A 121,896-nucleotide genomic window follows, 5' to 3' on the forward strand; every position below is an offset into this window, starting at 1 on the left:
CCCTAAACAAACATTACCGAAACTTCCTTCACTGCTTACTGAAAGTCTTGTGATAGAAAATCCTCTGATCTGATCACATCAGCATCTTCCTTTTGCAAAACCAGCTAGAACAAGCCAAAGGGAAAAGCAATTTCAGAAAGAGTGGCTGGTGTCATAAAAGTTTTTAGTAAAGGAAGAGTAAATACGATAGCAATATAGGCAAGAGACCTTGGACTAGTCATCTTACCACTTGGAGCCTCAGTCAACTCGTCTGGAAGATGGATTGGACTCCCTGTTCAGACATGTCCAAGTCTTTGTGACTCCATTTGGGGTTTTCTTGGAAAAGATATTGAAGTGGTTTGCTAATTTCTTCTCTAGCTCATTTTACAGATGAGGAAACTGAGGCAAACAGGGTTAAGTAACTTGCCCAGGGTTGCAAAACTAGTAAGTGTCTGAGGCCAGATTTGAATTCAGGAAAATGAGTCTTGTTGACTCCAGGTCCAGGGCTCACTATCCAGTGAGTCACCTAGACGTCTCTGAGCCATGGTGGTCTCAAAGATCCTCTCCAGTTCTATCATTCAATTGTTCTTTGATACAAATTTGAAAGTGCAACGGACTATCCAAAAAACTTGCCTCAAAACTTGTTCTCCAAAATCACTATAAATTTGCAAATATCTGTAACTTCAAAAGTAAGGAGTATAGGTTCGAATTCTGCTTTCTAAAACAGTTGATTATATTGACTGCACTGTATATGCCGCTTAATTAAGAAGTCCATTAGTAATGGTATTAATAATATTGGCACATTTTCCATTTAGATTAATGCTACTCAAGAAACAGACACAAATTAGATTGTCTGAGTAATTCTATGAGATGTCACATACTCTGGGAGAGAAAATCAGATATCTATAGTGAGATTAAAACCAGGTTCTGGGAAAGAGAATCCCAGAGTCCTCTTTGACTCATCTCTGTCCTATAGCTAATCAGTCACTAAATGTTATTGATCCCTCCCTCAAAAGGTCTTTTATATCTTTCCCTTTCTTTCTGTTCCCACAGAAGGTCAGTCTTTCTCCATTTCATACCTATATTTGAAAGTTTAGATAGAGAGGCAATTGCCTCCTAATTCAAAATCAGGAAGTCCTGAGTTCAAATCCAGACTCGGACACTTCCTATCTACGTGATACTGAGCAAGTCACTTAATTGTTGCCTACCTCAACTGTAAAGTGGGGTTTTAACTGTCTCCCAGGGTTATTGTGAGGATAAAATGAGATATTTGTAAAGCACAGTGCCTAGCAAATAGTAGGCACTTGATAAATACTATCCTTCCCACCTCCAATCCTTCCCTTATATGTCAGTTATATTATTCTTCCTAAAACACCACTTGGATCATTTCAGTCTCCTGAACAAAAATTTCCATGACTCCTCTATTAGATAAAGTCCAAATTTCTCAGCTCAGACATCAAAGCCCTTTCTGACTACCCAGTTCCCACCATTATCCAACATGAACCTCTAGATTACTTCAGTTGCCCTGCTCTCATTGGCCTTGGGAATACTCAGTGCTCATTCCTTACTCCTTCCACTGCTCTTTCTGTCTAAACCTGATCCATCCTTCAAGGCCCAGTTCAAGTCTTAGCTACTACATGAAACCTTCACTACTTAACACAATGTACATTGATCTCTCCTTCCCTGGACACCTTTAGCACTTACTGTCCATTTTATTCTTATTATAGAATCATCAATTTATAGTTGGAAGGGACCTTAGAGGGTATCCAGCTCAACCCTTTCATTTTGTAAAGAAACTTAACCTCAAGAAATGAAGTGATTTGCCCAAGGTTTCATAAGTACCAAGTAGTGGAAAACTTGAATTATTATCTTGTCTCATCCATTTGCTTGCTATGTGGCCCTGGGAAAATCATTTAATCTCACTCAGTCTCAGTTTCATCATTTGTAAAATGGGGATAATAATAACCTTACAGGATTCTTTTGAAGATCAAATGAGATAATATTAAAGTGCTTTGTAAACCTTAAAGTGCTATGTCTGTGTTAACTATTTTTTATTATTACACAAACCCATGACCTATGATTGCAAATCTAGCACTCTTTCTACTCATTTGGAAACCTGTTCCATACTGCTCTTTGAAGTTTTGCATAGGCTTCCTATTTTCTAGAGGCAGTCAAGGTGGCACAGTGGATAGAGCCTTGGACTTGGAATCAGGCAGACCTGAGTTCAAATCTGTCTTCAGATCCTTTACTAATTGTGTGACCCTGGGCAAATCACTTAACTTCTGTCTCTCTCAGTTTTCTCATCTATCAAGTGGGGGTAATAATAGGTACCAACATTGCTATGAAGATAAAACAAGTTGACATATGCAAAGCTTTTTTCAAGTCCTAAAATGTTATCTAAATGCTAGCTATTGATATGATTTTCTCCATGACACGGGAAGGCACTTGAGGATGGGAACCATGCCTTCTACTTCTCTTGTATTCACACACACACACACATACATGCACACACACACACACACACACACACACAGTCCTTAACCCAGGACACTACCCCTTGTTGACAATCAATGAGAATTTGCAGATTGGCAACAAACTGAAATGTCGGCACAAACGACTGCAGATATTTACAGATGTAATTTCATTTTCCACACAAAAGTAAAGGATGATCAGCTGACAGAGCATTGAGTATGAATGACTCGTTTAATGGATTGGATTGCAGTAAAAAAAAAGAAAGGAATTCTCTAGTCAAAACATAGAGTAGGGGTGGTCATACATTTCAGATCTGGCAATCTAGAGTCACTGGGTTGGAAAAGCCCAGTTAGCTGCTGAGATGTCTATGTTTACAGGAGTCCAGTGTTTTCAAACTCTCCTGTGTTGTTTGGCTGATGGTTTCTTTGGCTCCAAAGCAGCTTTTAGCTCTCACTATCATATGTCTAAACGAAACAATAGAATTTGGGAGAAGCCAGGCCAGGAACCTCTCTGATGAATGTGGTGTTTTAGAAGAAGCCTTGAATTTTAAATATGAAGACCAAGTTCAATTTCAGGGCAAGTAATCTCTCAAAATGGTGACAATAATAACTTGTCCTACCCACCTCACATAAAGTTATGGGATCAAATAAGATAACCTTGTGCTTGGGTTAACCCTTGGCCCAAAAGGCTTCTGAAGGGAGCTATATAATTATAAAGTCCTTTATTTCCATTCTCAGAATTAACTGCACAGGTACAAGAAGGGAGGAAGTGATGAGAAAACACTTAATATAAAAAACTACCTAGAGAAGAAAGGGAACTAAAGATGCATGTTACCTGCTTTACAAGTTTGCTCATGACCAATGCGGACTATTGTGGATTATCATATATTCTTTATTACAGAGAAACCAGAAGAGACATAGAGCAAAGTCCTTGGAGGTTTTTAAGAATCATCAGATTCATTATTTGCAACCACAATTAAAAGTTGGAATAGAATATGCTACCCATTTAGGACTTAAGTTGCCAGATCTGATCTCCCTGAATGCACTATTCGGTGTCCTCAGTGCACAGAGAACAGTGAATTAATCACATTGTAGTTATTCATTTTCATGCCTTATTTACAGGAGGTACTCTCACTACTCTCACCCTTGTTACTCCACTCTGTCCTAGTGTGATTGTGTAAAAACACCTCTGGGTTTTGTTTTGCCTCAGAGATCTAGAGAGCTGGTGTGGGAAAAGATATTTCTGCTCTAGACATATCCCCTCCTCCTGCCTGGTAACTTGCCCATTTAGAAGAGACCTACATGCTAAAAGTTCCCAAAATTTTCCATCTCGTGCTAAAGCTGGAAATGTTGGATAATTTTAGAGAAACCACTCCCTAGTGTCTCTCTACTTGTGACATCAAAAGTGGGAAGCCAATCAGATGTACCCGAGTGAGACCCCTTCGTTCCCTATAGAATCCCTAACCCTTAGCTTTTGTTGCTGTCCCAGGAGGTAGGTTAACTTTGGCTACTCTGGTGTGAAGGCTGTTCTAGTGCATATGGTAGTGTTGGTTGGCTAATCAGTCAGCCCTAGCTTGGAATGGGGTTGGGGGGTGGTGGGGGAAGACATGAGAGGGATAGAGGAAGGCAACCAGCAAACTGGTTTTGAAATCCAGGGAGCCTCCCACAATCTTAATCTTAGTATTAACCCTAGATGCTCCAAATGAATGACTTGCCTCCATGCAGGAGGTCAGGACACCCTTCCTCTCCCTGCTGGGATCTGAAGACCATCATGCTGTCCAAGGTCTGGTTTGTCCTTTACTGCCCTGGCTTTGCCTCTCCATGCTCCCACTCTGGGCTTCCCCTTGAGCTGCAAGTCTTCCCTTATATGAATTAAAACGTGCCAAATAAAGGTCTCTTGCTTTGAGCATCACTAACCAGTCTGATTCTTGTGCAAACCTCTTAAGTTCCCAAAACTACTACAAAGAACGGGGACACTGGGCATTGAGCAAGCCACACCTAACTTGCCTCTGAAGTTGACCTGAAAAGGTTACTTATTTTGAGTAGCTGAGTTTGGATTTACTTCCAAGACTTGAGGTTGATAAGCTCAAAGTATCCTCACTCATTTAAGACGTACCTTAGGGTACCACAGAAAGTTCTTATCTTTCTCATCATCCCTGCCTTATTTTTCTCACAACAAATCTCAAGAGGAAAGAAGACCTTCTTTAGGGTCTTGGTTGGAGGAGATTTGCATCTTGGAGGAGACAGTGGGGGAAGCTTGACAGTTTTTTTGAGAAACTTGGCCCAAAGACCTATTTTTCTCTTCTCTTTCTCTTTGCAAAATTTCCCTACAGGGAAAGCAAGCACCAGCATTAGAAAATAAATTGGTTTTTTGTTGTTGTTTCTGGGGTTTTTGGTTCAGTTGGTTTGGGGTTTGGGGGCTTTTGTTTGTTTTTTTGCTGCCTTCAAAAGAAGAAGATTTTCTTTCTTGAGTTGCACAGAACTAGTTAGCTTCCCCCTGCACCCTGGCGGAATACAGGCCATAGATGATTCTAAAATATGTGAGCCAGCTCTTATTAGTACTGAATTTTTTTACCCCTTGATTCCTCACCCTTCTTCTAATACCTTTTTTCTTCTTTCCTTCTGTGTTTTACTTAGCTTAATCTCCCTTACTCTCTTCCCTTTCCTCCCATCTTCCCTCCTCCCTTTCCATCATCTGTGTAATGCTGGAAATAGCACAGCCTGAGGGGACGGAGCATGACTGAGGCAGAGAGGTAGAAGAAGCCTTATATTAGGTATATCAGGAAGCTGACTGACCTGAAGTCATTGACCGGCTGTCCAGTTGTTATAAGGGCACTAAGTTGATAACATGAAGGTGTGTAATTGACTGAGCTTTGTAAATGAGAATCTAGGGAAGTTCAATAGCCCAAAGTCTAAGACTGCCTATACTAGTGTTACTGACACATGGACCTTTACTCCACCTCCTCTCTCACAATCAATGTTGTTCCAGAGGAAATACAAACCAGGAGATTGCAGGGGTTCTTAACCTGAGGTCCATGAACTTGACTTTTAAAAGATATCTTTATAATTGCTTTTTGATAGAATAGGTTTCCTTTGTAATGCTATGTATTTTATTTTATACATTTTAAAATGTTACACTGAGATTGGGATCCACCAGACTTCCATAGGAAAAATGGAGGAAGGAAGGGAGGAGGGCGGGAAGGGAGGGAGGAAAAAAAGAAGGGAGGGAAAGAAGGAAGGGAGGTAAGAAATAAGCATTTCTTAACTAGTTACTATATGCCAGGCACCATGCTAAGCTCTGGGAATACAAATAGAAGCAAAAAGAAATATAGTCCTTGCCTTCAAGGAGCACATATTCTAATGGAGGAAGACATCACACAAAAGGGGAGCTGAAAAGTGAAGGGTTGGGGACACAGAGGGCAGTTCGAGGATGAGCCAGCAGGAGAGAAGGCATGATTTTGAAGTCCATAAAGTCAGGGACAGGTCTGGGAGAAAGACTAAAACAAAAAAAGTTAAGAACCCCTAATTTTGAGAATATACAGCTTTCCACAACCTCCACAGTCCTCCACATTAGACTGACCTGATAATACTTGGACAGTTTAGGGTGATTTAAATTCAACTATTGCTTCAGAGAGAATCTTTAGTCCATAAAGATAGGTAATTAGTTAGAGATTGGTTCCTGACCAAGTAGGGAGTGTAGACAGCCCTCTCAAGTCTCAGAAGGAGGAAGTACATCAAGATTTATAGTCCTCACTCATATCTGAGCCTGTAATGGGGGCTTGAAGTTAGATAGGGGTAGATACCTGCTCCTAGGCAAGCTTCCACAAGAAGGCAGGAGGTCATTAGGACAGGTGGCAAAGCAGCAAAGTCTCAGTGAGAGATTATGCTCAATCCAGAGAAAGGTAGACAAGGGAGAATCATACCCAAGGCTCCTTGCTGCAAAAAAGAAAGAGGAAGGAAAGAAGAGAGAGCGAGAGAGAGAGAGAGAGAGAGAGCGAGAGAGAGAGAGAGAGAGAGAGAGAGAGGGAGAGAGAGATGGAGCAGAGACAAAATAGTGAGCAGCACCTGTGGGGAACAGCAAGGAACTGCAGAGGGAGAGGAGCCTCCTGATCTGGGACTGTAAGTGACTGAACAGGGACATGGGCCTTAAAAAATTACTCCTAGTAAGATTTAGGTCAAAGGGGATCTTAGACCTCATACTCCAATCCCTTATTTTATACTTGAGGAAACTGAGGCCTAAAGATATAGTAAGGGGGCCCAGTGCATAGAGTATTGACCCTGGAGTTAGGGAGATCTGAGTTGGAATCCTGCCTCAGATACTAGCAAAGTGACCTTGAGAAAGTTGCTTAACTCTCTAAGCCTCAGTTTACTCATCTGAAATTGGAATTCATTATAATGCCTACCTCATGGAGTTGCTATATCAAATCAGGTAACTTAGGTAAAGCATTGCAAACCTTGAAGCATCATATAAATCAAGATTATGATTATTGCTCAAGATCATATAAGTATTAAGTAGTCAAGCTGGGATTTAAACCAAGGTGTTCAGAGTTAAACCCAGTGCTCTATTATATCTGCTGGGTACGCTAAAGCAAGGTTATTGTTTGCTTTCAAAGAGTTCTAGTTAGTTTTTTCCATAAAACTTTATTTCTATAATATCATGTACTTCTAGTAACAAATCAATCCATATCTCGGATCAATCTGTATCTGTATCTTAGAATACAGTGCATGAATTCCTTCAAGTTTCCCAGGTACAGGCTATGAGCCAGAACCATAAAAAAAAATCCCCAATATACTTGAATCCTTCATGTTATAAAAGTCTCGGGGGCAAGCGCTCCACTAGTCCTACTATTTGGGGAGGGGGAGGCAATCCAGACCTGTGATTTAATTAGCAGAGAATTTCTGGTGTGGAAACTCCCTCCACAAATGAAGATAAGTCACTTGGTAACTTAAAGTATTAGAGGAAGTTAAATGACTCAGCCACTTGGTAACTTAGAGTATTAGGGGAAGTTAAATGACTCAGAGAGCGCTTTTCAAATTCAACCTCAGATACTTACTAGCTGTGTGATCCTGGGCAAGTCACTTAACCTCCATTTGCCTTAATCCACTGGAGAAAGAAATGACAAACCACCAGGACAGCTAGATAGCTCAGTGGAAAAAGTGCTGAGCCTGGACTCAGGAAGACCCGAATTCAAATTTGACCTCAGATACTTACTAGCTGTGTGACCTTGGGCAAGTCACTTAACTTCTGTTTACCTTTAATCCACTGGAGAAGGAAATGGCAAACCACTCCAGTATCTTTGCTAAGAAAATCCCATGCATTGGTGTGCTGTGGTCCATAAGGTCTCAAAGAGTTGGACTCAACTGAACAACTACAACAAAACAAACTTAGAGTATTCATTTCCTGAAGCACTGAGAAAGCACTGTCTAGGGTCACAGAGCTAGAATGCATGAGAGGTGACACTTGAACCCCTGGGTCTTCCTGACTCCAGACTCAATTCTCTCTCCACTGCACATATAGATATATAGATAGATATATATACATGCATATATATGCATTTATATTATATATATATAGAGAGAGTATACTTATACTTGTGTGTATGCCTCTTAGCCCTTCTATTATGATAACAAAACAAGAGAGATGGTCTCTGCAAGAAAACCAGAAATTGCAGATAATGAAAATATTGGCTCCAAATGGATCTGCTAGAAAGCTTCAGAGAGGGTATACTTCTACAAACTTCCCTTCTCCAAGGATCCCTGGGTTTCTCAATATGAATGCTCTGTCTACCAACACAGACCACAGTTAGCTCGACTGCTCCTCAGATAGCAGTCCCATCACTAAGCCAGGACTCAGAGCACCCGTTTTCAGCTTGGTAGGAAGTAAAGCCTTCAAGAACCTAGGGTCACCCCCATGTCACAATGAAGCCTTTCAACAGGCCTTTACTGGAAGTTAAAGAAAGAGCTGAGGTTGCAAGAAGGGAAGACAGAGGGCATCCCAGGAGCAAACTAATCAGTAGCCAGAAACATAAAGTGACCTAGGGCTCAGACTATTAGCTTACACCAACACTGCCTATTCGAAGACTTTGGGAAAATGGAAAGAAAAGAGATGGAGCCAAGACGCAACACCAAAAGAGCTCTTAACAGCTCAGGGAAAAGGGACCTCCAAATCTCACATTCTTTCTCCTGCTTAAGAGATTTTCTCTTCTTAGGGCTAGGAAGCTCCTGCTACAGGAGCTGGACAGAATAATGATTTGTTATTGAAGGAAATGATAAGTTTGAGGATATAATTTTTCCCCCATTCAAATTCAAGGACCCCCAGAAATACATCCCTAGGTTGAGGACACAAGGACTAGAGGATCTTTAAAGCTCTCTCCTCACCTAATTCCTGGGACACCTTTTCAATATCATTAGGGTGTGGTGGAGCAAAGCTGTCTGACTTAAAAGTCAGTAGAAGCTCCCTGTCTTGAGTGGGAGCTCTGACTGCTCACTGGCTGCTGGCCAAGAATCCAGAGAGATCTGCAGTGCCAATCTAGACCCAGGATCTCCCTTCTGTACTGTATAAACTTCAGCCGATGGCTTTAAGATTACTTAGATATCTCTTTGTTTCTGAGGTGCTGCTCAGTTTTTCTGTGATTGACCCAGCCAGCTTGATCATGAGTTAACCTAACCTAGTTTCAGGCCATAGTGAATTTTACTAGAAGAGTGGACCTTAGACGGCATTTAGTTGAATTCTTTTGTCTTACAGAAAATGAAAGCCAGAGAGGTTCTAAGACTTGGCCAAGGTCCCAGAACAGGACCAAGACTAGAACCCAGGTTCTTTCAGGGCTGAATGCCTGACTAGACTGGAATCAGAGAATTACGGTTTTAGAACCAGAAGGGACCTTAGAGGTCATCTAGTCCAACTTATTTTTGCTGATGAGGAAACTGAGTCCCAGCGAGGCTGACTTATTTTCACAATATCACAGAAATAGAAAAATGAACCCAGGATATGAACCCAGGTCCTCTGCCTCCAAATGAATGAAGGAAACAAATGCACTAAGCGCTTAGCAGGCACCATGCCGCCTTACTGCTAATGACATTTACATAGCAAAGTTTACAAAGTGCTCTATATCAACTTTGACATTTAATCCTGGTAATGATCCTGGGAAGTATGTGTAAGAGGAAGGGAAGGGATGACTAATTAGGGAGAACCCATTCCCCACCACCCCTTTACCTAAGCACTACCAGTATTATCTCCTTTTTATAGATGAGGAAAATGAGTCCAGAGAGGACAAGGGACCTTACCCTGAGGAACTACAGCTCCTAAGTATCTGAGTCAGAATCTGGACCCATAGGCTTATTTCTGAATTTAACAGAGGGCAGTGCTACAATGGAAGAATCCTACCTTTCCATTTAAGTCAACATGAATTTATTAAGCACGGCTGGGGATACAAAGACAAAATCCAACATTCTTTGTCTTCCAGAATGTTGTGTTCTTTTGGGGAGCAACACTGAGTGCCTCAGTTCCCTCATCTGCAAAATGAGGGGAATAGTCCGGCCCATCGATGATATCTTAAAAGTCCCTTCCAACTGGAAAATTCTGACTTTAACAAGTCTATGAGACTAAAACGTCCCTTTTTTGGAGGGGGAGAGGTAAAATGAGAGTGTTCCATTGCCCTCCTCCACCTACTGTGCCCCCCTGTGCCCCAGGGAAGGGCATTCATTTTTCCGATGCAGCAACCTTGAGGCTGGCGGCCCCTGTTCTCCCATTCTCTCCCTCCTCCCGACCCCCCGCGTAGCAGCCACGCTGCCATGGATCCCCGTCATTAACGCGCGTGTCAAGGTTCTCCAGGAGACGCTGCTATAAATAGCGCGCTATAGATAGCCGGCCGCGGGGAGGGCTGCCTGGCTCGCGGAGCGCCGCTCGGGCTGGCCGCTCGCGGCCCCCAGCCCTGCAAAGGTAAGCTGGCCCCCCGGCAGCCCCGGCCGGCCTGACGGACAGTCTGGCCTCCGTTCAGCGGCTCCTCGTCCTCATTAAAAGCATAACCGCCGCAAATGTTCCCAATATTGGTTGCAGGGTAAACTGTGGCAGGAGTTCATTTGTATGCAGCGCCCTGGATAAAAGCGATAAGCAGCCAAGCCGTCCGAGGAAACGGCCAAATGAAACACGGCACTCGGGAGGCGAGATATTTATAGAAACCAAATATCAGCATTTTCCACATATTTACACAAAGCAATTTCAGTCCTTTCAGATGAGAAAAGAGCAGGCCTGGCCCTCATTCATTTCTGCCGGCATCACAGGGATGGGGGAAAGGACTGATTTGATAGGAAACCTTCAGGCGGGTTCAGATTAAAGAGCAACGGCCACATAGAATAGAGGCTGTCCTATTTTCCCTTCTAACGTGTCTTGGTAATAAAAATGTTGTTTTAGTAAATAAACTTGGGGAGATGAATAGGTGACTTGTGTTTCTCCCTAGAACCTCACACCGCCCCTCCTCCTCCACCCCTTCCCTTTCTGACATCCCCCTACCTCTGAACACAGGAGCCTGAAAAGGAACTGAGCTGGAAATTGTTTTAGTCCCAAAACGAACTTGCAGGTAAAGAAAAGGAAGTTTAATTCAAAGAGCTATGTTATCCCTGAGCTGCTCATTTTACTACTCCTTTTGTCTCCTACTCATCCCATAAAAGACTGAAATAAATTTCTAAATATTTTGTGGATAGATTGGGGGAAGGGAGGTTGAAAATTGCTGTCATTCCTGCACCTCTGGAATGTTGGGACTGAGATTCTTGAAAAAGTTCACCATGATGCAAAAATTAGTCCTTGACCATGAAATTCATTAGTGGCATGACAGGGCACCTTGGCTAGATTTGGTAAGAAAGAGCAGATAAAAGAGGAAGGAGGGGGAAAGACAGTGTGGGGTGGCTGTTGTTGTTTTCTTGGTGTAAATAAAATAGAAAGATGAGAGAGAAATCCAATCACACAGCAGCATTTTAACTGTTTCTTGAGCAAATAAAGGTGGCTTCTCCCTATAGATTGAAACCTGTTCCATACCCTCTCATCTCCTTCAGGTCTTACCTACTTTTTTGTCATCCAGATCCATCCAAATGCACCTTCCTCTGGTTCTTTCAATACTTAGTGAGGGTTTAGTGTTCTCTCCCTCCTCAAACGATATTGTATTTACCAATCTGTTTAAATGTTGTTTCTTGTCTAGAACATAATCTTCTTGAAGGCAGAGACTGGTTTTTATTTTTTGTATCTCCAATGCTTAGAAAAGGGCTTGGTACATATTGAGCACTTAATAAATGTTTCTTGAATTGAATCAATACTAGGGCTTTATTTAGAAAGCCTGTCTGATTATTTTCTCTCGTTTCATGACCAGCCCACCTAGTTTTCCTGTCCTGTGTGTACTGGATGATGTCTTTAATAATTACATCTTGTGTCCAAGTCATTATTGATACCATTTGGCAGACTACTAGCATACACTTGCCATTGTCCTTTGGGTCACCTACAATTATGATGCTTCTGAGATCACAGAATTCCATGACTTGTAGCCATACAGCATTACTCGGAGAATATTGGTATTTTTTTAAATGTCCTTTGGCAGCAGGGAACAGTTTAGGATGGTAGAAATCACTGCACAATTTCTCACATGAGATCCATCCTGCTTTTCTCCTCCTATTCAATTCTGCATCCAATTTAACTCCAGTGACTATCCAAGATATATATACTGATTAACTCTATAGGCTTTCCATCCAACTCTATGTCATAATCTGGACAAAATGCAATCTTTGTCCTCTCAGTGTTTCCTGTGTGAATTACAAAGCTAATTTATTTTGTGTGATCATGGATCTCATTAAGGAGACCCTGTAGCGTTCCAGGGCTCAGCAAAACTCAGCCTGTCACCTGTGTACAGGAACTTTTGAAGAGTCTTACCATTCATTAGGAAATCCATTTGGATTATGCACAGGACATTTTCCTGTGATGTGACTCTGCTTTGGTGAGTACATTTCTTCACATTTTATGCCTCACTTAGCATTGATAATCATAACTTTGTTGAACAAAGTTATCCCTTTGATCTGTCAAAGCCAGCTTGCTTCAGAAGACCCCTTAAGCCACAAACACAGAATCTCAGAGTTTGAAGTAATCTCAGAGACCATGTACTCCAAGCTATACTTGAATAGGAAGCTCCTCAATGAAACCCAGAATTGAGTCAACAATGTCCAGAAAAGGGGAGTCCACTATCTCTCTCAGTATCTCTTTCTACTTTTGATACCTCTAATTATTAGGAAGTTTTTCCTTAACTTTTTCCTTAGCTTCCTTTAAATCCCAGCTAAAATTTCACCTTCTGCAAGAAGCCTATCCCCATCTTCCATGTTTTTTCTTTCTTTTTTGACATTTAAAAAATTTTATTTTAGCTCAAAGATCAGAACACAAATACAAAATAAAGAAACAAAAACATATCATAAACTTAAATATTGGAACTTACATATAAAGTAAGAAAAATTGTTTTTTCATAGATCTTTGATAGTGTCTTAGCAATCACATTAATTCTTTTAGTACCAGGGGACATAGTATCATCTAGACCTGGCACCTTGAACTCTTTAAAGACACTGTAGTATCAGTGTGATATTCACATCCTGGAGCAATTCTAAGCCACTAAATACAATAGATTCTCCACATGGAAGACAGGACCAAAACATTTAATCAGACACCAGAAAGCCAAATCCATGATAGCTCCACCTCTTCCCATTCCACCCTTCCTGTTCTGCCCAGTCAACAAGATCCTCCCACCACAGATTCCTTGTGACTCAGACTTCCAGGTGACACAGGCAGGTCACATGGGCCTATTAATGAATGGGAAAGATCTTCCCATTTAAATTACCATTACAGACACCTATGTGCTCTCTTCAATTTCCTCATCTATAAAATAAGGATAATCATAGTACCTATCTCACAGGATTGCTGTGAGAATTAAATGAGATAATAGTTGTAAAGCACTTGGTATAATGACTGGCACATAGGAGGCACTATGTGAAGGTTAGCTATTTATCATTATTTTTATTAGATTTCAATTCCTTGCCATTTTGTCCTAGCCTTCTCAGTTCAATGGTCAATCTCCTTAGCAGAATAAATAGAAGCCAAATAAGGTTAAGTAGTCCCACCTTCTCCTCATTGTCTGTTTTCATTCTCCCCATCCATCCCAAACAGTGGCCATACCTTTTTTGGATCTCCTGTCTTGTCCCCAACACAGTCTTATGGTTGTCCTTAACTTTCATAACCACCTTAAAGACTTTGGATTCCACTATAATATGTTGGTGCTATTCTTTAGTAGCCTTTCAACATTACTTACCTTTGCTTGTATATGTCCTCTTGAAGTCTGAGTTGGTTGATGAGTTTCATGTATGTATACAACTTTGCAAACAACTCCCCTCTTTCTTACTCAATGAAATTATTTATGTTTTTGTCATTAAAATTTCATTCTCAAGAGGTATTCTCTCTCTCTTAGGCTGATTTTTCCTAAAAATGTTCAGGTCATGGAACCTTTCCTCTCAATTCTTTGAAATCTGCTGTCATAAAATCTAGAACCCACATGGTACCCTATGTGTAGCTTCTATTTCCTGTACAATTATTTCAAAAATGGAGTAGTCATTTATTCCAAAGATTTCCATTATTTCTATTTCAGCAATCAGTTCCTCTTTTCTATAATCTGATCCCAAATAAGAGTTCCCCTTCTCAGTTTCCTTCAACTTGTGAAAAATGAAATTACTCTTATGGTACGTCAAGAATTTGTCAGGTTCTCTGCATTTCACCTGGAGAATACCTGGAGATGTCTAAATAACTGAAGTCCCCTATGGTCGTATAGCCGGGCTCATAATTAATTTCCTGAATTCCTTGCCTATTTTCTCCTCCTGTCCAGAAGCTCTGTAGCATGTCAGTGGCAATACAACTTTGGCTGATTCTCACTCAGATGATCTCCACCATGCTTCCCCACTCAGATTCCAAGACTTTCTCTCAAAAGTATATCTCCTTTTTGGAGGTGAGGGGGAAAGCAATCAGGTTTAAGTGACTTACCCAGGGTCACAGAGCTAGTAAGTGTCAAGTATCTGAGGCCAGATCTGAACTCAGGTCCTCCTGATTCTATGCTCTATCCACTACACCACCTAGGTTCCCCCAAAAGTATATATTCTTAATATAGAATGCTACTCCATTGACCTTTAAAAATCAGTTCTGATAAAATAAAAAAGTGCACAGCAGAGAACAAAAGAAAACTTACAAGAAAGCAGAGATGGACAATTCTCAATACAAAGTGTATTATTTATCATACCAGCTTTCTTAAAATGAAAATTTGTTGTTGTATGTTTTGAATCCTCTCATGTTCTGCTATGTACATGACATGCTTTTTTTCTTTTTTACTTTGTATTTAAGTTCCAACATTTAAGTTTATGATGTATTTTTGTTTCTCTTCTCTATTCTGTATTTGTATTCTGATATATGAATCTAAAATAATTTTTTAATCTATTCTGTTTCTTATGAATAAAAGCCATATTCCTAGTCAGTTCATTAAAATTTCAGTTCTTCCTAGACCATCAAACTGATGTCCTTGTATTAGGATCTCTATTTCACCTTGTTTATTGTCCATTCTTTGAGTATTTATATATACACATGGCACTATGGTCTTTACAGCTGACCCCTTTATGCTGAACCTCTTATACTTTTTCCTGTATTATACGTTCTATTCTTGGTAGCATCTGGCTTGGAAAATATATATAGGCAGTCTTCTCCTTCCCCTTTCATCTTTAATTTAAGATCTCCTTGAATAGATTTGCAAGACTAGGCAAGTTAATATCTCACTAGTGCTTGTTAGATATGCTCCATCTAGCTAGCTAAGAGGCTACTCTTCCAACGTGTCAGGCTTTAGCCTCAAATCCAAGCCACTTTCTCATATTCTATATTCTTTGCCAGTCCAGATCTCTTCTTATGGGAGCCCCTGTCTTTCTGGGGCAGTGGTCAGTGCTAGATCTCAAGTCAGAGGACCTGTATTTGAATGCTGACTCTAAACTTTCAACCTCCTAAAAGAACCACAGGTTGGATTCATATCCCCTTAATTGCTGATATCAACTCAGCAAGCATTAATTCATTTTGGGATGGCAGACCTATAGTGTTCACATTTGGTCTTTCCCCAAAAATACTTTTTTTCCCCAGCATACCCAATCCTCTTACAGACTTCCAGCACTGAAGAGCTACTGCCTACAGGCTCCCATTACAGTTTTAGACAATCTTGACTTTAAAGAAGTTTTTCCTTAGATTAAGACAAATTCTGACTTCCTGCCACTGCCATCCTTTGAGACAAAACAGAACATGTGTAAATTCTGTTTCACTTGACAGCCTTTCAAATATGTGAAGACTGTCATCATGCCTGTTTCCCTCTCCCTTCACCTCAAATCTCTTTTCCAGGCTAACTATAACCATTTCTTCAAGTGATCCTTATACAAAATGGTCTTCAGTCCTCTCATCACCTTGATTTGTGTCCTTTGGACCCACTCAGAATTGTCACAGCATCTCAACATTGGATCCTTCCTGTCTAACCTACAAACTAATACCTTTTACAATATCTTGAACATATGAGTATTGACTTCTACTTGAAGACTTTCAACATGGGGAATCTACTTCCTCAAGAGCAGTCATTGCCTGTTGGTATAGTTTTAATGAGTAAGCACCTTTATTCTTACATTGACCTTCTCAGCAACTTCCACCTTCCCTTTCTCAGCAGTTCTCTGCAGAGAGGTACATAATGGCTCGACTGCTTCCCTGTGTGCTTTTGAAAGTTGTGCCGTAAAACATCACGATATCTTGGTCTTACTCCTGCCACCAGGATGCTCCAATTTCCAACCTCACCACCCTGGGGAAGAATTTCCCACAGAATCACTATCCTTAGCTGCCTTGGCAGCATAAATGCCACAGGAGTAAAGCAGGTCTTGAAAGGAAACTGTACCCCACTATAGTTCTCCATATTCTCCCATTCCTTCATAAACTCAGTGAGACCTTCCTTCCTCAGCTTTATACGTCTGGTCCATAACCTGCATATGAGGGTCAAAGGGGGTCAAAGAGCTAAGAAAGAGTATAGCTAAGATCTGAGTATAGCCTAACCTCTTCTTGGCCGTAGAACCATCATTTTCATAAAACACCTTCCCTCCCTAGCTTCTGATTGGTTCCCCATCCATTGAATACAAGCCACAGGTGCCCGCTACTGTTTGGAAGCAACAGTCATACGTTCCCAGACTTCATTAATTTTTTTCTCCTCTACCACCCTCTTCCCCAGAACTTTGAAACTATAAGATCTGCAACTGAGTGACAAGTGGAAAACTGAACACACGCCACAAATATACAGAAAATACAACCAAACAGATGTTTTCTTTCTAGAGGCTTCCTGAAGCTCAGCCTGACACAGTGGGCTTGTAGCCGGCTATGATCTCATAATTCATTGCAACAACAACATTTTGCTTCCTCATTTTGAGGGTTGTTTGGAAAGGTTTAAAATGTCTCAGAGGGTACAGTGCCAAAAAAAATGACAGCTTGAAAAATGGCAGAGAGTCTAAGTGCATAAGTCATAGTCTTCCAAATGCATCTGGTCTGAAGTAGCATTGGAAGGCCTCCTGTTTCTCTTTTTCTCCATGTCCCTGATTGGATAGTTAGGAACATTTAGCAAGAGTCTACTATATGTAAACAACACAAATGCTCATCTGAATGGAAAAGAACTCATGGGGCCTTGTGGGTGATTAGGATAAGTAAGGGTGTGCCCAAGAAAGATTTGCCTGAATTCTAAGGCACATTCACCAGAAATTCCTACCATTTCAATTATAGGATTTAGAGCCAAATGGAACTTCAGAGATCATCTGTACGAGTTTATTTTACCCACAAGAAAAATGCTAATACAATTTTTGAGTGAAAAAAACAGAGAGAGATGGATAATACTTTTTTAGGGAGTTGAGGATGGGGTCAATACAGAGCCTAGCAAATAGTAAGTTCTTGGGAAATGCTTGTTGACTGAGTGGCCTGTGATTCCTCTGTTATGTAAACTCCCAGTATGGAATTTTCCTCTACAATTTGTGGGTAATTTATAGTCTTAGAAAATCACCTGGAGAATTGATAGATTAAGTAATTTGTCTGTGGTCACACAAGTAGTATGTGTCAGTCAAGATTTGAACCCAGATTATGTTTCAATGGAAAGAGTACTGGAGGAGGCAAAGGACCTGGGTTTAAATTCTGCTTCTGCGACTTACTACCTGGTATGGGGCAAGTCACTTATACTCTCTTGCCACAGTTTCATCCTCTGTATGGATTGGATTAGATTGGATTGAAGTGGATTGGAATTAATGATCTCTCCCTTCCAACTCTAAATCTATGATGCTATGCTCTTACTGACACTGAGGCCAGAAGCTTATCCATTATACAACATTGTCTCACTAACTAATATGATTATAAAATCAGGATTTTAAAAGGATATTTACAACCTGATAGGATAAATGAATCTAAAAAGACTGATTTTAGTAGGAATATGTGTAAGGTCATACTTATATTTGAAAATAATATACAGCATTGGATAGAGAGCAGCTAATTTGAAAAGACCTGAGGATTTTAGTAGACTGCAGGTTTAGTATGAATGTGAGGTAGCATCCAGAAAAGACAATGTCATCCAAGGCTTCAGAGTAGACGTAGTGACCAGAACAGAGGAGATGAGTTCAACTGAATGACTTACTCGTCAGATCTCATCCAAATTAGTGTGCTCAACTCAGTGTCACATTTTAGAAGGCAAGCTGACAAAGCTGGAATGTGTTTCATATGTGTCACTTTCAATAAGAGACTAACCAAGATGATGAGAGGACTCAAAACCATGACATACAAGGATCCATTGAAAAATTCCATTAGATGTTTTGCTCCCAGAAAAGATTAAGAAAGAATATGATCATTGTATTCAAGTAACTAGATGACTGCCATAAGGAAGTACTAGATTTGTTCTGTGTAGCTCCTGAGGACAGAACTAGGACCAAGGGATCAAAGTTATTGGAGGAGAAGGATGATTGTAACTCAACATAAGCAAAGACTTCCTAACGATGATGGCTGTCAAAAATGGAATAGAGTGCCTAAGCAAGGAATGAGTTCCCTGTCATCAGAGGTCATGAAATGAAGGTTAACTTGTCACAGATCTTGAGAAGTAAATTAATGCTTTAAAATCTGCTAGATTATAGTTTCTTTATCTTAGTTATATTTTAAGACAGTTGCTTCCTAGAACGTTTGGTAATCTTAAAACGTTGAAAAAAGCACTGTACTTGGAATCAGAGAAAACCTAGGATCAAATCCTACTTTTGGCACTTACCAGTTACTTGACCTGTTTCTGAGCCTCAGTTTCCTAGACTGTAACATCAGATTAATAATTCCTACCATACAAGACTGTTTTGAAGATCATAAATGTACATAAAATACTTAGAAAATCTTAATGCTCTATATAAAGGTCAGCTATTATGATTAGCATTACTACTTGTGAGACTTTGGGTAAGTCACTTATTATGCTACACCTCAGTTTTGCCATCTATAAAATGAGCTGCTCAGGCTAGTGATCTCCAAGATCCCTTTCAGCTCTAAAACCATGATATTCTAATCCAGATAGCTGTCCTGATTGCAATATACAGCACTCCAAGGTTGAATATTGGGACACATAGGGTTAACTCAGGGCCACAGGGACTAGTGAAGTAGGATTAGCAGGAGCCCAGGGAGGTCAGTAAAGACCTAGCTGATCTGGAACAATAGTGACCTGTCCAAGGTGCTGATGATTAGGGGATTGTCAGTAAATGAGGTAATGTAGAACTGGAGGTAATAGCATATTGATGAATTGGTCGATGTGCAGATACAAGAAACACTCACTTGCACCAAGGTGGTGGTAGGATTAGAGGGAGGTCCTCTGCAGATAAATATACTTCTGGGACCATACCGAAGGAGGAGAGAGTGATCGATGATGCTGAAAAGCTCAGAGGAAGTCAGGAAGGGAGCTGAGAAAGCTCGAGTGGAATGGTCCCAAACTTCTCTGTGAAATAGGAGGCTGGGTCATCTGTCTTAACTATGAGGCATGGGGTGGGGCTTGTGAAGAGAGGAGAAGGGTTAGAAAAGTCACTGCAGAGAATTAAATGAGGATGTAATAAAAGCTGAAAAATTCCCCATCCCATTCTGAACAGTCACAAGGTGTACTGCAATGTTCCAGGCAGTCAGGGCTATATTATATTAGTTCCGGCAGGGATCACAAATCTCTCTCTTCATAAGATGAATAGCACTGGAAGGTTTCTGCTCTTCTCTCCTCCCTTTTCTATATTTTGTAAGTAGCCTTAGAGGGGTGGATAACCCAACTTGGGTGGAAATGCTGGAATGGAGAGAAAACCAACAGCAGCTCTCCCCACTAGCTCTCACATCCAGGGGGAAATGAACACTAGTAGAAGGCACAGCATGCAGGCACTGGGGGAAAAGAAATTACAAATGGAAGTTGAGGTTGGGCTACCCACTTTTAATGTGGTTCACAAAGCTTAGAGGTCATCAGGTCTATGTCCAGATAACAAAAATGAGGCCCAAAGGGACTTTCCCAAGGTCACAAAGACAGTGAGCAGCAAAGTTGGGATTTAGACTTAGATTTTCTGACTGCAGATCCAGTGCTCTTTCTACTACACCATCATTCTTCTAGTCTCCTGAGAGAACCCTTGTTTGTGACAGCTTGTTTACCAAAGAAGATTTCAGAAGAATAGTGGCACTCCAAACCAAAAGTGCATTCTCAAGTTGTAAACATACCAGAGGTAACCCATCACTTACAGTCAGTTTGTCAGAGAGCTGGTCCACTGACAAGACAAATGATCAACACTGATCAAGGCTAAAGAGAATGGAAGGGACCTTACAATGACAGGGTGCTAGAAGTCAGAAAGGAATAGATGAATTGCTACCACTTTCTGGGAGTTCAAAAGGAAAGGGAGCCCAGGACAGTGAGAGGGAACAACAAGGGGGAATCAGTAATACAAGTTGAAAGCAACCAAAGGCAAGAACTATTGAAGAAAAGGGGCTATGCAGACAAAAGGGCTATGGAAGGCATCTTTAGTGTGTAGAAGCAAAATCTGTTCCACACAGTGCAGTATAGTGCAGAAGGGGATTGGCCTCAGAGCCAGGAAGATCTGAGTTTGAATTCTCCCCTGCCCAAGGTAGTATTATAAGTTATTGAGATTGATCAGTTCTCTTGTGAGAGGTGTTGCTACACTAGTAGGCATCATTATTTGGGGTGGTCATTGGTACAAAATCTATTTCCCTTAACTTTTAAATAAAACTGTTCACATTTTGAGGCTTGTGAAGCCTTATGCTTGTAAGATGTGCTGATGACTACCCTTTGGGAGAAGGTGTCAGCTCCTGAATTTGTCAGCTTTTCTGAGGAGAGGTAATGACAGAAGCAAAGGTCTCCCAGTGCACACCTGGATCCTTCCTGCCACAAAAGAATCTCTTAAGCAAAGTTAAGGTGGTAAAGAATGGATAGGGCTGTGGAAACTCAAAAGAGTTTAAGGTCCCTTAGAAAAAAGAAGACAAACCAATATGTAATCAGCAGAAAAATAGATTTCTAGCAAGGCTGTGTTATTAACCCAAGAATGTGGTATAGTAGAGAGTGGAAAGAATCTGGGGTTTAAACCCTAGCTCTGACCTTAACTGTGTTCCCTTAGTTAAATCATTTAAACCTGTTTGAACCTCATTTTTCTCTATGAAATAAACAGGCTTGGCTCAAATGACCTCTAAGGTTGCTAGTCGTACTACATGTTATAATCCTCATTGCATTTCCTTCATAGGACTGCTATAAGCAAAGTACTTTGTGAACCGTAAAATACTATATGAATGCAGTTATTACGTTTTTTTCTAGAGGGAAGAAGAGGGAGCTGGGACTGTGATCCAAAGGAGGGGAGGAATGTTGTGCGGCAGGCAAAAGGAAGAGAAAGAGGTTGTTCCATGCATGTAGGACAGCCAGAGCGAAAGCTGTTTGCTGTTTACTACTGCTTAGCTGGACTTATGTCAGCAACCTTGAACAAGCAACTGCATTATTTAGTTCCAGAAAGGATGACTCCAATGAATATCATCTCCAGCTGCTGACTGAACCTGTGATCACTGCACGTGCCCTGGTCTCGGTTTAAAAGACCTTTAGTAAGAGTTTATGGTCAGTTATCAAGGTGCATTATTCCCTGCATAGGTAGTCAATGAATTTCATCAGCCCTATCCACTGTATCGAAAGGGCTCTGCCTTTCTATCTGCATAATTTCAGATTCTGTCAGGTTGGGTGACATGTGTGCACTGGGCCTCTCACCGCCATCTGGCAGCCTCTTTGAAATCCCAGCATTTCCTCCCCTATCCCCCATCCACCCTCCCCCACCAAGAGGAGAGGTGTCCTCAGCCAAGATTGCCAGGAAAGCAGGCTCAAAATATATGGATGCTTCTGTGGATGACAACCATGATTTAGCTGCATCAATTGCTTTTTGACATTTCCATAGCTCTTCCCTGCTTTACCTTTCTAGAAGCATCCAGTCAGAGCTTCAACAGGAGTAAACAAGCATAAATTGGATTTTCCACATTATGTTAATGTGGAGCAGTGAGGTGTTGGCTCTAGAGGCAGCTACCTGGGCAGGCTCCATCCACAGAGGGGCTCCGCTAAGGCTGTTGCCACTTCACCTAGGGGAGTTTCCCCACCAGTTAAGCTGACCACTCTCCTGGAAAGGTGAGCCTTGGGTTTTCTTTGCTCTTGCCCCCATCTGCTTAATGCCAATAACCCCATTTCCCCCAAAACACACACAGAGAAATTTGTCTCCTAGAGGCCAAAGCACTTCTTACTTATAGTTTACAATTTCAACAGGATTGCCTTTCAAGAATCAAGTCCTTTTTCTGAATATTCCACATGGACAGCCACCCTGCAGCCTACAGTCTTAGCAAGACCTAGAAATGCACCCTAATAGAGTGAGTGTTGACAAAACTTGGAGCCAGAGCTCCAAGGTTCTGTTCCTGGTACTGCATGGTGTGGTGCAGTGGCTAAAGGGTTGACCTTAGAACCAAACAAACCTGAGTTTAAAACCCTGAAGTACCAAAATAGAATGTAAATATAAAAGGCAAGGCTGGGTTTGCTCATAATAGGAACACACCATTTCTATAATCTCTTTAGATCAGAGATATAGAGCTGGAAAGGACCTCAGAGGCCAACCCCCTCAATTTGCCAATGAAGAAACTGAGACACAGGGAGGTTGAGTGATTTGACCAAGATCAGTAAGCTAGTAAACACAGACTGAATAAATAGAGCAACTGCCTTTCTGAGCCTCAGCTTTTTCATCTTTAAAATGGAAATGATAACATGGTCTACCTCAAAGGATTGTCGTGAAGATCAAGTGAAACCATGTATATAAAATACTTGGCATTTAATCCTAAAAGTTAATGGAATACTATTTGTTTATCAAGGATGGGGAGTAAAAATGGTCAGATGTATGATTTGAGAAAGCTACTTTAGCATCTGTTGTGGAGAATGGATTGGAGGTAGAGAGAGACTTGAGGGAGGAAAATGTGGGGAGGCCCTGCAATTGTTCAGAGGTAATGGGGGCCTGGGCTAAGGTGGTACCTATGTGAATAGCGAGAAAGGACTAGAAGTGAGAGGTGCTGCTAGAAGTTTTTTTAAGAAACAGGGATGTTCAGTGGAAAAGTCCATAGGACTCCATCTGGCCCAAGCCTCTCATCTGATAGGTTAAGAAGCTAAGGTCCACAGAGGTTGAGTTCCTTACTCAGGCTCACACAGCTACTTAATGACAGATCCAAGGCTAATCTCTGGACTCTGAATTCAGTCTTTTCCATTACATATCCTAGCTCTTCACTATGAACTTCCAGCCCATGATGACTAAGTCTGATAGGTATACAATCTCTATTGCACTTTGAAACATCTCAAGTGCACAGTTCAGGATGTTGAGGTATTTGGAATATTTGCAGAAATCGGCCCAGGAAGGCTGATACAGCTGTTGCTGCCGCTTCTAAGCATAGAGCCTTTAATTAGAGGAGATCTCTCAGGATCTCAGATCTGTTGCCTTCTTTAAGTGGGCCCCAGGAGAAGCGTACAGGAAATACACCATCTGTCAGTAAGAAGGGAGTAGTGCAATGGAAAAAGTCCTAGCTTTCCCACCAGGAGACCAGGGTTTGAATACCATCTGTGCTGCTACTTACTAACTGTGCAACCTCAAACAAATCACTTGACGCCTCAGTTTCCACGTGTATAGCATTGGGATAATAACACTTGTACCTCACAGTCTTGGTTTGAGCATCAATGAGAATATGTACATTTAGTATTTTGTAACCCCTAAGTAATACGCAAATGCAAACATTTCTTACCTATTGGAGTTTTATTGAAGGCTCTTTTTGATATGACATGGGACTTTAGAGTATGGGGAGGTAAGATTCTCCAGCTTCCCCAGTATTAAGGCTGATCTTTTATCCTAACACAGTGTGCTGGTTTGGGACCACTGGATTACTCAGCATGGTCCATCTCTGAGACTTCCTGGCTGCCAGTGAATGTCATTATTCCTGCAGATGAAATGGACCAAAGTTGAATTTCCCTGTGATTGGGCCATCCAGCTCTCTCAACAGGGGGTCTCAGTCAACGTGTTGTTATTCCTATTCTGAATCCTCTTTCTAATCGGTGGCTGGTGTTTAGCAGCTGAGGGTAGTTAAATCCTACCAAGCTGCTCCGGATGCTGTCAGAATCATTCACAGCAGTGAAGAGTTCCTTGCCCAAGATCCATTTTCCCCAAAGATACACTTCTAAACCTAACTCACAGCTAATAACCCCATACCCAAATTGATCTCCCAGCTGTTCCTCTAATGTGGTGCCAGCCTCATTCACCCAAGCCAAGCCTCTTTGACTTGCAATAAATTGGGAAGACTTTTCATCTGGGGATTGTCATCAGCTTCAGAAACATTTATCGTTTAGCAAAGGTTTTTCACTGTGGGCATAAAAATATCTCTGCAACTTCATGAATCCAGGAAAATCACTGCTATCTGGTTTTTTCCTAAGTATAGAATGTGTGAGTAAAGCACAGACCTCTAGCTATTTAACATTATATTTCTCTTTCCTGCTTGTGTCATTTGTTTATGAAATCAAATAAAATATGGCTCCAGACTTCTGGATGGTTTCTTCCATGTATCATTCAGGTTTGACTTCTAGCCATGTGGCACAGCTGGAGCATGCTGGGAAGTAAATGCCAATAGACCACATTGGTATGCAGCAGTCAGAAATAGAGGATAGGAGGTATATGTAGCAAAAGCATCTGTTAGACCATGAAGCAAAGGGACAGGGAAGAATTAGGGTAGAAAATGGTAGTTAGAACCACAACTTAAATAAAAGACAAAACTGCAAATCAAAACAACTCTATAAGGTTTTAACTTCATATCTAGCAAATTGGCAAAGATAAAAAAGGATAGAAATAGTCACTGTTGGAGAGATTGTGGAAAGACAGGCACATTCATGTGAAATGGCAACAACTCTTCTGGAAAAGAACTTGGAATCATGTCAATAAAGTAGAGATATTGATAGCTATGGCACTTGCCTTATAGGATGGTTGTATTTATCAGAAACTTTTATATGATCTTAACATGTGTATATGTGCATGAGAGACTCCTTGTTAGATAACAGCTTTTAGGGCAATATTTTGCACTTTTTTATAATCAACAAATCATACATGTAATGGGATCTTGTAATTACTTCAGCACTCAGTTAACTGTGTGATTACAAAAATGTGGTCTGCTATAGATGGTCATTCACCTTTGCACCTCTCACTTGTTTTCATCAAGGATACCCTTGTTATGTGTATAGACCATTCTTACACAGATGAGAAAGGAAGTATACAGATTAGTGGTTATTAATGTTCTCTCTTTTGGTCATTAAAAACTCAATCCACAGATGATTCTGTCTCCTCTGTTATAGATTTCATCATTGTTTACTTCTTCTAGTTTAATCACTGTTTTCTACTTTTAATTTTATGCTGATTTTGATCTTTGCTCTAACTGATGGCCTGATTGAACACCCACAGTTGCTTATGAAGTGACTCCCCCATCAATATCAATTATTTTCTAACTATTAGTAGATAGTCTATTTCATATTTTGTGAGATGTTTGGTGTTGACCATGTTCAGAGTCTTCTGATTCTCTTCTGATATAAGTGAATAAAAGAAAGAAAGCATTAATGATAAAAAAAAATAAGAGGTTTCTGAATAGTCTGTAATAAGCCTTTGGCTCATTTAATTTCTCAAACTTGAGCTGTATTTTCAAACCTACCCCACTTTCACACTGAAGTCAATGAATATCTAAGTATATGTTGACTTGATTTGGAGGCTCTTGCCAAGTTCTCCATAGACTTTCTCTACCTCTTTATCCTGGATTACAACCATTGGCACAAAGTTGCCAATCGCTCCACAGTGATCTTTTTGCCTATGCTCATTATTAATATTAAAAGATGGATTGGCCAAGAATCCTATGAAATGACATTTCTCACTGCCTTCAAGAATCCAACATAGTAAACTCTCAACTTTTTTTGTTTCTTGAAGGAGTTGTTGCTGTCAAGTCATTTCTGTCATGTCCTACTTTTCATGATTCCATTTTGGGGAGTTTTCTTGGAAAAGATACTACAGTGGTGCACCATTTTGTTCTCAATCTCATTTTACAGATGAGGAAACTGAGGCAAAAAAGATTAAGTGATTTGCCCAGGGTCATACAGCTAGTAAGTATCTGAGGCCAAATTTGAACTCAGGAAGATGAACCTTCCTGATTCCAGGCCCAACACTCTATCCATTACACCACCTAGTTGCCCTTCTTCAAGGAGACAAATACAAATACATATTTTTAAAAAATACAGAAACAACCTTGATCATGAAGACAACAGTTTCAAAGACTGCAGTGATTTCAGTGTTCGTTTAATAATGAGAATGAGGAGAAATAGGTGGACAACCCAAACACTGCACAAAATATATTGTTTTAAGATAAAGTTCTCCAGCCTGGTGGGTAGATCATCTATAAAGATTTTCTGAGAAGACATAAATGAGAACCTACCAATGAAGAGAATATCCCACATGAATGATATTCACTGAAGATTTAAAATGCATTATTGTCATTACAATTTGATAGTGTGTATTGAGTGTTTCCAAAGCTCAGAATGTATTTATTAAAAGAAAACACAAACAAGTAAGCAGATAAAGTCATCATTGTAGCCTTCTGCATTGGCTTCAGCAAGAAAACAAATGAATACATTTTTGCCTATATATGTTAGTAGCATGACTCACTTAAAGGAACACAGCATAAGCACTGGAGTATTTTTTTTGAATGCCTACTATATGCCAAGCACTATGCTAGACACTATAAGTGACTGAGAAGTATAAAACAGTACTTGCTTCAGGGATCTTACAATCTGGTTGGGGGCAACTAGACTCACATACATGAAACAGGGAGAAAACAATGTGAAACAGCTTATGAGGAGGCTATAGCTGGCAGTTAATCCTGCATCATAATGCAAGGCACAGATATCAGGATAATATAGGGTAGTTGGGGGATAGGATGGGAGTTATCAGGGAAGACATCTTGGAGGAGGGAGGCTGAGATGGGCCTTAAAGATGCTAAGCAGGGAGCACTTCACTGCAGGAGACTCTTCCATGGTTTCCAGGAACCATGTTTACAATGGGAAAAAGTCATGTGTCTTTTTTCTATAGGTCAAAGATTGGAGTTTACAGCAGCTTATATCACTATAAAACATGGAGGATCCAAAAGAACCTCATAAGAACTGTAGTTACTGTAACACATAAGTGAACTGAGTGCCTATAATACACAATGGTCCCTGTTCACCCTCTAGTGCTGAAATGAACACCCTCCAAGGTCTTCCTGGCTCCTAGGTCACAGAAATAGCTCTAAAATATTTCCTCACCTAGAGAAAAGGATGAAGTGCTTTTGGGGGGAAAGAAACGTGAAATGGGGGAGGGGGGTTGAGATTTATAAGCTTGCCCTAGAGAGGGAACTGCTTGAGAGCATCTCGTTCAACTGTTTATTTCCCTCATTGCTTAACCCAGGACCAGAAGACATGGGGGTTCACATTCATGAACGGAATGAAGAATGAGGTTTTCTACTCTGTTTGCTTATAAAAGAAAAAAGAATGATCTGGTTCTTCCCCTGCCAGTCTTGAAGCAGGAGACTAGCTACTTCAACAGGGTTGGAGAATTAAGGAAGGCAAATAAATATCTAGTCCTGGCAGCTCAGCGGTGCATGCTAATGCTTCAGCATAAGCTCCACAGTGCCAATTACATTGCTTGATTTCTTCACCCTTACTCTAGCCCCTTCTTGTATCTGGTCACTGGATTCAGATGGCTCTGAAGAAGAAGTGAGGCTGGTGACGTGCACAGCCCTCCCTCACTCAAAACAAAGTCAAATGCAAGTCATGTCATTATTTCCCTGATGTCATGGTCTTCTTCGGCAACGAAGGACAAACACACACATATGCTTTCTGACTCCTTTTTTATGTCTTTGCATATTTCTAGACTAATCACCAAAACATAACTGCTTCCAAAAATTTATGAGTAGAAACATCTGATTTGTAGGACTCCCTACATGACTATCATACCTATAACTATCCCTGATCTGTGTCCACATATGAGGTTTAATCCTTGGGATTTTGAATTGGAAAGGATTCTAGAAATCACATAATCTAGTCCTATAGAACAGGAAATGGAGGCCCCCCCCAAAACCATGTGACTTGTCTCTGGTTTTCCCCCTTATTTCTCTTGGTATTGATTTCCACAGTTCTTTCTCTGTCTTATAGTTATCTTACCCAACAATTTCCTAGAAATAATCTCCTCCATTTCTGGGCTTTTGTTTGTGCCATCACCCATTCTTGGAATAGATATCACCCAACATCTATTAAGTCTCTTCCTTCCTTCAAGATCTAGAGATTTCCATGACCTTCCCATGAAGCCTCTTTGACTTCCCAAGATAAAAGGGATCTCTTTCTCCTCAAATTTCTCATAGCACCTTTTCTTTATCTCATCATATCATATGTTGTATCATATCTGCTTTTGAACATGTTGTATCCCTTTGGTTACTAATTAGAATGTGAATTTCCAGAGGTCAGAGGCTATAAATTATCTTCCCTCCTCCCTAACCCTGCCAAGCTGCTTAAAAATAATTTTTTGATTTGACATTTCTTAAAAATAGAATTATAACTTCAGTTGTCTCTCTCTGGGTCCATTCTCAATTTTAACTTCAGCAGGTGGAGAGATTTCACAGGCACAGACCTATTTCCTAATCTTACCTAGACTTTCCTCCTGGAACTCTCCCAGTGTGGAGTTGTTGGCTCTCCCCAGTGAGCTTCACAGCCTCATAATTCTCAGCTGTCCTTGACTACATCCAGCTGTTCTATATAACCCTTTATGGGTTCCCCATGGTCTGTTAATGCTCCAGGTCCTGGACTTTCTCAAGGACATGACCGGGCTCATAATTAGTTCTGTCTGACTTCCTTTGATTAGGAAAATGAGGACATAGAAAGTCTCTTCTACTTCCTTTTCAACTCCCCAGACAGGTCTGTGAGCAGCTACTTAATAAATGATAAATCGGTAGTGATAATTTAAAGAAAATGATTAGGGACATAAAGTTGAAACTTCTTAAGAAATAGCAGGACTGCTTTTAAAAGTAACCTGACCCTTAACCAATGGTATGCTAGTAAATGTTTAACAATGAGCTGGGGCAGGGAAGGTGGGGGAAAAGGGTGGCTGCAACACTTTTAAGTTTAATCGGCATCATTGACATTTTCTCAATTACTTTCTTAAGTCAATCAACAAAACAATAAATAAAGCCCCAATTTTGTAGCATTTCCAATTTCCCAGGAGTAAATCCTCAGGTTGAAAATTTAACAATCAGCTCTTGTTGAGTGAGCAGGAGCTGGCTCCAGCTTGCTCTGCCCTTCACCAACAATCCCTACTACCTTATACTAACCCTAGACTTTACCCTACATCCTTCCATACCTCAAAGGTTATTATTCCAGAGAGAGAAGATCCTTTCTTTCCAGTCAAAACTGCACCGACTTTCCGTTCAGCTGGCCGTTCCCCACATTGGCAGCTTTGCATTGGCTACCACCCTTTTTCTATAATGTACTTCCTTCTAAGAGTCCCCAAAGTCCCTAGCTTCCTTCAAGGCAGAGGTCTGGTACAACTTGCCACACTCTGTCTGCCAATAAACAATTACTAAACATCTACTATGTTCCAGGCACTGTATTAAACAGTGGAGATATAAAGAAAGGAAAATCACAGTCCCTACTCACAATCTCCTGGGAGAGGCAACATGGAAATAACTATGTATGAAGAAGATATATACAAGATAAACTGAAAATAATCAGCAGAGGGAAGGCACTAGAGCTAAGGAGGAATGGGAAAGGTTTCCCAGAGAAGGTTGGATTTTTAACCCGGGATGGAAGAAAGCCAGGGAAAGCAGCAAGCAGAGATGAGGAGAGAGAACTTGCACATATGAGAAACAGCCAGTGAAAATGCTCAGAACTGAGGGATAAAGTGTCTTGTTTGAGGAACAGTATGGAAGCCAGTGACTTGCAGGGAATTTGAGGGTGGAAAGTGGAAAAAGACTGGAATGACTGGGGGAGCAGATTATGAAGGGCTTTGAATTCCAAACGGAGGGCTTTGTTTTTGATTCTGGAGGTGATAGGAAGCTATTAGTGTTTAATGAGCTGGAGGAATGGGGTGGCATGACCAGGTATGCACTTTAGGAAAATCACTTTGACAACTGAGTGGAAGATACAGAACTGGGATAGACTTGAGACAGGAAGACAAACCAGCAGATTATTGCATGAGATGATGAAGGGCTGTTGGTGGCAATGGCAAAAGAGAGAAAGAAGATATATACTAAAGATGTTACAAAGATAATATTGACAAGCCACAGCAACAGATTTGATATGAGGGTGAGATAGAGTGAGGAGTTGAGAATGATGCCTAGGTTATAAGCCTGGGTGACTGGGACAACGGTGATACCCTCAATAAGGAAGTTAAGAAGAGGGGAGTGTTTCGGAGAAAAGAAAATGAGTTCAGTTTTGGACATGTTGAGTTTAATATGTCTATGGGAGATCCAGTTTGCAATGTCTAATAGGCAGTTAGAGATGTAAGATGGAAAGTCAACAGAGAGGTTAGGGTTAGATAAGTAGATTTAAGAATCATCAGCAGAGAGATGATAATGGAATAGATAAGAGTCAACTGGCACCAAGTGAAATAGTATAGAGGGAAAAGAGAAAAGGGCCCAGGATAGAGCCCAGTGGGACATACATGGTTAGCAGGTGTGGTCTGAATGAAGATCCAGTAAGGAATCTGATAAAAAGCAGTAAGATAGGTAGGAGGGGAACCAGAAGGGAGTATTGTCAAGATAGACTAGAGAGAAGAGAGAAGCAAAACTAAAGGTTGGTTGGCAGTATCAAAGGCTGCAGAAAGTTCAAGAAGAATGAAGATTGATAAAAAGCCATTTGATTTGGCAATTAAGAGACTGGTAGTAATTTTGATGAGAGCACTTTAAAATGAATAATGAAGTTGGAAGCTAGACTGCAAAGAACTGAGAGAGTGAGAGGAAAGGAAGTAGAGAAATCTATTGTAAATATCTCTCAAGGACTTTAGCCACAAAATGGCCACCTGAGACATTTCCTAATTCTCCTTCTCACTCCAGTTCTTAGTGTTCTCATCCTCCTGAAGTTATTTTATATTACTTTATATATATACATACGTACATACATATATATATAGTCTTTATTTATATGTGCACATATTTTATCCCTATGTAGAAAAATTGTTGGAGTTACAAACTGATCCAACCATTTTGGAGAGTAATTTGAAACTATGCTCAAAGGGCTATAAAGCTGTGCATACCCTTTGACCCAGCAATGCCACAACTAGGTCTATATCCTAAAGAATTTTCTTTAAAAAGGAAATAGACTTATATTTAGAAAAATATTTATAGCAACTCTTCTTGTAGTGCCAAAGACTTGAAAACTAAAGGGATGCCCATCCATTGGGGAATGGCTGAATAAATTGTGGTATATGATTGTGATGGAATACTGTTGTGCTACAGGAAATGATGAATTGCGGAAGTCATTTGCAAAACTACACAGATATGGCCTATATTGAATTGCTTGTCTTCCCAAAGGGAATGGGAAGGGAGGGAGGGATGAAGAGAAGTTGGAAGTCAAAGTTTTAGGAACAACTGTCAAGTATTGTTCTTGCTACAAGGAAATAAGAAATACAGGTAATGGGATATAGAAAGTTATCTGGCCCTACAGGACAAAAGAGAAGATGGGGATAAGGGAAGGGAGGGATGTTAGAAGAGAGGGCAGATTGGTGATGGGGCAATTAGAATACTCAGCGTTTTGGGGCGGGGGAGGGGAGAAATGGGGAGAAAATTTGGAACCCAAAATTTTGTGAAAATGAATGTTAAAAGTTAAATAAATAAATTTAAAAAAAAAAAAGAAATGATGAGCAAGATGGTTTCAGAAAAACCTGGGAGGACTTCTATGAACTGATGAAAAGTGAAGTGAGCAGAACCAGGAAAATATTGTACACTGTAACAGTAATATTGTATGATGATCAGCTGTGCGTAACTTAGTTATTCTCTGCAATTACAATGATCCAAGGCATTCACAAAGGATTGATGATGAAAAATGCTATCCACTTCCAGAGAAAGAACTGATGGAGTTTGAATGAAAATCATAGCAAACTTTTTATACTTTCCTTTGGAGGGGTGGGAGAGTCTTTTTTCTTTTGTAACATGGCTAATATGGAAATATGTTTTGCATAACTACACATGGATAATCTATAGAAAATTGCTTGTCTTCTCAAGGAGGGGCGGAGAGAGAGAGCATTTGGAATTAAAAAAATTTTTAAATGAATATTAAAAATTGTTTTACATGTAATATATGTAATGAATTACATGTAAGGAGAAAAAAATAAAATTTTAGAAAAATATTATAGTGAAAAACAAAGACAAAAACAACAAAAACATATCCCCCCCAGCTGAGGGCAGGAGCTGCTTCATTTTTGCTGACATAGTGTTCTCTACATAGAAGGCATTTAATAAATGCTTTTAAAATTTAATACAGTCTAATAAAGAGCTCTGCGCAAAGAAAATGCTTAAAATATGTAACATCCTTCTCAATAATATATTTGAGGGATAAAGGAGAAAGGACTAAGGAGGATTCAACAACAAATTAAGAAGCATTTAATAAGTACTCCTTGCATGCAAAGGACCATGCTATAAAAGCAAATAGAGGTCTCTGCCCTCTTGGAGCTTAGTCTAGTAGGGCATTTAAGACACTTTCAATTTAACAAATATTTAATAAATTCCTATGCAAATCAATTGAATCCAAAGCAGAACATGATCAGTATCCGAGATTTTTATCAGAAGGAAAGATAATTTCCAATAGGGAGAGAAGACTTCGTTGAGACTGTGGGCACTGACAGGTCAGAGGTAAGGATTCGAATATCAGTTTGGAGATCAGGGAGGGCTTGGGCCTTTTTTTTTTAATTTAATAAAATCCAGTTATGTGGCAATAAAGTAACCAAATGCAGCTGCCGCGAGTAACCCTAGCGGAGCCAAGATTCTGGCTTTTTGCTGTCCATGATCTACGTTCTACTCCATTTCACTTACACACACTTCCCTGTGACGCTGTGTGCATATTTTCAAACACTATTTGCACTATTTGCAAGCTGGTTTACACACACACACACTCCCCCCTCCCACACACACACACATCATAGTTAGGGCTTGGAAAAGAGACTGGTTTAAATAGGGCACTTATTAGTATTCAATGTCTTGATCTTCTTTGGTCAGACTCATATTTTTCAGATCATTTCTTTACATTCTTTCTTGCTTTCAAAAACTGCTTGAACTGCAGTTTTGTCTTTGACATCCCCTTCTCAGTTACTGACTTTTATCCTAGAAGTAAAATCTCAGCACAAAGGTTGACAAATTCATGTGCGTTTCCACACTCAGGGGCCTGCAATAAAACTCGTCTTGGATTTTCCCATGTTATCAGGAAATTCCTTATGCATTTCCTTTAATCCACCGTTTAATTTGGGCAAGAGCAAAGAGCCAAAGGAATTTTCCCAATCCAATAAAGACACCACTAATCTCCTACTACTTTGACTTATTCCTCCTTCTGATTCCCTAACGTCTCAGAATCATGCCTTTATGTTGAAAATCCAGTCTATAATCATCTCAAACATTGTTTTCTTCCTTCAAAAGATAACTTAGTGAGCTTTTACGAGGTGCAAGGCACTATGCTAGGTATTGGGAGTGCGGGGAGAGACAAGGAAGAAAAATACACATGGTCTTTACAATCCACATGGAGAGAAAATATATGTATACAAGTAAATATAAGGTATAATGAATGGTAAAGGGCAATAAGAAAAATACAATGTATTCTGGGAGTTTAGAAAAGGAATATGTTACTTCTGGCAGGTGACATCAGGGAAGAGTTCTTGGAGGAAATGAGACCTGGACCTTGAATAATGGGTGAGATTTGAGGATGTAGAAGTGACCAGGGAAAGACATGTCAGGTCAGGGATTATGGAGAGGATGAAAAGATTTGGTTCAGAGCTGAAAGGGAATTCAGAAATCATTTAGTGTAACCCCTCACTTTGCAGATGTGGAAACTGCGGGAGTTTTAAGTGACTAAGGTAAGTGGAAAATCCAGGATTCAAATGAAGATTCTGAATTCCAAGCTCATAAGTCACAGAAAGAGAATATGGAAGGGAATGCTCTGGAGATGACTATTACTCCAGTTGGACTGTAGAGGAAATGAGAAATGTGATTGGAGAGTTCTCCTGTAATCAAAACATGGAGAGCTTTGAATAACAGGCAAAAAAGCTTGGTATTTTTTCATAGTGAATGGTAGGCTATTACCGAGGAGTTGTATAATTGGAATTGCATTTTTCAAGTGCTAATGTGGCATCAGGGTGCAAAATAATGGGGTTGGGAGAAGAGCCTGAAAACAGGGACACTAGCTAAAAGACAATGGCCAGAAATTAAAGCTAAAACTAAAACTAAATAGTTATGGCAACTGTCCAGACAGAAGGTGATGAGGAATGAAACTGGGGTGGTATCAGTGAAAATAAAGAGAAGGCAATGGATTTAGGGGATAAGTCAGAGGTGAAATAGCCATGGTTTAATGATCTGTGGGAAGCAAGAAGGGTGATTCATTTCAAACCTAGGTGATAGGGAGTGTGGTAGTGCTATTAACAGAGCTTGTTTCTGTAAGAGGGAAGGGTGGTTAAAAATGTCAAGTGCAGCAAAGATGTAAAGGATCAAGTAGAGTGTGAGGGAAATAAGGATAGCAAGTGTGGTCTCAAAAGGTTGACAGTGGAATGGAGAATGATGTGATAGTAACTCAACATGATCTATAGCAAGATTTAGAGGAGGCTTTCTTAAAATCGAGAATGACTGAGGAAGTTTTAAATGGGAGGAAGAGATTTAAGAGGGGAAAAGGGGGAGAAAGGAGAGAGACAGAGAAAGACAGAGAAAGAAACAGAGACAGACACATAGCTAGACACAGAGAGACAGAAAATTGATGAACTAGGGACCTGGAAGAGGCAGGAGAGGGATGCATCTAAGATTAAAATGGAGGAGTGATATTGACAACAAGATAGAAGACATTTTATGCAAGGGAGCCCAGAAGAAGGTGACTGGATTGATCTGAAAACTAAACTGTAATAATAACTGAAGAACTGTAGTTGTTTAGGCTAGAGAAAGGAAGCATTCCTCAGTTGTTCATTAAAAATATTGAATGTGACACAGCCATGAGCAGATTGCCATAGCTTGGTGTTGTCAGGACTCTCCTGTAGAGGTCTTTATTTGACTTCTTCAAAATCTTCAGTGAATACAACTGCAGCCAGTTCACAGCAGTGAAAGATCATTACCAAGAAGGTACCAATGAGATACACACCAGTATATAAGCAAAGATCCAGAGATCTTGACTCTAAGCCAGAAATTGTGTTAGGTGGATAATTCTGGTTCAGTGTTGGTAGATGCAATCAAGGTCTGAAATATCAGCATTCTTTTGTGCTTAGGGTGAGGTACAATGAATTCATACTTTAGGACTCTTGCCAGCTTCTTGCTTCCGCTCCAGTCCTAGAGAAGATGCGTACACATTCCTCCAGTTAACACTCATCAATCAGATGTTTTAGCTACATTCATTCACTCAGCTAAGAACTTAACTACATTTGGTCCATATGTTTTTCCATCTTACCCATTAGGCTATCAAGAAAGAATTTCATCAAATGTCTTTTTGAAATGAAGGTACCCTGCACATTTGATATTGCAGCTAGATGGTACAGCAGATGGAATGCTGGGTCTGGAGTCAAGAAGACTCAAGTTCAAATCTGACTTCACATATTTCCTACTGGTATGACCCTGAACAAGTCACTTTAACTTTGTCTGCCTCAGTTTCTGCATGTGGAGAAAAATGTGGGGATGATAATAGTGGCTTTATCCCAAGGTTGTTGTGGGGTTAAAAATGAGATAATAATTGTAAAATGCTTCATAAAACTTAAAGCATCATGTAGATGTTTATTGTCATCATCACTATTACTAGACTAGTTAACTTATTTAAAAAAAGGAAATGGGATTTGCATGGCATGGTTCCAACAATAACATTAACTTAACAAATACTGATTAAATGTGTAGAGAACAGAGGCAGAGAGAGAGAGATACAAATTTTACATTAGGTATATCTCCTGCCCTCATGGAGTTTATAGTTTATAGAAACAAAAGTAAGGATAACAAAATACAATAAGATGTGTGCGTTAGAGAAGAAGAAAATAAAGAATTGTAGTAAGTCCAAATGGGCTATGTCCCTTTTACATAGTGTATATTTAATAAATGTTTATTGAATTCAGTGTAATCCATCTGGGCCCAGAAACTTGAATGCCCTTATTGTACCTCTCTTGGACTTTGAGTCCTTCTTAAAGATGTTTGTTGTGACTTTTCCAGATAGAACAACGCTCTGATTGATGGAAAAGGTGGAAACAAAAGGGAAATTAAGTAGTTCTGATACTGCTTGCCTGGATTGTTACTATACTAACCAGTCTTCCAGATTTCAGGTTCATTCCTTTCCAGTTACAAAGGTACCAAGGTCTAACCATATTATGCTCCTGCTCCAAAGTTTTCAATGACTCCCTTTTACTGATCCCCAGCCTGACATTTAAAGCACTCCACAATCTAGCTCCAACCTACCCCTCCAGATTTATTTTACATTTTTCCCCTCTATGTGCTTTGTATCCTAATTAAATGGCTCATCTGTTGTTTACCAATTTCAGCATTTCATCTCCCATCTCTGTGCTTTTTCACCGGCTATCCCATGGATGTAATGCACTCTCGCCTCACTTCCCCATCTTATTATCCTGAGCTTTCTTCAAAGCTCTTTCTGGATTCTCTTCCTCTCTTTCTTCAAATGATCTCCTACAGACTTATCCGTAGACATCTTGCATCCATCAGTGAAGTATAAGCACTTTAAAGACAAGTCTATATTTTTGTCTTTGTTTAAGGCATAGTGGTTTGCGCATAGTAGGTGCTTAATTACTGTTTGTTGGATTGAATTAAACTAAAATAAATTTAACTTCTTGATATTAGATCACCTTCTTCTTGTAATCTTGGACAAGTCAAGCATTTTGAGGCTCAGAATCTTTATCTTGAGAAGGCAATAATAATGCAGGCAATATCTGTCCCTCAGAGCCATTGTGAAGATCAAATGAGACATCGTGTGTGAAGTCCTTTGAGGTCTGGAAGTGCTCAATAAGCTCCAGGTTCTAGTATTCTCAAAATCACAGTGTTATTCCTTCCTGTCCTTTCTCTGAATAGAGTCCTTTTATTGGCCTTAACATTTTCCTTAGGACTTAGCTTATTCTGGACCCTCTGGTCCTGTTCCTCTAGATCGTTGGTATTTATTTGTTTTTGTTTACAAGTTCTCTCACTTTCATTGCCGCTGCCCTGCAGTAGTATCTAAGACTCTTCATGACCCCATGGACCCATGGATTTTCCTGGCAAAGATACTGGAGAGCTTCTTCATCTCCTTTTCCAGTGGATTAAGGCAAACAGACCTTAAGTGACTTGTCCAGGGTCACAATCCTAGTAAGTATCTGAGGTCCAATTTGAATGCTGGACTCCAAGTCCAGTGCTCTAACCATGGAGCTACCTAGATGCCTCTTCATTTCCATTATATAGGTATGTATATATATGTATATATATGTAAATGTATTGCATATATGTATATGTCATATTTATATGATGTATGAATACATTATAATTCATATATAATTATGCCTGCACATACACATATGTAAATACACATATATTATATATTATACATGTAATTACATATTATATACTTGTTAACCTTATTGATATTAGATCACCTTCTTAAACAAAAGATGAGAAAATGTGCCTTCTTCCCCTCTTTGTAGAAGTGGGGGACCGTGGACATGGAATATTACATATACTGCCAGATACTGCTTATTTGTCAGTTGGTTTTGCTGAATTGCATTTTTAATCTCTCTTTTAGCTTTTATTATAAGGAATAGCCAGACAGTAGCCTGGAGTTTAATAAAGCTAGACCCCAGCTACTGGAGTATTGTGTGTGTGTGTGTGTGTGTGTGTATACACATATGTACATATACACTGTATTATATGCATTTTATATGTATGTCATTTATATATGTGTGTGTGTGCGTGTGTGTGTGTATATATATATATATATATATACACATATATATATGTATATGTATATATAAAAATTTGAGGTCCCTGCACAGTCACAGTGGTTTATTTAGAATGCTTCCTTCGCTCTTTTCTTCCTTATTTAGAACCCTATTTGAACACCCTATTTGGGGACTTCAAGAAGTGCTGATTCAAGGAGTGCTCTGGAATAACTCTTTTCCACGGATCATTTAAGAGATCCCAGGCCTAATCTAAGCAGCAGCCAGAGTGGGAGTGAAAGTATAGATTTCTCCTCCTTGGCGGCATCAGCAAAGAACAGTCACCTAGAGCTCAAGAATGAGGAGGACATAGGGGAAGGTCAATAGGTAAAAGTGGAGAGAAAAGAGAAGGAAAATTTTAAAGGTAGAGGAGGAGGAAAGTGAAAAGGAAAAGAAAAAGGAAAAAGAAAGTGAAAGAGAAAGAAAGGAGAGGAGAGTAGGAGTCAAATAGGAGATTGTGGAGGAAAAGGAGAGGAGGATTAAAGGGTTTTCAAATAGGTCTTAGGAAAAAGGTGAGGTCAGCTAAGGTCCAAACTTGGCAAGGGCTGAGACCACAGTCCCTCAAGGCTGATAAGAGAACAGATGACCCTTTCCCCTCTTCCGTGTGATTCAAGTTATAGTGAGAGTTGGGTAGGGTTTTTTTGGGGGAAATATCACAAGCAATTTGTTTACTACATAAAGGGGTAAGGCATTGATTATAATAATGCAAATGGAAAGAAAATCTGAATACTGTGTAACTATATATATTTATTAAATGTTGAATTGAAGTAAGCCAAATTAAATTAAACCTATTGATATTAGATTATTTGATTAAACAAAAGATGAAGAAATGTGTTTCTTCCCCCTTTTTGTGTAAGTGGGGGAATGTGGGTATGGAATATTACATATACTGTCAGATACTGCTGATTTGTCAGCTGGTTTTGCTGAACTGCTTCTCTCTCTCCTCTATCTCTCTCTCTTTCTCTCTCTCTCTCTCTCTCTCTCTCTCTCTCTCTCTCTCTCTCTCTCTCTCTCTCTCTCTCTCTCTCTCCCTCCCCCAATCCCCTTTCTTATAAGGGATGGCTTGACATTAGCCTAGTGTTTGATAAACCTGGGCACCCAGCTACTGGGGTAAGGATTCACTATTTGACAAAAGCTGTTGGGAAAACTAGAAAGCAGACTGACGGAAACTACTTATAGACCAACATTTCGTACTGTATACCAGGATTCCAAGCTCCAAATGGCTACATGACTTGTTACATAAAAAGTGACATCAAAAACAAACTAGAAGAAAGAAATTGCCTGTCGAATCTAGGAAGAATTAATACCAAATAAGAGACAGAGGATCACCGAAGGTAAAATGGACATTTTTTATTATATAAAGTTTAAAACTTTTTTGCACAAAACCAATGTAACTAAAATTAGAGGAGAAGCAGATAAGTGTGTGAGAAGTAAGGAATCTTTGCAGCAAGTTTCTCTGATAAAGGTCTCATTTCAAAGATATGTAAAGAAGAGAATCAAATTTAGAATAAGAGCCATTCCCCATTTGATAAATGACCAAAAAACATTATCAGACAGTTTTCAGAGGAAGAAATCCAAGCTATATATAGCCATATGAAAAAAATACCAGAAATCACTAATAATTAAAGAAATGTAAATTAAAACAACTCTGACTTTCTACCTCACACTCATTAGATTGGCAAAGTTGACCAAAAAAAAGGAAAATGACAAATGCTGGAAGGGCTGTGGGAAAATAAATACATTAATGCTTTATTGATGGAGTTATGAAATGGTCCAGGCATTCTGAAAAGCAATTTGGAACTATGCCCCACAAGTTATTAAGCTGTGCATAAGTTTTAACCCAACAATACTACTACTACAACTATTCCCCAAAGAGATCTAAGAGGATCTTACAAAAAAATTTAGATCAGCCTTTTTTGCAATGGCAAATAAATAGAAATTAAAGGAGTGCCCATCAATTGGAAAACAGCTGAACAAGTTTTGGTATAAGAATGTGATGGAATACTATTGTGCTGTAAGAAATGATGAAGGGGATAGTTTCAGAGAAACCTAGGAAGAGTTATATGAACTAATACAGAGTGAAGTGAACATAGCAAGAACTGTTTATATAATAAAAACAGTATTGCAAAGACAGACAACTTTGAAAGACCAGACACAATTGTAGAGGACTGATGATAAAACACACTACCTGCCTCTAGACATGCGCTGGACTCGGACTGAACATTGACCCAACTTTCTTTTTCTTTTGACATGACCAACGTGGCAAGTGTGACTATATATGTTTGTAACAGAGGTTTTATTTTTCTTGGTTTCTCAATGGTGGGGGAGTAGGGGGGATGTTAGGATATGAGAAGACAAATTTTTGTTTGAAAAAAATGTTTAAAATAAGGGATGGTTCTCTGGGTAGGGAAAAGAGGTGGTATATATTTTAAAAAGAAGGTAATCTGAAAACAAAAAATGTTGACAAAAGTATTTTTTAATTAAATAAAGAATTTTAAATGTGGTAGTGGTTTGTATTAAACCAAAGTCAAGTTGGGATAGCAGCAATGAGAGAAGACAATATGAAATGAAAAATAAATCATTCCTTCCATTCCCTTCCAATTCCATTTCTTTCATTTTTTTCTTTCTACCCATAAACTCATCTTAAAACATTTTCATTTTCTGGGAAACAGTCATCCTTCCACTTGTGGCATATAAAGAACTCCAATGCCTTATGTTTTGATGACTAAATGTGATGGACTGTTCTCAGCATTCATTCAAACTCAAATTGTCCTGCACTTATTTAATTGCACTGCCCATGCCTGGGAGAATGGAAGTTATTTAGCATCAGTGACTAGTTTCTGTTTTGTTTTGGTCTCCAGTACACAGTACAGAGCCTAGCACACAACTCCCTGACTGACTCCAGAATGCTCTGCGTCCTCACCAGCTGCCTTCCTACCCTGGAGAAATCGCTACCATGAAGCCCTGCTCTCATGATCAGTGGCCCAACCATCATTTCAAGAGGGGCCCCCAGCCATACCACATCCTGGCCAGGACTGCTAAATGGAGACCCTGAAATGTCTGGAAGGGACATGGATTAATTATTAGGATCTGACAAGGGTTAGCCAAATAGGGAGATTAGGATTAGAAAGCACATGCCTAGAAAGCAAGTTTGATCTAAAAAGTAGACTTTAAAAGACTTTAGGGTTTCTTTAGCTCACTGGGTTAGGAGGCTTTTATTACAAAAGAGACATATAGCAAAGAGTAGTAGTAGCAACAGCACTGGTGGCATTTAGCAGAGAGCATCTGGGCAGATAGAAGAAAACACCAGAGAACTTGAGCTCAGCAGGGAAAGCAGCGCACCAGATTACCTCATCAGAGAACATCAGAAGCTTTGCAACATCAGAGGCGCTACTTACTCCCATGTTATATTTCCTGGCTACGTGTTCCCTAAATATGTGCTTTTGTCAAACGTCTTTTCTGGTCGTGAATGTTCTCTGGATGCCCTTCCCCACACCGCTAGTGAGGTATTATGGGAGAAGGTGTCTTTGTGGGGAACATTTTTCTTGTTTATTGTCAGTCCCCTTAGCTCTCTCTCATGAGTTTCATGTAAACTCTTGTTGCATGAAAGACAATCACAGATAGTGAGTGAGCATATTTATTATAGCAAGAAATAAAACAGAAATCAAGGAAGCTATACAGACTAGGGCAGGCAATAGAATACACAGGCTTGTCCACTTGGAAGAGAGATAGAACCTTAGCTCCTTGACCAAGGAAGATCTCTTCAGAGAAGTTGTGGCCTGTTCTTTGTTCTCAAACAAAGAGAACCATGTTCTTTGTTCCCAAGGAGGACCTGGACAACAGGAAGGTGATACCATGACTTGCAACTGAACTGGATTTAAGTGAGGGAGGGCTATGCAAAGTCACCAGCCTCATTTTCTCCTCCTGAGCCATCGAGGTCCAGTGGCTAGATATAGATTAGGATGACTGGAGAGGGTTCCCCACCAGAGAAATAAGTTCATACTGGATTCTAGGGAGGCAAGCATGGGAATCAAGGAACAACTTTCCCCATATGTGGCTCTAGGGACTCCCATTAGACTTTCCAAAGTTTGTGTCATCTCTCTCTAACTCTTCTTTCTCCAGTCTCTCCAAAGTCTGTTTCCTCCATGTCTGCCACATCTCCCCTATAAGGAGCATCTTGAGCTCAAAGTTCCCTTAGTTAATCAAGAGCCACATCTCCCTACACACATCAGCAGCATCCTAGGACTGTTCTTCAGGAAACTGCCCTCACCCACCTGAGCAGGGGTGTTATAATTCTCTTATTTTACATTATTCTCACACTCAACATTCCAGCCCAAGCAGAACACTAACTGTTCTCTGATCTTGTCCTGCCCTCTCCTGTCTCTGTGTATTTGTGCATATTATCCCCCATACCCACAAAGCACTCCTCCTTTCTTTCTGCCTATTAAAATCGTTTATTTCTTCAAAGCTCTGCTCTAGTTCCATGTCCTCCATGAAGCCCTTCCCTTCTCATCTTAAAGCCCTCCCCTTCTCCTCTACCTCCTCAAATTTTCCTAGTGCATTTTGTCTGGATTTCTCTGTGGACCAAGTTACATTCTACACTTTATAGTGCTATTGGCATATGTATCATGACCCCTTAGGACAATAAAAGACAGGCCAAGCAGCAGCATCATTTTTCACTTTTATATTTCTATTATACAGAACAGTGCTTTTGCCCACAGTAGGTGATTCATAAATGTTCGGTAAATTGAACTGACAATTTACAGCATGGAAAAGTTGATCAAATCCTTTCTCAAGAGTAGATTTTTATGGGGACGGAGCAAGAGGAAGTATGAAGGAAGGAATAAAGGATGTAAAAAGAGAAGTCCCTGGGGAACAAAGACAAATGATGCCAGCTTCAGTGTTCCTGAGGGCATGTCCCATTTCCTTGAAGACATGAGGAGGTAGATAGTCAGAAACTAAGTGGAGTGAGAATGCAAGAACTGTCCCAGTGCAGAAATGAGAGAACTCAGAGGGCAAAGATGGGAAAGCTGATGTGCGTGAATGTTTTCAATGCAAAGGGAAAAATATTAATTCTAACATAGTACTCTTTGATTTAGGCTTAAGTCCTCCAGAAACACTTTTACTGAATTTAACATTAATCTATATCTAAACCATTTCTAATTTGAGGGGAGAGTTGCTGCTTAGACATTTCAATTATGCTAGCTTCTCTAGTTCCATGTCCTCCATGAAGCCCTCCCCTTCTTTTTGGGGTTTTCTTGGCAGAGACAGGGGAGTGGTTTGTCATTTCCTTCTCCAGCTCATTTTACAGATGAGGGAACTGAGGTAAACAGGGTTAAATGACTTGCCCAGGGTCACACAGCTAGTAAATGTCTGAGGCCAGATTTGAACTTGGGTCCTTCTATCTCCAGGACCCGATGCTCTACCCACAGTGCCACTTTAGCAAAACTAGCATAGGTCCCTATATCCTCTGACATGACTCTCTGCTCCAAGAAGTTTTCAGAGAACATTAAAAGAATCTTGAAGAAGGAAAAGATCCTAACAGTTCCTTCCTGAACCACTTCCCCTTGAGTTGAATTATAACCATTATCTTAACCTTAAATTTCAAAAAACAGACACTATCCTTAGGTGGGTCATAGTACCAACTACTCCAGGTAGTAGAGAGGCAATCATCTTATCTAGACAAGAATTGTTTTGTTATCACCCTTATTCCATTTCAAAGGAAGGTCTTAGATTTTGTTCTTTCCGTTTTCCTAGGAGGAAAAGGTTTTAGGTCAGAGAAATAGTATTTCTTAATATTTCCACTGAAACTAAAAGGGAAGTTTTCAAATGTGCTTCTACAGTGAGCGAAGTCAAACTGTTTTTTTCATGCAGATGCATTTTGCAGATGTACATTTGGGTTCTGTGAAAGTATGTTCTGCTGCCTGGGAAGCCAAGGGAGCAACTATGGACTGTAAGCCCTCCCCAGTTCCCAGGGAATCATGCCATGTCCCATTTCAAAGAGAAAGGCCAAGAGCAAACAGCACTGTCCTGTCCTGGAGCAGCTTGGTGGCAGAGAACGCCTGACACCGAGTTGATCTTTTCAAAGTGAAAAACCAACAAAACTGTGTACAAAATTGGATGTTTATTTTCACCATCTGCATGGCAATATGAGTTCAAGTTATAACGGCATCCGCTCTCCATCAGTATTAGGGAACCATTTAACCAGCCACATCCATTTGCTGATTATAAACATGCACTAAAAAAAAAAGTGGCTAGTGACATGTGTATCTGCACCTGCTGCCTTTGTGTGCGTCAGTCAATTTCATGCCTAGGAAGCTCTGGGCTCCATGGGGATGGCAATGGAAGCCATTTTTTGTTTTGTTTTGTTTTCCTGGGAAACAGCATAAACTGAGTTGGCTTAAAAATACACTTAGCACCAATAGAAGGAAATAAATGGAAAATAGATGATGGTTGTAAATACAAACAAAAATGTGAATTTCCTAATGTTACAAGGCCCATTTGCCTGTAATTAGTAAATATAAATGGAAAAGTATTTTACTGGCTCTGGAGCAAAAGTGAGCAGGAGGTCATTGTGTGGAAGGCTCCTGACTATATAGAAAAGTTCTGTGACAGTTTACAGGGGCTTTGTAAATAAAGAATGGCGGGAGGAGAATGGGTCAGATCCAAGAAGAGAAATCAGAAAGCATCCAGAATAGAAAGTAGGGTAGGGAATTTGGGTCTTTTTCACCAGGGCACTGGTAGCACTTGAAATAACTGAGCTTAATACCTAGTTAGGAAAGAAGAACCACAAATTTAGAAGCAGAATGAACCATCCAGATTGACCCGTTCCCCCTCATTTACATATGAAGAAACTGAAACTGAGAATAATAAAATAAAATAGGAAGTGATCTCCCCAGCCTTGTCACACCTTACCCTATTTATTTCCCTTCCTCCATACCCATATCCACATACACACAAACATACACTGATCTGGGGTCTTTTCTTACCGGCGGCATCTTTGTTTTGTATGTCATGTACGGTGTTACTTGCCCCAGGGTCAAAAATTACTAGTCACAGTTCCGATGAGAAGACTGTCACAGATGTAACTCATGACTTATACACATCTGCAGATTCAACATCCAAAGGAGTTCATTTATCTAATTTTGAAGTGACCTTGAAATTCACGTAACCGGTCAGAGTTAGAACTTGGATCTCAGCAAACCGTGAATCTTGGGAGTCTGAACCACCCTTACAAAGTACCTCTTTGTCATCTACTGGTTACATAAGGGTCACATGACTCTTAAACAGGTCTCATCTTCTCTAGGTGTTGTGTCTGATTTGAAAATAAGCCTGGGACCTGTAAGTACCATAGCTGAACTTCAGGTCTAGTTTCAAAATAGGAATAGGGTTACCTAAGAAGGATATAGTTCAATGGTTATTAAAATCAGTACATTTATCAATCTAACAGATGACCTAAGTATAAGTTTTTAGTACCAACACAGCAGAAAGAGTAAGCATGCTCTTGCTCAAGTTCAGTTTGAGTCAGGAATATGGGATTATTCAAAATAACTACATACATCTACACACACATATATGTACATATATTATATGTATGGATAGGTGTATGTACACACACGCAAAGCCAGAGACAATGCTGAAAGTCTGATATGCAAGAGCTGAGCAGTTCTTCCTTTACATCCCATTTAGACCGTTGTGAAAAAATACTATATTTAGGAACATTTAAAACAATGAAAAAAATAATAATGAGAATTATAGAAAAGCAATAAAAGTTACTTTGAGGACTGAAACTGTGGTCTAATGGGAAATTCCCTGATTGTGAAATCTGAGTTCAAATCCCATCTCCCCTAATTTACAACTTTTCTTACTTGGATATGCCACTGCTCCTCCTTTGGCCTCCGTTTCATTATTTGTAAAATGAAGGGGTTGGACTAAAGTGATCTACTAGGTCCCTCGCAATGTCATATGATCCCAAATGAGTCCCTAGGAGGAGAGGTTAAAGAACTTGAGACTATTTAGTTTGGAAAAGATGGTAACTCAACAGTCTTTGTTACTGTGTCTACACATAACTGATTCCACTTGGTTGGAATGACTTGGTTAAATTCGAACAATCAAATGTGTCATAGATTAAGACACACTACAGACTAATACAGATGTACATATACGTACATGTGTGTACTATTCCCTTTGTATAAGTATAAATGTAAAATATGTTATTATGGAATATTTTATTAATGTAAGATGTGCATAGCTAAGGCATGAATTACAATTTGGGAAAGGAAAATGTTTCTTGCTTTCATCTATGTGTTGCTTTATTAAAAGAACTGAAAAAATAACCTTCATATTTTTGGGAAAAAATTGGTTTCTGGAAAAGATGGCTATCAAGTGAATCTCATCTTAAAACCAATGCTGACTCCAAAAATGAAAAAAATTTCAAACTAAATCTACATTTTAAAAAATGGTAATGGGCAGTTTAAGATGGTAGCCACTCTGTAACAGTACCAACGATATTGGTTTCCTGTGTTTCAATTCTGCATCACCAGCTTCCTATTGGACATTTCCAATTGGCCGCCCATAGGTATTTCAAATTCAACATCTGTAAGCAGAGTTCATCATCTTCCCTGCCCCCAAACTACCACCCTTCCTAGCTTTCTATTTTTATTGAGGGTACTACTATCCTTTCAAGTCAACTCTACTTTCACGACTTCTCTTTAGAATGGCTACTTTTCTTCACTCACACCACAATTATTCTAGTTTAGGCCTTCATCACATTTTCCCTACACATGTTTAAATAATTTCCTGATGGGTCTCCCTACCTTAAGATTTTTTGCACAATTACCAAAACAATTTGCCTAAAGCACACATCTCTGACCCTCTACAAACTCCATGGTCTCCTTATTTCCCCCTTTCACAGACTCTATGGTCCAGTCAGAGGGGCCTTCCTGATTTTCTCTTTCACAGTGTCCCATCTCCTCTCACCCTCTCTTTGCAATGCCTGAAATGTACTCCCTTCTTCAGCTCTACTTCTTAGAATTCAGTGTCCTTCAAAGTCCAGCTGACATGCATTTTCCTGGCTGCTCATGTCTCCTCCCATCCTTTCCCCTGCCCCCCCTGCCCCCATTGCCCGATTACCTAGCATTTACTTTGCATATAGTTGTATATGGACATGTTCTCTCCCTCTGTGAAAGCTCCTCAAAGGCAGGGATTGTTCCACTTGAGTTTTGTATACCAGGGTCTAATCCACCATAGGTACTTCTAGTTGATTTTACTGCAAGTTACAGTATCACCTAACAGTTGGCTTTCCCTCTTCTAGAAACTCCCACTGCTAAACCACCTTCCTCCAACTTTTCACCCCCTAGAGTCTAGGGACTTCATAAAAGGATTTCTTCTGTAAAACTTGGACTCAGTCAAAAAGCTGCACACAAGCATCTGGAAGGCCACATGTGGCCTCAAGGCCGCAGGTTCCCCACCCCTGTGACTTAGATAGACAATATCAATTTCTTCCAAACCTGGAAATCTAAGGCTAGATTCATAGAACCCTTAATTGTCTCTGTCCCAGTAAAGACAAAGTGCTAAACTTGACTCTAAACTTGATGCAACATCTAGTATAACTTTCCAGTTACTTAGCATCACTTTAGTGACAATCAGGAATTAACATTATCTATGTATATATCTAGATATATAGCTATGTGTACATACAAACACACAAACCAGATACAACACCACAAGTGCAATATGCAAGTGAATAAACCTTCCATTATACCATTGGAACTTAAGCGATAACTATGAATTGTCAAGCACTGGGTCATGGCCACCCAAGACAAGATATTTTATATATGTACATATACATGTGTGTGATTATACATTCTAAAGACTGATTAACCTGTAATAAGATAGTGGTTACAATATGATACACCATGTGTGGCCATTTTTTATCCAAGAGACAACCAACAACATACTTTTCTGAACTACTTAAAGTAGTTCATCATCAGTTTCAAAGTTTGAAATAGTCTAACAAGAATTGGATGGGTTTTGCTGCATTTTCAAGCATGGTTGTGTAGAACAGATTAAATAATACTAGCCTGGCTGCTTTTCCTCTGGTAATAGGAAACAGACCAGAAACTAAATAACAAAATTAATATAACTAGTCATTCTATTGGGAATTTAGTATAGTAACAACCTTACTGAGTGACTGATTTGCTATGCTTGGCTGATTGCATCAAAAGCTTTAATCAATTAATATAAATGATACCAAGGGCTCTTAGGTAGATGCACATATAAACAATTTTATCAGTCAATCCATCTATGCTCCTCTCCAGCAGCAATGACCTCATGGAGAACTCATCCCTGGATCCAGGAAAACCTAGATTCAGGTGCTATCTCTGACACATATAATGGTTATGTGGTTATGTTAGGGCATTTAACAGCCTTATGCAGAAAGGGTGCTAAATTGCATTAGCAGAGTTTCCTCATCTGGGAGTTTTCTGTATCAACCAGATCACAGGTTCAGTCCCCATCTCTCTTTATGATACATCATGTTAACTTTGTTGTGCTGTGATCTGAAATTTCACTTGTATAAAATAAAAGCAAATTATATGCTACATGAGTCTAAAGGCATTTTCAAAATTAAATGCAAAGGGAAACTGAAAGATTCCCAAATAAAAAGCATGAAAACATTGTTTCCTGAAAAGTTTCAGAAAATTTATCTAAAATCAATTACATTTTTTAAAATTAAAGCTAGGCCAGGGACTAAAACAATAATGGTCAAAGTCCTACAGGATAAACTAGATTTCAATGGGGAATATAAATGGAATTCCAATTCAACTTAACGCAGCTTAATTTTATTAAATTAAAGTTATACCTACAGAGCTCAAACATGAAGCTTTGCAAGTCTGGAATGGACAATGATATGGATTTGCATAATTTTTGCATTTCCAAATAAAGGACTAGATGATTTAGAAAATCCTTTAATGGTTTTAAGTTTCCTGTCTAACAAATCCTTTGCAGTGGCTGCTAGGGTACTTTTTTAAAAAAAATCAAGAATCATAGTTCCTGGTTCTCATTACAGGTATGGCTACTGCAGCTGATTTCTGAACAAGTCTGAAATTAAATAACTCACCAAAGATATACACTATGCCAGGAATGTATAAAAGAAAAAAGAAAAAAAGCAAAGATTTTAATAGTTAGAGGTCCTTTCAGATTTTATTTGCACATGGGACAAAATAAAACACAATTCACTAGTATTTGATGACTTTTTAAAAAAATTATATACGTATGCTTTTTTATTTTTAACATCAAACACCAAAAGTATTTCTGGAAACAATGGCTTCATTCAGCAAAACAAGAAGATGAATGTTCAGTTGTCATTCACTGCTATCAGTTTCCCATTATAATGGTAAAACAAAAAACGCATTCTCCACAAAAATGGACAATTCTTCACATCTTAGTCAAGATTAAAGCCAAGACAAACTGCTAACAATAAAAGAGTACAAACGTTCCTGGAATTTCTGTACGGGCTGAGATGGAACAATGTACATCAGGGGAGAAATTACAAAAATATGCTTATTGATCTTGCATTTGTCTTGCGGCATCCAAAAAAATTAAAAAGAGCATAAAAATAAAGTTATGGTACAAAAGGATAAGGTGATAATTCTTTATCATACAAAGGACTAGATATGCAAATAAAAATTAATACAATGTGTTGGACTACAGAAAAAGTTTATTACAACTACAAACAGCTCTTTTCAGTTTGCATCACTGTTGAAAGTATGAATACTTTTTTTAAGAAAACCGATTTGCATTTTCTTAAAGACATTATAACACTTTTGATACCCAAACTTCAATGCTAAGAATTTGCTATTTTTAAAAAATCAATTAAGAAAAAAAAAATGATAACCATTTCAAGTCCTCAAATCTTTATTACATGGGAAGTTTTTTATCCAAATTTATATGTATAGTGATTAATTTTGGGGGGAGTTCCTGGAATGGATGTGGAATAGTTCTAACTATAAGAATAAGTTTTTTTAACATTAAAATGTGAATCAACACCAATGCCAAATCTGAATTTTAAATGTTACTGAACTCAAAAGACTTAATAGCATTATATAAAGACAAGAATTTATTTTTTAATTTTGTACTAGCATAAGTTAAGCATGAATACCATACCATGTTATGTGCAGTTAAATAAAATATGCCTTAGAAAATTACCAGTTATATGGGTCAATAATTTAATGAAAAATAAACAAGTTTAAATGAGATGGAAGTAAAAATATCTATCCCTCTAAATCATCACCAAGCTCTCTAATATATAAATGGTACTGTGCTAAATAAAAGTTTATGTTCAACTACTTAATAAGATTATCAACAAAAAAAATTAAATCTTTAAAAATTATAGTTATTGATACTAGGCTCCTTTTGGCGCCACTTTCTCCACTGGTAAACCAAAAACTCATTAGCATGAGACTAAAAGAGTCAACTGTAAATAAAAACCTGATCTCAAATATATTAAAATGTACATATACAGTAGTAAGAGACACATTGTTAAAATTATGTTATATTAAAATCAGCATTTGGTTTTCTTGTCAAAAATATTCCACTACTGTTTATTTTCAAAAATTAAATCACTTTAGCCTAGGCCATTGGATTTACTGTAACTTAAGAACTTTTCTATGCAGAGATGGGAAATACCTCTGCTGGAATTAATATATAACCTAACTGAATTGTGAATCCAGCCATAGAAAAAACTTGCCATTAACAATATACAACATATAATCACATGTGCATGAGCATGTTACATACTGTTAACAATACAGAATATATGATGTGTTAATGAATGTTATGTGTTACATACCTTTATGCTGTATATTTTGGGGTTAGACAACATGCTCAAAATACTTTTCATTTTTGTGATCACAAACCTGTTTTAGTGCCAATAAGAATTTAAACCAGAAATCTAATCTAATCCTAAGCTAAATGATGATCACCCAATACAGACGATTTGTTCTATAAAACAATTTTGGCTTACATGTATATTAAGCTGCAGTGCCAGCATTTACATTTGCATCGTTACTTAATTTCCTTTCCTCGACTCTGGTGATTGTCACATCTGATGAGCTTCTTATTTGTCCTACAATCCCATTTCAAACTGTAAAAATTAAAAAAAAAACCAACATGATCATTGCGCAATGAAATAAAAATCCAGGAATATTTATGTGAAATGAGTCAAAAATTCAAAAGTAAATTTAATTTTAAAAATATTGTTGGAATTTAAAAGATAAATGCAATTTATCTTTCCCAATGAAGTTTCCCAATGAAAACAGAGGTATGAATGTGATGCTTGTAATATAAAATTTCCTAATTGTTTTAAGGAAGATAGATTTTTAAAACATTATTACATTTATTTATAAAATATTCCTTTTACATTTAGTGGAACTTGTATAAGTTGTAGCTAATGTTTGACAATAAACAAAGTTTAACTAATGCTTCATGTAAGCCCAAATACCAGATAATTTTCTCTTTAAAATAAGTTTAATTTGCCAAATCAATCAAAAAAAATGCAAGCATGAAATCAAAGGTATAGTTAAATCTCAATTGGGAGTTTTTCTGGCATTTTGATCTATGTGGAACATAAGCTAAATATTTTACATATATCACAGTTATTAAGTTAAAGAATTTCAGGAATACCTCATGAGAAGCAACTATTTTCACACTGTGCTATCATTTTCTACCCTAGCAGATGCTTGTGTCCAAATATGCTTGATTTAATCAATCCTAGTGTTGGCTGCCCTCCAAAATATTATGTAAGCATGTTACCTTACAACAGATAGATTCAAAAGATCAAATATTATGAGCTTAAAAAAAGGATGCGTATGTGTATTTCAAAATTTGCTTTAATAAAAATGTATTTTTGGAAGTATTAATGTTGACCATCACTTATGCTTCTTATGTATCAAAATACAGGATATTTGTTCAAGGAATCTGAGATCAAAGAATTTTAGAACACAAAGGGATCTTAAATATTACCTTTAATTTCCTTTATTAAGGAAACTGAAGTCCAGAAATTAATTGACCTCCTCAAGGTTATACAATCAGACAACAACAAACCTGGGATGAAAATACAGGCCTCCTAATTCCCAGTCTAGTTCTTTGGTCACTCCATCACACATTGTGAACCCACAGGGAAGCATTTCATTAAAAAGTAAAATTAAATAACTAAAGTCACCACAGAAAATTTGAAAAATTCATTATTTCTTGAAATTTTATTTAATAATTTTTAAAAATTTTATTTACATTAATAAAAGCAAAATAATGAGCATGTTTTTAATCAACCTTCCTTAGGATATGCCTATTTATCAATCAAAATATTAACTATACAACCAGACAAATATAATGTGTAAATAAGGGAGCACAGTCAGGAAAAAGAGCAGCTCAAATATTTCAAAGAGAATTATAGGCAATTTTATTATCATTACATTAGTAAGGACTACTTGAATAAAAGTGCATAGCTGACTACTTTTCAGTTAGAAAAATGTTAAGTGTATTTTATTCTATGGAAGATTATAAAGATTGAGGCATAATTATGAAACTGACCAAGAATCAAAAGATAATAATCATTTGTTAACTCAATACACTCTCTATTCAAGTTCATTAACTAAATATTTTCAAAGGAATGATTAATTTTAAAAAATTATGATTATCCACTGCAGTCATATTTAAAAATTTATTTCAAACTATAAACAGAAGCACTGCAAATGTCAGGAATAAACTTCTTTGCACTCATCGAGAACACATGCTTTATCCAGACTTAAGGTCATTTCTTGAATATTCACATCTTCAGTGACATTACAATTACCAACTGCGCTGTCATCATCACTCTCTTTGCTTTTTTCTTTTCTCACTGACTTCAAGCACTTATCAAGCCTTTTTATGAACAATTCTACATCTTGTTTTTTCATTCCAATTGCTGATGCAGCATTGAGGTAAGCACAAGGATAGTTATTCGAATGTGACATAAAGCCTTTGAAAGCGTAGCCATTCACAGTTTGCAGAATCCCCAGAGGCACAGCCCTGGAAAGGAAAAATTTGGTAAACTATTAACTACTTAAGACATTTGATGCTATTAACACAACACCACCTACACATTTTAATGCAAAGTATCAGATATATTATATACATATATATACATACATACACACATACACACACAGACATATACACACACATACACACACAGATACACTGACACACAGACACACACAGACACACAGACACACACAGACAGACAGACACAGACACAGACACACACACACACACACACACACCCTACCCCAAAACCACATACATCAACATTCCTATAAATATACAGTCTTAGTTCAACTGTAAGTGCCTGTCTGGAGTCCCTAAAAACAAGCCCATGCCACCGTTAGCTGGCATCAGTAACCACACTTTAATATCTTGCATCACTCAACCAACAAGTACTTATTTATTATCTACTATGTCGTCAGCACTGTGTTAAGTATGCATTCTAAGTGATAAAGAACGGACAGTCAAGTCCCTGATCCAACTTGCCACTTTCACACTGGCAGTAGGTAGGGTGGTAGGCAGGCAATTATTAACAGCCAACTCTTGAGAAGAGTTTCTAATGCCTGATTTTTATTATTTCATGGTTAGTTTATGTATCAACAGACTTAGGCTTTGCACACTTGGAGCAGAGGGCCTCAGTTAACCAGAGGCACTTCTTTAGAAACCAGAGAGCTTCAATTCATCTACCTTCTGTCACTACCTCTGTGACCTTGGGCAAGTCACATCCCTTCTCTGAACTTCCCTTTCTCATTTGTAAAATGAAAAGGTTAGACTCAGTGCCATCTAATATCCCCTCAAGCTCTTTACCTACAATCCTATGCACTAGACTCATTTGGTAGTCAGTTTAAAAAAAAAAAATCAACCTATATAAAAACAAACAAAAGCAAAGCTGAAGGTTAGGTCAAGATGACAAGTTTAAAAGAACCAAACTGAGATGCATACAGCAGAAGTTCACCAAAGAAGAACATGGAATAATCAAAGGTAAAAGAGCTTATCATCTGATAGGAAATCCTTACCCTTATCTACTCCACAAAGAAATGTAAACTCTTTAACTGAAGCAAATAAAGACTAGTTACATCAAAATATTTAATTTGAGTTTTTTTCTCCATGACCTAACAAAAAATTAAATGAAATGAGCTAGATTTTATATGCATTTTTTTCAAATTAAACATTCACAGATAAAATTTTCAAGTGAATTTTCTCAGAAATAGAATTCCACACTCTACTTAAGTCAAAAACCATCTTTTTCCTTGACAATGACTGCTTTTTATTAGAAGCTGCTGGTGAAATGACCATTTTTGTTTACAACAACACAAAAAATTATACTTGCAATCACTTAAAATAATCACCTTAGAATAATTAGTTCCCTATTTACCAAGATTTGATTTTTTTAAACTTTGAAATCTTTAAAAAATAGACAAGATGCTCTTCTGTCTAGAATGCTTCAAGTTTAAAAATATCTAAAAATGGAGACTAGGGGCTAGATGACATTGTCAAGTTCTTAATAGTACTTTTGGAAAGAACCAGTCTTCTCTTCAATAGTCTCCAAGTATGCTTTACAATATATTTAACATATGAATATTACATAAAATACAGATATTAAACATCAAACTTAAAAAGCCAAATTCAAAACACAAATCACGTCTCTCAAACATGCTTACCTGGCTCCAGACACTTGTCTAGTAAAAAGCATAGATCCAAGTTGTGTAACACCTTTGTCAGAATGCTCATCCAATGTTTTAAGGGACATAGCTGAATAAAAAAAACATAGTCTTAATACAGCCTTAGTTTTTCCAGAAACTGCAAAAATTTCAAGAAAAGGGAAGCAGAAGGGGAAGGAAACAAGTATTTATTAAGCACTTACTAGGTGTGTTAAGCATAGGGACCATCCTCTTTTAGTCATTTTCAGCTGAAATTTTTTTTAAAGTATTAAACAAATTATGGCCAAAATTCACGGTGCATATCTACTAACAACATCACAGAAACGCAAATTCACTGGATTACAACCACCTCAACGACTAAAAAGCATCTCTATACAACTTTTCTAGCTAGCAAGAAAGCTAACTAATAAGAACAATGTCAATACAGTCAATACAGTTGCCTAATTATTCAAATCCAATGCAGTGTATGAAAATTTCCTAAGTGGAATATATTTTCATATATATTTGCTTTTACTGACCAAGCAAAGACTACGTAAGTGGTGTAAGGAACCTATCGTCTTTTGTAGAGGTTGTGTGGGTGAATTATATGCCCACAGACTATTCGGTTAAAAAAAAAACCTCAATGCTCCTAGAAGTAAATTTTAGGGTTTAAATTGAGATTTTCAATACTTCTTGACAAAAAATATTCTCTATGTTATACAGACCCCTGAAGCTATGCTGTAAGTCAGGAAATGTGATTGCACTTAAATTAAATTCAGCAAACACTAAGGGTCTTCTATGTGCAAGTCACTGAACTAAGTAGTAAGGATACAGATAAAAAATGAAACAGTGCCTGCCCCCGTGGAGCTTACACACGATACAATACCTACACAAGTAATGGCTAAGTATATGCAAAGTAAGAGTGTGCCAGTAAAAGTGGGTGGGAAAGGGCGGAGAAGGCCTTGTATAGGAGGAAATGACACCTGAATTTTGAAAAATATTATGAAACAGAGAAAGGACAGTATTCTAGATATGAGGAAAATTTGCATAAAGGCAGGAGATGGAACATCATACATAGGGAATAGGTAATAGAACATGCATATCTTTTAAAATTAAATTAAACTTGTTTTTTGGTTACATATTAAGTGCCAAACTGTCTCCCCCACTCCCAAACTACTGACACATTTATATATATAAAACCATACTGTGCATACTCCTATTTATCAGTTCTTTCACTGGAATGGACAGCATCCTCCTTCATAGGTCCTTTGTAGTTGATTTGAGCATTCATAATACTCTGAATAGTTTGGCTATTCACAATTATTCCTTAAACACAATTATTCCTATTACTTACTGTATACAATGTTCTCTTAGCTCCGTTCATCTCACTCTTCATTATTTCCTGCAAGTCTTTCCATGTTTTTTTCTAAAATCAACCAGCTCATCATTTCTTACAGCAGTAGTATTCCATCACAATCATATACTACAACTTAGTTGGTCATTCCCCAATTGATGGGCATTCCTTAAATTTCTAGTTCTTTGACACCACAGAGAACTACAATTTCTATTTTAGAATACACAGGTTTCTTTCCTTGTTCCCTGATCATCTTGGGGAAAAAAACCTAACAGTGTATTTCTGGGTCAAAGGGTATATACAGTTTTATAACCCTTTGAGTATAATTCCAGATCACAGAACATATACTTCTTAAATACTTTTTTCCTCCCTAGGAATACGTGAATGTATAAAATGAGATCAAACTATGTTTTTATACATATATATATGTATGCAGTATTTATATGCTACCTTAGGGGGTTTACAAAGTGTTTTTCTTAAAACAACCTGTGAAGAAGATAGTACAGATGTTAATGAAACCATTTTTTTTAATGAGCAAACTAAGGCTCGAAGAAATTGAATGACTTGTCTATGTTCATATAGCTGGAAAGTGTCAGGGCTGGGACACAAACAAGGTTATCTGACTCTAAGTTCAGTGCTCTTTACTGACCCATGCTGCCTCTTTCATAAAAAGGCAATTCTGAGACTGGGCAGCAATGGAATCAGGAAGACTCAGTTCAAATCCAGACTCTGACACTTATTATCTGTGTGACCCTGTGCAAGTAGCTGAACTGTCTGTCTCAGTTTCTTCATCTGTAAAACGAGCTGGAGAAAGAAATGACAAACCACTCAATTATCTTTGTCCCTCAAAAAAATCCAAAAGGGGTCATGAAGAGTAGGACATGACTGAAAGGAATGAACAATGATAACAATTCTGAGACTTGAATTTTAGTTTGCTCATCATTTATAAGAAGTAATTGTTTTTTATAAAGGGTTTCATAACAGTTTTTGCTTTTTAGAAAACTGGGCACCTTTATCTGTCTTAATTTTTAAAAATTATGAACTTAAATACTAAAATAATATTTTCTTGTATATACAGAATATAAAAAGAGGATTGCATATGAAACCATGAATCACCATTTTATAACACTTTTTTAAAGAAGCTTGTAATAAATTCCATACATTAGTTTCAAAACTTGTGTCTACACTTCCTTTTGTTCACTAAAACATTTTGAAAAATGTTTCAATAGCACTTTTTTAGGGGGCATCCCTGTGCTAGTTACTTCTCATCAACTCTCTAGAGAAAAAAATCCCTCATAACAAATGAGAATAAGTCAGACAAAAGAAATCCATGGTGCCCATGTCCAAAAATGAATATATCTTTTAGAAACCTTGACTCCATGACACCTCTCTCTCATGAAATAGAGAACATCTTTCACTAGTCCTCTGGAATTGGGGCTGGTCACCTCACTGATTAGTTAAATCTTCCAATGTTATTTTCTTTACAATCTTTATGTCATCGTACAATGGTAGGCCTGGTTCTGTTCACTTGACTCTGAATACTGCTCAGGTGTCTATGAAATTCTCTTTCATCATTTCTTACAACATCATACATTATAACATTCCATTACATTCATATAATATAATTTGTTCTGCCATTCTCCAGTTGATGGTTATTTCCTTACCCCTTAGATTCTAATTAATTTTTTTTCTTCCTTCCCTTGTTCGGTCATTGTCCAGTTTATAAGTATTCCCCTCCCTCTTAGATACTAATTCTTTTCTTTCCCTTTTAACCTCCCCCTCAGGATCAGGAGTTCTGCTTTATTAGAGGCTCCTACTTCCATGGTATCATCATGCCTTTCTTACTGCACTCTTCTTTCCATAATTATCCCCTCTTACTTTCCCTTTTTTGTAAACCATAGTAGGTGTGTTTTCAACTTTCCTTTATTTCAGAAAGAGTGAGATTTACCTGATGTGCCTTCCCAATTTCTTTCCTCCATTTCTGTATACTTTTCTTACATAGTCCAATTACAAGAGCAAGTTCTACACTTATCTCTTTCTAGAGTATTCATCTTCCTCTTATCTTCAGAACAGAACCCACACCCAGATTTTAACTCCTCCAGTCTCACTGAAGACATTAAAGCTGAGAGAACAACTATTTCTTCTGCTCCTATTAGAGCATAGCATTGCATTGCATTGCATCATATACACCCTTTCAATTGTTCCAGCAGGATTACCTACAGTTCCTCTCGACTCTTGGTTTGTATTTCAAAGTTCCTACTCAGCTTTAGTCTTTTCATATCAGAAATTCTTGGAGTTTTCTATTCCATGAAAGGTCTATTTTTCCCCTCTAAGGGACGATATTCAGCTTTGCAGGTAAAGCTACAATTCTCAGTACTGTATTCCAAGATCTCCTAACGTTTATGGCAGAGGCTGCCATGTATTGTGTGATCTTGATTGTAGTTCCTTGGTACTTGAATTCCTTTGTGGATGCTTGCAATATTTTTTCATGGACAAAGATGCTCTAGAATTGAACAAGGATACCCTTGGGATTTTTTTGGGGGGAGGGCAATATTTCAGGAAGTGATAGGTGAATTACTTGAATCTTTACTGTGCCCCCTGGTTTTAAGAGATCTGGGAAGCTTTCATTTATGATTTCTTGAAATAGTGTTCTGGTCTTAAAAAAAAAATACACTTTCCAGGAGTCCAATTCTTCTTAAAGGGCATGGCCTTGACATGTTTTTCAATTTCCAAGTGGTTATGATCAGCTACCTTACATTTTCAAAATATTTTGATCTTGCTACAGTATTTCACACTGTGTTATGGAGTTGTTGATTTGTTTGGTCTATTCTAATTTTCAGGGAGTTTATTACTTGAATAAATTTAACATTTTTTTCCTTCTAAGTTCTTTATTCTCCCGATTCTTTCCTCCAGAGCTTTTATTTCATTTTCCTTAGCATTTCTTATCCTTCATTTTTCTTTTCATTTTTGTAGGTATCTGTGTATTCCTTGTGAAAAATGCATTTTTTTCCCTCTAAGCCAATCAATCAATACTTATTAAGTGCCTACTATGAGCCAAGCACTCTGCTAAGCACTAGAGATAAGAAAGGAACTTACAATCTAATAGGAAAATGAACATGAAAAGCATGCTACAGATAGGGTAATAATTGATGGAGGAAAGGCGGAGAGGAGTTCTGGGGACAGAGCCAAGATGACACAGCAGAGATGCACCAACATTCCTCTTCAAACAACTTTAAAATAACACATCAAATTGAATTTTGGAGTAGCATACCAAACAAAAAGTGAGACATTCTTCCAGTCTAAGACAACACAGGAAGTTGTAAAGAGAGAGTTGAAGAAAATAATCCTTAAAAATTAGAATTGTACAACTGGAAGCTAATGATTCCATGAGACTTCAAGAAACAATAAAACAAAGTTTTTGAAAAACTAGAAGAAAATGTGAACTCTCTCATAGGAAAAACAACTGATTTGGAAAATAAATCAAGAAGAGATCATTAAAAACTATTGGATTACCTGAAAGTCATGATTAAAAAAATGGCCTAGACATCATCTTTCAAGAAATTATTAAGTACAACTGCCCTGATATCCTAGAACCAGAGAGCAAAGTAGAAATTGAAAGAGATCCCAAAATGAAAATTCCCAGAAATATTAACCAAATTCCAGAATTCCTAGGTCAAAAATAAAACACTGCTAGCAGCACAGAAAGAAACAACTCAAATATCATATGTCATGGTCAGGATAACACAAGATTTAACAGCTTCTACATTAAAGGATCAGAGGGCTTGGAATATGATATTCTGGAGAGCAAAGAAGCTAGGATTAAAACCAAGAATCACCTACCCAGCAAAAATGAGTATAATCCCTTGGGGGGAAATGGGCATTTAATGAAATAGTTCAAAAAAGATCAGTTGAATAGAAAATGTGACTTTCAAATACAAGACTCAAGAGAAGCATAAAAAGGAAAACAGAAAAGAGAAATAAGGAATTCAAAAATGTTAAACTTTTTACATTTCTACATGGGAAGATGATACTTGTAATTTCTAAGATCCTTACCATTATTAGAGCAGTTAAAAGGAGTATACATAGAGAGCACAGGTGCAAGTTGACTATGATGGGATGATTTCAAAAGAATAAAATTAAAGGGTGAGAAAGAGGGATGCAATGGGAGAAGGGAGAAGTATAATGGGGTAAGTTATCTCACATAAAAGAGGCAAGGAAGAGCTTTCACAATAGAGAGGAAGACAGAGGAGTGGCAAGTGACACTTGAACTTTCAGCTTGTCAGAATTGGTTCAAAGAAAATAGATAGTCATACTCACCTGGCAATAGAAATCTTTCTTACCCAACAGGGAAGTAAGTAGGAGGAGAAGGGGATAAGAGAAATGGTGATGTGGTGATAAAAGAAGGCAGTGGTCAGAAACAAAACAAACTTTGGAGGAGGGACAGGATAAAAAGAGAAAGATAAACACAAGAAAATAGGAGCGGGGGGCGGGGGAGATGAACAGTTAGCAATCATAACTGTGAATGTGAGTGGGATGAACTCACCCATAAAATAGAAAATGGATAATAGAATGGGATTAGAAACCAGAATCCAACAATATGTTGTTTACAAGAAATACACTTGAAATGGATAACACACATAGAGTTAAAACAAGGGACTAGAGCAGAATCCATTATGCTTCAACTGAAGTAAAAAAGGCAGAGGTAGTAAACACAGACCTAATTAAAAAGGATAAGCAGGGAAATTATATCTTGTTAAAAGCAACCATAAGCATTTAAGAAATATCAATACTCTCTCTCTCTGTATTTATGTGTATATATGTATATGTATGTATGTGTGTATATATACACATATACATACTTACACATATATGCACACATGTACATATACATATAAAATGGTATAGCATCCAAATTCTTAAAAGAAAAGTTAAATGAATTACAGAAAGAAATAAGATAGTAAAACTACACTAGTGGGGGACCTCAACTTTCTCCTCTCAAAACTAGATAAATCTAATCACAAAATAAATAAGAAATAAATCAAGGAGATGAATAGAATCTAAGAAAAGTTAAGACATGCTACTTCTTAGGAGCAAACAGAATGGAAATATAAAGGAGCACACCTTTTTCTCAGTTGTATATGGCACCTTTACAAAACCTGACCATGTATTAGAGCACAGAAACTTCAGAACCAAATGCACAAAAGCAGAAATATTAAATACACCTTTTTTACACCATGATGCAATAAAAATTACATTTAATAAAGGGCCATAAGAGCACAGACTAAAAGTTAATTGAAAATTAAATAATCTAACGCAAAAGATGAATGGGTCAGGAGTGGAGCCAAAATGGTGGAGTAAAAGCAAGGACTTCCTTGAGCTCTCTCCCAAGCCCTTCTAAATACCTGTAAAAAAATTACTCTAAACAAATTCTAGAGCAGCAAAACCCACAAATGACAGTCAAACTAGTTTCCAACCCAAGACAACCTGGAAGGTCGACAGGAAAGGTCTGTCCCACCAGACTGAGAGAGGAGCTCAATCCAGAACAAAACATGCCAGCACAGTCCAGGCTCCCCAGTAAACCTGGAACAGGCCTCGAGGGACTGAATCACAGGCAGCTGTGGCAGTTTCCAGACTTCTCAGCCCACAAATACCAAACACAACTTAGAAGGCCAGTAGGAAAGGTCTGCTGTAACTGCATGAGGGAGAAGCATGGTCTGGCCCCAGCCCTAGGATAGTGGCAGCAGCAGTAACCGTGGTTGCTTCCAGAGCTCTCGGCCCAAAGACAGTAAGAAGATCGAGTTGCTGATCAGAAGGGAATTTTAGGGATCTCTCTGCTGGTACTGTGGTAGTATTCTCTTGCTTTGCCCGTGCCTTGATGAGTCACAGTCTTGGGTGTTAGTCATCATAGTTGGAAGGAAGAAAAGAGTGCTTGTGGTCACTCACAGAGTACAGGCCAGGAGAAGAGTAAACACATCTCCTTTGATCATACCACCATGTAAGAACTGAAAATTTACAGGTCCCTAGGAATATCTCTGAAAATAGTTGCACAAAACTCCTGAAGCATGGGACAGTATACCCCCTACACTGGAAGCAGAGTCCTACCTTAACAAAGAGTTAAAAAGTCAAGCAATTGGCTAGGAAAATAAGTAAACAGTGGGAAAAAAAATCAGACTACAGAATCTTACTTTGCTTACAACATACAAGCAGAAGAAGACAACAAAGTCAAAAGCTCCTACCGTCTAAAGCCTCCAAGAAAAATATGATTTGGTCACAGGCCATGGAAGAGTCCAAAAAGGATTTTGAAAATCAAAAGAAGTAGAGGAAAAAGTGGGGAGAGAAATGAGAGTGATGCAAGAAAATCATGAAAAACAAGCCAACAGCTTGCTAAAGCAGCCCCCCAAAAATGCTGAAGAAATTAACACTTTAAAAATAGACTAACTCAAATGGCAAAAGAGGTCCAAAAAGCCAATGAGAAGAGTGCTTTAAAAAGCAGAATTAGCCAAATGGAAAAGGAGGTCCAAAAGTTCACTAAATAAAATAATTTCTGAAAAATTAGAATGGAGCAAATGGAAGCTAAGGACTTTATGAGAAATCAAGAAATTATAAAACAAAATCAAAAGAATGAAAAGATAGAAGACAATGTGGAATGGAAAACTAACTGACCTGGAAAATAGATCCAGGAGAGACCATTTAAAAATTATTGGGACTACCTGAAACCCATGATCAAAAAATGAGCCTAGACATCACCTTCAAAGAAATTATCAAGGAAAACTGCCTGATACTACCTGAGGGTAAAACAGAAATAGAAAGAATTCACTGATCACCCTCTGAAAGAGATCTCAAAAATAAAACTTCTAGAGACTCGGGGGGCGGAGCCAAGATGGCTGAGTAGAAAGACGCACATACACATAGCTCTGAACCCACAACCCATAGAATGGCTACAGGGAAGTAACTCACGGCGAATTCCGCACCCAGAGGCCACGGAACATTGGAGCGAGGGAGATTTCTGTTCCAGAGAGACCTGCAAACCTCTCGCGGGGAGGGGGGGGTCCTTCGCGCTGCGGACTGGGCGCCGGGACTGGGAGCTGAGTGCAGCCCTGCCGCGGCAGCGGCACCGAGAGGAAAAGATCCGAGCAGGCTTCACAGACAGGATCTCCAGCGGCCACGCGGGTCCCTCCACCCACAGAGGGATCCGCAAACCTCTCGCAAAAGGTCCTTCGCACTGCAGACACAAAGCCCAGCCCAGACTTGCTGCGGCCACGGCTGCGGCACCGAGAGAAACAGATCCGAGCAGGCTTCAGGGACGGGATCTCCAGCGGCCGCACAAGTCCCTCCACCCACAGGTGACAGGGGTGGGTGAGAGAGTCTCTTTGGCGGGTCGAGAGGGGAGTGGGGTGCCCCCATAATTCAGGCCCCCCTCCCCCCCCCCGGGAGGTAGAAGCTGAGAGGCGGCTGCAGACAGGGGCTCCCCAAGCGGGCGGGAGCCTGAATCCATTGCGGAAGGTCTGTGCATAAACCCCCTGAGGGAACTGAGCCTGAGAGGTGGCCCTGCCCCGACCTCAGCACCAGAACATAATCTCATACTGAATAGCAGCCCTGCCCCCGCCAAAAGCCCTGAGGCTGGAAGCAGCATTTGAATCTCAGACCCCAAACACGGGCTGGGAGGATCAGGAGGTGAGGTGGGTGTGAGGAAAATATTCAGAGGTCAAGTCACTGGCTGGGAAAATGCCCAGAAAAGGGAAAAGAAATAAGACTATAGAAGGTTACTTTCTTGGCGAACAGGCATTTCCTCCCTTCCTTTCTGATGAGGAAGAACAATGCTTACCATCAGGCAAAGACACAGAAATCAAGGCTTCTGTGTCCCAGCCCACCCAATGGGCTCAGGCCATGGAAGAGCTCAAAAAGAATTTTGAAAATCAAGTTAGAGAGGTGGAGGAAAAGCTGGGAAGAGAAATGAGAGACATGAAGTCAAAGCATGAACAGCAGATCAGCTCCCTGCTAAGGGAGACCCAAAAAAATGTTGAAGAAATTAACACCTTGAAAACTAGCCTAACTCAATTGGCAAAAGAGGTTCAAAAAGCCAATGAGGAGAAGAATGCTTTCAAAAGCAGAATTAGCCAAATGGAAAAGGAAATTCAAAAGCTCACTGAAGAAAATAGTTCTTTCAAAATTAGAATGGCACAGATGGAGGCTAATGACTTTATGCAAAACCAAGAAATCACAGAACAAAGAGAGAAGAATGGAAAAATGGAAGATAATGTGAAATATCTCATTGGAAAAACAACTGACCTGGAAAATAGATCCAGGAGAGACAATTTAAAAATTATGGGACTACCTGAAAGCCATGATCAAAAGAAGAGCCTAGACATCATCTTTCATGAAATTATCAAGGAAAACTGCCCTGAGATTCTAGAACCAGAGGGCAAAATAAATATTCAAGGAATCCACAGAACACCGCCTGAAAGAGATCCAAAAAGAGAAACTCCTAGGAACATTGTGGCCAAATTCCAGAGTTCCCAGGTCAAGGAGAAAATACTGCAGGCAGCTAGAAAGAAACAATTCAAGTATTGTGGAAATACAATCAGGATAACACAAGATCTAGCACCCTCTACATTAAGGGATCGAAGGGCATGGAACAGTATATTCCAGTCAAAGGAACTAGGACTAAAACCAAGAATCACCTACCCAGCAAAACTGACTATAATACTTCAGGGGAAAAATTGGTCTTTCAATGAAATAGAGGATTTTCAAGTATTCTTGATGAAAAGACCAGAGCTGAAAAGAAAATTTGACTTTCAAACACAAGAATGAAGAGAACCATGAAAAGGTGAACAGCAAAGTGAAGTCATAAGGGACTTACTAAAGCTGAACTGTTTACATTCCTACATGGAAAGACAATATTTGTAACTCTTGAAACATTTCAGTATCTGGGTACTGGGTGGGATTACACATGCACACACGCTCACATACATAGAGACAGAGTGCACAGAGTGAATTGAATAGGATGGGATCATATCTTTAAAAAAAAATGAAATCAAGCAGTGAGAGAGAAATATATTGGGAAGAGAAAGGGAGAAATTGAATGGGGCAAATTATCTCTCATAAAAGAGGCAATCAAAAGACTCATTAGTGGAGGGATAAAGAGGGGAGGTGAGAGAAAAACATGAAGTCTACTCTCATCACATTCCACTAAAGAAAAGAATAAAGTGCACACTCATTTTGGTAGGAAAACCTATCTCACAATACAGGAAAGTGGGGGATAAGGGGACAAGCAGGGTGGGGGGGATGATAGAAGGGAGGGCATGAGGAGGAGAGTGCAATTCGAGGTCGACACTCATGGGGAGGGATAGGATCAAAAGAGAATAGAAGTAATGGGGGACAGGATAGGATGGAGGGAAATACAGTTAGTCCTATACAACACAACTATTATGGAAGTCATTTGCAAAACTACACAGATATGGCCTATATTGAATTGCTTGCCTTCCAAAGGGAAGGGGTGGGGAGGGAGGGAGGAAGAGAAGTTGGAACTCAAAGTGTTAGGATCAACTGTCGAGTAATGTTCTTGCCACTAGGAAATAAGAAAAACAGGTAAAGGGGTATAGAAAGCTATCTGCCCCTACAGGACAAAAGAGAAGATGGAGACAAGGGCAGAGAGGGATGATAGAAGAGAGAGCAGATTGGTCATAGGGGCAATTAGAATGCTTGGTGTTTGGGGGGGGAGGGGATAAAAGGGGAGAAAATTTGTAACCCAAAATTTTGTGAAAATGAATGTTAAAAGTTAAATAAATAAATTTAATAATTAAAAATAAATAAATAAATAAATAAAACTTCTAGGAATATTGCAGCCAAATTCCAGAGTTTACAGATCAAGGAGAAAATATTGCAACCAGCCAGAAAGAAACAATTCAAGTATTGTGGAAATACAATCAGGATAACACAAGATTTAGCAGTTTCTACATTAAGGGACAGGAGGGTTTGGAATAGGACATTCTGGAGGTCAAAGGAGCTAAGATTAAAACCAAGAATCACCTACCCAGCAAAACTGAATATAATTCTCCAGGGGAAAAAACAGACATTCAATGAAATAGAGGACTTTCAAGCATTCTTGATGAAAAGATCAGAGATGAATAGAAAATCTGATTTTCAAATACAAGAAACAAGAGAGGTATGAAAAGGTAAACAGGAAAGAGAGATCATAAGGGATTTATTAAAGTTGAACTGTTTACATTTCTACACTGAAAGATGAAATCTGTAATTCATGAGACCTTTCTTAGTATTAGGGTAGTTAGAGGGAATATATATATATATATATATATATATATATATATATATATATATATATATATATATATATATGTATATATATATATATGTATATATATATACACACACACACATATATACACACACACATATATGTATGTATATGGAGAGAAAAAGAGAGAGAGAAAGAAACAGAGACAGATAGAGAGAGCATAGAGTGAGTTAAATATGAAGGGATGAGATCTAAAAAATAAAGTTAAAGGGTGAGAGAGGAATGTATTGGGAGAAGGAGAAAGGGAGAGGTAGAATGGAATAAATTATCTCACATAAAGAAAGCAAGAAAAAGCTTTTATAATGGAGGAGAAGAGGGGGAAGGTGAGAGAGAATGAGTGGACCTTACTCTCACCAGATTTGGCTTATGAAGGGAATAACATACATACTTAACTGGGTATGGAAATCTATCTTACCCTAAAGTAAAGCAGGAGGGAAGGGGGATAAGAGTGGGGGGAAGTGATAGGAGGTAGGGCAGATGGAGTGAGGGGATAATCAGAAGCAAACTTTTGAGGAGGGGCAGGGTCAAAGGAAAAAACAGAATAAAAGGGGGGTCGAGATAGGATGGAGGGAGACACAGTCTTTCACAACATGACAATTATGGAAGTGTTTTGCATGACTACACAGATGTATAACCTACGTCAAATTGCTTGCCTTCTCAAGGAGAATGTGTGGGGAGGGAGGAAGGGGGAGAATGAGGAATTCAAAGTTTTAAAAATAAACGTTAAAAACTATTTTTATGTGCAAATGGAAATAAGTTATATATGCAATGGAATATAGAAATCCAGAGAAGGGAGGGCAGGTTGGGGGAAGGGGAAATCAGAATGCATACTACCTTGGGGCGGGGGAGAGGAGAGATGGGGAGAAAATCTGGAACTCAAAATATTGTGGAAGTGAATGCTGAAAACTAAAAATTAATTAATTTAAGAAAAAAAGAAAGAATGGGTCAAAGAACAAATCTTAGAAACAATAATTTCATTGAGGAGAATGACAACAATGAGACAATATTCCAAAATTTATGGGATGCAGACAAAGCAGTACTTAAGGAAAAGTCATATCTCTAAATGTAGACATCAATAAAAGAGAAAAAGAGCTGATCAATGAATGAACTGGGCATGCAACTGAAAACAAAATTAAAGTTCAAAATAAAAACCAGAAAAGAAATCCTGAAAATCAAACGAGAGATTAATAAAATTTAAAGTAAAAAATGAAATTAGGAGGTAGTTTGATGGAAAAAAATCAGTTAATTTGATTGATTAAAAAAATAAGAAAACCAAATTGCTAATATCAAAAATGAAAAGGGTGAACACATTACCAATGAAGATAAAATTAAAGCAATTATTAGGAGCTATTTTGCCTAATTATATGCCAATAAATCTAACAATCTAAGTGAAATGGATGAATATTTACAAAAATATAAACTGTCTAGATTAACAAAGGAGGAAATAGAATACTTAATTAACCCTATCTTAGAAAAGACACTGAACAAGCCATCAATGAGTTCCCTAAGAAAAAATTCCAAGGATCAGATGAATTTACAAGTGAATTCTACCAAACACTTAAGGCACATTTAATCCAAATAATACATAAACTATTTTGAAAAAATATAGGTAAAGAAATCCTACCCTTCTCAGCAAGCCTACTTTCTAAGTTTCTAAATTGTCAATCTGTATGAGTAAAGGGAATTTTCTTACAAGTTTCCTACATCAATAAAAATTATATGTCAAAATCTACTCTCTCCAAAATTATATATCAATGATGTAAGAAAAAAAAAATCTAATTTTTTTTTTCCTATTCTTGCTAGGTGACTGACATATCTGCTTGTTATTTGGCAGAATTTTTTACTGTTATCTCTTCCTGCTTCTCAGCAGAGATGGGAGACTATAGATCCTAAACATTGCACATTCTCAGATATAGTCAACTATGTTACTTGGTTTTACTTAAATTTTTTTGTTCTAAAAAGGAAAGGTTAATGGAGGAAAGAAATTAAGGAGAAATGACTGGCACAAAAAAACAATACAACTTCTAAAAACAGACTGTCAGAAATAATATCTAATAGGTATTATATTATTATAATATCTAATAGGTATTACACAATGAATTCCTATTACTTGCTACAATGGATATACATAAGCAGTGCAAGTAGTTATGATGAATATATCTGTTTTGACTGAGATTTTCTTAGTGTGTAGAAGACTCCCTAGAAATAAGTCAAGCAGAAGTTATGTGAAACTTTACTAGATCAGAGGATTTAGTCACTGAAACACATGAAGCCAGAAAGCCTATCCAACTACCAAAAATGACTTATTTCCTTCTAGAAAGTAGTTTAGGGCTCATTAAGTCAGAAATATTTATGAGAAATAAGAAGGAAAATTACCTATAGAGAGAGGATTATGAGATGTATCCAACAGTCTTTCATTGTGGAGTTTTGATAGTTTTTTTACTTCAGTGGATAAATATAAAAACATCTCCTGCCAAAAAAAAAAGAGAGAAAATGGCATTCAAAAAAATTTAAAAGTATACTTATTAATTGCTAAACTTCACATAAACAGAAAAAAATAAATTGAAAGTAACATTAAACCTGTCATATAAATCAACCCATCCATAGATCCCAGGAACTGAAGAATTTTTTAGGAATTAAAAGTAGGTCTCAAATCTCTGATCCCATGTAGTAAAATTCATTTGTGTTCATTCATTTTTTTAATTCAACAAGTGTTTGTTAAATATTCACTGTACACCAAACACTATGCTAAGAAATGGGAATACAAAGACAATAATGAATTAGCCCCATTTCCTAACAAATTGACATTTTATTGAGCAGAAAAAAAAAGCTATGCAGCTAAATAAATTCAATGTCGGCAACATCTTTCAGGAACTAGAAATGTGCGTGGTCTTTTACAACAGACAAAGAAACACTGAAGTCAGGAAGATCCAAGTTCAAATCCTGCCTCAGCCAACCTATAAGCAGTAAGGCCCTGTCTTAGCTTCGATTTCCTCTTCTATAAAATGGAAACAACAGCGTCCACATTCCAAGGCTGCTGTGAGGACCAAAGTGCTTTGCAAGCCTTAAAGTACTCTAATAATGCTGTGATTTTTTTTAATATGGACTTGTAAATTCTGACTCTACTATTGCGGCCATGACCATCCCATAATAGTACAACCTCAGGAATATGATTTACAGCTAATTTGTCTCCCCTGTTTTGGCTATTTCTGTAAATGAGAAACCGTTCCCAAAGACCTAACAGGAGAAATACCTAGAGCTCTTCTGAATTTATTGACACACTAAAAACATAATTGCTCAATGCTCATTTCTAATGTTCTAATGGAAACACTCTGGTCATTACTGTTAATGCTACTGTATAAACTGATGCAATACTCCTTATATTTGGTAACATGGTTTCAACTGTCCCTGCAATATGAAAACCTTTAGACCATAAAAATGTTAAAATGACTGAAAATTACTTATTACTCTTATTGATAGTTGTGTATAACTATACTGCAGAGACTTCTAAATGCTATTTATAATCATTCAAGAGGATTCAACATAACTATCAAATTAGAAAAACTAAGTGGATAAAGGAAGTCTCCTGTTTATGAAATGCAATTAGATAAAAAACCCAAAGAGGTGGTCCATTATTAGGACATATCTTAGACAGATGTTGTCCATGGACAATGAACTAAACAGTGAGTTGAAAAGGAGGAGAGTAGATAGTAACATGAGATTTTCAGTAACATGATTCTTCCCTAAACAAACAAACAAAAAAACCCGTTGTTTTAACAACATTCTTCTAGTGAGGCTATATGACCACAAGTCATGGAATATTGGTTTCCTGAGAATTCAAATTGAAGGTCAACCAAAAGGCAATGGAAAGACACAGGGAAGTTGTGATTAGGTTACAATATAACTAAAATAAAAAATTGTACAAGTAAAGTGGCATAAAAGATGTCACCAGAGAGATGACCAGAAAATATGGGCCAATAAAGTATGAAGGGTGAGGAATAATCAATGAGCACTGCTTACTGGTATACAAGCAATGTAAAGCAACTCCCTCCCAAATCTCATGAAGAATTTATGGAAGGAAATAGATAAGAATCAAACAGGATAGCCAAATATGAATAGTTTCTAGATCTGTAACACTAACTGAAACAGGCACAATAAGGAAATTAACAGTTCCACTGGAGAACTGAAATATATATACCAAGCACCTATTGTGCACAAAGTGTGGTGTTTTCTAGTAAGCAGAGTTCTCAATTATTTAATCATTATGATAATAATTCACTTTATATAGCAATTTGACATTTACAAAGTTTGTTTTTTCACAAGCATCCTGTTGAGACAGGTTGTACAAGAATTATTTTTCTAGCTAGGTGATGTAGTAGATAGAGTAGAGGCCTGGATTTAGGAAGACCTGATTTCAAATTCAGTTCTAGAAATCTGTGCGACCTTGGGCAAATCACTTCATCTGCTTGTCTCAGTTTCCTCATCTATAAAATGGGGATAAAAATAACACCTACTTATCAAGGTTGTTGTGAGGACCAAATAAGATAATAACTATAAACTGCTTATATTAGTACAGTGCCTGGCACACACTAGGTGCTATATAACTATTATTATTTTACAGATGAGGTAACTGAAGTTCAGAGAGGTGAAATAATTTGACAATTATCATATAATTAGTAAGTATCCAAGCCTGGGTTCAAACCAGTCTCCTGGTCTCAAATCCAGAAATCTATTATGCCACAGTGTTATATATAGCAAGTGGTACAAGACACTTACTGTGTGTTTAGATTTTACTGCTTTTACATTAGCATCCACAGTATTTAAAAGTTATTTTAAAAATACATTAAACATCTATCCCCTATATAAAGACTTAGCTAAGCAATTTTTTACAAGACAGATAAAAGATTTCAGAATCAGTACTATTTTTTTATTATGGTTAAATCTATAACTGACATATATTATAAAATATTCCTATAATGAGAAATTTATAAGCACCCCAAGCAAATATATAGAGAAAGGCCTTACTTAAAAGAAATGAAATAATATTGATTCTCTCTGCCCTTTGTACTATATTTAACTTAATTTCAAAAGACTTCTCACTAGAGATAAACTGAACTATATACTTGAATGCTAATGTCAGCTTTATTTCTGAATAAGGAAAAAAAACAACTTCACACCATGGTAACATGAGCATGTTAAATTATATTAAACTATTACACTTCAGTAGACTTTTTGCAAATTGATTTGCAGTCATGAAACATAATGCCTCCAAAACCCCCACAGAGGCAAAAATTCACCAAGTCTTGCAGAAGTTGGTCTTAAATAATCATTTAAAAATTCCTAAACAATGATACAATGATTAGTGTGTTCCTTTGAAATGCATATTATTTCACTTTTTTAGGTTAAGCTAAAAATGGAATTTCACATTTAAATATAATTATTGTGCAATTATGTAGGTAATAGTTCATTAAAAAAAGAATCAAAGATTTCAAAGACAATTTAGTACGAGAAGTGTAATACAGTGTTCGTATATTTTTACACACACACACACCTATTTAATTTTGACTCATTCACTCTAGAGTATCTTGCTTGCCAGTCATTAACAGCCCCTGCCTCTGCCCCTTCACTACTAGGATCCTTCCCCACCATCTTGGAATTGCCTACTTAGCATATCAAAACCTATATATATCCTACACCACCATATCATTAACCAACAGGCTCTAGCCAAATCCAACCCCACTAAGAGTCAAGGAAAGAAGGGAATAACCACACTTAATCCCCTATACAAGTCCCCCTCACCTTTATAGGGCCAAATCTCTCCCATTACAACTGACCAGTGAATGACCCTTCAAGGTAGTATCCCTTCTTCTGCCAAAGATGTTTCTGGTCAGAATAAACCTGACTGCTTCACCTGCTTCTGCCTCCTAACTGCCTCACAGGAATTCCCTTTGACATATCAAACTTCTGGCACTATGTTGGGATGCCTTAGTAATAAATCCTGGACAAGAGGTCTGAAACTACTATTAACTACCTTTACCTCCTAAGATTCCTCTTAGGGAATGCAAAGAGCAAGGGATGAGAGTATATGAACTCCATGTTCTAAGGGGAAGAACTCTGCATTTATCATACTTGGACAGGGTCTAGAAACTGGGACTAGGGGCTTCGCCCTAAACCTCATATCCTTCAGTTTTATTCCACCCTAACCTTAGAAGCAGAACCAGTGGGGTCAACACACACACACACACATACACACACACACACACACACACACACACACACACACACTTGTACATGTGAAGCAGAACCAATGGGGTCAACACACATACACACACACATACACACACACAAACCTGTACATGTGTTTGAGATCACAATGCTTACCATAATACTATCATTAGATGTAGACAGCTTAAAAAGCTAATATATGATTTCCTATGTAACTACAACCATTGTTTGTAGGAACTTCTATTACTAAAGCTATCTGAAGACTGGTTAAATAAAGTTGCACCACTTTTAATTCTGTAAGCCAAAATGATGACTACAAATCTAGCTGGTGTCTAAAATATTCCACAACTATTAGAAATATGGTAGAGTGGAAAGAGAGCTAGATTTGGGTTATTAACCAAGACATTAACCAACACATTAAACCTGGGTTTAAATTTACTAGCTGAGTGAACTTGGTTAAGTCCTTTAACCTTGTACTTCAGTTTCCTCATTTGTGAAACAAGGAAAATAGAACCTGTACCACTTTCTTTAAAGGTTTATTGTGAGAATCACTTTCTAAAGCACTGTGTGAACTACAGAGTACTGTATAAATATCAATAACTATTACTATTAATAATATGGTTTGAAATATTTTATGTTCCTATAGCAGTACTTCCTGTCCATTCTATTTCATACCATAGATACCCAGAGTTACACTGCAGTAGCTTACACTTGGTATGTAACCAGTCCAACAGATGTTCACAAGAACAAATTCTAAAGGAATGTTTACCTGGCCTATTACACTAGAACATTTTTCTTTGGAAGGAAAAAGTGTCCAAGATAAATGGTTTCTTTTAAAGCAAAACTGAAATAAGGATACCCACTAAGGTTTATTTTTCATTTTGCATAGAGAAGTTCAGAAGCAGCTTCTTGAAAGTTTAGACTTCTTTCTACAAGGCAGGCGATTTCAGGCAACTTTCTCATCAATCAAGTAGATTTCTTCATGAGGAGGGGGCCAAAGACAAAGGGGTTCAATTCACACACTCAGTTCCACTCTGTCTGATCCTTTTACCCCTTCAAAACAGAAGGATTGAGAAGGAAAGATTTCAAGCTGAGTTCTTGTCTGCCTTTACTGCAAAGAAGACAAAGCCTTTTCTGCAAAGATCTAAGCTTGGATGAAATAACCTCTAAAAATATCATTGCTACGAATAAGGGCATAGAATAAAAAAATTCCTAAGTTTTCTTTTAACACTCCTTTTTTTAGGAGGCAATAACGCCAATAATATAAAAAGGAGTTCTCAGTGATAGTATATAAATAGCTCTAGCTGAGAGCATAATGGCTCTGCCTTAGCTACTCCAGAGCTGAACCAATAAACTATCACTATTAAATTTTCACAGTTCAAGAGCAAGTACATTTAAACAAAAGAGGCCCTTACTTCTGCAACAAATTCAATAAAAAACCAATATTTATAATACATATCTGCAATTATGGTTTATGGAGAATATCCACATTTTCAATGAAAAGATTTGCTTGTTAGATGAAGTTGTTAAAACCTAAAGTTTTAATTATTTGTAAAGATACAATCCTAAAATAAGTATTTCACCACTTCTGAAAATTCCAACAAATATTCCTTGTTCTCAATAAACAAAATATATAGGATTTTAAACTGATTAAGCTGATAACATGTTATAAACCTCTATAAACTTGAACCCATTATTTAAAAGTCATCCATTATGATTTCCACTTATTTGATACAAATATTTTCATTGGTGAAGACTGTACTTCATTCATGCCTTCTCATCCTGTGACTCTTCTACATGTTTTTCCTTACGTTTCCAAAGATTATGCTGCCTAGAACAGAGGTGTCAAACATGGAGCCCAATATGGCCAGCAATACTCCCTAGTCCTGCCCAACTGAGATTAAAATATAATTGGGAAATATTTAACAAAATAAAGAAAAATACTGTAGAATACAGATAATGCTAATATGTGGTTTTCTAAGTCAAAGGCCTCAGGGATCCTTTATGTATGGTTTAATGGTCTGTTTCTATTTTGTTTGACACCAATGGACTGGAGCATTGATTTTTCTCATTTTAGATTTAGTCTGGTCCAGCCCCAATTCCTTTCCTTTTCTTATGGGTCATTTCTACTTTGCATAGCACCACAGAGACTGTGGTGTTAGGAATCCCAATGCAATGATGACAAAAACAAAACACTACAGAAATAGTAGCAAATTTGTTCCATTGTCAGGCACCCATTTCCATTAATAGATTTTCTTATGCTGTCCTACACATTGGAGTCTCTTAATAAAATTTTCAGTTTCTCTTCCTGCTGCAAACAGTCATTAACCTCTCCTTTTTGGTGGTTTGCTTCATCCAGATCATGGAGGTAGTTTTCTACCAATTTTCCAAATCATTCTTCCACCTTTTTCAAGGAGTTCAATACCTGATTCAGTCTTCCTCTACACCTCAAATCATTCTCTTCTATCTAAAAATTTCAACATACATACTGGTGAACCTCTTAAATATCATGGTGCCCAGTTTACCACCCTCCTAAATCCCTATGACCCATATTTTCACTCCATTGTAGTCACACAGAGGGGATAGTCATTATCCTTAATTTCATTATTACCCTTTTCCTCTCTTACCACAATTTCTTATTTTTCTCTCTCCCTATCCCTTATTCACCTCAAAACTATTCTTCATCCTCTCAAAACTCATTACTCTGGTCCTTCCTCCTCTCCTAATCTATTACTGCTTCTCTGGCTTCATTTTTCTCCCTTCAAAATACCAACCTGTAGTTAACTGGCTCTACTGCAATTTATCCCAAACCTAAATCCTGCATTAATTCCATCATCTCCTTCCTCTCTCCTGGCATATTCTTTGTCTTTACAGAGCTAGGTGGAGAGATAAGGCACATATACCTAAAAAGATGTCTACAATTATGGTATAGTAGAAGGTGTACTGAACTTAGAGTTATAAGATAAAAAAGCAGTCAGAATGCAGGACAATTGCTGGACAAAACTGTACAAATCATATTGACTAAATCCACTACAAATTTTTATTATCTAATTTCAATTAAGCCTTCAATTAATTTTGTACAACAACCCTTTTAACTTTCCCTTGACATTTTATTGAACTTCCCTTGAGGCTTTTCCAAACATTCGTTTCTCTTCTCAAACTAGGATTTACATTCCTTTTCCCCACTCTCTACGAAACAGACCACATCTCATATACTTTACAAAGATAATTGAAGCCATGTATCATAAGCATGATATATGTTTATGCTCCTCAATTCTAAATTCAAAGTCTCTCAACATCATCCCCAATGCTCCTCCTTTGCTCTAGAGTCCTACAGAAGGATATTATCCTTCTTACCAAGGTTATTTGTCCCATTCCCTTCAAGCTTCTCTAGAAGCTGCCCCTTTAACATCCCCTTTTGAGGGTAAAGGAGGCAGAAAAGAAAGATGAGGAAGAAGAGAGAAAAAGGGAGAGAAGGAAAAAGAGAGAGAGAGAGAGAGAGAGAAATTCACAATTACTAATTATTAACTATGGAAAAATTTTTACAAAAAGTTTTTGTGACAAAGGCCCAATCCCCAAATACATAGAGAGCTGAGTCAAATTTATGAGAATACAAGTTATTTCTCCATTGATAAATGGTCAGAGGATATGAACAGGAAGTTTTCAGATGAAGAAATCAAAGCTATCTACAGTTATATGAAAAAATGTTCTAAATCATTATTGATTAGAGAAATGCAAATTAAAATAACTCTGAGGTACTACTTCACATCTATCAGATTGGTTAATATGACAGAAGGGAAAAATGACCAATGCTGGAAGGGATGTGGGGAAATTGGGACACTAAAGCACTGCTGGTGGAATTGTGAACTGATTGAACCATTCTGGAGAACATTTTGGAACTATGCTCAAAGTGCTACAAAACTCTGAATATCTTTTGACCCAGCAAATACCACTCCTAGGTCTGTATCCCAAAGAGATAAAAAACAAAAAGGAAAAGAATCTACATATACAAAAATATTTATAGCAGCTCCTTTTGTGGAGTTAAGTTGGATTTTGAGGGAATTCCCATCAATTCACTAAGGGATATTGTACAAGATATGGTACATGATAGTGATGGAATGTAACTGCTCAAGAAATGAAGAGCAGGATGCTTTCGGAAAACCTGGAGAGGCTCACATGAATGATGCAAAGTGAAGTGAGCAGAACCAGGAGAACAGTATACACAATAAGAGCAATACTGTATGATGAACAACTGTTAACGACTTAGCTATTCTCAGCAATACAATGATCTAAGACAATTCTGAAGGACTTATGAGAAAAATGCTATCCACCTCCAGGGAAATAACTGATGGGAGTCTGAATGCAGATCAAAGCAATTTTCTTTAACTTTCTTTGTCTTGGTTTTTTTTGGTCTGTGTTTTCTTTTCATATATGATTAATATGGAAATGTTTTGTATGACTGAACATGTATTACCTATGTTAAACTGCTTGCCTTGTCTACCTGCAAAAAACAAACCCACAGACTATATGAACACAGTTACAAAACACTTTTTACACAAATAAAGTCAGATCTAAGTAAGTGGAAAAATATTAGTTGCTCGTGAGTGGGCTGAGTGAACATAATAAAAATGACAACCCTACCTAAAAAAATTTACTTATTCAATGTCATACCAATCAAACTACCAGATAATTATTTTTCTCATCCTACAAAAAATAATATCAAAATTCATCTGGAAGAACAAGAGGTCCAGAATATCAAGGTAACTAATAAAAAGAAATAGTAGGGAAAGTGGCCTAGCTCTACCCAATCTCAAATTGTAGTATAAAGCAGCAATCACCAAAACCACTTGTTACATGCTAAGAAATAGAGGGGCAGAATAGTGGAATAGGTTAGGTACTTAAGACACAGTAGTCAACAGATATAGCAATCTACTGTGTGATAAACCCAAGAACCCCAGCTTCTGGAATAAGAACTCACTGTCTGACAAAAACTGCTGGGAAAATTGGATAATAATGTGGCGGGAACTGAGCACAGACCAATGGCTGACACCGTACACAAGAATAAAGTCCAAATGGATACATGATCTAGGTATAAAGACTGATACTATAAATAAATTAGGGGAGCAAGGAATAGCGTATTTGTCAGATTTATGGAGAATGGAAAAATTTTTGACTAAACAAGAGACAAAGAACATTATGAAGTGCAAAATGGATAATTTTGATTAAATTAAATTAAAAAGATTTTGCACAAACAAACCCAATGCAACCAAGATTAGAAGGGAAGCAGAAAAGTGGGAAAAATTTTTGCAACTAATGTCTATGATAAAGGCCTCATTTCTAAAATATACAGAGAACTGAGTCAAATGCAGAAGAATACAAGTCATTCCCCAATTGATAAATGGTCAAAGGATATGAACATGGAGTTTTCAGAGGAAGAAATTAAAGCTATCTATAGTCATATGAAAAATTGCTCTAAATCAGTATTGATTAGAGAGATGCAAATCAAAACTACTCTGAGGGTCACATATTACACCTATCAGACTGGCTAACATGACAAAACAGGAAGATAATGAATGCTGGAGAAGATGTGGGAGAGCTGGAACACTAATTCATTGTTGGTGCAGCTGTGAGCTGATCCAATCATTCTGGAGAGTGATTTGGAACTATGCCCAAAGGGCTACAAAAAATATACATACCCTTTGACCCAGCAATAGCGCTTCTAGGACTGTATTCCCAAGAGATCATAAAAATGGGAAAGGGTCCCACATGTACAAAAATATTTATAGCAGCTTTCCTTGTGGTGGCCAAAAACTGGAAATCAAGGGGATGCCCATCAATTGGGGAATGACTGAACAAGTATGTTATATGAATATAATGGAATATTATTGTGCTATAAGAAATAATGAACAAGAAGACTTCAGAGAGGCCTGGAAAGACTTATGAATTGATGCTGAGTGAAAGGAGCAGAACCAGGAGAACTTTGTACACAGCAACAACCACAGTGTGCGAAGAATTTTTCTGGTAGACTTAGTACTTCATTGCACTGCAAGGACTTAAAAAATTTCCGATGGACTCTTAAGGCAAAATGCCTTCCACGTCCAGAGAAAGAACTATGGAACTGGATCACAGATTGAAGCAGACCATTTTCTTTTGTATTATGTTTTGTTTTGTTTTACAGTTTCTCCCATTCATTTTAATTCTTCTATGCAACATGACTAAGGTGAAAATGTATTTAACAGGAATGTGTGTGTAGAACCTATATAAGATTGTATGCCATCTCAGGGAGGGAGTGAGGAGGGAGAGGGGAAGAAGAAGGGAGGTAAAAAAATATAAAATATACGAAAGTGATTGCAGAACACTAAAAATAAATAAAATAACAATTAAAAAATATAAGTAGTCAGAACCATTCTTAACACTTTCAACTTCTCTCCCACTCCATCCCAGCACATTCTTCAATACCTCAAAAGATATCTGATGTGACATCAATGATATGATTATTTCTTCCCTATGCCTTGGTAGATTAGATAATTTCATGAGTTACTGTCACCAAAAAAATCAGCCTTTCAGTCTAGAGTCCTCTCCACAGCTAATTAGGCTATAGTCCAATGACACGACCACAGTCAAAGCTTTTTCATCTGGTAGTTGAGACCAGAGTTTGCACTGTGCTGGCAGAGCTTTCAAGAAGCCAAGGTTCCCTTCATCCCATGAGGAATCACAGTGACACACAAAAGTGGTTAATCTTCCTAAAACACTGCTTATCACTCCCCTGTTCAAAAGTCTTCAATAGCTATCTATAAAAACAAATGTCTATAAGAATAATGGCCCAAACCATTTTACTTTGCATTAAGATTCTATAAAATCTGGCCATAATCTACTCCTCTCTGCAAAATTACTCTCACCAGACTGGCCTGTTCACAGTGTCTTGAATAGACCTTCATAGTCCTATTTCCAAGACACTGCTTACTTTGTTGCTCCTCCTAGAAAGACTTTCCCCTCTCTTTTCCTCCCTAATGTCTAACCAACTTTTTATGTTATTAGCTCTAACAGCAATGCCTTAGTAAAGCATTCCCTGATCATTATAGTGATCTCTCCTTCCTGACAGCACTTGTTTTCTCAATTCTGCAATGTCCATTTGGTATTTACTGTGTACCACACCGCAGTTAAATCACAGAATTCAGGATGTATTTATTATTAAATATGTTTTCAGAGACAAAGATAAAGTTAAAATTTTGAGGGTTTTTTGCCTCTCCATACCAATAATGAGAACAGCTTTTGCAAGGGCAGATTTGTGGAGTAAGGCCAAGGGTCAAATCCCTTCTCTACCACTTTCCCTCTTGGTTGACTCCTCAAGATGTCAATAGCTCTTCAATTTTAGTACAGAAATGTAAATAAAAATTCCTTATCATCTTCTTGATATTTTTAATAGCCTCCACTTTTAATTGGTATTGGAACTGTAATTAACCTAATCAGAAATTGCAGTAGTTGGTTTTCTGGAAATGATCCACATATCCTTGATACCAAGTATATGCACTTACATTGTGTACAGATCAGAGAAGGTCCCCTAGAACACTGATATTGGCTCAAATCAGCATTCCCAGCTCTTCCCAGGCAACAGGAGTACATGCTAACAAGTGGTGTTGCAACATGCAATATATTTATAATTGAAAACACACTTACCTTTCTTTCTTTTAAAAGCTTCTTATAGCCATTCGATCCCAGTGATAGTAAGGTAATAACAATATCTAAAGATGGGGAAGCAGAGGCTCTCCCTGCAATAATAAAGGACAGTTTACTCTCATAAAAAGACAATGCTCTGGGAAAGAAAAGTTATCACAGGAGCAAAATAAATGCAGCTTCTGCTGAAGGACACTTAGCTTATTTACCTGGATACATCTTGCTGATTTCATGAATGAAGGAGCTGCTGAAGCCAGCAATGATAGCTCCACCTACTGGGACCATAAAATTTTTGTCCAAGCTCTGGACGAAGGCATCTATTCTACCTGCTCGAGCACCCTGAAATCAAACGTTATGAAATATGAAGTGTTTATTGCTAGGTTACTGTAAGATATACAATAACTGGAGTAGTGAAATACAAAGGAATATTGTTAAAATAAGTACAAATCAAATGAAGTTAAATAAAAATACTGTTTTCTTACAAGCTTAATTCTGCTAATTAGCAGAATTAAATGTTAGTCTTTTTCTTCATAAACCAGTTTTAAATTTTAGAGAAGTAAAGCAGTGTATAAATATGTATTTCAGCCTTAGTATTTTAAGCTATTCATGGAAAATAAATGCTAATTAATATCTATAAATCTGTCACAGTACAGAATAACTTACTTTTTTATCCACTCAACAAAAGTTTGCTATCCATCAAGTCAATACATATATTTAGCACCATTTTTCCTTGAATTGTGGGAATACAAAAAGAATAAAAGATTCCTATCCTCAAAGACCCTTCAGTCTAGTGTAGCAAGTCAGTCCATTTCTGGCACCACAAGCCTGTCCAAAGTTACAAGATGGTACGTCAAATTTGGAGAGTAGCAAAGTAGACCAGTTTGACTAGAAGGCGGAGTACATGATTGGGAACAATGAGAAATAAGCTTGACAAGGTAGTTTGGAGCCAGAATGAGAAGAGCCTTAAATGCTATTAACAAACGTTCAACTGAATAATAAAAGATGCCAGGAGGAATTGAACTGTAGCTCAAAGAAGTCTAAGATTTGGACTGGCAGAAAGTATAACCAAGAGAGTACTCCATGTAGGTGAAATATAAACTAATATAAAGAAGCAAGAACGAGCAAGGCTTATATAATACACATGGCATGTACAACAGAACAGTAACTTCAGTAGAAGATTCATGTTTTCTCATTCTCCCTTGAAAAACGGAGAAAAGCATATAAGCACTCCAATCCAAGGGGAAAGTTCTCAAACAAAGACTAAGGAGATAGCATGGGGCCTGTGGAGGGTCTAGGTAAAAAAAATGCAGAACACGTATGGAAAGTTAAGCCATTTTCAATGGTTAAAAATCAGGAACTTAAGAGCTCTGAGTCTTATGGGCACACATTTACATTTTATCACTTTCATCTCTTAATTGTTATTTGGAATGAATCCTTGTATGGGGAGGAGCCAGGAAGAGGCAATCAAGACTACGTGATTTGCCCAGGGTCACACAGTTATTAAGTGTATGAAGCTAGATTTGAATTCAGGTCCTCCTGACTCCAGGGTCAGTGTTCTATCCACTACACCACTTAGCTGTCCCAAATGAATCATAACAACAGCTAATATCGCAATACATGTCAACTTTTCTCAGTCCAATAGAAATTTACAAACTTTAATTACTCCCTAAAACACTGGGAATCACTGGTGTCCCAAAGCACACACCTAAGATTTAATAGTAAGTACCAATAGTATTTTCTACACCTAAAGAAAGCAGCTCTGACCATTGCTCATAAGATTCAGGATGACTAAACAGATTCCAAAGAAGGTTCACAATTATCCATTTGATCAACAACTGCTTGAAGCTCTTGGTAAACTGAGATTCTTGTTTTACATGAGTACTTTAAACACCAAATCTGGCTTTAACTATGAGTAATGTAAAACAAAACAATCCCTAAGATCAAAGAAATTGAAACTGGTTCTGCTTTGCAAATCCTAAAAGTAATACTTCTTTGTATAATTCCATATCACATAATTATTTTAGAAAGTCCTAATGAAAACCAGAAAACTTAATAAATTGGAAATATGAAACTAAGTCCTAGTGCCTAGCTATACAACCTGTGCTTAATGTTTTTCAGTTCCCTCATCTGATAAATGACACTATCAATTCCTCCTCGCAGATTTTTCTTTATTTGCATCTATAACTTTCCTATCTGTATTAACAGTTCCAATATGCCAGGCCTAGAGGCCTGAGGGCTACCCGAGTCTTACCTTACCTATCGCAGGTCTTCGGCTGGCCAAACTGCATAAACGTATGAGAGAAGAGACTTTCCAGAGTCGAACAAGGGTTAGGCTTTATTCAGGGTCTTGGTTACATGTGCAGGGGGAACTCTTCCTGGGGAGCGAGGAATCTCCCCAGGAGGCAAAGATCTTACAGTAAGAGATTGGAAGTGGAAGTGGGGAGAGAGGGGAGAGGGAAGAAAGGAGAGAAGAGGGGCCTTCAGTCCTCTAAGGGCCCCTCAGCGCTAAGAGCGCCTTCAGGCTTTCCTGACCCTACTTAAGCTCTCCTGCCACATAGTTTGCACCTGAATACCGTGCCTGTTAGATAACAATAGGTGTGCTCAGACCCGGGCCAATCTCAAGGGCGGGGATGCTCTCTCTCATCACTTTTCTCATGGGAAGAGGCGGAAATTCACAAGATAGCTCGGTCTCACACCTCAATTCCCTGCTGTTCCCTGGGGGGCCTCATGAGAACTCTAAGGTTTAGAAGTTCTCACCTTTACCCGCCCGAGACTGTCCACATGGAACTGAGCTTACACCCCCAACACCAATAAATATGTGTTACAACCATATTTTAACACATAGCTCCATATCTGCTCTTTAGAATACCTGGGAACACAGGAAACATACTTTGCTTGTATAGAGAGCATGCTTTCTTTTAACGTTATTTCTTTTTGCTTCTCTTCTTCTAGACTGTCCTTCACTTTGCATTCCCAATCCATTGTTCTTTCATTTGCTTCTTTGCTTAGAATAGCCACGGCAAATTCAAATTTTTCCTCTGGCCAATTATTTGTATTCTGCCAATAATCCAACTGCATAGGCTGTAAATTCTGCTTTCAATCCTCATTTCTCTTTTCAATTACTCAGGAACGTGTTGTGGTTCCATGCTCTACTAAAAATACGAAGGATTAAAGGGAAGAGCTCCTATTTGTACAAGGGTATTTATCGCAGCTCTTTTTGTGGTAGCGAAGAATTGGAAATTGAAGGGATACCCATGAACTGGGGAATGGCTGAACAAGTTGTGGTATAAGATTGTAAAGCAATACTATTGTATTATAAGAAATGAGGAGCAAGAAAATTTCAGAAAAACCTGGAAAGATTTAAATGAAGTGATTCAGAGTGAAATAAGCAAAACCAGAAGAACATTATACAAATGAACAACAATACAGTATGATAAAGAACTGTGAATGAACCAAGACAGTCTCAAAGAACTCATGATGTGAAAAATGCTATCCACCTCCAGGGAAAGAATTGGTGAAGTCTAAATAAGGACAGAAGAGAAGAGCTATATTACAAGCCTAGACACACATTCTGCCCCATTCCCTGTGTTCCTCTGTTCTCACAGAGCTGGGTTGCAGCATATGATTGCTATCATGACTTCAGCACATTTTTGAGAATTTGGAGCTTGACTCTCTAGGCACTGGAAATGAAGGGAAGACAGGATATGAGGTTGCCTTCTGTCATAAGTCCATGGGCTCAGTTGGATAGTGCAGTCTTGCCACTGAGAGAATGATGGGCAGCAGAAGAAGGGCTGCTGAGCGCTCACAAGTTGGGTGGTTAGTGTTCATGGAGTTTTTGCCTTCTTTGGGTTCTCAGTGATCTAGATCAGAGGTTTCAAATATGTACCCCCAACCCCCAGCACACCTGAGTGCAACTAAAATCAGATTAAAATGAAATTGAGAAATATTTAAGAAAATAAATAAAAATACAATAAAAGAGAGATATCATTACATCTTAAAAACAAAGTCAATATGCCTAATGATATACTTAGGTAGTCTATTTGAGTTTGATACCACTGTCCTAGACCACAAAGAGAGTTGAAATTGCTTTACATCTGATTTATTATTTCTGTTTTGTAGAGGTCTGGAGAGTTTGTGAAGATCAGAAAAAATGTCCTCATCTTGTTGGTCATATTGACTTGGAAGTCCAAATATAGGGAATAAAAGCTCAAAAAGCTTTTTTTGGAGCTCAAAAGCCTAACAACCACATGGAATTGAAAACAGAGTACTACAGCCTATAGCCTAACTCTTTAAATCTTTAACATCCTTTGTAAATCACTATTTTGGTTACCCCACAACCCAAATTGACCAGAGACAAATCCCACCAGTAAGTAGCACAATGAAGAGAAAAAGTAACAGACTCCTAGAATATGGTAAAAAGAGCTAAGAACACAAGTGTTAAGGTCAGAGTTACATTTTCATAATTTCAGGCTATTAAATGTTTCTTAAGATGTCCCAAAAGAAAAACTGAGGCCATATTATAAGCAGGAAGGTTAAGAAGTAATGTACCAGTAAGCAAAACTATATATCAGCACTCCTATTCCTTCATCACAAAGATAAATATATGACAATGAAAGCAGACTGAGGTCAACATATTTTAGTTGGGATAAGTATTGGCAGATGATCTAAGGTCTAGAAATAGTTGCCGTTAGGTACCTGAACCTCAGTTCACATCGTGAGGTCATGAGACTGTATATAAGAAAGAGTATGCTGGAAAAATGAAGGAGCTTGAAGGTAACACACAGTTAAAGAACAGAGGAACTGTGGAGATCATTTATCTCAACCTTTTCATTTAACAGATGTGGAAACACAGAGAAGTCAAGCACTCTTCAAGGTCATTACAGCTAGTATATGGCAAAGCTACAAGCTGAGTCAGACACCTAATTTTCCAAGTTAAATGCTTATTTTCTCTAAGGTAAAGTAAGAATACACCTCATGTTGCACTGAGATGGGAGCAAGAAATAGGAGCACTGGATATTTCTCCCCATTCTAAACACATAAAGGAAGACTTGAGCTCTGGGTATTCCTCTTAAAGAATAAAATTTATGCATCTATGTGTTTTCAATTCCTCTTTCTCTATGACCTTATTCTGGCCTCCACACTCTCTAAGTCCATATTTTTCAGAACTGGTATTCTGGTATTCTCAGCTTTTGTGATTAATATGTCACCAGAAGTAGTATATGCACTCCAAAAGTACTGTTTTTAAAATGTAATAAACTTTATTACACTTGAAAACTTAATTTTTAATTAAAAACTCCTTTTTTTACCTGTTGTATGAGATGCATACATTTTGAAGCTTGTACTCCATATGCATTGTTGACTATATGTGGAATATCATAATTGGCACAAATCACAGCCAGCTCTTCCAATCTATGAACACAAAAATATAATTTAGTGAGTCATATAGTATACTGTAAAGTTATGGTATTAAAATTATTCTTTGATTCAATAGTATTCCACTTTCATGTTTATTGCAGTAAAGCTCAATGATGGACACAAGTGTCACTCAAATATATACTAAAAGCTGCTTTGTTATTTGACAGTAACAATTAAAAAGGACTTTTTAATTCAAGTAATGATATTAGGTGATATAAGTCAGTGCATATTTACAAAATTCTAATTGTCTAACATACTAAAAAAACATAAGTTTTGATCTGTCAAACTAGTGAAGCATTTTTAAATCTCTATTTAAGTGTTCATATTGACAAAAAAAATTGAGCTGAATTTTCATGACCAAGAAACCAAATTTGCCAGTCACAAATTATAAAATTTTTTCAATTTATTTTTATATATTGGTGCTAACTTTTAAAAATTTTTCATAATATTAAGATACTGAAGATACTTTAAAGGAGATATCCTATCAACTCTAAACCTAAATATTGTTATTTGAGAGTCTGAAAATTTATAGTGAGAATCTGATAATCTATGGAAAAGTTAATGGCTTTATACCAAAAACTAATAAGAAGATGCTGCTTCACAGAACTAAAACCCAGTTTTGATATCACTTGTTCAGAACCCTTGCTAACTAAAACAGGAATATTTTTTGCAAATGTGAAATATAAAAGAATCTATAACACTACATTGATGCAGTTTTGACCAAAATTAATGCAAATACAGTATTTGTTTCCTTGATGTTACTGAAAGGAGTTGTGCAGTATGGCAGAAAAGTTAATGTATATAAAGGGGGAACAATATGAGACTGGAAATGCTACAAGATTATAGAGTGCCTTAAATGCCAGGCAAAATAGTTTGTAAAATCATTTTGGTTATTGTGTAAATAATTTCTTTTTATAGTATCTGCTCTTTTTCAAAAAGTAAAAAAACAAAAAACGTACAATAGTGCTATATTTGTAACTTTCAAATGACCTGTTTGAATTTGTTAGGTGAAAATATTTTAGTATCAATTTTTAAAAAATAAAACCTATAAACAAATTAATAACTGTTTCTCACATGAACAATTAAAGGGAAGTAGTCTTTAAACATATTGTAAGTCCTAGAAACCATACAAATAGTTTATTTTTAAACTACAATAAAGTCAAATAAAAAAAACTCCTAGATTATTTCCTGAAAGTAGGAACTATAATAAAACAAAAATATTATTAAAGAGAATTAAGTGCATTTCAGACATCTTGAAGTAGATGTCCTGTAGCCATCTCAAACTCAGTATGTTTAAAAGGGAACTTACTTTTCTCCTAAAGTCTAAACTGGGGTAGGGAACCTGTGGCCTTGAGGCTACATGGGGTCTTCTAGGTCCCTCTAGGGTGCAGTCTTTTGACTGAGTCCAAGTTTTACAGAATAAATCCTTTTATAAAGGGGATTTGTCCTGTGAAGTTTGGTCTAAACCCTACCCCTAACCCCAACTTTCATTACTCCTATAGAAGGTAACACCAACCTTTTAGTCCCCTCAGGTTCACAACCTAGAAGTCATCCTGGATTCCTTGCTACCTCTTACCTCCCCATATCCAAACTGTTAGCAAGTTTCCAGCTCTGCAACATCTCTCAAATACACCCCCTTGTCTCCTCTCATGCCACTACCATTCTAGTACAGGACCTAATCACTGTACACAAGGACTATCACAGTAGTCTGCTACGGTGGGTCTGACTGCCTCAAATCTTTCCTCATCCCCATCTATTCTCCATTCAGCCACTAACATGGCTGAATCACTCTCAATCATACCCAATCACTCTCCGAGTCAACAAACTCCAGTGCCTTCCTACTGCCTCCAGGACCAAACAGAAAATGCTATTTGGCATTGAAAGCCCTACTTAACCTAGCCCCCTCCTACCTTTCAGTCTTCTTTACCTTCACCTATGAGACATATTCTTTGATCCTTGCTATTCCACAAACAAGACACTCTATCTCTCAATTCTGGGGTTTTCCTCTGGCTATCGCCTATGCAAGGAATGCTCTACCTTCTTTGCTCTCAATACTGACCTGTCAGACTTTCTTTAAATCTCTACTAAAATCTCCTCTTCTACAAGAAGTCTTCCCTATCTATCCCTTCTTCATTCCAGTGCCTTCCTTCTATTAATTATTTCTATTTATCCTGTATGTAATTTGCTTTGTTTATATTTGTTTACGTAACATCTCCTCCGTTAGATTGTAAGCTCTTAAGAGCAAACACTGTCTTTTGCCTCTTTTTGTACCCTCAGTGCTTAGCACAGCGCTGTCACATAGTAGCAACTTAATAAATGTTTCTTGGTTGACTGAAGTTTAGAATAACCTTCTTATACGGGCAACAAATTTTTCAGCTACAGCACCTTTTCAAGACTATCTCCACATTACAATAGTGCTGAATCTGCACTGGTGAAAAAGAATATTCATACCAACAAATTCTGGTCACTTAAAATAGTGAAGTAATATTAAAGACAATTATACAATCAGTTTATCTCCCCAATTGATAAATGGTCAAAGGATGTGAACAGGCAGTTTTCAGAAGAAGAAATTAACGATATCTATAGTCATATGAAAAAATGCCCTAAATCACTATTGGTTAGAGAGATGAAAATCAAGACAACCCTGAGGTGCCACATCACACCTACCAGACTGGCAAACATGACAGAAGAGGAAGATGATAAATGTTGGAGAGGATGTGGGAGAGCTGGAACTCTAACTCACTGTTGGTGGAGCTGTGAGCTGATCCAACCATTCTGGAGAGTGATTTGGAACTATGCCCAAAGGGCTACAAAAATGTGCATACCCTTTGATCCAGTAGTATCACTTCTAGGACTATACCTCCAAGAGATCATAAAAATATGAAAGGGTCCCACGTGTACAAAAATATTTATAGCAGATCTCTTTGTGGTGGCCAAAAACTGGAAATCAAGGGGATGCCCATCAATTGGGAAATGGCTGAACAAGTTGTGGCATATGAATGTAGTGGAATACTATTGTGCTATAAAAAATGATGAACAGGAAGACTTCAGAGAGGCCTGGAAAGACTTATATGATCTGATGCTGAGTGAGAGGAGAAGAACCAGGAGAACTTTGTGCATAGCAACAACCACAGTGTGCAAGAGTTTTTTCTGGTAGACCTGGAACTTCATAGCAATGAAAGGACTTTAAAAAAATTCCCAATGGTCTTCTAAGGCAAAATGCCTTCCACATCCAGAGAAAGAACTATGGAATTCAATCGCAGAATGTAGCAGATAATTTTTTTTGTATTATGTTTTGGTTTGTTATATGATTTCTCTCATTCATTTTAATTCTTCTACATAGCATGACTATAGTGAAAATGTATTTAGTAGGAATGTATGTGTAGAACCTATATAAAATTGTATGCCATCTCGTGCAGGGAAGGGAGAAGTAGGGAGGAGGGAGGGAAAAATAATAATCTAAGTTATATGGTAGTGATTGTAGAACACTGAAAATAAATAAAATTAATTTTAAGAAATAAAAAAAATAAATTAGTTTATCTGTGGAGGACATTTATTGTTATTCTAGTCCCTCAGCATTCAATCTCAGGGACATAGGATATGAAAAAAGTACATGATAGACAAAGAAAGCAAGGTAATATATTAAGGAATAAAAGAATATTTTCAATGTTAATGAGAGATTTCATCCTATATTCTCAATTTAAAGCTTGTGTTCACTATAGTTAGGACCAATGGTCATGTCCCACTTCTGATTTTCCTTCCAAATTTTCACCCAACACATACATTTACTCAAGTATAAGGACGGAAAAAATCTATTAAGAATAACAACCATAAAAATTATACCCATTTATGCTTCAATATTTCATGCCAAAAAAATTACAGATCCTTGGTTTCTTCTATCAATAAAGAACACCATTCTTTTTTATAGCGTGGTAGAAAGTTTTCAAGAGTGGTTGCAACTGAAAATCCTATCACCTTGTATCAGTTTCTCATACAAAATCCACAGTCCCTTATCACAATCATGTTCAAAATCTCTTCAGCTTGGTAGGACCTGCCAGAGCTTACGTATCACTGGTACAATCTTTAAAAAACCCAGAGTAGAGGAGCCCCGGCCAAGATGGCGGAGTAGAAAGATGCACATATGCTACCTCCGGAACCCACTGCCCATAAAATATCTGTAAAAAAAAAGAATCACCAGCGAATTCTGGAGCAGCAAAAGACACAGAACAATCTCTGGAGATTTCTGCTCCAGAGAGCCTGAAAACCTCTTGCAAAAGGTCCCTTGCGTCCCGGACCTGGAGCAGAGCCCAACCCTGCCTCGGCGGTGTGGCGAGGAAACGAGCAGATCCGAGCAGGCTTCAGGGACGGGATCTCCAGCGGCCGCACAGGTCCCTCCACCCACAGGTGACAAGGGTCAGTGAGAGGGTCTCTTTGGCGGTCGAGAGGGGAGTGGGGTGCCCCCATAGCTCAGGCCCCCTAGGGAGGCTGCAGCGGAGGCAGGAGCAGACCAGGGCTCCCCAAGCAGGCAGGACCCTGGATCCATTGTTGAAGGTCTCTGCATAAACCCCCTGAGGGAACTGAGCCCGTGAGGCGGCCCTGCCCTGACCTGAGCACCTGAACTTAATCTCACACTGAACAGAAGTCCTGCCCCCGCCCAAAGCCCTGAGGCTGGGAAGCAGCATTTGAATTTCAGACCCCAAGTGCTGGCTGGGCAGATCTGGAGGCAAGGTGGGGGTGGAGAGGACACTCAGAAGTCAAGTCACTGGCTGGGAAAATGCCTAGAAAAGGGAAAAAGAATAAGACTATAGAAGGTTACTTTCTTGGTGAACAGGCACTTCCTCCCTTCCTTTCTGATGAGGAAGAACAATGCTTACCATCAGAGAATGACACAGAAGTCAAGGCTTCTGTATCCCAGCCTACTCAATGGGCTCAGGCCATGGAAGAGCTCAAAAAGGATTTTGAAAATCAAGTCAGAGAGGTGAAGGAAAAACTGGGAAGAGAAATGAGTGACATGCAAGCAAAGCATGAAAAACAAGTAAACACCCTGCTAAAGGAGATCCAAAAAAATGCTGAAGAAAATAACACCTTGAAAAATAGGCTAACTCAATTGGCAAAAGAGGTTCAAAAAGCCAATGAGGAGAAGAATGCTTTCAAAAGCAGAATTAGCCAAATGGAAAAGGAGATTCAAAAGCTCACCGAAGAAAATAGTTCTTTCAAAATTAGAATGGAACAGATGGAGGCTAATGACTTTATAAGAAACCAAGAAATCACAAAACAAAACCAAAAGAATGAAATAATGGAAGATAATGTGAAATATCTCACTGGAAAAACAACTGACCTGGAAAATAGATCCAGGAGAGACAATTTAAAAATTATGGGACTACCTGAAAGCCATGATCAAAAAAAGAGCCTAGACATCATCTTCCATGAAATTATCAAGGAAAACTGCCCTGAGATTCTAGAACCAGAGGTCAAAATAAGTATTCAAGGAATCCACAGATCACCGCCTGAAAGAGATCCAAAAAGAGAAACTCCTCGGAACATTGTGGCCAAATTCCAGAGTTCCCAGGTCAAGGAGAAAATATTGCAAGCAGCTAGAAAGAAACAATTCAAGTATTGTGGAAATACAATCAGGATAACACAAGATCTAGCAGCTTCTACATTAAGGGATCGAAGGGCATGGAATAGGATATTCCAGAAGTCAAAGAAACTAGGACTAAAACCAAGAATCACCTACCCAGCAAAACTGAGTATAATACTTCAGGGGAAAAATTGGTCTTTCAATGAAATAGAGGACTTTCAAGCATTCTTGATGAAAAGGCCAGAGCTGAAAAGAAAATCTGACTTTCAAACACAAGAATGAAGAGAAGCACGAAAAAGTAAATAGCAAAGAGAAGTCATAAGGGACTTTACTAAAGTTGAACTGTTTACATTCCTACATGGAAAGACAATATTTATAACTCTTGAAACTATTCAGTATCTGGGTACTGGGTGGGAGTACACACACACACATGCACACGTACACACACACACATGCACACACACACACACACACACACACACATAGAGACAGAGTGCACAGAGTGAATTGAAGAGGATGGGATCATATCTTAAAAAAAAATGAAATCAAGCAATGAGAGAGAAATATATTGGGAGGAGAAAGAGAGAAATGGAATGGGGCAAATTATCTCTCATAAAAGAGGCAAGCAAAAGACTTATTAGTGGAGGGATAAAGAGGGGAGGTGAGAGAAAAACATGAAGTTTATTCTCATCACATTCCACTAAAGGAAGGAATAAAATGCACACTCATTTTGGTGTGAAAACTTATCTCACAATACAGGAAAGTGGGGGATAAGGGCATAAGCAGGGTTGGGGGGATGATGGAAGGGAGGGCATGGGGAGGAGGGAGCAATTTGAGGTCAGCACTCATGGGAAGGGACAGGATCAAAAGAGAGAACAGAAGTAATGGGGGACAGGATAGGATGGAGGGAAATATAATTAGTTCTTACACAACACTACTATTATGGAAGTCACTTGCAAAACTACACAGATTTGGCCTATATTGAATTGCTTGCCTTCCAAAGGGAAGGGGTGGGGAGGGAGGGAGGGAGGAAGAGAAGTTGGAACTCAAAGTTTTAGGAACAACTGTCGAGTACTGTTCTTGCCACTAGGAAATAAGAAATACAGGTAAAGGGGTATAGGATGGAGACAAGGGCAGAGAGGGATGATAGAAGAGAGGGCAGATTGGCACACAGGGGCAATTAGAAGGCTCAGTGTTTAGGGGTGGGGGGAGGGGACATAAGGGGAGAAAATTTGGAACCCAAAATTTTGTGAAAATGAATGTTAAAAGTTAAATTAATTAATTAATTAATTAAAAAAACAAAAACAAAAAAACCCAGTGTAATCTCCATACCAAGTTGAGACATCCAAGTTGAACTTCTATGAGGATTCTATAATAACAACAAATAAGTAACATTTATACAGAGTTTACTATGTGTCAGGCACTGTGCTAAGTGCTATACAATTATTATCTCATTTGATTCTCATGACATTCCCAGGAGTTAGGTGCTATTATGTTATTTTATAGATGAAGAAACTGAGGCAGAGGTTAAGTAACTTGCCCAGTGTCATACAACTAGTAAGTGTGTGAAATCAAATTTAAACTGACTCTTCTTGATCCCAGGCTCAGGGCTCTCATCCACAGAAACCTCTATATTTCACTTTCAACAATGCATGTGAGATAAACAGCAGAGGAAATGTACGTAGTGAGGATAAGTCACTCTGCAGTTAATAACAATTTGCAAGTGATAAACAGTGCGAAATCCTATCTTTAAGGATTACTATAAACAGGAAATGAGGAAGGCCAGTTACATATTGAGAGGGAGAGATAACAGAAAGGAAGTTCTCAACCTCAGTCATATTCAATTCCTCTCTCACCAGCATCCACCTCCACAGCCCCCTTACTCCACCACTCAGTTGTATATTCTGCCTCCACAACATCTTGCAGCCATTTCTTTCTCTATACTGACAAATCTACTACCCTAGTTCAGACCCTCTTCAGTTCTCAACTGGACTATTGCAGGAACTTCCTAACTGCTTGCCCTGCCTCAGCTCTCTCCATTGTCCAATTTATCCTCCACACAGCTGCCAGAGTGAACTTCCTAAAGCACAAGTTTGACCATATCACTCTCCAACTTTATAATAAACTCCTCTACAGGTTCCCTATCATAAACCCTTCTCTTCTGCATCTAAAGTTCATCATTATTATTAGACTGGTGAAAAACTTGATTACCTGTTTGTTTTTTTAGCTACATTAACAAGGTCATACAAAAATATCAAAGAGATTTGTAAGATATTATAGAAGTTATTTATTTCTAACATAACTGAATTTTTCAAGTACTCAAGTTACAAATAAAACAAAAGATCTCTAATTTGAAATAATGATTAAACATCTAAATTGACATACGTTTATATTACTATTAAAGTAATTACTCATATCTGCACATAAAACTTTGTAACATAGTCAATAAGCATTTCTTAAAAGATCCTCATATGACAGGGATAGGCACAGGGATACTGGGAATACAAATATAAGCAAAAATAAAGATGTTTGCCCTCTTCTAGCCTACGGAATGGTTCTTAGTTTTATATATATGACGCAATTCCCTACACATTTGAAAAATGAGGCATTTATCAGAGAAACTTGCTGTAAGTTTTTAATAATAACTGCTCCATTGTCTATGGTACCTTTTAGCAAAATGTGATTTCCATGATAATCTCTTTCAATTAGGTTTAATTCTGTTTTTGCTTTGTCTTAGACCATGATTGCCACCCCTTCCCTCTTCACTTCAGCTGAAGCATGATAGACTCTATTTCAGCTCTTCCTTTCAACTGTCCTTCTGTCCCAAGTGTGTTGTGTCTCTTGAACAAAAGATACTGCTGGATTCTAGTTTCCAATCCACTCTGCTATCCGCTTCCGTTCTAAGGGAAATCAGCTCATCCCATTCACATTTATGGTTATGACCACTCTGTTCATTTCCCTCCATCCTGTGCTCCTATTTATCCTTCTCTTTTTATCTTCTCCCTCCTCAAAAGTCTGTCTTACTTCCAACCACTGCTTACCCTAATCCATCCCCCCTTTAGCCCTCCCCCCAGTATCTCTCATCTCTTTTCTCATCCTGTCTCCTAATTGGGTAAAACAGATTTCTATTCCCAACTGAGAGTGTATGTACATTCTTTCTACTTTGAACCAATTCCAATAGGACTGAGGTTCAAACATTGCCTGCCACCTTACTTCCTCCCCATTCTCCTCTCCACTATAAAAACTCTTCCATGTATGCCTCCTTTACATGAGAAAATTCACCCCGTTCCACATCTCCCTTTCTTACCCTTATATTCTTTTTCTTGGAGATTATTTCAACATAACTGACTCATAGCTTTGCCTCTGTCTGACTATATGCCTTATAACTGCCCTAATAATGATAACGTTCTTAGGAGTTACATGTATCATCTTCCCACAAAGAAAGGTAAACGGTTTTAACTCCATTGAAGCCTGTATGATTACTCTTTCATGTTTATTTTTTTTATGCTTCTCTCGAGTCTTGTAATTTAAAGTCCATTTTCTATTCAGCCCTGGTCTTTTCATTAGGAATGTCTGGAAGACGTCTATTTCACTTAATGTCCATTTTTTCCCTGAAGAATTATACTCAGCTTTATGGGATACAGGGGTGGGGAACCTGCGGAATTGAGACCACATGTGGCCTTCTAGCTCCTTGTGTGCAGCCTTTTGACTGAGTCCAAGTTTTAAAGAATAAATCATTTTATTAAATAGATTTGTTCTGTGAAGTTTAGATTCAAAGGGTTGCACTTGAGGACCTAGAGGGCCCCATGTGGCCTCAGGACTGCAGGTTCCCCAACCCTGGGTGATTCTTGGTTTAATCCTAGCTCCTTTGCCCTCTGGAATTGGGAATATTCCAAGCCTTCCTCTCCTTTAACATGGAAGCTGCTAAATCCTGTGCAATCTTGACTATAACTCCACAATGTTTGAGTTGTTTCATTCTGATGTAAGTATTTTGTCCTTGACCTGGGTGCTCAGGAATTTAGCTATAATATTCTGGAAATTTTTCATTTTGAGATCTCTAGAGGTGATCAGCAGATTTTTTCAATTATTATTTTACCCTCTGGATCTGAGATGTCAGGGTGGTTTTCCTTGATAATTTCTTGAAAGATGATGTCTAGGATCTTTTTTTGATTATGGCTTTCAAGTAGTCCAATAATTTTTAAATGACTTCTCATGAATTTGTTTTTCAGGTCAGTTATTTTTCTAATGAGATATTTCACATTTTCTTCGAGTTTTTCAATATTTTTTGACTTTGATTTTCCTTGAAGTCTCATGGAGTCATTAGCTTCCACTTGCCCAATTCTAATTTTTAAGGAATTATTTTCTTCAGTGAGCTTTCTGTACCTTCTTTTCCATTTGGCCAACTGCATTTTTAAAGGAGTTCTATTCATGGATTTTTGTGCCTCTTTCCCACTTGGCTTAATCTGCTTTTAAAGGAGTTCTTTTCTTGCGCGAATTGTGCTTCTTTTACCATTCACCATTTTGTGTCTCTTTTACCAAGTTATTTTCTTCATAATTTTCTTAATAATAATTACTTTTACCAATTTATTAAGTCTCTTTTCATATTTTCTTGCATCACTCTCATTTCCTTTCCCAATTTTTCCTCTGTTACACTTCTCTCTTTCTTTAACTCTTCCAGAAATTCTTGCTGGCCTTGGGCCCAATTAGCATTTTTCTTTGAGACTTTGCTTATAGTTGTTTTTTGCATTGTAGCCATCTAAGTTTGTCTTGGTCTTCCCTGCCACTTTTGTAGCTTTTTATGGTCAAATTCCTTTTTGTCATTTGCTCATTTTCCCAGCTTATTTCTTCACTTTGAACTTTATGTTAAAGTTGGGCTCTACTCACTTGAGGATGGGGAAGCACTACCCCAAGCTTCTGGCTCTTCCATGCTGCTATCTTCAGAACTAGTTCTGAGGGTCTACAAGTTTTTGGCACTTTCAAGATAGTGGTTTCCTGGGAGAGGTATGGTCTGTAGCTCTGGGATCGACCCAGGAAGGGCTCTTGCTCCTTGAAGTCACAAATACTAGTGTTCCTCTTAGCTCTTGAACTGTGACCAGGTCCCTGCTCTCTTGTAACGTATTACAAGCATTCCCCTCTGTCTTGACCTGCAATCCAGTACTATTTATGGACAACAGATTTGCCAATCAGCCCTAGCTGCACCAAGTGCCAGCAAAGATTCCCTGATAATCTCTTTCTGACCAGATGTCTGACGGCTTTATCATCTCTGGAGTGAGAACTCCTGAAGCTGCTGCTGTTGTCATGACTACCTACAAAGCCCACTGCTAGTGATCCTGCCAGACTTCAGGCCTGTGTCTACCACAGTGTTAAAGATCTCTTCTGCAGACTTCTTAGTTGTCTTAGGCTGGAAAAATGTCTCTCTCTGACATTTTGTTGTCCCTCCCACACCAAAATTTTATTTGAGGCATTATTTTAAAATAGTTTAAAGGAGAATGTAGGGAGAGTTCAGCTGTGTCCTGGCCTTGCTTCACTACCTTGACTCTGGAAAAAGCTTTCAAATATATTTTCTCATATGAGGTACACAAAGCAAGTATTATTATCTTAATTTTACAGATGAGGGAACTGGGTCTAAGGAATAACAAGAGACTTGGCTAGGGTCACAGAGCTATTGAAGTCAGAATGAGATCCTTCTGCTAGTCCAGTCTAGTCCTTGAGTATGCCTACTGAAAGCAAAGCACTGTAACCTACAGACATAACTCTTATGTTCTTGAAAACAGCCAGGTCTATTACCATGAACAGGCTTTATTTACCTTTTTTATAGCAGTCCTCTAAAAACTGTGTTGTAACGAAAATTAACACGCATTCATTATTGCTAAATTATGTGATATCTATGAGTTTAAACCAAACCAAGTATCTCCAAGCTACAGAGAAAGAAAAAGATCACTGAATTTCTTTAAAATATATTAACACAACCATTCTAAGTATTAAAATAATTTAGAAAATAAATGTTGTTTTCAAAATTAGAAATATTGAAGAGCAGTAAAGACAGCAGTTGGAAATACTACAGCTCAGCTCTCTAATACAACTACTTCAAAAGAGACTGAGAAACATAACAAAACTTAAATGTAATCAGGAAAAAACATATAGGTGTGGAGCCAAGATGGCATAGAAAACGCATGGATTCACCTGAGCTCTCCCCAAAACCATGCCAAACAACTTTAAGTAATGTCTGAAAAATTCTGGAGTGGTAGAACTCACAAAAGGACAGGGTGATACAATTTTCCAGCTCAAGACAATTTAGAAAGACGGCAGGATACGTCTGTTGCTATGGGATGAATGGAGCATAGTTCAGTGTAGACCACGGCCTAGTAAACCAGCAAGCAGTCGGCCTTCGGGGCAAGTGAATCAGTGGAAGCAGTGGAGGTTTGTAGACCACTTTGCACACAGAGGGTAAGAGGGTCAGACACTGATCAGAAGGAAATTACAAGGGTCCCTTTGTTGGCAATGGGGGCAGGATTCTGTTACATTGCCAATACCTGGATCTGGGTCACAGTCTGGACCTCAAGGTCCTCATAAGGACAGACAAGGGGGAGTATTAGCACAGCAGAGCTTGTGGCTGCAGGGGATCCGGAACCCTGGTCACAGTTACTGAGCAGAAAAGAATGTTTTTGGTCACTTACAGGCTAGAGCACAGGCCAAGGGAGTAGTAAACACATTTCTCCCTAGATCACACCACCTTGGAAGAACTTTAAGCTTCCAGTTCCCCAGAATTATCTCTGAAAACAGCTGCATAAGAAACCTGAAGGTTGGTACAATGCTCCCTTGGGACAATGCTTTGGAAGCACAGCCTCACTTCAGCATAGGGTTAAAAGTCAAGAAACAGGCTGAGAAAATGAGCAACAAGTAGAAAAAGATCCTGACTATAGAAAGTTACTATGATGAAAGGGAAGATCAAAATATAAATTCAGAAGAAGAAAACAAAGTCAAAACTGCTATATCTAAAGCCTCAAAGAAAAATATGAATTCAACTCAAGCCACAGAAGAGCTCAGAAAAGGATTTTTAAAATCAAGTAAAAGAGATAGAGGAAAAACTGGGGAAAGTTAAATGAGAGTGAGGCAAGAAAATCATGAAAAAAGAGTCAATAGCTTGGGAAAGGAGGCACAAAAAAAAGCTTAAGAAAATAACACCTTGAAAAGAGAGAACAGACCAAATGGTAAAAGAGGAACAAAAATCCAAAGAATAGAAGAATGCCTTGAAAGGTAGAATTGGTCAAATGAAAAAAAGAGGTGCAAAAATACACTGAAGAAAAGAATTCCTTTAAAAAGTAGAATTGGCCAAATGAAAAAGGAAGTACAGAAGCTCACTGAAGAAAATAATTCCTTAAAAATCAGGAATGGGTAAGTGAAAGCGAATGACTGCATGAGACTTCAAGAAACAATCAAAGTCAAAAGAAAACATGAAATATCTCATTGGAAAAACAACCGACCTGGAAAACAGATCCAGCAGAGACCATGTAAGAAGTATTGGATTACCTGAAAGTCATGACTAAAAAAAGAACCTAGACATTATCTTTCAAGAAATTATCAAGGAAAATTGCCCTGATATTCCAGAGCCAGAAGGTAAAACAGAAATTGAAAGACTCCATCAATCACCTCCTGAAAGAAATCCTAAAATGAAAACTCCCAGAAATATTTTACAGCTAAATTCCAAAACTCCCATTTCAAGAAGAAAATATTACAAGCAGCCAAAAAGAAACAACTCAAGTATCACAGAGCCACAGTCAAAATAATACAAGATTTATCAGTTTCTACATTAAAAGGTCAGAGGGCTTGGAATATTCTAATTCCAGAGGGTAGAGGAACTAGGATTACAACCAAAAATCACCTACGCAGCAAAACTAAGTATGATTCTTCAGGGAAAAAAATGGATAGTCAATGACATAGAGGAATTTTTCAAGCATTCCTGATGAGAAAAGCAGAGCTGAATAGAAAATATGACTTTCAAATATAAGACTCAAGAGAAGCATGAAAAGGTACTATTTACACTCTGACATGGGAAAATGATACTTGTAGCACCTAAAAACTTTCTCATTATTAGGTTAATTAGATGAAGTATACATAGACAGAGGGCATAAGTATGAGTTAAATATGATAGGATAATTATCTAAAAAAAATAAAAGGGTGAGAAAGGAATGCACTGGGAAAATGCAAAAAGGAAAAATAGAATGGGGCAAATTATCTGACATAAGAGACACAAAAGAGCTTTTACAGTGGAGGGAAACACAGGATTATGTGATGGGGGAGTATGTAAGTCTTAATCTCATCAGAACTGGCTCAAAGAGGAAATATCATACACACTCAACTGGGTATAGAAATCTATCTTATCTTACCATACAGGAAAGTAGGAGAAAGGGGAGCTGGGGGAGGGGGAGCAGGACACAGATAAATGAGAGGGTGGATTGGAGGTGGTAAAAGTCAAAAGCAAAACACTTTTAAAAAAGAAGAGAAAGCGTAGGATAAACGGGAAAATACTATAAAGGGTAACACATAGTAATCGTAACTGAAAAAAATTTTTTACTGCAAGTTTTTTCTGATAAAGACCTCATTTCTCAAATATGCAGAAAACTGAGTCAAAACTATAGTAATAAGAGCCATTTCTCAATTGACAAATAGTCAAAGGATATGAACAGGCAGTTTTCAGATGAAGTAATCAAAGCTAATTATAGTCATATGAAAAAACACTAAATCACTATTGATTAGAGAAATGCAAATTAAAACAACTGAGATACATCACACCTATCAGATTGGTTAATATCACAGAGCAGGAAAATGATAAATGTTGGAGAAGATGTGGGAAAATTGACATTAGAGCAGTGCTAATAAAGTGGTATACTGATTCAGCCATTCTATAGCTCAATTTAGAACTATGTTCAAAGGTCTATAAAAGGTCTATCAAACCATGCACGCCCTTTGATCAAACAATACCACTACTGTACTGCAAAGAGTTTTTTATAAGAAACAAGAAGAAAAAGGACCTATATGTACAAAAATATTTATCACAGTTCTTTCAGTGGTAGCAAAGAATTGGAAACTGAGGAGATGTCCATAAATTAGGAAACGTATTAACAAGTTGTTGTATACGAATACAACATTGTGCTATAACAAATGATGAGCAGGATGCTCTCAGAAAAAACCTGGAAAGAATTAACATGAACTCATGCAAAGTAAAATAAACAGAACCAGAAGAATATTATATACAGTAACAGCAATACCGTATGATGATCAACTGTGAACGACTTAGCTGTTCTCAGCAATACAATGATCCAAGACAACTCTGAAAGACTTATGATGAAAAATGCTATCCATCTCCAGAGAAAAAAGTGATGGAGTCTGAATGCAAATTGGAGCATACTTCTTCTTTACTGTATTTTTCTTGGTTTTTTTTTTTTGTCTGTGTTTTCTTTCATAACTTGACTATTTCCATATGGAAATGTTTTGCATAACCACACTATATCAGATTGCTTACTGTCTCAGGGAAAGGGTAGGGAAAAGAGGGAGGGAGAGAATTTGGAACTCAAAATTTTTTAAAATGGATGTTAAAAATGGTTTTTACATGTAATTGGGGAAAAATTAAAAAAGTAAAGTAAAAAGAAAAAAAAAGAAATTATCCCTGTCTTCAAGTGGCCTAAAATTCAGCAGCATGACTAAAACAATTAAACAAATGTTTAGTAGCTAAATGTGAGTGATACAAGAGAGGATCAAATACAGGATTCTAAGTTTGATGGGCGGCACAGGATTAATTCTATAGGTAGATTCCAGAGCTAGGCATTCTACACAGAAGAGAGGACTTGAGCATAGACTTGCAAGGTTAAAATGCTAGGCAAAGAGTGAACAATCTATTTTGGCTATAAAGTGAATGAATGCATGCCTCTCCAAGCTGCACAAATGACTCATCCCCCGCAAGATTTCTTCTACCTTGTCAAAGAAATCGTTTAACCTAAAAGCCCACTCCACCTCACTTCTAATTCACATTAGAAGCATCCCCCGTATCTGCAACCTCTCCCTCTGAATGGCTGGCTCTACGAAGAACCATCACTTTAAGAAGGGAGCGTGGCTCAACCAAGTTTTTACTCCTTCCTAGGCTGCACTGATAATTCATTCTGTTTTCTTTACCATGCCATCCCTCTGCCCATTTTCCAAACCTCATCTCCCTTCAGTTCCTTTTTATGTGTTATCTTTCCTCTCATTAGAATGCAAGCTTCTTGAAGGCAGAGAATATCTTTGGTTTTGCTTGCATTTGTGTTCCCAGTACTATGCACAGGATCTTGCATATAATAATCCCTTAATAAATGCTTGTTTACTTAAAAAAAAAAAAGAATGAATCATTAAAATGAATGAATCATTAAATGAATTTTTAAAAGATCAATTTTTCAAAAATGAATTATTAAAAGCATTAATGCTGTAAACACTTTGAAGGCAAGGACCCTGACTCTGACCCCAGAGAAAGATTGCAGATCCAGTATGGACTAAGAAGCAGACCTATGCCTAGGTACTGTCAAAGTGTAGAAGCATAACAAAGCAAGAAGCAGTCTAGGCTGAAGCTATTTATTGAGCAAGAAATAGGAAAAGAAGAGAGTTCCAGTTGTGTGGTTCTGATACCAGAGTGGAGGATTTCAGATTCAGCAGTCTGAACCTTGGTCTTATAAAAGGAGTTCTATCAAACTTCTTCAAAGATATAAATATGGTTTTGATATTTAAGTCAGGAAGAGTAGAAGGAGAGAAGGAAAACTACAGACTAATATCTCTAATGAACATAGGCATAAAAGTTTTAAATAAAATATGAGCTAAAAGTCTACAGTAATATGACACAAAGATTATACACTTTGACCAAGATAGATTTATTCCAGAAATGCAAGGTTGCCTTAATATTAGCAGAACTATCAATATAACAGATTATATTAATAAGAACAAGAAAATCATATTATATCAACAGATGCAGAAGAATCTTTTGACAAGATGCAATTCCCATTCCTATTTTAAAAAACAAATGAACCTAGAAAACAAAGGAATAAATGGACTTTTCCTTAATGTGAAAGACAGTATTTATCCAAAACTTAGAGCCAATGCTTGATGTAATAAAGATTAACTAAAGAATTTTCCAACAAAATTAGGGGGAAAGCAAGAATGCCAAGTGACACTATTTGACAAAGTATTAGAAATGCTACAGTAAGAAAAAGAAAAAGAAATTAAGGGAATAAATATAGGCAAGAAGGAAAAAAAATTATTACTTTTTGCAGATGATATAATGGTTTCCTAGAAAAACCTGGAGTCAACTAAAAAAATTAACTGAAATAATAACAGCAAAGTTGCAAACTGCAAAATAAATACATTGTAAGTCATCAGCATTTCTCTCTAATAACAACAAAATCCAACAGGAAAAGGGAGAAATTCCACTTTTAAAACTATAGAATATATAAAATACTTGAGAGTCAACCTACCAAGACACACATAGGAACTGCATGAATACAAGTACATAACACTTTTTACAGAATTAAAAACATATCTAAATAATGAGAAATATTAATTGTTCATGGGTAGGCTGACCCAATATAATAAAAATGACCAATGCTACCTAAACTAACTTACTTATTTCAGTGCCATACCAAACTACCAAAGGATTATTTGCTAGGAAAAAAATAATAGAATTCCTCAAGAGAAACAAAAAGTTAAGAATCTCAATAGAAATGATGAAAAAAGTGGGTAAAAGGTACCTAGCAATACCAGATCACAAACTATATTTACAAAACAGTAATCATCAAAATGATCTGGCACTAGAAATAGAGATTGATCAATAGTATAGAGTAGGTATACAATGTATGTACAGAAGAAAACAAACACAATGATCTAGTGTTTGACAAATCCAAAGACAACCTTCCATCCCACCCCCACCCACCCAACTATTTGAAAAAACTCCTGGAATAATTGAAAAGTAACCTGACAGAAACTAAGTACAATCAATTCTGTTATTAACACTTGCTTTGAAAATGTAAATATGATCGGCAAGTATTAAATGCAATGGGGATAAGCTAGATGCATTTCCAATAAGATCAGGGGTGAAACAAGGATGTCCATTATCACCACTGTTACTCAATATGTTATTAGAAATGTTAGCTGTAGCAATAAGAGAAGAAAAAGAAATTGAAGGAATTAGAACAGGCAAAGAAGAAACTAAGTTATCACTCTCTACAGATGATATGATGACATACTTAGAAAATTCCAGAGAATCAAGTAAAAAAACTACTTGAAATAATAAACAACTCTGGCAAAGTTGCTTGTTACAAAATACACTCACATAAATCATCTGCATTTCTATATATTACTAACAAAGCCCAACAGCAAGCAATGAAAAGAGAAAATCCCATTTAAAACTATGGTAGACACTATAAAATATCTGAGAGTCTACCAGCCCAAAGAAACAATTACAAAACACTTTTCACACAAATAAAGTCACATCTAAGTAAGTGGAAAAACATCAATTGTTCGTGGGTAGGCTGAGCCAATAAAATAAAAATGACAATTTTACCTAAATTAATTTACTTATTCAGTGCCATATCAATCAAAGAGATAATTATTTTCTAGAGCTGGAAAAAAATAATATCAACATTCATCTGGAAAAACAAGAGGTCCAGAGCATCAAGGGAACTAATGAAAAGAAATGCTAGGGAAAGTGGCCTAGCCCTACCAGATCTCAAATCACATTGTAAAGCAGTAATCATCAAAACCACTTGGTACACGCTAAGAAACAAAGGGGCAGAACAGTGGAATAGGGTAGGTATTCAAGACACAGTAGTCAATGAATATAGCAATCTACTGTTTGATAAACTCAAGGACCCCAGCTTCTGGGATAAGAACTCACTGTTTGACAAAAATTGCTGCGAAAACTGGATAACACTGTGGTGGAAACTGGGCACAGACCAATGCCTGACACCGTACACAAGAATAAAGTCCAAATAGATACATGATCTAGGCATAAAGATTGATACTATAAACAAACTGGGGGAGCAAGGAATAGTGCATTTATCAGATTTATGGAGAAATGTATGACCAAACATGAGACAGAGAACATTGTGAAGTGCAAAATGGATAATTTTGATTACATTAAATTGAAAAGTTTTTGCACAAACAAACCCAATGCAACCAAGATTAGGAGGGAAGTAGAAAACTGGGAAAGAATTTTTGCAATTAGTGTCTGTGATTAAAGGCCTCATTTCTAAATTATATAGAGAACTGAGTCAAATGTACAAGAATACAAGTCATTTCCCAATTGATAAATGGTCAAAGGTTGTGAACAGGGAGTTTTCAGAGGAAGAAATTAAAGCTACCTATAGGCATATGAAAAAATGTTCTAAATCACTATTGATTAGAGAGATGCAAATCAAAGCAACTCTGAGGTACCACATCACACCTATCAGACAGGTTAACATGACAAAACAGGAGGATGATAAATGTTGGAGAAGATGTGGGAGAGCTGGAAGACTAATTCATTGTTGGTGGAGCTGTAAGCTGATCCAATCACTCTGGAGAGCAATTTTGTAGCCCAAAGGGCTACAAAAATGTACATACCCTTTGACCCAGCAATACCATTTCTGGGACTGTATTCCAAAGACATCATAAAAATAGGAAAGGGTCCCACATGTACAAAAATATTTATAGCAGCTCTCTTTGTGGTGGCCACAAATTGGAAATCAAGAGGATGCCCATCAATTGGGGAATGGATGAACAAGTTGTAGTACATCAATATAGTAGAATACTATTGTGCTATAAGAAATGATGAACAGGAAAACTTCAGAGAGGCTTGGAAAGACTTATATGAATTGATGCTGAGTGAAAGGAGCAGAACCAGGAGAACTTTGCACACAGCAACAACTACATTGTAAGAGGAATTTTTGTGGTAGGCTTAGTCCTTCATAGCAATGCAAGGACATAAAAAAATTCACAATGGACTCGAGGTAAAATGCCTTCCACTTCCTTAGAAAGAACTATGGAATTGGATGGCAAAATGAAGCAGACCATTTTCTTTTGTATTATGTTTCATTTTATGATTTCTCTCATTCATTTTAATTCTTCTATGCAACATGACTTAAGGTGAAAATGTCTTTAATAGGAATGTATGTGTAGAACCTATATAAGATTGCATGCCATCTCAGGGAGGGAGTGGGGAGGGAGGAGAAAAAAATATAAGATATATGGAAGTGATTGTAGAACACTGAAAACAAATAAAATAATTAAAGAAAGTGTAAATGTGTTCCAATTTGACTGATATATCAGGGAGCAATTTGAGCATAATGCAAATTTCAAATTTGCTTATGTATAATTTTTTCTTGGAGAAAGAGCAAGAGTGGAGAAAACTCTTGACAATAACTCACAAAATGCAATCATTCTGGTACCTACTTCTACAAGCGAACTTCAGGTCTTTTTTTTTGGATATGAAATCAATGCTGCCAAGCCTAGAGGCCTGTATTGGGCTACCCGAGTCTTTCTTACCTGTCCCAGGTCTTCGGTTGGCCAAACCGGATAAACGTATGAGAGAAAGGACGTTCCAGAGTCAAACAGGGGTTGAGCTTTATTACAGGGAATCGGTTACAAGAGCAGGGGAGTCTTCCTTAGGAGGAAGAGGGGGAGATTTCCTAAGGAGGCTAAGCTTAAGGGATTGGAAGTAGAAGTACAAGCGGGGAGAGAGGGGGAGGGGAGAGAGGAAAGAAAAGAAGAGGAGCCCTACTTTTCTCTTTGGCTCCACACGTGCTAAGAGAGAGCTTTCTGGCTTCCTCAATCCTACTTAATCTTCAGCCACACAGTTTGCATCTCAATACCGTGCTGTTAGGTAACTAGGTGTGCTCCAATCCGGGACGACCTCGAGGGCAGGGAGACTCCACCCATCAGGTATCTCTGGGGGAGAGGCGGAAATACCCGAGCTAGCCGAGCTAGCTCAGTCTGACCTTCTCGAACCCCCGCTGTTCATGGAGGGCCTCGTAAGACTCTTATGATTTAGAAGTCCCACTTTTACCCGCCCGAGACCGTCCACATGGAATTGAGCTTCCAGTCCCAACACAATGCCATAGTTACTGTACATCTTCTGGTACTGCAAGAGCTGGTGACAAAAAACGTCTGGTCCACATCACCAAATTCCCTCTTCTGCCATGGACTCCAACTTGTACACCAGGAATGGTGGCCTGCTCAACTTTCCTGACACTTTGCTAACTTGGCCCGCTGGGAACCTGCAGGCCAAGCAAGAGCTCACAGTCTGAAGCCATGGTCACTGCCAACATTCATTACAGAATTTACGTAATTCTCAACCATTTAACATGTATAAAAATATGCTATTGTTTTTATTATATTCCTCTTTTTTTAAGAAACATGTCACTAACAAAGTTTTTTGAGGCTTGTGCCTCCAAACCTCATTTTTTCCATGCTATGATTGTTACTGCATGATTCTGCAACATCTAGCTCTGGTGTTAAATTGAGGTGGTGAACCTGCAGCCTTGAGGCCACATGTGGCCTAGGTCCTTGGGTGCAGCATTTTGACTGATTCCAAGTTTTACAGAACTAATCCTTTTACTAAGGGGATTTATTTTGTGAAGTTTGGGCTCAGTCAAAGAGCTGCACTCAGAAACTACGTGTGGCCTTGTGGCTGCAGGTTCCCTAACTCTAAAGTTAGAGCAGAACTAACTTAACTGTACAGAACATAATCTTACAACATATATCAAGATAATCTCCAAAAAGATACATGCCTTACAAACACACAAGTTAAATTTGTGTTAAATTAGAGGAGCAAGGAAAAAAATTTCCTTTCAGATATACTGATAGGGAAGAAGAGTTCATGACCAAACAAGGAGTAGAGAGCATAACAGAAAATAAAATGGACAACTTTATTACTAAAAACAAATCCAATTAAAATTAGATCAGAAATAGGGGGAGTTTACAGCAGGTTTCTTTGATAGAAGTCTCATTTCTAAGATATATGAGATAATGTTTCAAATTTTAAGACTAAGAGCCATTCTTAAATTGATAATCCAAAAGATATGAATAGGTAGTTTTCAGAAAAATAAATCTAAAGCATGAAATGCCCCAACTCTATAAAATATTCCAAGATACTAATAAAGAGAAAAATGTTATTAAAATGTTCCAACTCGGGGGGCGGAGCCAAGATGGCGTAGTAGAAAGACGCACATACACATAGCTCCGAACCCACAACCCATAGAACAACTACAAAGAAGTAACTCCCGGCGAATTCTGCACCCAGAGGCCACAGAACATTGGAGCGAGGGAGATTTCTGTTCCGGAGAGACCTGCAAACCTCTCATAAAAGGTCCTTCGTGCTGCGGACTGGGCGCCGGGACTGGGAGCTGAGTACAGCCCTGCCGTGGCCGCGGCACCGAGAGGAACAGATCCGAGCGGGCTTCAGGGACGGGATCTCCAGCGGCCGCACAAGTACCTCCACCCACAGGTGACGGGGGTCGGTGAGAGAGTCCCTTTGGCGGGTCGAGGGGGGAGTGGGGTGCCCCCATGGCTCGGGCCCCCTCGGGAGACAGAAGCTGAGGGGCAGCGGCAGACCAGGGCTCCCCAAGCAGGCAGGAGCCTGGATCCATTGTTGAAGGTCTGTGCATAAACTCCCTGAGGGAACTGAGCCTGAGAGGCAGCCCTGCCCTCACCTGAGCATCTGAATTTAATCTCACACTGAATAGCAGCCCTGCCCCCGCCCAAAGCCCTGAGGCTGGAAGCAGCATTTGAATCTCAGACCCCAAACACTGGCTGGGAGGATCAGGAGGTGAGGTGGGTGTGAGGAAAATATTCAGAGGTCAAGTCACTGGCTGGGAAAATGCCCAGAAAAGGGAAAAGAAATAAGACTATAGAAGGTTACTTTCTTGGTGAACAGGCATTTCCTCCCTTCCTTTCTGATGAGGAAGAGCAATGCTTACCATCAGGCAAAGACACAGAAATCAAGGCTTCTGTGTCTCAGCCCACTCAATGGGCTCAGGCCATGGAAGAGCTCAAAAAGAATTTTGAAAATCAAGTTAGAGAGGTGGAGGAAAAGCTGGGAAGAGAAATGAGAGACATGAAGTCAAAGCATGAACAGCAAATCAGCTCCCTGCTAAAGGAGACCCAAAAAAATGTTGAAGAAAATAACACCTTGAAAACTAGCCTAACTCAATTGGCAAAAGAGGTTCAAAAAGCCAATGAGGAGAAGAATGCTTTCAAAAGCAGAATCAGCCAAATGGAAAAGGAGATTCAAAAGCTCACTGAAGAAAATAGTTCTTTCAAAATTAGAATGGCACAGATGGAGGCTAAGGACTTTATGAGAAAGCAAGAAATCACAGAACAAAGCCAGAGGAATGGAAAAATGGAAGATAATGTGAAATATCTCATTGGAAAAACAACTGACCTGGAAAATAGATCCAGGAGAGACAATTTAAAAATTATGGGACTACCTGAAAGCCATGATCAAAAGAAGAGCCTAGACATCATCTTTCATGAAATTATCAATGAAAACTGCCCTGAGATTCTAGAACCAGAGGGCAAAATAAATATTCAAGGAATCCACAGAACACCGCCTGCAAGAGATCCAAAAAGAGAAACTCCTAGGAACATTGTGGCCAAATTCCAGAACTCCCAGGTGAAAGAGAAAATATTGCAAGCAGCTAGAAAGAAACAATTCAAGTATTGTGGAAATACAATCAGGATAACACAAGATCTAGCAGCTTCTACATTAAGGGATCGAAGGGCATGGAATAGGATATTCCAGAAGTCAAAGGAACTAGGACTAAAACCAAGAATCACCTACCCAGCAAAACTGAGTATAATACTTCAGGGGAAAAATTGGTCTTTGAATGAAATAGAGGATTTTCAAGCATTCTTGATGAAAAGACCAGAGCTGAAAAGAAAATTTGACTTTCAAACACAAGAATGAAGAGAACCATGAAAAGGTGAACAGCAAAGAGAAGTCATAAGGGACTTACTAAAGTTGAACTGTTTACATTCCTACATGGAAAGACAATATTTGTAACTCTTGAAACATTTCAGTATCTGGGTACTGGGTGGGATTACACACACACACATGCACACACACACACACACATAGAGACAGAGTGCACAGAGTGAATTGAAGAGGATGGGATCATATCTTAAAAAAAAATGAAATCAAGCAGTGAGAGAGAAAGATATTGGGAGGAAAAAGGGAGAATTGAATGGGGCAAATTATCTCTCATAAAAGAGGCAAGCAAAAGACTCATTAGTGGAGGGATAAAGAGGGGAGGTGAGAGAAAAACATGAAGTCTACTCTCATCACATTCCACTAAAGGAAAGAATAAAATGCCTACTCATTTTGGTATGAAAACCTATCTTACAATACAGGAAAGTGGAGGATAAGGGGATAAGCAGAGTGGGGGGAGATGATAGAAGGGAGGGCATGGGGAGGAGAGTGCAATTTGAGGTCAACACTCATGGGGAGGGATAGGATCAAAAGAGAATAGAAGTAATGGGGGACAGGATAGGATGGAGGGAAATATAGTTAGTCCTATACAACACAACTATTATGGAAGTCATTTGCAAAACTACACAGATTTGGCCTATATTGAATTGCTTGCCTTCCAAAGGGAAGGGGTGGAGAGGGAGGGAGCTAAAGAAGTTGGAACTCAAAGTGTTAGGATCAACTGTAATGTTCTTACCACTAGGAAATAAGAAATACAGGTAAAGGGGTATAGAAAGCTATCTGGCCCTACAGGACAAAAGAGAAGACAGAGACAAGGGCAGAGAGGGCAGATTGGTCATAGGGGCAATTAGAATGCTTGGCGTTTGGGGGGGGAGGGGAGAAAAGGGGAGAAAATTTGTAACCCAAAATTTTGTGAAAATGAATGTTAAAAGCTAAATAAAAAAAAAAAAGAAAAAAAATAAAAAAAGAAAAAAAAAAATGTTCCAACTCGCTAATAAGTAAAGAAATGTAAATGAAAGATTCTATCTCATACCACCCATCAGATTTGATGAAATTGACAAAAAACAAAAATAATAAATGTTCAAGGTACTATGGTAAACAGGCAAATTAAATGCCTATTCAAGGACTATAAATGTATCCAACCAATCTAGAAAGCAATTTGGAACTATGCCCCTCAATGTTACTATGCTATGAAAACCCTTTGACCTAGCAATACCTCTAATACAACTAAACCCCAAAGAGATCAAAGAAGAAAAGGAACCATTTGTATGGCAGCAATATTCACAGCAGCAAAGTAGAACCTAAAGAGGTGTCCATCACAGGGACAATGGCTGAATGAATTATGATACATTAATGTGATGGAATACCATTGGATTGTAAAGACCTAAGAAAACTCAAAGGAATTGATGAATAGTGAAGTGAACACAGCTATGAAAATAATTTAAACAATAATAACATTGTCAAGACCAACAACTCTGAAAGAGTTAAGAAGGCTGATCATCACAATAACCAATTATAATTCTAAAAGACTAATGATGGACGCTTGCTACTCACCTCCTGACAAAGAGGTAGAAGGATTTTGGGTACCAAATAAAGGCCAATGTGAAAATCTGTTTTATTCAACTGTACATTTTTATGACAAGTGTTTTATTTTCCTTTATTTCAAAAGAGAGTTAAAAGGTTGAGGACAGAGCAAGGAAGAGAAAATAGATTTTTTAACTTAAAAACAAAAAATTAAATTTAAAAAAATTGGAAACAGTATATTTAAGAAGCTAGATATCTTGTGAGGATTAGAAACTCAGCATGTCCATAATAAAACTTCTTGCTTTCCCCCAATCCCACTCTTCCTCTGAACTTCATTGTTTCTGTCAAAGTTAACACTATCCTAGTCACTAATCACACAGCTTCATCCTCATTCCCTGACCCAATATATCCAATCAGTAGTCAAGTCCTTTCTACTCTATTTCCACAATATCCCCTTCTCTCTACTCTCAGTCATTCCCTAATTCAGGCCTTTATCACCTTTCACCTGGACTTCTGCAGAAGCCTCCTAAATGGTCTCTTTGCCTCAAATCTTTTCTTTCTCCAATGCAATTATCTTCCACATAGATGCCAACGTGATTTTCCTACATCACAGGCCTGACCATGTCTCTGTACTGATTAATAAATGCCAATGGCTCCCAATTACCTCTAGGACCAAATACAAACTCCTCTGTTTGGAATTTAAAGTCTTTCACAACAACCGGCTTCTAACCTACCTTCCCAATCTTAATACATGTTATTCCCCCTTCATACAATCTATGATCCAGTCAAATTATCCTTCTTGATGTTCCTCACACATGACACTCCATCTCTGTGAATTTGCAGAGAATGTTTACCATGCCTGGAATGCACTCCTTCCTCACCTCTACTTCTTATAATGCCTAGTTCCTGTCAAAGCTTAGTTCAAGTTTCACTTCCTACATGAGGTCCTTTCCTAATTTCTCTGTTATTGCTTTATCCTTGCCCCACAATTAACTTATACTTATATATTTATTTTGCATATGCTTATATAAGTATATCTTGCCCAACAGAACCAAAGGACAGGACTGTTTCATTTCCATCTTTGTGTCCCCAATGTCCCGCACAGTGTCTGTACATAGTAGGCACTCAATGAACACTTGCTTGACTTAATAAAGGACAAATTAAAATTTCAGTTACAAAATTTATACTTGCTTTCATCTGAAAAATAAAACATCTACATTTCTGCATTATAATATCTCTTCCCAATAAAAACAAAGGAAAAGAAGCACTGTGTATAAGATTAAGTATGATATATTTTTTAAAAATAATTTTCAAGCAAGATTTTCTTAATTTTAAATATTTTCCCAAGAGGGCTGTATCTTAACACTTTTAAAGTATAAATTTAAGCACTGTTTTATCTTGAGCTAAAAACTAGATATGTGTCACTATAAGGTATATATTAACATTACTAATCTTCAACTATCATTAAAAGACTATTTTCTTATTCTTGCACAGCAAATATCACTGATAGCCCCCAACCATGATTACCAGAAGTGTCAAAAACATAAGCCCACTGAGTGAAAGAATATTGAACTGAAGATGGCAGCAGAAATAAATGAACACAAGAAAATATGACATCTAGCACAGTGGGAAAACATTTTTTAAATAACAAGACAAAGAGCACCTTTTCATGAAGGGGAGCTAATAGTATGGGGAGGGGAGCAATCACAATTCTAACATAAGCAGAAGGTAGAGAGAGTTGAATCTATTCAAATGAAAAGAAGCAAAAGGACTCATTTACATTGTATTAGCTCCTTTTTTCTTCTATTCAGTAAATCCTTTTCCTATCCTATTAGGCTTTCCTCCACATTTCAGAGGAATTCTCTACATCCTCCTAGGAAGAGATCAATTTTACTTGTTTCCAAAAGTTAGTTAAACATATTAAAATAAGGATGTCTACATTTTATTAGTAAAATTAGTTCCCGTATAAAGAATAATATACATGAATTACTTACCTATCAGGCACCCTTGGAGCAATACAGGATGTAGTAGAATGAACACATAGAATGTTATCAGCTCCAAGCTCCTTGATTTTAGCTTCCACTCCCCTCAGGTCTGTGTGTAGTTCATCACCGTCTAACACATTCTCTATCACCACAGGCTCAAAACCTAACAAAGGTATCCAAAAGGAAAATGAGTGTTCTTCTATCCCACTATTCATTGTAAGGCAAGATTATAAAAACTATAGGAATCAATTGTACTCTATCACTAAAGCCTGCCTGATTATTGCTTCTGGTAAAAGACACCATCAAAGCAGTGTAAGAAATAAGACATAGAAATATAATTATATAAATATAGAGACAATGATGACCAAAAAGAATGTTTCTTCAATTAAATATCAAGTAATACAGCAATTCAGGTAATGCTAGAATCTTGACAAGAATCTAGGTCACACTTAGATGGCCTCTAGTTTTCAGATGACACTCTCTTTCCTTTTTTGAAAATCAGCACATTTGCCCTTCTCTAGTTCTGTGGCACCTCTCCAGGATTCCACAGCCTTCCAAAGATCACTCCCAACGATTCAGCAGTCATTCCTACATGTATGTTCTTTAGTATCCTACAATATAGTTCATTTGAGACTAGTAGACTGAACTTGTCAAGGGCAGCTAAAGAGGTTTCCATCTCCCAACTTAGCACAGGTTATCAACTCCTCATTATTTTGTTCTGTCCTTTCCAGTCCAAAAATTATTCCCTTAGGACAGACAAACAAAAACAAGAGTCGAGAAGCTCTCTTTTCTCTATCATTCAGTTATCATCATCCCATACGCTCCAAGTAGTGGGCCTCTCTCTTCCTCAATTTTCCTTTTTTCTCCAATACAGCTAACAAAATCTTTTTTGTTGTCCATGGCTTTAGCTGCCAGCATCAGCTCATTCTGAGCTTTGGATCTTCTGGTACCATTTTTACAGGACCATGCCACACTTACATATTCCATCCATCTTTTTTTTCTCAACTCTACTTTTTGCTCATCAGAAGTGTGAATGCCTAACATGAGGTGGAATAACCAAAAGTATAACAGAGAAATTCTGCACTTAGTTTTACATCCTCCAATACCCTTGGAAAACAACAATAAGAATAAACTTTAGACCACAGACCCCTCTCCACATTATCATGCAAAATTAAGTCTATCTTGACTTCTTTTAAAGAAATGGCATTTACTAAAATTACACAGTAAGAACAGTAAGTACAAATCATCTTGTAGTGAAACTGATATTTTGAAACATGTATAAGGCTTTACATTTATCCCTACTAAACTTCATTCTACCAGATTCAGCCTGATGTTCAAGCCTGTCAAGAACTGTAGCCATGCATTGTGTTAAGATATCTATCCCTGGTTTGAAAATTTAGCCATTTATCCCCTTACTCAAGTTGTTGATGAAAAGAGAAGTGTCAAACATCAACAATATCAGGTAAAGCACAAATCTTTGGGGCTCACTATACTAGTAGCTTCCTTCAAAGGTGACAATGGACCATTAATGACTACTCTTTCAATCCAGACGTTTAAGTCGTTTCAAATCCACCTAACCATACTATCATTTCTCCAAGATTTTTTAATAAGAATAGCACAGGAAACTTTGTCAACTGTTTCAGTACAATTCCATGATCTACAAGTCTAGTAACCTTATTAAAAAAGAAGTGAGGTTAGTTTGTCATGACTTGCTTTTGATGAATCCTTCACCCTCAAGATAGCCACTCACTTTTCTGGATATTCACTAACATTTCTAACAATACATGCTAGAATTTTGACAGGAATCTAAGTCACACTTAAATGGCCTCTAATTTTCGGATGACACTCTTCCCTTTTTTGAAAATCAGGACATCTGCCCTTCTCCAGTTCTGTGGTACCTCTCCAGGATTCCACAGTCTTCCAAAGATCACTTCAGTAATTCTCCTGGAGATAATAAAACCTACCTAAAAAAACTATTGTAAGGTTCAAATAAGATAATATATATGAAGTCCTTTTAAAATCTAAAGTCAGAAATGTTAGCTATTGTTATTATTGTTGTTGTCCAATTTTTCAACAGTTATCCATGCTGGATCCAGTCAGTTTGAAGGATACCTATTTAATTCATGGTAATGGTTTTTTAGGTTTGTTTTGTATATGTATATATGTAATAACATTGTATTGTTTTAACAAACTTTTAATTTTTCACCTACGATTCTAAATAAGTCTAAAAGACTATGTAATACTAATCTCACTACCTCAATGATCTGTGATTTTTCTCAGTATAGAAAATCCTTTTAGAAAGGCAAATTTGAAGATAATATAATCAATAATTTTTAGAGCCTCAGACTCAGCTAGGTTAAGTGATTTTCCCATGGTCATATGACTATATTAGAGTAAAGATTTGAACCCATATTTTCCTGACTAGGAGTCCAACACTCTATCTACTGAGTCACACTGTCTCTCAATATTGTAATATTAATGCAATAATAATTAATAGTACATTTCATTACCTGCAGTGATCATGGATTTAAAGCAGGACTTTTGATCTATTCGTGGCCAAATAATATATTTTGCCTTTGGTCTCTTGTGTCGTAGTGTCAAGAAACACAGGGTTAGACTCATACCAGTTGCCACTGGAACAACAAAGCAGTCAGCCACTGAACGAACACCTGTAAATAAAGAAGCAATTAGGAATTAAGGCAACTGAAAATATTTCATAGAATCACAAAGATCATCTAGCCCAACTCCCTGATTTGTAGCAGGTGAGCAAAAAGTAGCACAATTAATATAATACACACCAGCCAGCCTTATGATGTCCAGAACTAATAAATTGGCTATTTTGTTCAAAAGGCTAGAACCTGCAGCTTTGGGTTGCTCAGCAGCAATATCACCTGATCTTCCAATTCCATGAATGAACCTAAACAAGAGAAGGGTCAATGAATGGGAAAAAAAGTCTTATGCAAAATAATTCATGTACATGTATGCAAACAAGATTACCTAGAAAATCAGAAGCAATAGCTAGCCTTCAGGGGTAAAATCTGAGGCTTAAAAGGGATCCAGAGAACATCCAGGTAAGATTTTTACCAGATAAAAGAATCTCTTCTACAATATTCCCAACAAGTATATTTATAAGATGGAAACTATAATAATTAAGTAACCAATTAATCATCCATGAAAACAAATTTTCCCATTTAATTCCTCCTTCCCTTAATAAGGATAGTAAGTTAAAATTTCGTCAACACTGGATACTAAAGAAGAGTGACATCTGTGTGATTCTAATTTTTTTTGCTGGCAGTTTTCTCCCCAAAAAGAACTGTGCTTACTTGCTCCTGGAGCTTACACACAGAATCAGGATTAGTGTAGAAAAAGAAGGCAATAGTCTAAGGTATAAAAATGAAGTGAGGACAAAACAAAGGACACTTTTTAAAACATTATTTTTTTAAAGGCATATTATTTAACGCTAAAAAATACTGAGCTTCATGTTGTGTTACATCAAGTTACATGTGTTATACAACAGGCTAAAAGTTCAAGTATGTAGTATGAACATGGGGATGCAATTTTCACACCTTCCTAAGGTGCCTTGTTTAAGCTCTATGTGGTAGAATTTATTTGGACCACTGACCTGAGAGAAAAACTCACCTAGGTGACAGAGCAAAATAATTTCAAAGAAAACCAGGAAGACTTATATGAACTAATCAACAAGAAGTAAACAGAACCAAAAGAATAATGTATATAATAACAATGTAACACATGTGGAAGACTTAAAAACTGATCAACACAGTTGATAACCATGACTCCGGCAGACTGATGGTGAAGCATGCTCTTCAACTCAGGAGAAGGGAGGCGACAGATTGAAAGTGAAGACTGAGGCACAAAAGCTTTCGGAGATGGCCAATGGGGGAATTTGTTTTACTTGACTGTGTATTAGAGTTTTGGTTTTCTTTCTGTTTTCCCCAAAGTGGAAAAATGAGGGGAAAAAAATGGATTTTTATTCACTGACCAAAAGTCAAATAAAAAAAAGAAGTAGGCAGCAGAAATCACAGCTTTCCATATAAAGTTTGGCCTTATTTCTCATTTCTGATCTTCAGCTCTCTGTACTAGTCAAAACTGACTACCATCATGGCCCCAGTACTGTTGTTTTCTTCCACCTCTAAATATTCATACAGGCCAACCCCTCATACCTAGAATGCATTCCCTCTGATTTTCAGGTGCCACTTCCTTCTTGATTCTCCCACCTTCAAGTAATCTCTCTATGTGCAAATTTCACATCTTTTGCATTTATCTATCTTGGATCACATTCATTTATACACACTCTATCACTCCATTAGACTATATGTTATTTAAGTGCATAGCCTGTTTCATTCTTCATTTCTTTACCTCTAGCCCCTAGCAGTGGTTTATTCAGCAAAAATGTTTGTTGAATTAAATTGTCATTGTGGTATATCTGATGATATGCAAAAACGTGGTCCTTGAAAAGTTGTTCCTAAACTAAACTATATTACAAATGGCATAGAGGTTTTCACAATTAAAAATAATCACCAAATTATTTTTTTAAAAATCCTCTGTAATTTAGTAATCACTTCCTGATTTGCTAAAGCAGAGTGTACCAGTACGAAGCTTCACTATAGCAAAAGAAACAATAATAGTCAATTAATAATAGTAATCCATTAAACTGTGACCTCCTGGAGAACAGAAACTATCTTTTGTTATTCTTTCTTTGCACGCCCAGAACTTAGGACAAAGCCTTAGTAGGCACTTGATAAATGCCAGCTGACTGACGGACAACCTTCAGTTTGTGAATAATGGGATCATTAAGATGAACTCTAAAATTCAATGTTTCAACAATTATATTTTTATAGTGCTAAACTACTTTCAAAGTTTTCATATACATATATATAATTAAATTCACTGTTGCTATTAGCCTAAGAGTATGTCTTCATTATTATAAGTTCTGCTTATTTTTAGTAAAACTGAGCAAAATTTTTAGTACACTCTATTAGACTAAATACGGCACCTACATTTACCTCCAAATTTGACTTATATAACACTTTATTACTACAGGTGTTTATTTAATGCTTATCTTTTTTTTTCCCTTTCAAAGAGATATTTTAAAACAATATGATTTTTAAACCCAACATGCTACAAAACACAGTACTGCTACTAGGTTTTATCCCAAAGAAATCAAATAAAAAGGACCTATATGTACAAAAATATTTATAATGAGCAGCTCTTTTTGTGGTGGCAAGAACTGGAAATGTCAGGGATGCAACTGGGGAATGGTTAAACAAGTTGTAGCACATGATTGTGATGTGAGAAATGTGCTGTGAAAAACACAGCAAGACCTCTATGAACTGATGCAAAGTGACATGAGAAGAACCTAGAGATCACTGTGCACAATAACAGCAATGTTGTAAGTAATGACGCTCAAGTGTGAAACACGTGGCTACTACTCTGAGCAATACAACAATCCAAGACAACTCTAAAGGATCATGATGAAAAAAATGCTACATACCTCCAGAGAGAACTGGTGAACTCTGAGTGCAAACTCTAGTATAACTTTCTCACTTTGTTTTTTCTTGTTTTGGAAACATGACTAATATGGAAATGTTTTGCATGATTTCACAAGTATAACTGACATAGTTCTTGCCTTCTTAATGGGGAGGGTAAAGAGACGGGAGGGAGAGAATGTGGAACTCAAAATTTAACAAGAATGTTGGAAATAAATAAATGATAAAATTTTTAAATATTGAGAAAAATATTAATAAAAATAAATGAAAGCTAAAACAATGTGGTTTCCACTTTGATTAAAACAAAAAGATTTAAATGGTCCATAAATTCTTACTGTTATACCTAACGTGAAGTAACCAACAAATAAGTGGCAAATAATGGAAAAAACCTCTAAAATTTTAAAGCGAGTCAGTAGAAAAACACAGAGTTCAATTTATCAAAATGAAATTTAGACTTTTCCACGTGTATTGCAGAAAATAAGATGCAGCTAAATGAGAACAATTTTCAGATGTTTATTTCTAAGCTTTCTTCAAAGAACTTCTAAATTAGAAAATACAGAGAAACATTAATCCGGTCTTTAAAACATTTTAAAAATTTTCCAAAGACTTTAAAAAACTAAGCATTCTTACAGAACATAATAGATAACACACACTACTTTTAAACATTACCTGTAATGTCGACGGGCAACTAACCCAGACGCTACTCTACCTTCCCTTTCTCCCACACCACAGTTGCCCAGGAAATTGTTACTATCCATAATGGCCAGTTCATGGAGAAACAGCTCAATAGTACTGTCATCCCAACCATCTTCTGGACATTTACCCTTTGGGAAAGGAAAATATGTTTTGAAAGATGTAAGTAAGGAAGTCAGTCTTCAATAGTTATTTGCTACTACTGTGCTTTTTTGTAAGAGTTTTACTGATATTTCTAAGTTCCATATGGTAGATCAAGTGGCAGACTTGGAATCAAGAATATAAAGGTTCCACATTTTTATTTTATTCCACATTTTTGTTGTTGTTCAGTTATTTTCAGTCCCATTCAACTCTTTGTGACCCCATTTGGGGTTCTCTTGGCAAAGATATTGGAATGGATCACCATTTTTTCTCCAGTTCATTTCACAGATGAGGAAACCAAGGCAAATAGAGTTAAGTTACTTGTCCAAGGTCATACAGGTAATAGATATCTGAGGCCAAATCTGAACCCAGGAAAATAATTCTTCCTGACTTCAGGACCTGCACTCTATGCACTAGTTACCTAGCTGCCCTTTCAATTCCACACCCAATACAGTTGTGATTATTGGCATTTGCTTATGAGTAACTTAACTCCTGAGCTTTAGTTTCCTTATCTGAAAAATACCTCTGCCACCTAGTTTTACAGGGATACAAAATCTCAGATTAGATAACGTATATAGTTAGCTCTTATTGTTCAGTTGCATGCAACTCTTTCTGACCCCAGAGACCACAGCACATCAATACTGTCCCTGGGATTTTCTTGGCAAAGACACTGGAGTGGTTTGCCATTTTCTTCTCCAGTGGATTAAAGCAGAGATTAAGTGACTTGTCCAGAGTAACACAGCTAGTGTCAAATATTGGATTTGGGGCAGCTAGTTGGTGCACTAGATAGAGCACCATTAATGGAGTCAGGAGGACCTGAGTTTGAAGGTTGGATTTGAATTCAGGTCTTCCTGACCCCAGTGCTCTATCCACTGGACCTCCGAGTCATCTGGCTATCAGATGGTATTTTTAATTTACAATTTAATTTCTACTCTTACTGTACTATCAATACTATGGAGAATGTGGAGAGATGATTCTAAGTAACAATTGACTTCCACTAACTTTTAAATGGCTTGGCAACTTGAAAAATTAGAAAATCAAATATCCTTAAGAGAAAATAAAAAATCAAAGTATTAATAGCTAACACTTATGTAGAACTTTACCTCCACACACACTTGTCCTGAAAAGCACCTAAATTAGGGAACTTTACACGGCAAAGTTAAAAATGTGTGCTGAACTGAATCTGACAACCTTGTAAGACAGGCAAACGAGGATTCCTTTAAAATGGGGGTTCTTAACCTAGGTCCGTGGCCCTCCAGGTTTGTGGACAGATTTCAGGGGATCCACGAACTTGAACGGAAAAAGCTTTATTTACACTAAGTTCAACTAAAATTTTTAAAGAATTATTCTACGAAGGGGCCCATTTAACTTCTATTTCTGAAATCTGGCGTCTCCTCTACAGGAAGCGCTGTAAGGTCCAGGAGGGCAGCAACCCTCCCTCCCTCCCCAGGTGGCTGTTTATTAACATAACACTGACTGACTTCTCCTTGAAGTTCCTTTGGTGTGCCCGCTACTTCCACCTGGGCAGATCCTCCGATTTACCCAGGGGTAAAGTACAGTCTCAGTCACCCAAGGCCCGCCCCCGGGGGGGGGGCTGCCTTGCAGAGCTCGGTTCGCACCGCATTTTACCAAAGGGGAAACTGAGGCACGAGGGGCGAAGTGCCCGCCCACGCGCCTGACGGTCCCGGGGCCCCGATCCTCCCACCGTTATCGCGACTCCCGGGGCATCGGGTCAATCTTCGGCCATTATCCGGCAGGTGGGGAGGAAGGGGGAGGCTTCCTGGGCCGGGCCCCATCCGCCCCGCCCGCACCCCCGCCCCGGGCAGCCCCGGCGGTAGGGCAGGGGTCGGGGCCGGGCTTCCCTGTCGGGGCACCTGCCAGAGGGGCCGCCCCTCGGTACCTTCTCCAGCAGGAGCCGTATGAGGTGCTCGTGGGAGCGGCGGGCCTCACGGCCCAGCCGCACGTAGGCCGGGGACACCAACCGCTCGCCCGCCTCGAAGTTCTCGCAATTCATGACGCCCACGGCCACAGTCGCGCGTGGAGCACACGTCTCCCAGACCGATCAGCGCCCAGAGCAGCAGCGAGCGAACATCGACTATGAGTCAGCGCCCGACGACGGGGACGCAGTGCGCGTGCGCGCACCTTTCCCCGCCTCCTAGCCCCACCCCTTCCGTGCCCCGCCTTCCTAACCCTAGAGACTAGGGAGGAAAGGAGGCAAGGGGCATGCGCGTTGACTCCCGGGTACCTCGAGGAGAGGGGCGGGAATAGGAGGGCGAGGCCCCACCCCTTACCCTGGGAAACACTTCTAATTGGTAGATGTTCCGGAGCCACTTGTAAGAATACACAATGCCCCTCCCACAACAGTAAAACCGCCTTCCTCTCGGGTGGATGGAGGAAGCAGATTTCCCATGTTGTTGTTGGCAAACACAGGGATCCGGGATCAGAAATCACAATCAAATCCCCTCCGCAGGGAATGAAATCATCCATTCTGGGAAG

General features: G+C 38.0%; 1 protein-coding gene across 1 annotated transcript; it reads right to left on the reverse strand.

Annotated features, from left to right (window-relative positions):
- Positions 1–52,512: 52,512 nt before the first annotated feature.
- SEPSECS (Sep (O-phosphoserine) tRNA:Sec (selenocysteine) tRNA synthase) lies at positions 52,513–121,627 on the reverse strand. Its single transcript, XM_072620388.1, has 11 exons — positions 121,301–121,627; positions 119,236–119,390; positions 115,858–115,976; positions 115,570–115,728; positions 113,069–113,222; positions 85,878–85,980; positions 80,781–80,910; positions 80,575–80,666; positions 69,049–69,142; positions 55,025–55,115; positions 52,513–53,348 (listed from the first exon to the last, which is right to left on the reverse strand). The coding sequence occupies exons 1-11, from the start codon at positions 121,412–121,414 to the stop codon at positions 53,036–53,038; spliced, it is 1,524 nt and encodes a 507-aa protein (XP_072476489.1). The 5' UTR covers positions 121,415–121,627; the 3' UTR covers positions 52,513–53,035.
- Positions 121,628–121,896: the final 269 nt, after the last annotated feature.

Source organism: Notamacropus eugenii, chromosome 6 (genome assembly GCF_028372415.1).
Source record: "Notamacropus eugenii isolate mMacEug1 chromosome 6, mMacEug1.pri_v2, whole genome shotgun sequence".
Classification (NCBI taxonomy): Eukaryota; Metazoa; Chordata; class Mammalia; order Diprotodontia; family Macropodidae; genus Notamacropus; species Notamacropus eugenii.

Coding starts and splice junctions, on each gene's coding strand:
- SEPSECS (XM_072620388.1), bottom strand. CDS start 121,414: ATGAATTGCGAGAACTTCGAGGCGGGCGAGCGGTTGGTGTCCCCGGCC. Junction 119,391..121,300: donor TACGGCTCCTGCTGGAGAAG/GTACCGAGGGGC, acceptor CCTTTCCCAAAG/GGTAAATGTCCAGAAGATGG. Junction 85,981..113,068: donor GCTCCAAGGGTGCCTGATAG/GTAAGTAATTCA, acceptor TTGTGTTCATAG/ATTGGAAGAGCTGGCTGTGA.